Here is a 144179-nt window from a genome sequence, read left to right on the forward strand (position 1 = left end):
AATGTGCAGGCATTATCTAGTACCATTCAGATCATTCAAGATCAAATAGACTCGTTGGCTAAAGTAGTTCTCCAAAACAGAAGGGGACTAGACCTCTTAATGGCAGAACAAGGAGGGATCTATGCGGCATTGCAGGAACAATGCTGCATTTATGTAAACGAGTCCGGCATTGTCTGAGATAAAATCAAGAGACTACAGGAAGACCTAGTTAAAAGAAGGAGACAGCTATTTAAAAACCCTTTATGGAGTGTCTAAAATAAAATCCTGCCCTAGCTCCTGCCCTTGCGTGGACCATTGTTAGGAGTATTGCTCTTGGACACAGTAGGTCCTTGTATACTCAATAGAATAACTGCATATGTCAGACAACAAATGCAAGGCATAAAGCTGATGATATTACGCCAGCACACCTACAAGCCCATTCCCCAAAATCCCTAAGTAACTGGCCAACGATTTGGCCTCAGTTACAACATCAGAGGGAATGTTGTAGCCTAGTTCTAACCAATGTGCCTCCATCTTGTTCTGTAGGTGCTGCACAACTCCCTCCCCTCCCCATTCTTCTTCTTCTTCTATTTTTTTTTTTGTCTTTTTCCTTTTTATTGGTACTGGGGATCGAACTCACGACTGCCTGCTTGCAAGGCAGGTGCTTATGCCGCTGAGCTAAATCCCCAGCCCCCCCCCCATTCTTTTTAGATTGTCTCCATTTCCCGTAAAAGCCTTACACTTCAGTTTCTTATAATCCCCCCACCTCCTTCCACCTATCTATAATAAAATGTGCTGTTCCTTAAGAAACGTTGAACTACAAGGAAATTACAGGAAATACCAAGAAGCCCAGGTGCTATCAAGCTGTGTCAAAGTTCACAACATTCCTGTGGTTTTTCGGCTTTAAAAACCCAACCCTTTATCTGTAAGGCGCGCGGTCTTCCATAGTGGCTTCTGGAGGCTGCGTCGCCCAGCCTGGTCTAAAATAAAGCCTTTGCTCCCTAAATTTTAATTTCTTGCTTCCTTGGATGTTATTCCAGGGTCCGAGCTATCACACCCCCAGTTTTTCTGTGAGTGAAATACACTTCTATTTTGCTGGAACCAGTCTTCTGAGGGTTTTCTGTCTCTTTTTACTGAGCCGAATCCTAATACACTGGCCAACTCAACAGTCACTGGTAAGTCCTTATACCTTCCTGTCTCCCTCCAGGGCCTGCTTTCCCAGCCTTCTTTACAGGCAAAGCATTCCGCAGGACCCTACCGTAGGCTGTAAGAAGACTATCTTACTTTCCTCATCCTGGGACAAAAATACTTGCCACTTCGAAAAGTTTTATTGTGGCTCATGTTTTGTAAGTTTCAGTCCTCTCTGGCCTGTGGCATGGTAGAAGGCTCTGAGCAGAGAAAAGCTGCTCATGCCATGGCTTCAGAAAGCAGAAAGAAGGAAAGGAGGACCCTCCAGGCCACAACCCTAGTGACCCACCTCTTCTCACCAGACTCCACCTCCTAGAGGTCAGTCAGCTCTTAGCCCCCATAATCCAATCACCTTCCAAAAGCCTTGTGTAGGAGCACAGGAGATTCTTCGGGGACATCTAGATATAAACTACACCAAACAGCCTGCACAAGGGCTGTTGGGAAAAATTTCCGTCTCCAAGAAAAAGCAATGGCAGCAGGGAAAGAAGGCCACCTTTGCAGCTGTCACTGATCTTTGTCCTACTTTGGATTCCTGGAAGGGCAGACTTGAGGGCAAGCAGTTTATTAGAGAGATGGTCTTAGGAGACACAGGTAAAAGAGTGGAGAAGTGAGGCAGGGAATAGCAGAATTCACTGAAAGATGGAATTACCAAGTTATTTTTCCACTGTGTATTCTATCCAGGGAATAATGTAGAATATAGCTTCAAGACACTGGTCTGTAGAGGTGAGGGAGTAGAATTTATTCCCCACCTTCCCTCTTGACTGCCCTAAGGCTGCTTCCAAGGTGGATTTTTTTTTTTTTTTTGTCTTTTTCGTTTTTATCGGTACCAGGGATTGAACTCACGACTGCCTGCTTACAAGGCAGGTGCTTATGCCACTGAGCTAAATCCCCAGCCCCTAGCCAGGTGGATTTTGTGGTGGTTTATTATCACCCTCAGGTGAGGGGTCAGCAGGTGCCCTCGGTCTGAAGTTGGGCTGGCACCCAGGGGAAAGGTCCAGGTTGTGCACACATGCGCAGTTCGCTGACCTCAGAAAAATCTAGGTATTAAAAAAATGGGAAAAAAACAAAGAAAGAGTGATAACCAGGAGGAATGACACAGCCATGCTCCCCTTCTTTCTTCCTTCAACTACTGTGGCTCCTTGTGTCCACGACAGGATTAACTCTGTGTTTACCCTCGCTTGGTGCCTATGATGTGTGCAATATTTGCTCTTTATCTAGATTTTCTCAGATTATCTCTCTTTCCTGAAGAGGGCGCTGTTCTGTCCACTGTGAAGTCATTCATGGAGCCACGTGTGGTGTACTCGGATTGAGGGAGGAGAGCTGGTGCCCTTGAGCAGTCACTGCATGGAAGAGAAAGCTGCTCCAGATGAAGGTGTGTAGGCTCTCTGTGAAGAATCCCCCAAAATTTGTTCTGCTTGGTAGAAAATAATTTCCCTCTCTCCACAAGGGAACAGCAGTTTAGAATGTTCAATTAGTTTATAATTGGGCGCTGGGCTGCAGCTTGCCCTGGAGGTACAATGCCCCTTGCTCAACCCTGTTGAAAGGACTACGGTGGTATGCTTTTGCTTTCTGTCAGGAGCAAGGCCCTGGAAGGACTCTGGGCTTTGTGGTACTGTAGGCAGTGAATCTTTGCAAAATACCCTCTGGGCTTTCTCTGCAAGGCCCAAAAATGGCAGATCCCTGCTATTTAAAGGGCCCTGCAGGCTGCAGTACTGGGTGGCTTGGTGTAATAACCACTGTAAACTAGTAAACTCTTATCTGATCTCCAAGGACTCCCTGGTGCTTTGGTTCTGTGTAAGACCCCAGAATCTTTGCCCAACCACAGCACAGGTAGTCTGGCCAGTAGCTGAGATGTCCAACAAAATGGGGAGCCAGAACTTGTTGGCTGACTTTTAAAAACTCAAAATATTTATTGCACATCAGAGTTTACAGAGGAATGATAACAGGGGTTATTTATAAACAAAGAAATTAAACCTCTGGCCTGGAGAGGTAGCTCCGGGGTAACACATTTGTGTAGTATACACAAGGACCTAGATTTGATTCCCAGAATTTGAAAAGCCCAGAGATGTCAAATAACAACTCCAAAATCATATAATGAACAAGCAGCAGAGCTGAAAGTTAAATGTACCTTTGTTTCTACAACCCAGGCGTCTCCCATTCCAACTCGTTGCACTAGAAGCACTATGATAATAGTCTTTTCTAAAATTACTACCAAGTAAACTGTTTACAGTTGACCAAGGCTATCAATTTTGCCTTCAAAATACTTCTTAACTTTGGTTTTTAGAACTAGGAGTTAACCTAGTGTCTGCACAGAACTATATTCTCCATTTCTTCTCCTTCTGATCTTCCTCCTCCTCCTCTTTCTTCTTTTTTCTTTTTGAGATAGAATCTTGCTAGGTAGTTCAGGTGGGCCTTGAATTCACCGTGTGGCCCAATCTGGCTTTGAATTTGCAGCAATCTTCCTGCCTCCGCCTCCGAAATGCTGGGATTACAGGTGTGTACCACTATGCCAGGCTTTCCCAGCCTACTTTATTTTATTTTAAAATTTTGAGACAGAATCTTGCTAAGTTGGTCAGGCAGCGCCCCAAACTTTTGATTCTCCTGCCTTAGCCTCACAGGGTGCTAGGATTTTAGGAATGGACCACCAGGCCTGGCTACTTCTTTACTATCAGTATCTACATTCAGTGCCAATACCCTAGGCTAGTTCCCATAACCTCCCATCTAAGTATTTATAATAGCTTCCTAACTGGTCTCTTTGGGTTCACTCTTTTCTTTCCTAATACTACCCAGAAGATCTTCTCACAATGAAGTCTAATTATATTCCTAAATATATATAAATATTACATTCCTAAATACATAAAAATTATACATATTTATATATAATTTTATATAATTATATTCCTAAAGCTCCTCATTGTCTTCTATGGTATTTTAAGATTTAGCCCCAGATCCCTAATCTGTTTGCAAAGTCCCTGTTTTAATTACTTTTCTTGTTGCAGAGGCAAAAAACCCAACACCCAAAGTTAGAGGAAAGATTTCTTTGGCTCACAGTTCATAGAGGTTTCAGTTCATAGTCGGCCAGCTCCAAGGTAGGGTGGTGTGACAGAGGAGGATCGCAGAGGAGAAACGGTTCATGGCAGGCAGATGACAGTAAAAGCAAGCAAGCAAAACTCACCACAGCCCTTTGTGTCCCTTATATTTTACCCAGGCTACAGGCCCTTAGAGTGAATAGCATTCACATCCTTAATTTTAGCATCCCACTGTCTTAGCATAATGCTCTTGATGCTAGCAGCACAAATTGTAGATCCAGCCACCTCCAAAAAGCCGCCCTTATGACAACATGAGGCTTTGGAGGCAACATCTAGACACAGGCTGTAACGGTTTCTATAACCACTTTTGTAGTTATACTCTATAACTATCTTAGAAGTTTCATCTCAGGCTGTCCCCCATGGGACAGCTTCAGTCTCAGATCTGTTGTTGTTGTTTTGGGAATCAAATTTATGACTTTGTGTTTGCCAGGCAGGCACTGTACCACTGATCTATAGCCCCAGCAGCCTCAGGGCTTTTGCACATACTATTATTACAAATGTCTAAATGCTCTCCCACATCTTTCCTCTACCTTTCCATGTATCACGTCAAATCTCCTTTTTAATTAAACCTTTCCTGATTCTTCCAGAAAAGTATAGATTTCTTAGTTTATACTTTAACACTTTACTTTCACAGCAGTGAACAGAGATTATACTTAATTTTTGTGACCGTTAGATTAACATTTACCTATCCTAATAGACAGCTAGCTCCATGAGGACAGGAGCTGCATTCACAGTGTCCAATGAACAAACTAGTTGAGAATTGACATGACACAGGGACCCAATAAGTGCCTATTGAATAAATGAACATATTGTTAAAAGAAAATTATAAACCAAAGTGTTAGAAAAAACCTAAAAGAAACATGAGTATCTACTTCTTTTCTCTTTTTCCCTAACATGAAACAAGAGGTTATGATTGCTTATGGATCTGGGTCTGTTTTGAGGACCTTTCTTACACAGCATGAAGGGAGAAGGGATACAGAGATATATAAATTTTGTTTTAAAAACCAGTAGGTGTGGAGGTGATATTTTACATTGGAGTGTTGATGTATCTAAAGCGTATGAGTTTCTTTGTAGGAAAAGTTTTCCAGAATAGCTTGTGACTGGCTTCATGTTGTTCCCACTAAGAGCCACCAAGAGACTGAAGAAAACATAAGGGTTCTGTTATGGTTGATACACTGTGTCAACTTGAGAAGTTTAGAAGTTTAACTGAGAGACTCAGCAGGGAGCCAGGATCCTTACCTTGTAAATATCCTCATCCTGTGCAAGAGGAGGGCACAGAGATTTTGTGAGTGCTATATTTGCTCTCAGGTAGGGGCAGGGCAGTGTGTGTGTGTGTGTGTGTGTGTGTGTGTGTGTGTGGCCTAATACAATATAAGGGAGGAAAAGAGGCTCGCTCTTTCCCCTCTTTTGCTCTGGCTGCTGCCTTGAAGTGTTGTTCCTGTGCCACCCCATGCTGCCTTGAACCAGCTAATTCTGGACTGAACCCTCCATAAACAGTGACCTAGATAAACCTTTCCTTGCTTCCTCTCGGGTGTTGGGTATTTGCCCCAGCAACAAGAGAAAAGTAACTAAGACAGGTTCCAAACACTGGAACAGGACAGACTGTGATTTATTTTGTCTCCTTAGGGCCTCAGCCACTTGAATACTTGCTTTGAGTATAAAGCAATGAAATGTTGTCATTGTTAACTGCATGTTCTCTCTACTTGGAACTGAAACGGGCTGGCTAGATAGTGAAACCTTAGAGCATTCCAGAATCAGCTGTTACCTCCTGGATAATAGAAGAGACCTTCTTTTCAGATGACTCATGGGAATGCTTGATACAGAGATAATGGGTTATTTGTTTTTTTTATCCTAAAATTGTTTTTCTTTGCTTCCCTTTGCTTTATAGAGTAGATATTATATCCTGTATCTCCTCTCCACACAACCCTGTGTGATTCACGCAGGGATTTATTTCTGTAGAATCAAGGTTACCCTTAGGATCAGCTAATTGGGGCCTTGTTGGCAGGGTGCCTTCAAGTGTCCCTTTCAGCTCACTTTCTTCTTCCATCCCCTCTTCCTCCTCCTTTCTTCCCCTCCTTTTCCCCACCCTGAGGACTTTTTATAGAGGCCCCTACAGTGGTCTGCAGGCACAGTCCCTGGCCCGAGGAAGCTCAGATTCTGGCGTGAAGATGTACACAACTTGCTGGTGTTGCTGGAATTTAGAGGTCCTGCTTAGGCTTGCTTTTCAGTTTTACCCTTTCCTTTCTGATGTTGTGATACCTGCCTCTAACATTTTCTGTCTCCTCCTGCTCTCTGGCCCACCAGATAGTCAAGAATTGCAGCAAACAAAAGGAAAAAGAAGTGTGACCGAATTTTAAGGTTCTCCCTACCTGTGAAGTTGTTAGGGTTTAGTTAAAGGATCTCGAAACACCTTTATTTATTTTTTTCAAATCCATTTTATTTCAAAGAGAGAAAACCCAAAATTTCAAAAACACAGAAATTGGGGGCAACAATGGTACCTACACTGCACATGTCATTCCCAAATCATTCACTCAGAGCACAGGACATCTGCCTTCAACTGTCCAAACAGTACCAGCACAAATCTCAGAACTCCTTTAAATAATCATGCATAGTAGCTGTGTCACAGACAATCGCTTTGGTCAGAATCCTCTAAGTGAGTAAGGGTACAGTTTCATTTTATCTTACTTGGAAAAGGTATAACATTTTACTCTCCAAAGATGCCACACAAAGGGTTACAGGCAATTCTGACATTCCCCATATCTAACCCTTTTGTACTCTGGCCACTTGCATGGCATGGGTGTTGGAGTCAGTAAGGACACCTGGCTCATGGGTCACTAACTGATGGCAGCTGTAATCTGAACTGATGCATCTTCGAGGTAGCACCTGATCTCTTTGCAGACTGGACCTGTGGCTGCCTCAAGAGCCTTTTGAGGGGCTTCAGGGCCTCCAGCTTCAGACTGTCATTGTCCCTCTTTCACCAGATTCTAATTTTTTTTATCCTTGAAGTTGCATTTTACACAAGCTGAAATAATGTCATTGTGAAAAATATGAGGGAAAATTTACAGTATCTGATAATATCTCTATAAATTTGCCTTTTGGGGACATATTATAAGTGAAATAATAGACTATGTGGTCTTCTGTGACTGGCTTCTTTCACTTAGCACAGCCAAAGCTCTGTCATCTGTGTCAGGGACTGGAGGGGGTGGGGACTGGGTCAGCACTGAATCTCATGTGAGAGGAAAGAGAGCATATTTTCCTCTAATTTGTTTCTATCAAAGCAAGGAATGTGGACTTCCTGCAAGGAACTTTGGGGCAGTATCAACCTATGATTGCTGGAGCAAGAGGGGAAGAGTATGAACATTCCAGGTTGCTATGGGTTAGATCTTAAATGTTCCCCAAGCCTCATCTGCTTGTAGGTGGGGTTTGGGAAGGTCACTGATTTTTACGTTTTGCAGCTGACTCGCTATAAGGTAGGAGGTGGGATGTGGTCGGAAGAGGGGGTGACTGCGGGGGGGTGGCCTAGAAGGGTTTATCTCTTCTCTCCTCCCTCCACACACACTCTCTGCTCCTCCTCTTGCCCTGCCCCACTTGTCATGAAGACAACTAGGAGCTGGGACTCTACAAGCTGTGAGCTGAAATAAACTCTCTTCAATTAAATTATAATTGCTAGATATTTTACTACAGCAACAAGAAAAGTAGCTAAGACACAGGTGGTAACTTAGACGGTCAGATTCATAAACACCCCTGAGCACACTGAGGAAGTTGCAAAAATAACTGGGAAAGGGTTTAGGGAGGGGAGAGAAGGTTTCGCTCTCAGAAAGGTGCCAATTTGTATGATTGTGACTGAGGCATTAATGCAGAGATGCTCTTTTTATCAAGCTTATTTGGGGACCATTATCTGGGATCATTAAAAACCTTACAGCATTGATAGTTTATCTGTATAAATGAATTACCTAAGAATTTGAGACAAGTGATGTTTGCTAAGGGCACACAGTACGGTCACTCAGAAGAAAGAGGGTGGACCGTCTTCTAAAATGTGGTTGGGACATTCAAGGTCGTGATGACACACTCATACCCTGAAAGACCATGGAAAGCACTATTACTCACAAAAGGAGGTTTCTAGGGAGAGTATGTGGCTCCGAAACAGGTCCAGGGGAAGTCTCACAGAACACGGATGAGCCGGGGCTGGGGGATTATGGTGTTCGAAGGTGGGACCAGGTGAGGTGACTGTGTGTGTTTGAACTTCCTCCTAGTGTAAAAAGGAGGTGAAAAAGGGCTTTGCTGCTCGCCCACATGTGAAGCAGAAGAGGAAAGGGAAGTGTGAGGCATAAAATCTGTCAGCAGTCAGACAAAAAAGAAAAAGGAGTCATCCCGTGAGTGGCCTGTTGCAGCATGTGACCCTGTTCCCATAACTATTTTACTGGCAGCTAGCTGCAGCCGATGCTGATGTTGATATGATGTGTTTCCCTGCGGACAAAACAACTAACAGAGTTTTCCTTTTCTATGTATTTATTTGTTTCATATTTCTCTTTTTTTGAGACAAGCTCTCTCTGTGTCATTCAGGGTGGCCTTGAGGTCACTATGTAGCCTAGACTGGCCTCGAGCTCACAGCAATCCTCCTGCTTCAGCCTCCCAAATGCTGGGATTATAGGCTAGAATGTTCTCTTTAGAGATACTTGCTGAAACACATATACAAAAGTCATTTTCCCTTTATTCCGCCCCACCTCTAAGCCTTTTCCATCCTATTTTCCTCTCTTTTTGATTAGCTCTCAAAAGCCGCACTGCTCCTGCCCCAGCTGTAATATCAATGATGCCCCATGACTTGCAGTGGGTTATTAATTGTGTCTCTGGATCACAAGGCCAGATGGCTTAGCAGCAAGCAGTTCAGGAAGCTGCATGAGGGACGTTCATGAGAAAAAGGGGGTTTCTCTTCCAGAATTAATGCAAGGACACTCCTAGTTGGGAGTGCAGAAAAATTTGCTTACAAACCTCATTTATTCCTCTTTGATAGATTCAGTCAAATAAAAGCATTTGTTGTTGGCTCAAGCCTACTTCTGAGGGCTATAAAGCCAGGTCATACTGACCCAGGGACAAGTCTGCCTGTGGTGAATGAAAACCCTCATGGGAGTCGCATTCCTCAAGTTCCTGCAATTCATATTTCTGTAATAAAGATGGAGCAGAGCAATTTTTAAAGTTCCATATGGATTTTCTATGATGCATATCGGTGATAAAAGAGAACTGTCAAACACTGGAGCGATGAAAACAGCCTGATGAGGGGAGGTCAGGGTCACTGAGAGGGCTGGCCGAACACAGGCGAGCCCAGCACTTTATGCCAGGATGCATTCAGGACTTTTGCGCTTTATGTACTCCTCTGAGTTTGGCTTCTTTCACTGTCACGCTTATGAAACTCTTCCACACCACTGTGGATGGCAATCGGTGTTAGTTCACTCTCAGTGTTGAGCGAATATACTACAGATTTCCACTTCTGTTGATGCTGACCGTCATTTGGGTTGTTGACAGCTTGATGATGTTATAAATAGCGTTGCTATGAACATTCCCACACATGTTACTTATGAACATATGTATGTGGAGCATATATCTAGGAGAACATATACTGGGCTTTGGGGTACATGTGTGCTGTACTATTTTTTTTTTCTTTTGAGACAGGGTCTTGCTATGTAATGCAGGTTGGCCTTAAACTCACTTATGTAGCCCAGGCTGGCTTTGAACTCACTGCAGTTCTCCTGCCTCAGTCTCCCGAGTACTGGGATGACAGACATGCACCATCAGACTTCACTCAAATGGTTTTTCAAAGTACATTATAAAGTTACAGTTGCTCCACATCCTCACCAAAATTTAGAAACATTGGTATTACTCTAGTCATCAATTTTAAATGTATATTTTACTGATAAAAAATATGGTTGAATTTTTATATAGTTATCATGCATTTTCATATCATGTTCTGGGAAACCTAAGATGTGGCTCATTTTTCTACTGAGTTGGCAAACTTTCTTTTTTTTATCGGAGTGTAGGCTGGTCCAACCACTGTAGAAATCAGTGTGGGGGCTGGGATTTAGCTCAGCGGCATAAGCACCTGCCTTACACGCAGGCAGTCAAGAGTTCGATCCCTGGTACCGATAAAAAAAAGCACTTTCTGTTCTCTTTTTTTCTTATCCTTTCCTTTCTTTCCCTCCTCCCTTGTTCCCTTCTTATTTGAACATTTTCTTCCTGCTTCCTAATATCTATTACACACTTTGGTTCCTACTTACACTTTTGGTTTCTTACACAAGAGAGACAATGTGATGCTTAAACATTTGTGCCCAATTTATTTATTTATTTTTATCGGTACCGGGGATCAAACTCATGACCCCCTGCTTGCAAGGCAGGTGCTTATGCCGCTGAGCTAAATCCCCAGCCCTGCCCAATTTATTTAAGTATGGTCTGAAGGTGCATCCATTTAGCCAGGAATGTCTCAAGCTTGTTGTTCTTTGTGGCAGAGTAGTATAATATATATATATATATATATATATATATATATATATATATATCCCACATCTTTATCCATTCAATGGTTGATGGACATTTCGACTGTTTCCAAGATTTAGCTATTACAAATCTTGCCACTATAAACATGGGGATGCATATATTACTGTGGTTTGATGCTTTTAATTCTTTCAGGAAGATACCAAGTAGGGGAATAGCTGGGTCAAATGGAACATCTAATTTTAGTTTTAGTTTTTTTAAGAGAGAAGAAAAAATAGAAATAAAAATAAAGCAGAATTTCAAATCAGGCTAATAGAGTAACAATAATTACTACACTGAGTATTGTTATATTAATAATAATCAGAATACAAGATATAGGCATGAAATATTGTCCACACAATATTAGCAAAACCTTTTTCAATTAACTAAGAGAAACTAGATAGATGACTAAACTATCTTGTGTATACCTATATATATATTTTCCTTCATTTCCCCTTTCCTCCATCAGTTTCTCTTTTCTTTTGAACAATTTCTTCCCAATTCACAATATCTAGTATACATTTTGGATCTTCTTTACTCATTTAGCTTCTCATACTAGTGAAGCAATATGATGTTTACACACATAGGTCTGATTTACTTCACTTATGAGTATGGTCTCAAGTTACATCCATTTACCTACCAAAGTCTCAAGTTTATCATTCTTTATGACTGAGTAGTATTCCCTTATAAAAAAGCCCACATCTTTTTTTATCCATTCCTTGGTTGATGGGCATTTGGGTTGTTTCCAAGATTTAGCTACTATAGATTGTGCTGCTATAAACATGAGTGCACATATTTCACTGTGTTGTCATGTTTCTATTCTTCTGAGAAGATAACCATAAGGGGAATAGCTGGGTCGAAAGGGATATCTAATACTAATTTTTGAGGAATCTCCATGTTGCTTTCCATAGTATTTGTACCAGTGTATATTCCCACCAACAGTGGAGAAGAGTTCCTTTTTCCTGTGGCCCCACCAGTATTTGTCATTGGTTGATTTCTTAATAATAGCCATGCTTTCTGGGATGAGATGGAATCTCAGTGTTGTTTTAACTTGTATCTCTTGAATGATCAAGGATGTTGAGTATGTTTCACATATTTCTTTGCCATTTCTACTTCTTCATCTGAGAAGTGTGTATTCATTTCAGATGTCCAATTTGGGAGGGAGTCTGATTTTTTTTGAGTTCTTTGTATATTCTAGATAGTAGTCCTCTGAGGAACAGCTGGCAAAATTTTTTCCATACTGTATGTTGACTCTTCACTCCCTTGGTGATTTCTTTCTTTTCTTTTTTTTTTTTTTTTTTTTTTTGTCTTTTTCCTTTTTATCAGTACCGGGGATCGAACTCACAACTGCCTGCTTGCAAGGCAGGCGCTTATGCCGCTAAGCTAAATCCCCAGCCCCTTCCTCACCTTCCTTTATTTTAGCATCTGCATACCAGGTCTCCGAGAGACTATTTTTCTGTTGTTCGCCACTCTGCCGTTTTCCTGGAAGTTAATCTGTAGTATTAAAAATAAGACATAACCTTAGATACAATGACTGAAATTTGAGTTTTTTCAAATCACAAGTTCTGTGGCCAAGTGTGGTATATTCCTATCATCCCAGCACTTGGGAGGCAGAGGCACAGTATTGCTGTGAATGTGAGGCCAGTCTAGGCTATATAGTAACTTTAAAGCCAGCCTGGACTACATGGTGAGATCCTGTCTCAAAAAAAAAGAAAAAAATCACAAGTTCTACATACATTTTCAAAGTTATTCTTCTAAAATACTCAATATCCCAGGTATTAGAATTAAAATAATTAATTATATTTAATAAACATAATTGTTTAAATCATTTTTACTTGACTTTAAAAATTAATATTCAAAAAATTCTTTATAATTTTACTACATAGTATCACATTTCACCTGCATTATACCTCAATCCACATACACAGAAACCCAACAGGAGTTTGTGTTAACTTTGCCAAAATGTCCTAAGTTGCCATAAGCAATTGCTTTGCAAATACCCTACCTCCTCTGCCTCCAAAACATGACTGGAAACACAAAGAGAAACAAGCCAGTGGGGATACTTACCCCCTATCCTGAGCAAGGATACTTTGTAACTCAAGAATTTTCTGTGTACTTGCTGTCTAAAAAGACTGATATAAGAGGTAGTTTGTTTTGTTTACTGCTCACGTGGTGCTACTGCTCACATGTTCCCTGCGGTCTCACTATTGACATTGACATTGCTTGTGTACTCTGAAATATGTTACACTCTGAATTTTAAACCTATTAATGGTATTTATGTGTCAGTGGTGTCCAAGTTAGTTTATCTTACAAAATCTCAGAATGAAACTTGATCTGTCTCATTGTAAAAAGTTGAATCATTACTGAGGAAGGAAATATCTAGGGCCCCCAGTATGATTGTCCTGTTGTGCAGTGAACCTTAGGACAGTGGGTAGGATCTGTCTGTCTGTCTGTCTGTCTGTCTGTCTGTGTCTCTTTCTCTTGCTCTCTCTCTCTCTCTCTCTCTCTCTCTCTCTCTCTCTCTCATTCTCTGGCACTGAGGGTGAAGTCCATGGCGTTTGTACCAAGCTACATTTCCAGCCATTTTAAATTTAACAAACAAACAAACAAAATAAAACAGGGTCTCATGGAGTATAGTACATAAATTACCTAAGAAGAACTTGAATTTTTTTTTTTAAGAAGGAGTCTTTCCACTTAGTCCAAGCTGGACTGAAACTCACTGTAGAGGCCCATGCTGGCCTCCAACTCATGGTTATCCTCCCGCCTCAGCCTCCCAAGTGCTGGGATTACAGGCATGCACCGCTATGCCTAGCTCATTTTTCCATTTTAAATGACCGTGTTCCAGCAGATGGCAGTAAATAATCTGGAAGAAAAGGAACATTAAAAAATTTGTCACAAATGTGTTATATGAGCAAGCAGCATTGACAGGTCATTCTTCTTCTCCAGTGACAACTTCTGATAAGAGTTGGAAGTTGTACTTTTACACCATATATTTATGCATATAAATACATATGTATATATTAAAATATAAGTTTTATAATTTTAAAAGTTCTTTCATGGTAACTAGCATACTATATTATTTTTCTACTGCCTTTTTTTATTTAATACATCTAAAAATTTTTAATGTCAATACGTACAGACTAACCTTTTTTTTTTTTTTTTTGATACTGAGGAATCACATACAGGAGTATTCGGTCAATGAAGTACATGCCCTACCACTTTTTTTAAAATTTAAATTTTAAGACAGTTCTTGCTAAGTTGTGCAGGTTGGCCTTAAACTCGTGATCCTCCTGCCTCAGTCCCCTAAGAGACTATGATAACAGATGTGCACCACCACACGCAGCTCATTCCTTTTTATAAATATGCATAATATTTCACACTGTGGATGCACTCTGTAGGTTATTTATTTAACCATTTCTGTATAATAGCCCTTAAACTTGCTTCCAGCTTTTTGTTGTTATTCACGGTACTGCAGTGTCCATCCCCGTGGACACTTTGTCACATGTTAGTAAGGGGTTCTGTGGTGAGATGCCAACAGGTGGCCTTGTTGGGGCACAGGGTAAGTGTGACTTTAGTTTTGATAGGACACTGCCAATCTGCTTTGCAGAATTGCTTCTCTACTTTATGCTGTCATGAACAGAGCATGGAAATACCTGTTGACAATAGGTCTTCTCAATTAAATGTTTTAGACTGCTGCGAAATGGATTTTTTTGTTTGTTTATTAACTATTGGCATTTCCTGTCATTTACTGATATGGAGGGAGTTAAGAAATATGCTATCAAACACAAGTTGCTCTGGTGTATGAATGAAAGGTGCTTTAAGAAATATCAAGCATAGGCCCTGGGGATTTAGCTCAGTGCCATAAGCCCTGCCTGGCAAGTGCAAGGCTGTGAGTTCAATACCTAGTACCAAAAAACACAAAGCAAAACAAAAAATCCATGAAGTATGAGGCCATGGATTTAGCTCAGTGGCATAAATGTCTGCCTGGTAAGCATGAAGTCCTGAGTTTGATCCTCAGTATCAAAAAAACCTCATACTAATTATAGCCAAAAATGGGCAGTTGAGACCAAGAAAATTCTGTGTAGATCAGTTAAAATAATTCTTATCTTTAGTACATGATTTTCCCCAATTTACGTGGTGATTGACCCTTGCTGCTTCTTTGGGACTTCATTTCCTTAGGAGGGCTCTGGTGCAAGGTGAAACTTGTATTAAATAAATTTGTTTGCCTTTTCCTTGCTAATTTGTTTTATGTCAACTTAACTTTCTAGTCCAGCCAGGTCCTCTCTTACTTTTCTTGTTGAAGCAAAATATCTAACATCCCAAGTTAAAGGGGGAGAAGTTTTATGTAGCTCACAATGGTTTGTAAAAGTTTCACTGCGTAATTGGTTGGCTCCAAGGCAGGGTGGCACATGGCCAAGGGGTAACACTTCATGGCAGTGGAGGACAGCAAAAGCAGAGAGAGAGAGAGAGAGAGAGAGAGAGAGAGAGAGAGAGAGAGAGAGAGAGAGAGAGAGAAAAGAGGAAAGAGGAGGGAGAGAGGGAGAGAGGGAGAGAGAGAGAGAGAGAGAGAGAGAGAGAGAGAGAGAGAGAGACCCCCCTCATATATCCAGTCTACCAGGATTAGGGAGGTGCGGATCCAATCAGTGGACTGAGCCAGCAGTCACCCTCCCTTAATCCCAGAATTGCACTATGAATTAAGCCCTGTGGTGGCGGCATGAGGCTTTGGAGGGGCATCTAGACATAAGCCAGAATAGGCCCCTAAAGAGGACAGAGTTGGGGTGTTGCCACCTTTATGGTATCTTTGGTGCTTGTCTTTGTTAATGTATTTTTAATGCACTCTGGAATATTTAAATGGTTCCAAACTCTAAAGAGTGAACAGTAATCTTCCTCCAACCCTTGCTACCACCCAAGTTTGTCTGATAGCATATGAAGCACAGCCAGTTCTCTGTGTCCACATGTTTCACATCCTGAAATTCAGCCAATGAGGATCAAAATAATTGAAAAACATCGCATCTGTACTGAACATACACATTTTTTATTATTATTCCTAAGCAATGTAGTAACAGCTATTTACATGGCATTTGTATTGTATTCATTTAGGTAATCAAGAGACGATTTAAATGTATGGGAGGATGTGTACACTAAATGTAAATAATATACCATTTGATATGAACGATTTAGCATCCGCAGTTTGCGGTATCCATGAGCACCAACCTCCATCGCATCAGGGGAAGGCAATGCAAGCTTTGGGACTGCAGGAGCTTCTGGTTTATAGAATCCAGCGTTTTCTGAACCTTAACCACTGCACTCTACTGCCTCCACATGGCTATTGCCTGTAGTGCACCCAGGTCCGCAGGAGTACCACGTGTGCGGCACTAAAGCTACATCCCGCCTGAGCCTCGGGAGGACGCACGGCGCGCTCCAAGATGGCTACGCCGCTCATGCTAGTTGAATCATGCTGCAGTTTATATCAAAGCCTAGAAATTACACGATTTAGCACAGGGCTTACTCAAGATATGCTTAGTAACACTAAGCTTTGTTTTTGTCAGTTTTAGCCAATCAATTTATTTTTAGTTTGTAATAGCACAAAATTTGCTGTTTAAACTAGAGCTTTTAAAACGCAACTGGGGGGTGGGGGGGTGGGGGTGGGGGTGGGGTTGTAACCAGGAATTGAACTCACAAGCTCATGCTTGCCAGGCAGGCACCGTGTTGCTGAGCAATATTCTAGGTTCCTAAAATGCGTTTTTTCTTTTTTTTGGTCTTTTTGAGACAGGATCTCACTATGCAGTTCCAGTTGGCCTTGGGCTCACTTTGTAGCCCAGGTTGGTCTCGAACTTGCAAACAATTCTCTGGTCTCAGCCTCCCAAGTGCTGGGATTACAGGAATGCACCACCACGCCCCGCTGATGCATTTTTTTGATAAGCAAGCTTTTATTTGTAAATTTAGTCAACATTCATAATTGACCTAGAAACCTTAATAGGATGAATTAAAACACTCCTTGGAAGGCTGGCTGGGGGGCGGGGGGCTGGGGATTTAGCTCAGCGGCATAAGCACCGGCCTTGCAAGCAGGCGGTCGTGAGTTCGATCCCCGGTACCGATAAAAATGAAAAGACAAAAAAAAAAAAAAAAAAAAAAAAGAAAAGGAAGGCTGGCTCTGTAAAAGCGAAGTCCCAGGACAGTAACCTGACGTGACCTGACCCCAACACCATCTTAAATGGCAGAAGTCCAGTAGGCAGGTGGAGTATGCTCCTCGCCACAGCAAGTTCACACGAACTCCACAAGGGAGAATGAACCTCGGTAATATCTCCTCTTAGTAGATCAGAACAAAGCTAATTACAAGACCAACCACAGCAGAGTGACTAGATTATTAGTAACAGATGATGTTGGTGTAACTTGTTATTCTAGGGCCCTTATAAACAAAGTCTCCCAGTTAGTGTTTGTAATATCACCTAGAGGATTAGTTAATATGGTTGAATGAGGAATTATGCAAGGTGTACACATAGCATTTTACTACTATGTAGAGAACAAGTGCAACTCAGTTAGGAGGAAACCAACTGAACTCTAAATCACACACACCCTAATGACAAGACTCCCTACACTTGTGAATATAAAACATTGAATTAAAAATGTTGACACCACAATACATAAAATAGCTATTATAAATGCACATGGTGTAGTCTATAGCTGCCAAGTTTACTTTTTTTTTAAACTATAAGTTACATTGTGGTTTAGACTTGCATCTTCACCCTTGAAAAAGCCCACAAGCTATCACTGTGATGTATGGCGAAACTTAGCCCCAATTGTTAGACACTTGGATCAAGTCACAGCGAGTTTTATTTCAAAAGGACCTTGTACACATTTATCGATTCTAGTACTTTAATAGCTGTTCAACAAGCCATTAACATGCAGAAACGTAGGTCATGAGAAGCATGAAGCACCACCCACTCTGTGATTCAGCTCCTTGTCACACCCGAGACACAGCACTCACATCACTGAGGTCTGTGTGTGAACACTTCGTGAAAGATGCAATGCAACATATTATAAATAACTTCTTACAAAAAAGGCCACAAGTGAAATCAAAGTATTTTGCAAAATTCATTATAAAATACCATGAAAACTGCCTTCACTTAAGCTCTCTCCTTGTATCCGATAGGCCAGCCGGCTGTGACTTGGGGTGGACGGCACACCCAGAAATGCTTCACTCTGAAACCTCAGGTCGATTTTGAAGTCCCGGGAAATCTTTCTTACCAACCTCTGGAAAGGCAGCTCCTGGTGAAGCTCAGGGGGTTTCTGGTAGGGAGGAATCTCTCCCATCGCCATGGTGCATGAGGTTTCTCCACCCCGAGAGGGAGAGGGAGCGCTTCTCCTGGCAACTTCAGCGGCCAGCTGTCTCCGGGGCTGTCCTACCAGTGGGCTTCGGAGCAGTCTGCTTGGCTGGGGCCCTTTTCCTGCACCCAACGCTGAAGTCTTAGGTCGCTTTTACGACTGCCATGCCAGTGTCAGTCAACCGCCACAGTGGCGGGAAACAGAAATGATACTCTCTCAATGAACGACCAAACTGCTTTGCGCTCTTAAAATGCAATTTTTGAGAATGCAAATCTTTTTGCTTCTTTCTTCTTTCCCCCTCCTCTTTTCTTTTTAAGGCTGAGCAGAAGGGACAGAAAAGGACCATGGGCAAGGTGTCCTCTGCTTGGATTTTAAAACCAAGGGAATACACAGGCCTCTGTAGTAATAATTCTCCTTATGGGTGTTTCACTGCTTATTCTAAAGATGGGCCTTCTCACCTGCGTTTTCCTATTGTGATAAAGTGTGAGGACGTATTGTGTAGATATTCCTAGTGTTTTGTCTTCACAACAGAAATTCCAACTGCTTCTCTTTCAAACTTCTCAATATAGTCAGCCTTCCACATCTGCAGGTTCCACATCAACTAATCATGGATCAAAAATATTTTTGAAAATTGCATGTGTACTGAACATGCACAACCATTTTTTCCTTGCCATTATTCCCTAAGCAATAGAGGATAGCAACTATGCATACAGTATTTCCATGGTATTCGACATTTTAGGTAATCTAGAGATGATTTAATGTGTACGGGAGGACACGGGCAGCTTACATGCGAGTACTAGGCCATTTTACATGACTCTTGAGCATCTAGGAGTATTGATGGCCTCAGAGATCCTGAGTACAATCCCGAAAGACACCAAGGGGTATCTGTAGTTCAGACTAAAGAAACTCTTAAACTGTTCACAAACCATCAGTATTTGCAAATATTTCTTTGAGTATATTAGAATTTTTCCCAAACCCTGATTTCAAATGAGTGTTCAATGAAACAACTCACAGTGACCTTTGTTTTTTATATAAGCAAAGTGTTACTAAAATGAGTTAAATAAATGAATAGTAATGAAATGCTGTTTTCCTGTTTTATAAGTAGAGTTCATTTGAAGAAAGTTTTTTTTTAAAGGGCAAGCACTGTCCCAATGGATATTTTATTAGTTAATTTTATTGGTACACTTTTGGTATACAAAGTGATCATATTCATCATAGGTAATTTGTACCTGCATATAATATATCTTGATTCTTTTTTTTCCATTTTCTCTCCCCTCCCTTTAACCCTTGTTCCCCTCCTTATTTACAAAATCTTCTCCATTTTTTCCTTCTAGTTTCTTTTTTACCTTCCTTCCTTTACCTTCCCTTCCATGTTTCCATTCCTTTGTTTCCCTTCCCATTTGAATGTTTTCTTCCTGCTTCCCAATATCTATTTTATGTTTCAGTGCTTATTTCTGCTTTCTGTTTGCTTGCTCTCACACAAGAGAAACTGTGTGATATTTACATACATGGGTTCAGTTTATTTCATTTAGAGTTATGGTCTCAAGGTGCATCCACTTACCCAAAAGTGTCTCAAGTTTATCCTTCTTTATGGCAGAATAGTACTTCATTGAATAAAAAAGCCACATTATCTAGGTATGGTGGTATATGCCTGTAATCCCAGGACTTGCTAGGTGGAGACAGGATTGCCATGAATTCGAGGCCAGCCTGAACTACAAATGAGATCCTGTCTCTAAAAAATAAATATTTAAAAAAAGAAGAATCCACATCTTCATTCATTCATTCATTCATTCATTCATTCAGTGATGGGCACCTGGGTTGTTTCCAAGAGTTAGCTATTACAAATTCTGCTGATGTAAACATGGGTGTGCATGTGTTTCTGTGATATGATGCTTTTAACTTCTTTGGGAAGATACCTAGAAGGGGAATAACTGGACCTGATAGAACCTCTAGTTTCAGTGGTTTGAGGAATCTTCATACTGCTTTCCATGTTGTTTGCATCAGTTTACACTACTGCCAGCAGTGGAGAAGGGTTCTTTTCCCCCTGCACAGCCCACCAGCATTTGTTACTGATTGATTCCTTGATGTTGGCTGCTTTTTCTAGAGTGATGTGAAATCTCACCATTGTTTTACAGTATTGCATTTCTTGAATGACCAGTGATAGTGAACGCCTTGCCTGCCACATGTTTATTCACTGTTTATGCTTCTTCATCTGAGAAGTGTCTATTCGTCTCAGATACTCATTTTTGGATTAGGTCTTTAAAGTTGGGTGGTTTGATTTTTTTGAGTTCTTCATGTATTCTAGATATTAGTCCTTTGTCTGAGGAATAGCTGGCAAAATTTTTTTTCCCATTCTGTGGGTTGTCTCTTCGCTTTGTTGGTGTTTTCTTTTGTTGTATGAAACCTTTTTAATAAGATGAGGTCTCAGTTGTTGATTCTCTATGGTATTTCCTGTGCAGTCATGGTTTTGTTCATAAAGCCTTTGCCTACACCTATGTCTTCAAAGTTCTCCTTAGTCTATCTTCCAGCAGATTTAGTGTTTCTATTTTAATACATAGATCTTTAATCCATTACTATTTTAGTTTAGTGTGTGGTGAGACATATGGATCTAGTTTTACTATTTGGCATGTGGAAAGCCAGTTTCCCCAGCATTATTTATTAAAGAGGCTGTCTTTCTTCCAGCAAATGTATTTGGCCTCTTTGTCAAAAGTAAGGTGACTGAGTGTGTTTGGAGTTATTTCTGCATCTTCTAATCTGTTCCATTGATTCTTGAGTCTTTTTGTTTGTTTGTTTGTTTTGTTTTGTTTTACCAATACCATGCTATTTTTATCACAATACTTTTGGGGTACAACTTCAAATCAGAGATAGTGATGCTTCCTGCCTTGCTTTTGTTGTCCAAAATTGCTTTTGGTATTCTAGTCTTCTCTGCTGGCTCCAAATGAATTTTACAATTGTTTTCTCTAATTCAGTGAGCTATGCTACTGGTATTTTGATCGAGATTGCATTGAATCTGTGTATGAGTTTTGGAAGCATGGCTATTCTCCTTTTATTGGTTCTTCCTACCCAAGAGCAAGGGATAGTTTTCCATGTTCTAGTATTCTCTTCAATTTCCTTTTTTAGAGTACTGTAGTTTTCAATATAAAGGTCTTTTACTTCCTTCTTTAGGTTGATTCCTAAGTGTTTCATTTTTCTTGATGCTACTGTGAAATGTGGTGCTTCACTAATTTCTCTGGGAGTTTGTTAGTTATGGACAGGAATGCTGTTGGTTTTTGAGTGTTGATTTTGTATCCAGCTATGCTACTGAATTTGGTTATTCAATCTAGAAGTCTTTTGGTAGAGTTTTGGGGTTTTCTATTTAGAGTATCATGTTATTACAAAAAATGATAATTCAACTTCTTTCTTTCTTATTCTTATTCATTTTCTTTCTCTGGTCTAATTGCTCTGGCTAATATTTCCAGAATTATACGGAGTAATAGTAGTGATAGTGGATATCCTTGTCTTGTTTCTGATTTTAGAGAGAAAGCTTTCAGTTTTGACCTTTTAGTCTGATGTTGGTTGTTAATGTGTCATAAATGGCTTTTTATTAGAATGAGATAAAGATCTTCATTTGAATTTTTTTAGCGTTTTTATCACAAATAGGTGTTAGAATTTATCAAATGCTTTTTATGTGCCTGTTGAGATAGTCATATTTTTTCCCTTGGTCCTGTTAATGTAGTATATTACATTTCTTGATTTGCATATTTTGAACCATTCCTACATTCCTTGGTCATAGTATATAATCTTCTTGATGATTTGCTGCGTTCTATTAGCTGGTATCTTAACTGAGGATTTTTGCATCTATGTTTATTAGGGAGGATGGCCTGTAGTTTTCTTTTTGATTGAATTTTTCTCTGGTTTTGGCATCAGGGTAACACTTGCTTCCAGGAATGAATTTGGGAGGGTGGCTTCCTTTCAAATTCATTACAGAGTTTGAGAAGTTGTGGCATTAGATCTCCTCTAAATTTATTGTAGAATTCAGCAGTGAATCCATTAGGACCTGAGTTTTCTTTGTTGGTAGTTTTTAAATTAAATCTTCAATTTCACTGACCGATTTTGGGTTATTTAGAATTTTTATTCCTTCTTTTTCTTCTCCGCTTTCTTCTCCTTCTCTTCCTCCTCTTCTTCTTTGATCTTTTTGAGATAGAGTTTCACTATGCAGTTAATACTGGCCTTGAACTCACTTTGTAGCCCAAATTGGCCTTGAACTCTCAGCAATCCTCCTGCCTCAGCCTCCCAAGTGCTGGGATTACAGGCATGAGCCACCATACCCACTGCTAGACTTTTTATATCTTCTTTGATTCAGCTTTGGTAATTCAATATGAATCAAGGAATCTGTCTATTTCTTCTGTGTTTTCCATCTTACTAGAATACAGGTTCTCAAAGTAGATATCGATGATTTTTTGCATTTCAGCAGGATCTGTTTTGATTTTATCCTTTTCATTCCTAATTGCATGGATTTGAATGTTTTCTTTTTTTGATAAAGTTAGCTAAGGATTTGTCAATTTTATTTAATCTCTTAAAGAACTAACTCTTCAATTCATTGGTTCTTTGTATTGTTTTCCTAATCTTCATAGTATTTATTTCTGCTCTGATCTTTATAATTGCCTCCTTTGTATGTGCTTTGGGTTTAACTTGCTGTGCTTTTTCTGGAATCTTGAGGCTCAACATAAGGTTGTTTATTTTAGCTTGCTCTGTTTTTCTTTTCTTTTCTTTCTTTCTTTCTTTTTTTTTTTTTTTAATACCAGCAATTGAACTCAAGACCTGTGCTTGCCAGATGGTCACTTATGCTGCTGACTTACAGCTCTGTCTTTCTGATATGGGAATTCAGTGCTACAAATTTCCCTGGTAGGACTGCTTTCATTGTGTTCCATGAGTTCCAGGATGTTGCATTGGCATTGTTGTTTAATTGTAGAAACTAATTTCATTTTTAATTTCATCTGTGACTCATTGGTTGTTCAGGAAGGAGTTTTTGTGGTTTCTTTTGCCACTGATTTCCGATTTCATTGCACTATATTATGGCAATGTGCATGGCTTAATTTTAAATCCTTTGCATTTGCTTAAGCATGTTCTAAGAGCTAGTATGTGTTCTATTTTTGATAAAGTTCCTTGTGCAACTGAGAAGAATGTGTGTGTATTCTATCGTGGAACACCATAGATGTTTACTAAGTCCATTTGTTCAATGGTTTAGTTCAATGCTCATATTTCTTTGTTGATTTTTTTGTCTAGTTGATCTGTTTGTGACTGGGTATTGAGGGCCCCCATTACAATTGTATTAATGCTTATGTGATTTTTTTTCATGTCCATTAATGTTTGTATTATGTATTGCATATGCTGGTATTTGACACATATATATTTATGATTATTGTATCTTCCTCTTGGATTTTTCCCTTAACCAGTATCTAGTGTCCTTCTTTGTCTCTTCTGCTCAGTCTTGGCTTGAAATACACTTTGTTGCACATAGAATAGCTGCTGTTGGTTTTTTCTCACTTATTTTCCATCCTCTGACTTTCATACTATGAATTTCTTTTTGAGTTAAGTGTGTTTCTCATACATAGTACATTGTTGCATCTTGTTTCTTCACCCATTTTGCCAATTTTTTGATTAGAGAATTAAGACCATTTACATTAATGGTTATAACAGGTATGTATTATACTTGTTATGCTGTTTTTCTATTGTTGGGTTTTTCTACAATATCATTCAGAACTTTTTGGAGTCATGAATTTCTTCATGTCCTCTTTATCATGAGAGTATCTTATTTCCTCTTTATCATGAGAGTATCTTATTTCCTCGCTGATTTTGAAAGATAATTTTGCATGGTTCATCAATCTGTTTGCAATTTTTTCTGTCAAGACTCAAACTCAGGACCTTGTACTTGCCAGGCAGGTGCTGTGCCACCGAGTTGTCTCCCCATTGTGGTACATCAATCTGAGTTGGAGATTGTTTTCTTTGAGGAGTTGATATACTTCATGCCAACTCTCCTTGACTTGAGAGTTTGTGTTGAGAAGTCTGCTGTAATTCTAATGGACTTTCCTTTATAGACGATTTGTTTCTTTTCTCTAACAACTCTGGAGTCACCCGCACACACTTTGTCCCTGTAGATTTGAACTTCCTTTGTCACATCACAAGCTGGGAGTCAGGGAGAAAGCACAGTTTGCAGCCTCCTGCTTGAAGTCTCTCTCTTCACTTTCCTTTATTTCTAGTTCTCCTTTCAGATCCTTTTTGGGTTCTGGGTGTCCACTTCCCTCCTTCTTTTCTTCCCCAAGTTGTATTCTGGTGTCTGGATTCTGAATCTCAGAGAGGTTGACCTGCTACTGCTTACCTCTCTGCCATCTTCCTGGGAGAAAGGGTTTTCTTGCAAATTACACTTGGAAACCACTAATTTAGACCACTGTGGAAATAGTGAGATTCTGGGAACATGGAGTGTGTTGGCTGGACAATGAAAAACAGGTTGAATCCCATCTTAATCTGGCCCAAATCAAGATCATGAATGGGATTGGTACCTGAGTGGATCAGGGGAGGCGCCCAAAGGTAATGCAAAAGTAGCAGGTTTTCAGTGTTAACTGGAGAACAATATTCTACTAGCAAAAGTAAGGAAGATGAGCATTAAATGGATTAATAAATCTAAGTCCCTTTATCTTACAAATGGGCAAACTGGTTTTTTTTATCATCTTTTTAAAGGGAAGGGTGCATTGAATAACCATTTTGAAGAACTGTACTAGACTGTGATTATTGACCTTTGTCTGAATGCTTTTATGCTTTTTTTCATTCTTTTCTTTTTTTTGTCTTTTTGAGACAGGTTCTTGCTGTGCAGTTCAGGCTGGGCTTGAGCTTATGTTGTAGCCTACGCTGGTCTCGAACTTGCAGCGATCCTCCTGCCTCAGCCTCCTGAATGCTGGGATTACAGGCGTGAGCCACCACGCCCGGCTCTTTTATGCTCAAAAGATGGATTACGATTGGAAGTTCAGAAACCAAAATCCAGGTATTTGTCATTTGTTTTAAATTTCCCTCACATTGCATTATTGGGTTGCTTGATGAAAGATAAAAACCATCTTTCATGTATTATACATACATATTTTCCATGATAAGTGCTTTTCAAAAAAGCAGGGCATTTAATATACATTTAAAGGTACAGTATTTTTAGGAGCCAAGCATCATGGTACATGCTTATAATCCCAGCTACTCAGGAAAGTGAAGCAAGAGTTTTCCAACCTGAGGCCAGTGTGGCAGTGTGGACAACATAGCAAGATGCTGTCCAAAGAAAGAAAGAAAAGTGTAGGCTTTTTAATGAGTATCAGCTAATTACAATTTCTGAATATGGAGTCCAGGCAACTTCTATACAGTTTTGTGGATTCTTCAGTTTTCCCAAGAGACAGAAGAACACCACAGTGAGAAGCAGGAGAGGGAGGTAATTTTCCTTAATATGTCTCAGTATACTTGGCTAGGAAACAGGAAAAATTAAAGGATCAAGTTATAATAACAATTAAAACTTGGTAAGTATGGGCTGGGCGTTTAGTTCAGGGTCATAAGCACCTGCCTGGCAAGCACAGTTTAATCCCTGCTACCCAAAAAAAAAAAAAACCCCAAAACCAAAAACATTGGTAAGTATTTAACTGTGTACCCAGAACAAGTCTAATAGCCTTACCTGGGTTATTTCATTTAATGCCATAGGCATACTGTGAAACTTACAATATTACATCCCAGAGACTTCCAGGAGAACATGGCGGACAGATAACAGCAGCTACGGAGGCTCTCTGAAAAACTCGGCTCATAATTCAGGAATGGTGCAGAGTAAGAGTCATAAGCAGGTGGAGATATGCTCTGCTGACCCAGGAACGACCTGGGCTGAGAGAAACCAACTTGGAATGCAGTCCTGGTGCTAGAACAGGAACAGAAAAGCCTCAGTGTGGAGGCTGGAGCCCCCGCCATTGGAAGCCTGGATTTGGGTTTCCTGCCGCGCGGCGGCTGCATCTACATCGGCTCAGCAAGGAGAGAGACGTGCGGAAGCTCTATAGTACGGGCTGGGAGCCGTGCACTGACTTGTGGTGAGGTAAGTGAGAGAAACTGACACTCTACCACAGTTTGACTCCAGCAGAGGACATTCTGGGACTGGGCAGACTTGCGGGAGCAGGGCGCTGTGGCGACTTCAGCCACGTATCCCCCTCTCAAGCGGGATTGGTGAGAAGTGCCTAGCCTACGTGACACTGCTGGCTGAGACCCACTGGGCTAGCACAACCCAGACCCCAGAGCCTGAGGGTGACCTGGAGGGCCGGGCCCCACATAGGCTGCCTGATCTGCAACTTCCTGGTGTGCTGCGGTGGGCGGGAACACCTAGCCGGTGCAATTCGATCAGGCTGTGGCTGACAGGCAGGGAAGCTGGGCCTCCTATATAAGCTTGCATATATAAGGAACAAAGAATATGGGAAGAGGCAGCAACAAGAAAGGCTCCTCGGCCCCCAATCCTGAGAAACAGGTAATAGCGGACACCGCACCAATAGACATAAAGCGCCATCTAGAGAGCCTCATAGATCAGTTCAGGAATGAAGTTATCAATGACCTGAAGCTAGAAGTAAGCAGAATAGTTAGAGAAATGCTAAGCACCACCCAAGAAAAAACAGATGGTGGAATGGAAGAACAGAAAAAGAGGGGAGAATTGTTTGATGGAGAAAATAGAGAAAGCATAGAATACGTGAAGCAGGTTCAAAGGGACTACCAGGAAACTAAAAAGTCTATCGAAAACTGGCATAACAGCTTGAAAGAAACTAAGGACAGACTATCTGAACTGGAGGGCAGATTTGTAATATGGGAGAATGAAATGAAAAACTTCTTAAAAGTAACAAAGAAACAAACAGCAATAATACAAAGACAAGAAGATGATAAGAGGATCCATAACTTAAGAATTAAGAACATAAAAGAAGAAGTAGGGACACAAACAAATGAACTACAAAAGCTACTCACAGAAATAATCCAGGAGAATTTTCCTAATTTAGCAAAAGGTAAAGATACTCAGATGTATGAGGCATACAGGACCCCAGCCCCCTACAACCCAAACAGAGCAACACCCAGGCATATAATAATAAAAATTCCAGAAATTCAATACAAGAACAGAATATTAAAAGCTGTCAGAGACAAGAAACAGACCACTTACAAGGGAGCACCCATCAGAATTACAGCAGATTTCTCTGCACAAACCACAAATCACGAAGAGCGTGGGGGGAAATAATTCAAGCTTTGAAAGATAATAATCTCCAGCCAAGATTGAGATATCCTGCACAACTGTCCCTGGAAATTGATGGAAAAACAAGGTGCTTCCAGGATAAAGAGGAACTGGGGGAATTTGCAACCACCAGTTCAACTCTTCAGAGAGTATTGCAGGATATTCTAAAAAAGAAAAATACAAAGAATCCAGAAATAGTGGCGGGGAGGCCACAATGAATGGAGCAGAGAACAAAATGAAGAAGACAAACTGACAACTAATGACAGAAAAAGAGCTCAACAGAAATGAGGCAGAGAAGATTGGATGATAGGAACAGCTATTTTGGAGAAAATGACATCTTAATAGGTAATACTGATTTAGTATCATCTTGTTTTAAAGTCTCATCAAACTTTTGTTCTTCTGTCTCCATTGGTCTAAACAGGTCGTATCTTATTGGATTTTATTATGTACGATAGTATAACCAAAAACTTTTAAAGACAAGGAGATTATACAGAAACCATTGTTCATTTTCTGTTAGTTGATTCTAAATACCCTGTAATGCTGTTATTCTCTTAAATGGTTTTACATTGTTTTGATATATTTAATGCTACAATATACGAAGTTGTACTCAAGGATTTCAAGAAAAGAGACAATATGGTAACTACTTTTATGTCAGGATTATCTTGTGGTGAAACACTATTCTGCTTAAATGGTTACGTTTTGATCTGTGCTGTTTTGCTGTTATGCCCTCTTTTATCTCAACCTCCACTCTATTATTTACTTTTTTATTTTTATCCTTTTAATTAAGGGAAAAATAAATAAAAATAGCAGGATTATTATAGCAATCCACTTTCACTTTCCATTATCTTGATTTAAAGCCCTGTATTACTCTCACCATCTTGTTTTTGACTGATGTCCCCCTATTCTGCTTTGCTTGATAGTACCAGGTTCGAAAGTTTAGGCAACAGCTGTGAAGATAGTGAAATTCATTATGACGCCCATTCTCGATGACTTTTATCTACTTTTGAAGACCTACAATGTCTCCAATGTTTTGGTTTTGTTGGTTTTGTTCTTTACTGTTTTGTTCAATTTTATTATAACTGATGATATAGGCAATTCTATTAGAGATAGCGGGAGGCATTATGGTAACCATTATTGATCACCTTGTATTATGCTTTTACATTATCTATTATGTCCACTCTTTTGATTTGATTGACTCTGTTCTGTTATGTCACATTTGGTTGTACTCCCTTCCAAAAAAGTAATAAGAACTGTGGGAGTAACAAAACCCAAAATGTGTAATAGTCATTGTACAAAAGAGAGGAAAAGAAAGTGCTCTAAATGATATAACTGCATGTATGTTTAAGTGTTGTCGATGTCGCTCCCGGCCGGCAGGAAGGACACGACAAAGTCTGGCAGTGGACAACCTTTTCTTTTATTTTCTCTCCGTACAGCCTGCCCTGGGATCGCTCCCAGCCGAAGCCTCCTCTGGTCCGCTCCCCGCGGCTCCTTCCGTGCTTCGCTCCGAAGCCTCTACCGGTCCGCTCTCCGCGGCTCCTTCCGGGCTTCGCTCCGAAGCCTCTACCGGTCCGCTCTCCGCGGCTCCTTCCGGGCTTCTACTTCCCCCCAGGGGTGGCACCAGTATATATACGGATACAGTGTCCAATCATATTAAAGTAAGCAAGGCAAGCTGATTGGCTAACATATTATTGAGCGGGTTGTTTACGCGGTAAGCAGGAAACTAACGTGCTCGATGGGAGGGGTAATCTAACTCAGGCTTTACTCTTTACCACAGGCCGCATGGTCGCTATATGCGGCGGCTCGGCAATGTGGTGGCTCCCAACAAAGTGTATAAGATAGAAAATGATATCATTGAGTTTTATTGGATCATTGAACAGAACTGTTTGCAGTCTCACTGTTGGAATGTCCACTTTACAAGCTTTAACTTTGTGACTTGAACAATTATTTCTAAGATGACAATATGTAATCCATTAACTAGTGATTTCCTACTGTTTATTTTTTTCTGTAAATCTGTATAACTTGTACCCTTTCTCTGCTTTTTTTTCTCCTTAAATAAAATTTAAAAACAAAACAAAACAAACAAAAAACCCCCAAAAAACAATATTACATCCCACTTTTTCAGATGGGGAAGTGAGGCTCAAAATGCTTGTTATTTTTCTATGATTTTGAAGTGGGACCGTGACACAGGATTTAAATCTAGTTATCCTGACCGTAGAAATTACTGTCTAAGCAGGATTTGGGTTGGCTATCAGCGGTGTGTGTGAGCTTATCATCACAGATACATCACAAATATAAGTAAGTGATTTCTTCAATGCTCCTGTTACAGTCCTAAATACAAAGAACTGAGAATGTGTTACATAAGACATAGTCATAAAATTCTGTCTTTGCCCAGAATGAGGCTATTATATAGAGACAGAAATGATAATAATTGTGGGGCTTTTTTTAATAGTAATTGTTAATGTGAAGGTTTTTGGTGCCTTTAGAAGTAATTTTTTTGCACAGAAAACACTATTTAAAGATATTTTTATAATATTAGATTTATTAAAGTTATAAACTCTTAATAGCAAATGGTTATTCCAATAGCCTAAATTCTCGTAAAAGTTGCATACACATAGAACTTCAAATATTCCCAGATTCCTTGCAATGAAATTTTCATACTATAGACTTAAATCTTATAAATATTGCATACTTAATTCTCAGTCTTTTCAGGGTTAAAATGTTCATAGAATAAGAAATATATATATATATATTTTTTTTAAGAACCAGTTTTCATGGTGATTCTACATTAGAGCCAAGATTTTATCTACCTCCACTGATAGCAAAACAAAAATGACACTACCTAAAAATAGTGGTTGTCGCATCAGTCCCCTGGATTGAGTCTGCAAAGTATAATTCTTAAGTCAGAAAAATGACCCAGTTGCTACACTGCTGGATTGGATCATAGGCAGTCTTTATATTCTGAATTTTCTCCCCTATTTCTCCTTTCTGTCAGGGCCATAATTCTAACAGATACTTATATAACCTGTGGTCTCACCAGGACTGTTTGCTACTCTGCACACAGATGTGAAGTTGTGGCTTACTGTAACTTCGTGAAAGTTTTATGCTTGAGGAAATCTCAGGAACTCAGACATATGCTGCATTTTGTTTTGCAATCAATATTTTGGGAAGTATAGGGGCAAGAACTGGAAGAATTTTATTATTTTAAATTTTATTTTACTTTTTGTTATGATAGTTACATTCATTGCACGTAAGCATTATGACTTTGGTGCAATTTTAGGAAAATTAAATACTAGTGATTTAGGATTCAGAGACACAAATCTAGTATCCAAGATTTTAAAAAAAATATATTTTTAGACCCCTTGCTACGAAATCAAGGTGTGGAATACCAACGTGTAATATTCAAGTGGGCCTAGAATGGCCCCACATGGTTATCCGCAGCAAGTATTGAATAACAAACTGGACTTGTGTCTATCGGGGATATTCAAGCTTGGAAATAAAACATTGGCTACATTCATTTTTTTGTCATTTTAGTAAGCTCTCTCTTGTGCTTTGCTTCCGTGCAAACAGGTGGATGAGACCCAGCCCAAGACAGCATTTGGGAAATGCTTTACTGACTTAGGTCCTTTGGCAGGTCTCGAAGCTACGCCCTTAGATGTCTTACTAAAATATAGAGGTTGCGAAAGATGTCACTATCAACAGCCTGCCGTTCTTGCTCATCACGTATCCCCTAATGCCCTCCCCAACCAGCCATTCAGTAAAGCAGAGACGGCGTTCAAGCGGCGATTCCGAAGGATGTGGTTCGCACACCTTCGGCGGCATGGTCCGGGCGATGGCGGTGCTTCCTCTTTCGGGGCAGGGTGGTGGCCGAGCCCTACTCCGCAAGGCCGGTGGGCGGGGCGGGGCGCGGCGGGCCGGCCGGCGGCGGAAGCGGGAGGCCGGGCGCCCCCGCGGGGACTGCGGGCTGTGCGCGCGGGCGCGGGCCGCCAACAGGCGCGGGGAGCGCGGCGCTGCGCTCGCTCGGGTGCGCTCCTGGGCGCTCGCCACCGCCACCGCCGCCGCCGCCGCCGCCGCGCCTGAGTCAGCAGAGCCCGCCGCCTGCCCGCCGCCGGCCCGCCGGCCTCGGTGCTCTGTCCGGCCCGCGGAGCTGCCGGTAAGGGGCCGGGCACCGCCGGGGACACCTCCCCGGCGCCGGGGTGCGCTCTGCGGCCGGAGGCGAGCCGTGCGCCCCTTCTTTCCTTCCTTTCCTCCCTTCTGTCCTTCCTTCCTTCTCCGCCCGCAGGTGCCGCCGACCCCTGTGGGCTCCCAGGGCTGGAGGTTGGGCCCCCGGGACCCGAGCCGACCAGCCGCGCGCTCCCCCGGCGCGCTGTGCCGGGGAGGAAGAGTGAACGGTCGGCTCGTTTCCTTCGGTGGGAGCGGAGCCCCGGGAGAGGGTGGGGCCGAGGCGGAATCTCGGATTGCTGAAAAAGTGCTGTGACACCTTCCCCAGGCCGGATTTTGAGCTTATTTTTTGTTGTTATTTTGTTTCGTTTTGTTTGGGAAAGAAAAATGAAAGGTAGTTTTGAGTTTAGGAACTGGGATGGGTAGACAAGGTTTTTTTTCCGGGGGGATTGTGGGATTGAATGAAAGGCCGGAGAGAAAAATCCACCGTCAGGTTCAGGGGTGGGGTGGAGAGGGGGGTGGGGACAGCAGCCTGATTTTCAGTTTTTGGGTAGATCGTACTTTTCTAAAATTACACAGATTACTGAAGCGATGGCCACAGAATGTGGAGCAGTGTGTCGCTGCTGTTTCAGCCAGGCACATTTATATGGAAGAATAATGGAATTTAGAAATTGAGAGCAGGAAGGAGGTTTTTCACGTGATCTCCCTCAATCCTTTCATTTCGGAGACAGGGAAGCTAAGGTGTGGGTGGGAAATGCCATGCTCGGGGCCAAGCAGGTGCACAGACCTGGTGGCCGCTGACTCCCAGTCCAGCGTTCTGTGCCCCAGCAAGGACTGAGGGGAAGGGTTTGGAATGAGTGAGGCCCCTTTTCCGAGTGGGCTGGTTGGGCATGGTAGAGGGGACCATTGAGATCAGGGCCTCCTCCAATCATTGATCCATCCCTTATGGGGGCATGTCAGTAGGGAAATGAAGGTGAGGTTGGGGGGGTCTATCATCACTTCTGGTGATGTCTGCTTCCCTGGGAGAGAAACCCTTGGGCATTTGATCAGTGTTAGTGTTGGGGTCCAACCCAGGTCCTGTCCAAGCATCCTTGGCAGGCACCCTTCCTGCTTACTCCCTGGTCCCCATTTATTTATTTTTAAAGGAGTGGTAGACTTGAGATTGACTAGTAGGGCTGTCTTAAATAAAGTGCAAAAAGTGATTTAGAAATAAATGTGTAGGGATGTGAAATGATTAGCAAAGGCTTCTACTTTACCGGTCATCCTGTTTTTTCTGCCAGTTTTTGTCAGTCTCACTTCCTGGTTATGGAAATTGGTGCTTAGTGAGAGGCTTGGGTTCAGACTGACACCCTCAAGAAGGTAGTCTGGGGTGATGTCTCTCTCTGAGTGTGGGTATGGAACCCAGGGTCTCACTCATGCAAGGTCATAGCTCCACCCCTGAGCTACAGCTGCAGCTTTGGGTGGTGTCTCTTGACATGAGCACTGCTTCTTCTCTCCCCTGCTGCAGGCGGTAGTACTGACTTCCTCTGTTTTACTGTAAATGGGAAGGCCTCTGAGTTTGGCATCCTGCAAATAGAAATAAACACCTTCATTCTGTTTCACATAGAAGTGTATTAATTAGGCGGTAGCATTTGTGCTCTACTACAGCAATTAGTTGGCTGTTGGCCCTCTTGTGATATCTTACCTCAACTCTAGCATGCATTACTTTCGTTTCAAGGATTCTCTCTGCTATTAAGCCGTTGAGGCAAAAAATTTTTTTTCCTCTTTTGGTGTCAGGCTGTGGTTTAATAACCATTTGTGAAAAGCAGAGAACTAGTTGACCACAAGATCCAGCCTACCAAAATCTTCCATTTTTAAGTGGCAAAGAAGGGCTTTGGCCAACATCATGGTCGACTCCACGGAGAATCCCCACGTTTTGGGCTGTTATCACCACACATCCATCTTTCTCTTGGTTCAGTAGAGCTTTCAGGGACACAGCCTATTGTGGCACGTGTGTCATCAATTCGGCACCATTGCTCAGTATCTGGTAGGTATAAATTAGCATTTATGTCTTCCAAACACTGTTCAGACAAACGGTGTCCTCATTTTATATCTGGAAGAACTAAGGCATCGAGTTATTTGTAACTTCCCTAAACTCTTCAGCTAGCAATTTAACACCACCCAGCAAACATGTCTTGGGTTTCTGTCATAGGTAGTAATTTCTTAGGGCTTTGTGTGTGCCGAACTCAATTCAAGTGCTCTGTGGATTTATCAACCTTGTGATATGTCGGTGTCGATCCCGGCCGGCAGGAAAAAACACACGACACGAGTAGTCGGCGGATAGCCTCTGATTTATTTTCTCTCTCCGTACGCCCTGTTCCGGGATCTCGGATCCCGCCTGAGGGAAGCCTCCTCTGGTCCGTTCCCTACGGCTCCTTGTGTGTTTCTCTCAGCAGTCCCTCTTCTTGGTGTGTGTTCTCGCCCCAGGGGTGGTGTCAGCATATATATGGACACATCGACCAATCACATCAAAGTAGGCAAGACGAGCTGATTGGCCAGCGTCAGCTGTTGCTGGGCAGACTAGCTTACAGGGCGTGTTGTTTACTAGCTAGGGAGCAGGAAATGGGCGCCATCTTGGCATACTCGATGGGAGGGGTAATCTAGCTCAGGCTTCACTCCTCACCACAGGCCTCATATCACTCGGTCGACGGGAGGGGCAATCTAGCTCAGGCTTCACTCCTCACCACAGGCCTCATATCACTCGGTCGAGCTCCCAACATCTCCCCCTTTTTTATTTATTAAGATAGTGTGGTCTGTGGGTCCATGTGAGGTGTCTGGGAGTGGGCCTATTTCGCAGGCCGAGGCATGAGAGAATGTAGAGGTCTATACCCTGCTGTGCATCACCTTGTCTCGTACATATCCTTGCGCCAGGACCATGCTCAAGGTGAGTGGTTCATTTTTTCGCAGGGCCAGGCTTTTGTGAACCGAACCTGGATGCATATAGACATTCATTCCTGCCTTCCCCTCAACCCTCGAGGCGGATGGCACTGCAGTACCCTTGGTCTCGCATCTCAATGCCATAACTCTCACTCCCTAGAGGACCCTCGGAGTAGAGCCTGTCTTAGGTTGATCAGGAGAACTTCTCCCGTCTTACCCGTCGTTGGCTTGCCCACTCAACTCTTAAAGCTTATATCTTGGGGGAGACACGGAGGGGTCAGCCGAGTGACATTTGAGGAACCGCGTAATCACTAATTACCAACCATAATCCCCGTTCACTACAATCACTAATTACTATTTTCTAATTATCAATGGGAACACGCCTTAAGCGTGGGGTCCTTCTAGTCTAAGTTCGCAGCCGCGACGGGGAAGGAGACGTACGTAATAATACTAGAACATCCGTAAGAATAATGGCGAGGGCAGCCACGTACTGGTTAAAGGAGCCGTGCCTTTTTAGCCTGAGCCCAGAAAACGCTAGGTGTGGAATCCCCTTGACTCTGGGCCAGCAACATCATCAATGTCATATGTGTCTTTTGGGTCGCCCTTATCGACCGCAGGCACCTAAGAGTCACGAGAGTGACAATCACAAGAGCAAGAATGATCCCATACGCAAGAAGTGACGAAGGTTTGAAGAAGGAGCCTATCTGGCTTAGGACATCATCAAAAAAGGAGGCTGTAAGTATAGGCACCTCTATCTGATCTAGCTGCCGGATAGTCATATCCAGGCGCACGCTAGCGTTCCAAAAGGAAGAATTATAGGTGGTGAGAACATAATCCTGAAATTGCCTGTAAGCCGAACGGTTGACCTGGATGGGGGTAACGCACAACTGGGTGAATGCCCATCTGGCGTCACATAAATTGTTAGCCACCTCCCAGAGTCCCTGGACTTTCTGAGCGATTAGGTCGATCTGCTGCTGTAACGCCATTATGGCGTTGTGCTGGAGGAGGTTGACTTCTTGTTGCTCCCTCAGCGCCAGGGAGGTGGTGTCCGTAAGATTGGTAAAGGCCTGAGCCGTCAGCGTAGACTGGGTCAGAGCAACGGCAGCCGTCACAGCCGTCGCAGTCAGAGTCACGAACAGTGCTGTCAGGGCCGCTGTGATCCCAAAATCTCTCTTACGTCTGAGCATGGGTAGTTGGTCCTGCTGATAGACGGGATGAACCCAAACAGATTCGTTAAAGGGAACCCACATCAGTGGGGGTCGAAGAGCCAACATAGCATACGGGAAAGACCCATTCCAGCAGTTCCCTGTAAAGCATGGTTGGTTACTGCACTTAAAGGAAATGTCAGCAGAGAATACCCATAAGTAGGGCGGTTTTACGCATGCAGCCTCAGAATTAAGGGTGACATTGGTGGTTCCATTAGAGGCAGAAGCGTTAATAGCGAGCATGGGTCTTAAGTCCATGCAGGCTCCGGTGGAGAGGCACAACCAATTTTCATTAAGGGGGAAGGGGAAGCTTATTGCCCACTTGTTGTTCACTCTCAGGTAGGACTCCCACCAGGTCAACGCGAATATGTTGTTACTACCGGATGGAGGAGAGAACCGGGACCACCAAGACATGTTTAGATGAGTCACTCCCACGCCGTCGACAGTACAGGGCTGCCATGAAAGTTGTGACAGGTCCACCATCTGTCTTTTTCGGCTTGGGGACACACGGTATGGGCATGTGGGGAAATCGGGACGGGTGTGCATGGCTGCTCGGGGTTTGCAGGTTGAGTTAAAAGTGATGACTCCGCTGCTAAGTGTGCCAGCTTTAAAACATCCAGGCGAATGCAGGGATGGGACAGACAACCTCACCGTCAGGGAGGTATTGTACCATTTTACAAGGAGGGGCAGGAAGCTAACGCAGGATCCCCGGTGACACGAGGGGTTACTATTAGTGGAAAAAATGACCACGTCATTGGTGATGGGAAGGTCAAAACGTATGGGTCTGATGGTTAACGGTATATCTGGTATGCAAGGCAATCTGGCGGAGCAGTTTTTTGCATACAACTTTGGGAGAGAGGGGGCTGTGGTGGAGATAGCGGCTAGCGCTGGCGGATGATGTATTGCTGCCCACACCAAGTCTGCTCCTATTTCAGTAGTGGTGGTGAGCATCAAAACCAGAAGGAAGGGGGCTGCCGGAAGGCGGCGTGGCCTAGCCACTCTGGCTGCACCGTACCCTAAAAGAGAGCCAATTACTATCGAGAGCATAATCATTACTGTGTCCCATAAGTCATACGGTATTCCTCGGTCGAGCAGCAATATCCTGGTCGGACCGATCTTGATTAGGCTGTCCGCTGCCGTTGAGTTTTGGAGTGTCTCCTGCATTATGTTTCGTTGGATTCGCCACACGCGTCAGCCGTTCTGGGACCCACAATGGTTCTCGTCCTGGTTCCTGCGGGAAAACACAAACCGCACCTCGGTTCCAGCTAACTACTGGATCCGGGCCCATCTATTGTCCCGTCAGGACATCTTTTCATTTCACCCATCCCCTATTGCCAGGAGATGGATTACAATGTTCCATGGCCGGGGAGTGATTGTTGTTATTCAGGTTCAGAAAATTGTATGTGAACAGTGCCATGGAGAGCCGTGCCTTTGGGGGCAGGCCCTGACTTATTCCCCCTTTTTGTTTTTGTAGAATATCTTTAAGGCTCCTATGAGCCCTTTCAATAATTCCTTGACCTTGGGGATTGTATGGGATGCCATGTTTTAATTGTACCCCCATTTTTTCACAGAACTCATTAAAGGCTCTGCTTGTATAAGCTGGTCCATTATCAGTTTTTAATATTTTTGGTTTGTCCCATGCGGCCCAAGCTGTCAGGCAATGATTGATTACATGAGACACCTTTTCGCCAGTTTCAGCAGTCGCAAATATAATATGAGAGCAGGTGTCCGTAGAGACATGAACATATTTAAGAGATCCGAATTCTATCATATGTGTGACATCCATTTGCCAAGTGTCGCCAGGAATCAATCCCCTGGGGTTAACTCCCGTTGATACGACGGGTGTGTATGTGGCGCAAGAGCCGCATAACCGTACGATGTCCCGCGCGTCAGCCCTGGAAATGTGGTACTGGTTGGCTAACGTCCTGGCGTTGACATGAAATCTGTCATGAAACAGACGGGCTTGTTCTATTGAAGATAACATATTGAGTATCCACAACGGGCGAGTGGCCACGTCAGCTGCCGCATTGCCCTGTACCATGGGCCCTGGCAGGCGCGTATGTGCTCTTATGTGAGTGATGTATATTTTGTTGTGTCTATTTATCAGCAGAGTCTGGATAGACAAAAACAAATTAGTCACTTTGGAGGTTGGCTTAATCGGGCCCGCAGTCTCAAGGACCTGCATGGCATTAACAACGTATTTTGAATCAGAAACAATATTAAGGGCCCCTGGGAACTTCTCGAGGACGGTTTGTACAATTTGTAACTCTACCACCTGTGGTTGATCTGGTTCAAATTGTATGCTGATCGGAGGCATACCTGAGACCACATAAGCCCCTATCCCGGTTTTTGACCCGTCCGTATAGATCGTTGTTGCAGGAGTAAGTGGTGTGGACGCGGTGATTTTTGGAAATATCACCGGATGTTGAGTAACAAACTGTAGTATGGGGTCCCTGGGGAACTGGTTGTCTATCTCCCCAAGAAAAACACATCTCAGGATGGCCCACGTATCTATACAAGCAGTCAGGATTTTTATTTGAGAAGCGGTATAAGGTACCCGAATAGCATGGGGTGCAGAGCCAAAATGTTGGATAGCCCTGTCATGTGCCTCCAAGGCCAGGGAAGCGACCGTTTCCGGATAATGTTCGATAATCTTGGCAGGTGAGACCTTAGGGTGCACCCACAAAAGTGGTCCCTTTTGCCAAATCACTGCCGTAGGTTGAGAAACGGTCTGCAACAAGCAGACCTCAAAAGGCTGTTCTGAGTCAATTCTCCGCAATGCAGCTGTACTTAGGGCTTCCTCTATCTTTCTCAGAGCAACTCTGGCTTCCGGGGTGAACTCCCTGGGGGAGGCAATATCCGGGTCTCCTTTCAGGAGGTCGAACAGGGGCTTTAAGTCCGAGTTAGGGATGTGTAAATAAGGTCTGATCCAGTTTATATCTCCCAGTAGCTTTTGCATGTCATTCAAGGTCCTTAGGCTATCTGTTCTGATGGTTACCTTTTGTGGAGAAATCGATGTGGGGGAGACTTTGGTGCCCAGGTAGGTCACTATGTCTCCTCCCTGAATCTTGTCAGGGGCAATATGTAAATTTGCCTTTCTCAGGGCCCTGACCAATTGGCCAAGCATATCCTCCAACTCAGTCACATCTTTTGCACTGATTAGCAAATCATCCATGTAATGAATACATCTAATTCTGGGGAAGGCTTCACGCAAGGGGGCCAGTAGCAAATCAAGATACATCTGACACATGGTGGGACTGTTGGCCATACCCTGGGGTAATGTAACCCACTCGTATCTCTGATCAGGACTCTCTTGGTTAATGGTGGGTAGGGTAAAGGCGAATCTGTGGGTGTCCTCTGGATGCAGGGGGATTGAGAAAAAACAGTCTCTAAGATCTATGGCATAGACTGGCCAGGACCGAGGGATGGCTGAGAGGGCTGGTAGTCCCCTCTGGATCGCCCCCAGGGGCTGTATCTGTGAGTTGACAGCCCTCAGATCATGGAGCAGCCTCCACTTGCCTGATTTTTTCCTGATAACAAAGACAGGGGTATTTCAAGGGGAGGTTGACGGCTTTACGTGTCCCGCCTGAAACTGGGTTTTGACTATCTCAGTTAATGCTAAAAGCTTCTCCTTGGGTAAGGGCCACTGAGGCACCCAAACTGGATTTTGAGATTTCCAGGTGATCTTAATTGGAGCGGGCAGGAGAAGTTTCTCAGTGACCCCTAGGAAAAACCCAACCCGTGTCTACCTTTCCTTTTTTCTACAGGTACGGGGGATGTCCGGCCCTGCAGGGCTGCGCCCAGGCCCTTGCCGGGGACATATCCCTGATTTTTGAGTATCCCTTTGGCTTGGGGAGAGCAGGTGGATGTAAGAGTGACATCCATCTGGGTGAGAACGTCTCTTCCCCACAAGGATATTGGCAGCTGCAAGACAAAAGGTTGAAAATGTCCTCGGTGACCTTCCTCATCACCCCAAGGCAGGGTCACGGCACTAACCTGGGGGGCAGCCACTATCCCCAATCCTTGGAGTGTGTTGTCAGCTGTGTTGGTAGGCCAACTAGGGGGCCAGTCTTTCTTGGAGACGATGGAACGGTCTGCCCCTGTATCTAGGAGTCCTGTTATCTTTTTTCCGTTAATCCTGAGCGATAGCATGGGCCTTTTATCAAGAGTCATATGAAGCCCTTCAAAAATTTCCTTAGAGGAGCCAAGTCCCTGACCCCCTCTAACCCGTTGACCGGACCGGGGTCTCTCATGGAGACTGGGGAACAGTAAAAGTTGTGCTATCTTATCCCCTTCATCAATTACTATGGTCCCTATATGAGATTGTACCATGATTTTGATGTTTTCTAAATAATCTGGGTCTACAACTCCAGGGATCACGGTAAGGCCCCGGAGGGCTGTGGAGGACTGTCCAATCACTAAACCAACTAGCTTGTCGGGTAGTGGTCCTTTGGAGGTGGTTTCAACCACCTGAACGCCCATATCGGGTGTTAATAGGAGTCTGGAGGCGACACAGAGGTCCACGCCTGCTGGCCCGGGGGTGGCCCCTGTGGGGGGGTGCCATCTTGTGTTGTCCTGTCTAGGGAGTGGGGGCCCGTCCGTAAGGAGGGCCCCCTCTGGCCGTTTTTTGGCTCCGTAGTCTCCCTGTCACTAATACGGTTCCCCTGGGCATCAAAAATAGATCTGCAATCTTTTGCTTTGTGAGAACCTTTACCGCACCTTTCGCAGGTTCCCGTTCGTCTGTCTGATTCCTGTCTCTTGGATATAAACTCCCCCTGTCCGGTCTTGGGGCAGTTTTTTCTTATATGGCTGGGATCCCCACACTGGAAACATCCCCTGGGCTTACCAGGGTGATTGGTCTTCTGAGGCCCTGTCTGTTGTAAGGCGGCGGCTAAAAGGGCAGCCACGCCTGAGTTGGATAATGGCCCCCCTATTTCTCTACAAATTTTAATCCACGCCTCTATGTTTTTACCTTTATGGGGTGCTATGGCTGCCCTGCAGTCCTTGGTGCACTGTTCGAAGATTAACTGTTTAATAAGAGGAGCAGCAGCACTCGGATCTGAAAAGAGTCTGTCAGCTGCCTCCTGCATTCTGGCCACAAAATCCACAAAAGGTTCTGTGTTGCCCTGAACAATTTTAGAGAGGCATTGTGAGGCCACCCCTGTGTTGTTTACCTGCTTCCAGGCGCGGATGCCTATGTTATGTATCTGTTCATACACATTTGGAGGGAATCTAGTTTGATCTTGAGCGTACTGACCCTTACCCATAAGCATATCCTCATTTTGCCCCCTATGGCCCCTAGCCGCATTTTTTTCAGCCTGTTCGGCGGCAAACTCAGTATACCAGGCGCGCCAATCCAGAAAAGCCCCGGGGGCCAGGCAGGCTTTAGCCAGTTGGGTCCAATCACTGGGCGTCAGAAAGCCACCGGCAGACAAATTCTCCAACATAGTTATAGTGTAAGGAGCAGTAGGGCCAAATGTGGCAACCGCATTTTTAAGCTCCTTAATTTGTTTGATCTCCAGTGGTTCCCAGTAATTGGGTCCTTGGCCTTGCGCTAGGAGCACCGGATAAAGCCCACATTGTTCATACTCATTCGCCCCTTGAGGAATCTGTTCCATTCTAAATGTCCATCTACGAAAATACCTTCCCTGGGACCTTGGCATTTTTTCACAGGGTGGTGCCTCCCCATGAGATGTCTGTCCCTCCCTATCACAAAATTGTATCTTTTTGTAACATGGCCGACCAGTCTTTGGGGCACAAGATGGCGGGTCGCCAGGCAGACAAGATGGTGGCCCTACATGTGACAACGGTCCAGGCCACTCCCTCCATGGGGGGGGTGACGGAGGATGGCCCCAGGCCGCCATCTCACCACAGGAACCGGTGTTTGGGACCTCCCAGGGTGGCGCGGAAGGCTCTACGGCTTTCCGTTGGGGAGTGCTCAGGAGTTTCCTTCCCTTCTCTAGGTCTGTCTGCATCTTGACTAGGTCTCTACGTAAAGCTGCAAAGGGATTAGGGGGGTCACTTGCCTCATTGTCCTCGCCTTCCGAGGTATCTGAGCCCGAGGAATCCGAGGCAGGGGGTACCTCTCTCTTGCCTCGCTCTCGCGAGCGCCTCCGCACGCTCCCTGCGACGGACCCCTCTCGGGAGGACTCCGAACGGGCCCCTTCAAAAGCTCGGCGGGCCTGAGAGAGCCCATCTGCGCTATCCTTAGCCCCATTCCTCTCCCCTTTGAGGCATGAATGAATCATCTCCCAGAGCGGCCGAACCGAAAGTGGGAGTCGGCGCTCCTCTTCTGCTCTTTCTAAATCCTTACCTAATTTCTCCCAGCAAGGTAGGGACAAGTGCCCCGTCGGCAGGAACCAGGGTGCCGCCTCATCTACTTGTTGGAGAAACTCCGTAAGTGTCTTGGAGCTCATTGATATACCTGAAATCTTGAGCAGGTCTTTCACCGCTCTTACCAGTGACTTGGAACTCTTAGTGGGTAAGTTGCCCATGCCTGTCACTGAGGAGTCCGTTCTCACCGTGTGAGGCTAACCTGCCACATACACGTGAGCTTGAGGGGAGTCTAAAAAGCCCTGTAGGTGCGCGCCACCCAGAGCCCAGGTTTATCCCCTACTCACCTGTCCTGCAGAGCAATACTGGAGCGTCGTCCGCCTCGCCTCGGGGGTGATCAGTTCCCCGTACGGGCCACCAAATGTCGGTGTCGATCCCGGCCGGCAGGAAAAAACACACGACACGAGTAGTCGGCGGATAGCCTCTGATTTATTTTCTCTCTCCGTACGCCCTGTTCCGGGATCTCGGATCCCGCCTGAGGGAAGCCTCCTCTGGTCCGTTCCCTACGGCTCCTTGTGTGTTTCTCTCAGCAGTCCCTCTTCTTGGTGTGTGTTCTCGCCCCAGGGGTGGTGTCAGCATATATATGGACACATCGACCAATCACATCAAAGTAGGCAAGACGAGCTGATTGGCCAGCGTCAGCTGTTGCTGGGCAGACTAGCTTACAGGGCGTGTTGTTTACTAGCTAGGGAGCAGGAAATGGGCGCCATCTTGGCATACTCGATGGGAGGGGTAATCTAGCTCAGGCTTCACTCCTCACCACAGGCCTCATATCACTCGGTCGACGGGAGGGGCAATCTAGCTCAGGCTTCACTCCTCACCACAGGCCTCATATCACTCGGTCGAGCTCCCAACAGTGATAGGTATTGTTTTTTCTGTCCCCTTCCCCACCCACCTTTTTTAAACAGATGAAGAAACTGGTAACAAACCCAAGGTCAGGCAACTGGTTAATTCTGACTCTAGAAGTGCTTTCAGCCACTCCCCTGTGAATGTATAAAGAGCTTAGCTAGACTTTGGTCAAGGGCAACTCTATTGGTACTTCCATTTATTTTCCCTAGGTAACCAGTCCCCCTCCCTGTTTCTGCTGGAGAGATGCTTTTAGTTCTATAAATGTTTCAACTCTAATTAAGGCTTTGTTTGTCTATATATCTTTCTATTGCATTTTCTGTTGTTTTTAAATGTCTATGGTAGGCCTCTGTGATCTTAACTCATTGATACACAGACAGGATTTATGGGCTGTGGCCACTGCCCCCTGAAAATGTGTCATTTCCTATTCATGTGTGAAAGCACATAATTCTTGGGGAAAGAATCCATAACTTCCTTCAGATTCTAAAAGGGTCACCCATGATGGAAAGAAAGGGTAGTAATGAGTCTTTGTGTTTTGTAATCTCAATTTACAAATGAGACAAACAGATCCAGTGGAGAGGGAGAATAGATGAATCTGTACTATACAGCTAATTAGAGGCAGATAGGAGACTCATTTAGGTCTCCTGTCTTTGAGTCTCATGTTCTTTCCCTTTACACCCCAGTGTGGGAGGGGGGAGATATTCTCCACCCTAGGGAAGGATCTGTCCTCTGGGTTTCCAGTTATGTTTTCTGTTACTCATTCTAAAAGTTGTTCAAGTCTCCACTCTCCAGGGCAGAAGTTGTATGTAGCAAGAAAATTGCTTAATTCAGAAGAAACATCTTAGATCAGTGGTGGTGAACCTGTGGCACGTACACCCCTACCAGCTGTTTGTTATCATTGAAAGCTCTAAAAAGTTTACCACCACATCCTAGATTATGTGATCTTCAAGTACTTAAAAAAAAAAAAAAGTCAGCATTAAGCACCCAGCTTAATTTTGTTTTCTGGGTATGGTGCAAAACTAATTTTGAACCCTTTGAATGGCTAAACGAGGCCTTCTGGGTTGATAGTCTGGATCTTGTTTTTCAGCTAAAAAAGGTATGTATTGTCTTACATTCAGGTAATCTGACTGGTTAACAGTGGAACTTGTAATGACCTGAATCCTTGATGTTTTCCTCTCTAATGCAGGCTGGATCCCGTAGGACGATAAGAAAAGGAGATCTTCTGCCTTATTCTACCTTCTGCAGGTAGGAAGTTTCTGACAGATTTCTCATAGCTGTCAGGTTGCCCTCCCTTAGGAAGCCCTGGATTCCTAAGGCTGGAGGAATAGAAAGAGGGTGAGGGGAATAAAAGGAGACACAAAATGACAAAAACAGATTTTTCCTAGGACCAGTCCTGTGTCTAAGGAGTATGACATAGCTTTCTGACTTGTTTCCAGGAACATTTTATGTTTGCTTGGCATGATGACATGTTTTAGGAAAGAGATAAGGACAACTATTCAATGCTCATCATGTATGACACACTGCTCTGGGCACTTTGATTTGCCCTATCTCATTTTATCCTATGAAACAGGAAATATTACATCCATTTTTTATGGTACAGAGAAATTATATGATTGAACCAATGAAGGAGACAGAACGTGTGTGCAGCTGGCCTTCGCCTTTACATCCTTGTAGCACGTGTCTCGTGTGCAGTATGATTCAGCCTGGCCGTCTGTTAAGTACAGCTCGAGCTGCTTGTGTGTTGTGTGCTTTTACCATTTTTTTCATCAGCATGGCTTCTTTCTCTAGTTCATTCACCATTTCTTCTGCCCCCTGCTCCTCAATTCAGTTCTGAGTGTGCACACTCAGAAGAGCTACTTGGAACCATGAACCCAAGGCTGAATGTTTCTTATTAATGTATTGCTGTGTGTTTTAGGTATTGCTAGTTATGAGATCCCCCTGCCCCCCGCCGTGTTAGTGGGATGATAATTGTAAGGACACTGAGGCCACTCAAAGGAAACTGCTTGCAACTGGAAAGTCAGCTTCTGGAGTTCTTTCCCTGATCTCCCAAGGTCTGTGAGGTCCCCTTCCGAGATTTCTCTACCAGCATACGCCTCACATGGCAGGCCTGACTCTTGACCGCACAGAACTTTCCATTCAATGTTCATCAGCCTTTTCAAATTTTTGCCATTGTGATTCTGAGCTTCTCAGATCTCTGCTTGTCTGGCTATTTTTGCTCCTTGCCTTCTTTGCCCTGCCTCCCAGTTTTAGCTCTTTCCTGGCTACCTCCAGTTTTAGCTCTTCATAGACTGTCTTGGGTCCTCTTCCTTTTCTCCATATCCTTCCCCAGATCTGTGATTTTCAAATGTGTGCGTGTGTGTGTTTGTGTACATGCTGACGCTCGTGTGTAAGATACTACAGATTCAACCTAGGGCCTTTGCATGAGTTACATTCTCCAACCTTTCCCCACTCCCTTGCTGTCTTCCTGCCTCGGCCTTCCAGAGCACTGGGATTATAGGTGTGCGTTACTGTGTTTGGCTGATTTTTCGAACTTTTTTTTTTTGCAGAGAATTACTGGGGAAACCTGGTAAAGCTGATTTTTAGGCATCATTATGCTAATCTAGTAGGTCTAGGCAGAGACCTGCAACTCTGTCACATTCCTGGGTGATCCAGAGGCCATGACAGACATTGGACAAGCTGGGTTTCTTTATTTCCTTGGCCTTAAGTATTGCTGATAAACCACTAACTCCCTCATACTGATGTCAAGCTCTCTTGAGACCTCCACATTTAGACATCTAACATTGAATTTGCCTGTGGCTTCTTGGATGTGTCACAGGCATCTCAGTTTAATTTGCCTAAAAATGTTAATCCTCCTCTCCCCAGTGTTACAGAGCATGGAACTTGACAGTGTAGGGCCCCTCTGTAAGAAAGAAGAGAGTTAAGAATTGTCTTAGTTAATTTTCTTGTTTCTGAAAAAATACCCAACATCCAAAGTTAAATAGAGAAAGGTTTATTTAGTTCAAAGTTTGCAGAGGTTTCAGTCCGTGGTTGGCTGCCTCCAAGGCACAGTGGCTCATGATAGAGGGGCAACTGTTCATGATGGTAGAAGATACCAGAAACATCAAGAGAAAAGGGGGGAGCCAAGCCTCTTTCTGCCCCTTTTATCTTACCTAGACTATGGGATTAGGGTGGCACAAATCCAATCAATGCACTGACCTAAAAAATCACCCACTTTTAATCCCAGGACCCGTAATCCTAGCATCAAACCATGAATCAGTCACAAACTTTAGATTTGGCTACCTCCAAAAGAGCCCCATCTAAAAGTGCATGAGGCTTTGGGGGGACATCTAGATGTAAACCGTAACAAGAATATAAAACAGGATATGGGAAATGGAAAGGGACTGTATAGATTCGGTCTCAGGACTGAGCTTTAGTTCACTCATTCATCCAAGCTCCCTCTTTCCCCCAGCCATCTCTTGGGGCTCCCCAACCTGAGTAGTGTCCATTATCCATTCATCCAGGACAGAGACTAGCAGCCATGTCTCATCTTCACCTCATATCTGAACCACCTCATGGTCTTGGTTGCTTCTCTGATACTGTGTCCCTTTCTCTCAGGCAGCTGTCACATATTGTCATATTGCTTCTGATGATTGTCTTATTCCCCCATTTTCCTCTCTAATTGAGTTTCTGAAAGACAGCCAGAATAACTTGTTTTTTAGGGGGTACTGGGGATTAAACCAGGATCTTTTCCCTGAACTACACTATCTGTTTTTTAAATTAATTAATTAATTAATTAGACTCTCACTAAGATACTGAATTGCCCAGACTGGCTCAAACTTGAGATCCTTTTGCCTCAGCCTCCCAGAGTGCTGGGATATAGGTGTGTACCACCACACCTGGCTATAGTAATCTTTTAAAGTATATGAAGTGGAGCATTTTTCTCCCTCTTTATAGATAGCTAATTTCCCCCCATCCTTATAAATAGCTAAGCCTTGTGGCAAGGTCAGGGATGTTGATGGTTGGGAGTAGGTCAAACTCAGATCACATTGCCATGCTGGACTGTCTGGGGACCAGTCTCAGTGAAGTGGGAAGTGTCAGGGGAGACATACCAGAATTATCACTGCACTGATTTCAGTTCCAGTTTATGGTCTTTTCCTGAAAGAACTTGGATGTTATGTAAGACCTATCAGTGAATGTAAAATGAGGGTGTGTAGTGTTTAAATGTTAAATAGTAAAATCAGACTATGTTCGATTATTTTGGGGGAAGAAAGACATACTCTGTTTTAACACAGGGGAGCCTGGAGGCTCATGGCCAGGGGAAATCCTGGACCCTGGCCAGGTCATCTCCTGATTCCCTGGGAGTGTGGGTTATGTTCTTCTTGCTTACCTATGGACCCAGAATCAGCCCCTTCTGTCACTGTTGGGGAAGTTCCCCTCTGCCCCCAAACCATGGGTTTTGTTAGTTCAGTAGACTTGACTGGATTAATGGAGCAGCCACTTGTGGGCATCGTGGGTCCCTTCCTCCCTTCCTCCTTGCCTTTCCAAGAGATCCAGTCTTTCCTCTTTATAACTATGGGTGGTTGGAGCTGGGGATTTAGCTCAGTGGCATAAGCGCCTGCCTTACAAGCAAGCAGTTGTGAATTCGATCCCTGGTACCAAGAAAAAGGAAAAAGACAAAAAAAAAACCCCAAAAAACAACAACAACAAAAAAAACAAAAAAACCCCACACAAACTATGGATGGTGCCAGTTCTTCTTTTATGCACATAAACCCCATTGACCAAAGTATAAGGCAAAGTATAAGGGCTTTGTATGTAGGGAACCAATTTTCATAGCCTGGTGTAGGATGGTGTCACCTTAGCTTTGGGTAGTGTAATCTTAGAGTAAAAGATGGAGGCTTCATCTGCTTGTCTTGCAGTGATCAGACCTTGCGAGATGGAGGTCTTTCTGCCCAACCCATGGGCAGTTCCTGTGTGGGGAAGTCATGTCATGATTTCCAATGACACACTGACCTACTGCTCACTTTCTAGTCAGCAAATGTTCCTGAAAAACTGGCCCCTGTTTTGCAAATTCAGCCAAACTCAGTCTGTAGACAGACCCATGTCAGATGCCTTTAGATGACAGTCAGTACTTCTGCAGATAAAATTAAGAAATAACTTTGATCCAGGGATGCTGGTACATGCTTATAAACCTAGCACTCAGGGAGGTTGAAGCAGAAGGATCATGGATTCAAGCCCAGTTTGGGAACTTAGTGAGATTCCATCTCAAAAACTACAAAAGGCCAGGGGATGTAACTCAGTACAAAGGTCCTGTGTTTAATCTCTAGTACAACAAAAAACAAAATGAAACAGATTAGACTTTGCCATTTCACCCACTTTCAAAGGACTTTTTTCGTCTTACCTCAGGCTTCCTGAATTCAGGCCAGGTATTGGATGTCCATGGAATATCAGCTGATCTTTCAGGGAGTGGCTTGGTGTGTAACTCATATGGGCAGGCTGAGTGTCAGAGCATGTAGACTGAAAGCATTCTGGTCCCTAAACGTTATTATCCAATTTGTCAAAGAAGATGCTTGAGAAAAAAAAAATTTTTTTAAACGAGTAAATGCTCCATGGTCACGAGGAAGGCACCTCAGCACTTTTTGCCTCTAAGGTCTTGGAAAAGTCCTATGATGACCATAGCTGACTTAATGAGTGCTGGACACACATCTCCATGTTGCTCCTTTGAGTTTTACAGTAGATCCATAAAGTAGGCAGTTACCTCCTTTTTATAGAGGAGGAGGCTGAGACACAGGGAGATTAAACAGCTTCCTTTGCTAAAGGGCAGAATGTGAATGCCTGGCCAGGCGATGTGGCCTTGACTAGCTCTGCTGTGTCTCCCATTCATGTGAACTCTTCTGTGCAGTGTAGGCAGAGCTGCTTGCCCACAGGGGAAATCTGTCTGCCCCTGAAATGACTTGCTAGTTCTCTGTGTTTGGATCAGTGTCCCTTTGGGTGTATTTTTACTGAACCAGCAGATTGCATATAATTTTTTTGTGCTTTCATTCTTAAAAAGAAATTGAAACTTTATCCAGCTGCTGATCTTTGACACGCTGGAAAGATGGGGATTTCCCATGTGTCCCAGTGCTTTTCTTTTTAAAAAGTGTTTTCTCAGTTTAAAAGTGGATCATTGATTGATTTTTTTCCAGTCCAGTGAACATACCTGTACTTTTTCTTACCTCAGCCACCCAGAGAACTGAGTGGATGACCTATGCCATCCTGCTGTGTTCCTAATTGAACTCTTCTGTTTTATTTCCCAAGCCAGGCCCTCCTTTTCAACTTCCTCATTCTGCCTGTTAACACTAACATTCTTCCAATCACCCGGCCTGTGACTCATCCCTGGCTCTTTTTCTCCATCATGCCCTCTGTCCAAGTTCTTTTTTTAATGTAAATTTTAATATTTATTTATTTTTAGAACAGTTTTAGATTCATAGCAAAGTTGAGAAGAAGGTACAGAGATCAAGTATCTCCCCACCTGCATGAATATCTCTCAATATGAGCACCCCCACCAGAGTGGCACATTCATTACAATCAGTGAACTCTCACTGACAAGTCCTTATCACCCAATGTCCACAGTTTATGTTAGGGCTTATTCTTGCTATTATATGATCCTGGGTTTTGACAAACATATAATGACATGTATCCACTGTTACAGTACCGTACAAAATAGTTTTGCCGCTCCCGAATCCTCTGTGTTTTTAAGTGTACTTTCCTCCAGCCATCTCCAGTCCATGAGCTCTTCTGGCTGGTGATTTCCTGCAGCCCCCACTGAAAGCCTGACCTGTAACTACTCTTCCTGTCACCCTGTCCTCTACCCATGCATACCCAGATGACTGGCTGCTGTTGTGTCAGGCTTCCATTTAATCAGTGCTCCTTATCTGTGGCTTCCATGTTCATGGATTCAGCTAACTGTGATTTAGAAAAGTAATTCCAGAAGGTTCCAAAAAGAAAAATTGGAGTTTGCCACATGTTGGATAGTAAGTACCACACCAAATCCATGTGAATGAAGCAATGTGTGACTATTGTATTAGGTTTTATAAGTTTTCTAGAGGTGATTTAAAGTATAAGACAGACTGTGCATAAGTTATGCAGATGCCATGCCATCTCATATAAGGCACTTGAGTATCCTTGGATTTGGGTAACTGTGGGATGGGCAGTAGGGGCTGGATCATTCTGGAAAACCAGTCCTCTAAGAGCCTGACTACATTCTGTCCCTGCCTTCTAACAGCTAGGAGCCCGCTATCCTCTCCTCTTCCAGGGACCTCTCTATCCTAAAATGCCTGTGACAGCCCTTCCAGAGTTACCTCCTGGTAATATTCTGCCAGCCCAGCCCCTCCTCTCCCGGGAGCTCAGCACCTTCTGCCTCAGAGATTTCTGTTTCTTAACTACCCCAGGCAGGTCCTGGTTTCTGTGCCTGTCCTCATGGAGCCTCGAGGCCTAGTTCTGCCTTTTCTTTGAAGCCTCCCTCTCCGGTCTCCTGCTTCTAAGAGCCTACAGGCAGTGCTGTTTCTTTGGGCTTCCATGGAAGCCACATAGTGAGCTTCCTTTACAAGTGACCTGGTTCTTATGTGTGTCATGGCATAGTTAGGCCTTAGAACTCAGAAGCATGTTAGTCTCTCTGTCTTATTTATTTTTAAAGGATCTGTAACCAGGACCAAATCAGGAGCACTCTATCACTTAGTATTGTCATTGTCTTCCAGTTAGCCTTGGGACCCTGTTAGTATGGCCAGTGACCCTAAACAGGTCTGTTACCTGTTACTTCCTCTCTGCAGATGACTGTAATTTTCAGTGTCCGGCTATTGAGTTTCCTCAAATATATATGTATATATATCTGTATCTATATCTATATCTATTTATCTATCTATCTATCTATCTATCTATATATATATATATATATATCTGCTTCCACCCATATCCCTAAAGCATTTGAACGTATTAAAAACTCAGTATTTTAGTTGCTGTCCTGCCCTATGATTATCTTTTAAGCATTTATTTCCAAGGAGGAAGTGTGGATATCCTGTTAGTAGTGGGGGTGTGTGTCCCATATCAAGAAAACGAGGCCTCTCTGAATGTTTACATGAGCTAAAATTGTGACCTCTTTACTTACCAGGTGTAAGAGAGCTTCTCTGAATGTTTACATGAGCTAAAATTGTGACCGGTTTACTTATCAGCTGTAAGATTTAGGTACCGTTTTTATTGCTACATGTAAATTTGAGGTAATAATGGTATCTTGCTCTCAGGAGGACTATGTGGAATAATTCATGTTTCAAGGTTTGCATGCTGTCTGGCATGTGGTAAGCAATCAATAATTTTTGTTTGATTGCTGTTTTTGGTTATTTATTTGTATAGTGCTAAAGACTGAAACCAGGACCATGCATGTGCTAGGTACATACTTTTTCACTGGCTTGCAACCCCAACCCCCAACTATTTTTGATTTTTAATGGCAGAATTTTAACGTTATTACTTATATAGTCCAGTGGAATTAGGTCAAGAGGAAAGATAGAAACCATTGGAGGAAAACCTGGGTCTTTAAGGTGTTCCACGCTGGGGTGTTACTAACAAAGAGTATTCTTTTCACACAAGAGGACGGATGAGCCACAAGTGGCAGGCAGGAGGGGCCCCAGTGTCCTGTGCTCATGCCCCTCTTCCATCCCAAGTGACTGGGTTGCTTATACATTTGATGACGATGCACAAATGGAGAAAATTAACTGCAGCTCATTCAATCAAATTTAATTTGCCCAATGCTTACTGGGCACTGACCTTATGCCAGACACTGTGTTTAGTGCCAGAATTATAATAAAGCACGAATCATTTAGGCAAAGTCTCTGTCCTAAGGAGACTTTTGCAGTGGCAGATAATAAGGAGGACGAGGGGAAGAAATGCTAAGGGAACAGGAAGCATAGGTGACCTGGGGTAACAGTTAGGACTGAACTGCCCACGCCAATGGGCATCAGGAGTGTGCCGAAGAGTTGTGACAAGAGGAAGGTTGGAAAACTGAAGGCTGTGATTTAAAGGGATTGTACAGATGCAGACCCTGTCCTCTGAGATGGTGGCTTTAACATTCCTCACTATCATCCACCAAGTGGAGGGCATGTATGCACTCCTGCAGCGGGGCTGTTGCAGTGTAGGGTTGGGGTATGTATGATTTGAAAAGGGGTCCGCACCTTCTCCACTTCCCCAAATTGAGAAGCACTGGTCTTCACAATCCACTCATAACCCTTGAGGATCTGGGAATGCTTCCTTTCCTGATTTTTCAATTAAATATTGCAGATTATATGGGTGTGCCATAAGAACATGGAATTCTGTCAGTTGATGAGAACATTGGCTTGGACATTTGAGGTTGAGTCATTGTTTGATTCAGTTAAATAAATGTAGTTTTTGAATAGAAAAGTTAACTATTTGCTTTCTTTGAAGATATTTGGTGATGACTTCAGAGAGGTCCTTAAAGATCTTAATGCTGCCTGTAATCCCAGCACTCTGGGGAAACTGAGGCAGAAAGATCATGAGTTTGTGCCCAGGTTGGGCAATTCAGCAACACCTTCCCTCAAAAATAAAGAATAAAACAAGTGCTCAACTTGTGGCATTCTGGAGCCCTTGTTTGAGTATGTTTGTACTGTGTATCTTTGGGCAGTAAATTCACCTTTCTGGTAAAACAGGATAAATAAATATGGTACTTACTGCCTCCTTAATGGTCATGGGATAGTGCTTTTCTGTACTGTAGAGTAAAAAAAGCTGCTAAGACATAGAATTAGGTTTCCATACATTATGACCAGTAGTACATCATGGTTAGGTGCAATTCATATCCATAGGGTTAAACTGTTCACTGTTTATGGGATTAGTCTCTAGAAAAATCAAAGGTGGGTATTTTTATAACTTACAAACAGGAGTAGTTTAAGTATGATGCAAAATAAGGAAAATAATGGTAAAAGTGATTAACTTAAAAAATTGGCATAGCAAAACCACTGTCAACAGAATGAAAGACATATTATAGACCAGAAAAATACATTTGCAACCCACGGTTTAAGGATTAGTTTTTCTGATACAAAAAGAACTCCTATAAGTCAGCAAAGAACAAGAAGTCTATAAGAAACTAGTCAAACAACATGAACAAATGATTCATGTAAAAGAGATTAGCTGCTCCTGACCACATCAAAATGCTTGACCTCATACCTAATTGAAGGAAATACCAGTTAAATCTTACTTAAGTAGATCATAGTTCACCTGGATGGGACTGGCAGAGATAAAAAAAGAAAATTTACATGACCTTAGTGAACCCCAAATTTCCGCTTACAGAAGTTTACCCCTCAGACATGCTCACACAGGTGTTCACTGAATACTGTTGATAACAGCACGAGAATGTCGGGGTGGGCACTGATGAGATGGATTCTAGTGCTGCGGCATGGTAGAGTCCTACACAGCCACAGAAGGGAAGGAATGCGCTCTGTGGTTTGATGGGGCGCAGTCTGTTAAGTAGAGAGCAAGGCGTTGGAAGGAAATACGCATTGCTGCCGTTTATAGAAACAAAGGGGCCAATAATATATTTATATACTTGTATATACATAAAATATTTCTGAATGTAAAAATGATTGGGCTAGGCGAGAGAAGGAGAGTTTTTATATTCTTTTCTATTTTTTCATTGTGAAAGAAGTGATAAATTTATAGCTCTTCCCCCAATAAAAAAATAAAGCAACAATTGAAGTGGGGATTGAACTCATGATTTGTTACCATTGTGTTTGTCCCCAGACTCTCACACATCCTCATGTGTCTACCATGAACTGTTAGCCACTATTGGTGAAGTTAGAACCTTCGGAGAGCTTTTGGGCAATCTGGGGACACAGCAGGAATGCACGCCAAATCAGAGATCTGTGGGTGGATCACGTACCCAGGCATCCAGAGGAGAAGTCCTTTCTTGTTAGGGGACCACTCCGTTCAAGGTTGTTTTTTTTTTTTTTTTTTTTTTTTTTTTTTTTTTTTGAGACAGGTTCTCAGTAGGTAGCTCAGGCTGGCCTGGAACCCACGCCAATCTTTTTGCCTCAGTCTCCAAAAAAGGGCTGGGGTTATATGCATGTTCCATCACGCCTTGCTGTTTGAGGTTTGTACACAAATGGTAGTAGGTAGAATACGGAACTCTTCCGCAAGATGTTCAAGTTTTAATTCCTTGTAAATAGATTTCTGTACCTAGCAAAAAGGACTTTGCAAAGTGAGGTAAGATTTATGGCTTTGAGGTTAGGATCTTAGCCTGATTTATCAGGGTGGGTATGGTCTAACCATGTGAGTCTTTTAAAGCAGACAGGCTTTCCCAGTGGTGGTCAGAGGAGATGTGACCATGGATGAGTCTGAGAGACAGTCTGTGGCTGGCTTTGAGGTAGTGGAAGGGGCCACAAGCCAAGGAAAATAGGCACCAGTAGGAGCTGGAATAGGTGAGGATGCTGATTCTGCCCTAGAGCGTCCTGAAGGAACACAGCCCTGCTGATACCTTGATTTTGTCTCAAAAGACTTATGTTGACCTGGGGACTTATAGAACTGAAATTCTACAAGAAATTTGTATTGCTAAGCCACTAAGTTGGTGGCAGTTTATTGTAATAGTGATAGGAAACTAATATGCAGGTGATATTACAAAAGCCTGAGGCTTTGTTCTCCTGGGCTTTCTAATCTAGCAGGAGAGGAAGATGCAGCAGATGCCCAGGCCAAGTGAGTGGGAGTGTGACTGCAGGTGTGAGCAGCAGGCCTTGAGGGGCTCAGGGAAGGCTGGAGGGGACTTGGTGTTTGCGATTGGCGTCAGGGACAGTGCAGCTTACGGGTTGGGGGAGTGGACTCTTCTGCTGCTGCTAGGCTTGAATCTTGGCTGCCTTTCACTGGTGGGACCTTGAGAAAGTCACTTGGTCACTCTGCACCTCAGTTTTCTAATAGAGTAGAATACTAGCAGAGTCCCTCAAAGGGCTTTCACACGGAGCAAATGAGTTCACATGTGCTGCATTTGACCGTCCAAAGGGTTTGCGTCAGTGTTTTCCCTCAACAGTGGGAAAGGAAGGGGTTCCCAGAAGAGGGAGTGCACCGTTGGGGACGGCAGATCCACTGGCCAGGGGAGGACAGGAGGGCCTCACTTGCATTCTGGGAGTGTCGATGTCGCTCCCGGCCGGCAGGAAGGACACACGACAAAGTCTGGCAGTGGACAACCTTTTCTTTTATTTTCCTTCTCCGTACAGCCTGCCCTGGGATCGCTCCCAGCCGAAGCCTCCTTTGGTCCGCTCCCCGCGGCTCCTTCTAGGCTTCTACTTCCGGGCTTCTTCTTCCCCCCCAGGGGTGGCACCAGTATATATACGGATACAGTGTCCAATCATGTTAAAGTAAGCAAGGCAAGCTGATTGGCTAACATCATCAGTTGCCAGGCAGACTATATTGTTGAGCGGGTTGCTTACGCGGTAAGCAGGAAACTAACGTGCTCGATGGGAGGGGTAATCTACCTCAGGCTTTACTCTTTACTACAGGCCTCACGTCCGCCAAGTGAGGCGACCGGGCTCGGGGCTGCGGCTCCCAACATCTCCCCCTTTTTTATTTTATTTTTTTATAAATGTGCGCATCGTAGCCCTTCCTGGACTGGGTGCAGAGGCTTATGCCCTATGCGTAGGCCCACCGTAGGTCCTTGGCTTAGACCCTGGTCGGCCGTCCCATGGTCTGCCAAGGCCCTGAGGCCCTCGTCCTTTTTCTAGGGCCAGGCACAAACTGGACGGAACCTGGATGCACACAAGCTTGCACTCATTTCCTCTCCGTAAAGAAATCCCCTCGGAGAGAAATTTAGACCTGGGCAGCATCTAACAGTCCAGCGGCTTACGTGCAGGATGGGGTAGGGCCTGGCTTAGGTTGAGTCGCACCGGGGGAGTACGCTCTTACCCGTCATTGACTCTCCTACCCAGCTATGTCATAATTTTTTAGAGGAGGAGTGTGGGAAGCTCACCACCTCTAGACTCGGTCGTAGGCTAGGCGAGCGAGCCATGCATATGCCTGAGGATCTTCTTGTCCATTTCGGGCTATCGCTATTTCTATTCATCTTGTTGGTTGGTCTGTGATGGATCTCCGGTAGGGCAGGTCTGATCTTCAGTCGAGGGCTTTATCGCCCGTGTCAGTCTCTCCGGTACCCACAGTGGTTCTCGTCCTGATTCCTGTGGGAAAACACAAACCGCGCCTCGGTTCCAGCTGACCACTGGATCCGGGCCCATCCATTGTCCTGTCAGGACATCTTTCCACTTCACCCACCCTTTATGGTTGGGGGAAGGGTTGCAGTGCTCCACGGCTGGGGAGCAATTATCATTATTTAAATTTAAAAAATTGTGTGTGAATAGTGCCATGGATAATCGTGCCTTTGGGGCCAGGCCTTGGCCTACTCCCCCTTTTTGTTTTTGTAAAATTTCTTTGAGGCTTCTATGAGCCCTCTCAATGATTCCTTGACCTTGGGGATTGTATGGGATACCATGTTTTAATTGAACCTCCATCATTTTGCAGAACTCATTGAAGGCTTTGCCTATATAGGCTGGTCCATTATCAGTTTTTAATATTTTTGGTTTGCCCCATGCGGCCCAAGCCGCCAGGCAATGATTGATCACATTAGACACTTTTTCACCTGTTTCTGCTGTTGCGAATATGACGTGAGAACAGGTGTCTGTGGAAACATGAACATATTTAAGAGTCCCAAACTCCTGTATATGTGTGATGTCCATCTGCCAAACATCACCAGGGATCAAACCTCGAGGGTTTACTCCCATCGGTATGGCAGGTTTGTATGTGGCACAGGAGTCACATAGTCGCACGATATCTCGTGCATCTGCTCTGGAAACATGGAAATGGTTTGCTAGTGTCCTGGCATTGACATGAAACTTATCATGGAAGGCACGGGCTCGCTCGATTGGTGTTAGTAAGGTAAAAATCCATAACGGGCGAGTGGCAGTATCAGCAGCCGCATTCCCCTGTGCCATGGGCCCCGGCAGGGATGTATGTGCTCTTATGTGGGTGGTGAAGACCTTATGGTGTCTGTTCTGAAGCAATGTCTGGATAGACAGGAACAGCCCAGCCACTGTGGAAGTGGATCTAATTAAACCGGCAGTCTCAAGCACTTGCATAGCATTGACCACATACCTAGAATCGGAGACAATATTAATGGCTTCTGAGAACCGTTCAAGAATCATTTTAACGATCTGCAGTTCCACCACCTGAGGCTGATCAGGTTCAAATTGTATGGTAACCGGGGGCTTGCCTAGGATCACATAGGCGCCTATCCCCGTCTTAGAGCCATCTGTGTATATTGTAGTTGCTGGGACTAATGGCTCAGAGGCAGTAACCTTTGGAAAAATTATAGGGTGCTGAGTGACAAATGACAAGATAGGGTCTTTAGGGTATTGATTGTTTATATCCCCATGGAAAACACATCTCAGAATGGCCCATGTATCTATGCAGGCAGCCAGGGTCTTGATCTGGCTGGCGGTATAGGGTACTCGGATGGCTTGTGGTCCTGAGCCAAAATGTTGGACAGCTCTATCATGCGCTTCAAGGGCCAATGAAGCGACTGCCTCCGGGTAATGCTCTATGACTTTTGCAGGTGAGACCTTAGGGTGTATCCACAGTAATGGTCCTTTCTGCCAAATCACCGCTGTGGGCTGTAGACTAGTCTGTAGCAAACAGACATCAAAGGGTCGCCCTGGTTCAATTCTGTGTAAGGTAGCTCCACCTAAGGCTTTTTCCACTCTCTGTAAGGCAGCTCTTGCCTCAGGAGTGAGCCTCCTGTGGGAGGCTATATCTGGGTCTCCCTTTAGAAGGTCGAACAGGGGTTTGAGATCTGAATTTGGTATATGTAAATATGGCCTAATCCAATTAATGTCTCCCAATAGCTTTTGCATGTCATTTAGGGTCCTAACGCCATCCGTCCTAATGGTGACCTTCTGTGGAGAGACTAGCATAGGGGAGATTTTCGTGCCTAAGTAGGTCACCATTTCTCCTCCCTGAATCTTGTCGGGGGCAACATGCAGATTAGCTTGTCTCAGGGCCTCGACCAACTGGCCGAGCATATTATTTAGCATGTCTGGGTCCCTGCCGCTGAGCAAAAGGTCGTCCATGTAATGTACACATCTTATCTTGGGAAAGGATTTCCGTAGGGGGGCCAGTAGGGAATCAAGGTAAATCTGACACATAGTGGGACTGTTGGCCATACCTTGGGGCAGCGTTATCCACTCGTATCTGAGATCAGGGCTTTCTTGGTTAATGGTGGGTAAAGTAAAGGCGAACCTATGAGTGTCCTCTGGATGCAGGGGGATTGAGAAGAAACAGTCTCTAAGATCTATAACATAAACTGGCCAGGATTGAGGGATGGCTGAGAGAGCTGGCAGCCCCCTCTGGACCGCCCCCAGGGACTGCATCTGCGCGTTGACCGCCCTTAGATCATGGAGCAGCCTCCATTTGCCAGACTTTTTCTTAATTATAAAAATGGGGGTGTTCCATGGGGAGGTTGACGGCTTAATGTGTCCTAATCTAAGTTGTGTACTGACTATTTCTGACAAGGCTAATAGCTTCTCCTTAGGCAGGGGCCACTGAGGTACCCAAACCGGATCATTTGACCTCCAGGTGATTTTGATCGAAGTGGGTAGGAGAGCTTCTTCAGCGGCCCCTAAGAAAAACCCAGCCCTTGCCTACCTTTTTTGTTCTCTACTGGTATTGGGGATGTCCGACCCTGTAGGGCATTGCCCAAGCCTTTGCCGGGGGTATATCCCTGGTTCCTGAGTATATCCTTAGCCTGGGGGGAGCAGTTTGACGTAAGCGTGACATCCATCTGAGTGAGGATGTCCCTTCCCCATAGAGACACTGGCAACTGCAACACAAATGGTTGGAAATGGCCCTGATGACCCTCCTCATCGCACCAGAACAGGGTTGAAGCACTAACCTGAGGAGCTGACACCATCCCCAGGCCCTGCAGCGTGTTATCTGCAGTGTTGGTGGGCCAGTTGGAGGGCCAATCCTTTCTAGAGATAATGGAACGGTCAGCTCCTGTGTCTAGGAGCCCTGTTATATTCTTGCCATTGACCTTAAGTGAGAGCATGGGCCTTTTATCAAGTATTATATGGAGTCCCTCGAAGACTTCCCCTGAGGAACCGAAACCTTGACTTTCTCTAATTTTCTGCTTTGAGGGGAATCTCTTGTGGAGACTGGGGAGCAGCAAGAGCTGCGCTATCTTGTCTCCTTTATTGATTACCATAGTACCCACAAGAGATTGAACCATAATTTTAATGTGTCCTGTGTAGTCTGAGTCTATGACCCCCGGGACTACTATGAGACCCCGAAGGGCCGTGGAGGATCTCCCGATCACCAGACCCATGGAATTTTCGGGTAACGGTCCCTTAAAGGTGGTTTCAACCACTCGAACACCCGTATCAGGCACTAATATAAGTCTGGAGGCGACACTGAGGTCCACACCTGCTGACCCAGGGGTGGCCCTTGTTGAAGGCTGCCATCCTGAGCTGTCCTGTCTCTGGGGCGGGGGCCCGCCTGTGAAGGGGGCCCCCTCTGGCCGTTTTTTGGCCCTCTAGCATCTCGTCCACAAATACGGTTGCCCTGAGCATCAAAGACCGACCTACACTCCTCAGTTTTGTGTGATCCCCTCTTGCATCGCCCACAAACATATGGTTCTTCATTCCTAGGACGAGGCCTAGCATCTGCATTGTTTGGGCAATGACGTTTAATGTGTCCTGGCTCCCCGCAGGCAAAACACCCTTTAGCCTTACATTCCCCTTCTAACCCGCGAGGTCCCCTCTGCTGTACAGCCGCGGCCAGGAGAGCAGCCACTCCCGAGTTGGAGAGCGGCCCCCCTATCTCTCTACATATCCTAATCCAGGCGTTGAGGTCCTTGTTCTTATGAGGAGCTATCGCTGCCTTGCACTCCTTTGTACATTGCTCAAAAATCAGCTGCCTTACCAGCGGTCGAGCCACTCCCGGATCAGAAAATATCTTATCGGCAGCATCTTGTATTCGGGCCACAAAGTCAACAAATGGCTCTGTGGTACCCTGAATTATTTTTGAAAGACACAAGGAGGCTGTTCCGGCACCACTTACCTGCTTCCAGGCGCGGAGCCCTATGGCGTTGATTTGTTCATAGACAGCGCCGGGGAACTGAGTCTGATCATCAGCGTGCCGACCTTCTCCCATAAGCATTTCCTTGTTCCACCCCCGGTTTCCCCGACTGGCGTTTCTCTCAGCCTGCTCTGCAGAGAACTCTGCGTACCAGGCTCGCCAATCCAGGTAACTACCCGAGGGCAGACACGCCTTTGCCAGCTGAATCCAGTCCGCGGGGGTGAGGGGCCCAGAAGACAGGTTCTCCAGCATGGCAATGGTGTAAGGCGCAGTCGGCCCAAAGGTTGTAACTGCATTTTTAAGTTCTCTAATCTGCTTTATCTCAAAAGGCTCCCGTGCATTACGTCCCTGGCCCATAGCTACTTGTACAGGAAATATCCCGTAGGGGCCACTATCTATCCCAGGTGGTGGATGTACCTCATGAGACAAACGTCCCCCCTGCCAAAGCTGCCTGTAAAAATACCGACCCGCCGGCGGCGGAGCATAAGACGGCGGCCATGATTGGGCGGAAAATGGGGGCCCGTGCATCACTTCCTGTTCTGGCGAAGGGGAAGGGAGCTCCCGGGCGGCCGCCTCGCGGCGAGGGATCGCCTCCGGGAACAGCCCCCAAGGTGGGGCGGAAGGCTTCGCCTCCCTCTCGCGCCGGGGAGCGCTCAGGAGCTCTCTACTCCTCCGCAGACCAAGTTGAGCGGAGCGCAATTCACGGCGCAACGCTGGGAAAGAACCCTGCGACTCCTTATCGAGCGACTTAGGCTCCTGACAGCTGGTCTCTTTGGCCTCCTTGCCATTCAACTTTCCCTCGTCCTCGGAGTCAGACGACTCCGAGGCTAGAGCCCCGTCCTTCTCCTTAGCATCTTTGTTCCCCTTGACGGGCCCCTCTCGGGAGCTCCCCGACTGGGCCTGCTCAAATACCCTGCGTACTTTTGTAAGCTCTTGAGAGCTTTCTCCACAACCACCCTCGCTCTTAGTGTTGCTACCTAGCATGTTTCCCATCTTTTAATATGTTACTCACCGCGTGAGGCCCAAGGAATCCGCCACTTACGCGTGAGCCTGAGGGGAGTCTAAAAGCCCTGTAGGTGCGCGCCACCCAGAGCCCAGGCTTATCCCCAACTCACCTGTCTCGCAGCTCTGTACTGGAGCGTTGTCCGCTGTCACGTCTCGGGGGTGATCAGTCCCCGTGCGGGCCTCCAAATGTCGATGTCGCTCCCGGCCGGCAGGAAGGACACATGACAAAGTCTGGCAGTGGACAACCTTTTCTTTTATTTTCCTTCTCCGTACAGCCTGCCCTGGGATCGCTCCCAGCCGAAGCCTCCTTTGGTCCGCTCCCCGCGGCTCCTTCTAGGCTTCTACTTCCGGGCTTCTTCTTCCCCCCCAGGGGTGGCACCAGTATATATACGGATACAGTGTCCAATCATGTTAAAGTAAGCAAGGCAAGCTGATTGGCTAACATCATCAGTTGCCAGGCAGACTATATTGTTGAGCGGGTTGCTTACGCGGTAAGCAGGAAACTAACGTGCTCGATGGGAGGGGTAATCTACCTCAGGCTTTACTCTTTACTACAGGCCTCACGTCCGCCAAGTGAGGCGACCGGGCTCGGGGCTGCGGCTCCCAACATGGGAGCACTCAAGGGAAGGGGAAAATGAGGCGGTTCAGGTGCCGGGAGCCCGTTGGCATGGCTGTGGGCTGGGCTGCAGCACTCAGGGCCCCAGCAGACTGCCTGGCTTGCCTCAGGAGCAGGTAGGTTTATCCTTGGAGGTGTGACTCCCGCATCTTCTTCCCATTCACAGAAGTCCTCCAACACTGAATGGCCTGACCTTTGAACAAGGAGGACACAGCCCCATTGTCTCCAGCATGTTGAGTGAGATTCAAGGGACCACCACCTCATACTCTGTGGGCACTAGGTTACTGGGGCCCAGTTTGTCCAGAGAGAGCAAGCACTCAGTGGGCTAGAGCTGCTGCCTACAGTTGGACACTTTTGTTACTTGCTCCTTCTGTGTAGCCCAGGCTGGCCTTGAACTCATGGAGATCCTTTTGCTCCAACCTGCTGGGTGCCAAGAATACAAATATGCGGCCCAAAGCAGGCTTCAGTGTACTTTAGCTTTGGCTACAACGGTGTTCCTGATTCTCTTAGAATTGTTAACTCAATTGAAATTTTTTCTTGTGAACACTTTCTCTCACCTCTCCTGAAATATCTATTTTGGTTAAGCATTGACTTCTCTGGGCTGTTACTGATTGTTGGCTGGGTGGGTGGGCAGGTGTGTGTGTGTGGGTGTGTTTGTGTGTGCGTGTCTAATTTCTCTGGGTTGCTACAGCAGCATTATTCAGAGGGAGTTTGTGCTTGTCAAGACTGTACATTAAGGGTTAAATTATTTGGAGTTACATAAATGTGGGGCTCTGGGAAACCAGTGTAGCCACATTTGTTTTTTGTCTGAACATTTATGTAATAAAAGTCTACTTCCTGTTTGTCTCCACTCTCCCCTTTTAAATCTGGCTGTTCACTTGTGGTACAAAATAAAAAAAATGACATTGTAAAAATTGAGATGGGCATCGACCAAATAAGCCAGTCTTGAGTCCTGAGGGCTCAAATTTCTGACAGGTAGCAAATATAATTTTCTACTTAAAGAAGTTACTTCTTTTTTATTTTTATTAGACTGAAGTGACTTTGTTTGGCTATGTTTTCAAAAGATTGTCTTGATTGTCCTAAAGGAGATAGTGCTTTGATTGGATCAGCATTTTTATGTTATGATTGTGATGGCCTTATGTAGCTTGTTTAAAATATATTGCTCTGAAATCTTGGGTTTTTCCTTGTTGACTACACATGTAGCAAAAATTGTTGAGATTTAGTAACTATTTTTGTATTTCCGTTTCCTTTATTTTCAGTTGCTTTCACTTTGGTAAGGGGCAAAACCTGTGAACTGCATGAGATTCTGTTTAAAATAGTTTAAGAAAATATCAGTGAAAGCAAATAGCAGAATAAAATACTAGGAAAAGTAACTACAAAAGAAAGATACTCCTCTTATTTACATATATATTTATGCATATCTGTGTATGAATACACATAAACATATGTAGAATGGGTTAGAACTCAAACAAAATTGTATTAATTTGTGTTCTTGAAGAATAAATAATTTGTGTGTTAAGTGCACAAGAATCAAATCTAGGAACAAAAATTCTTTAAGATAACCATAATGCCATTATCATATTGAGGAAATTCAATTATATACAGTGTGTTATCTAATAACATTAGATACCACATTAAAGTAGCACCACTTGTTCCAGTGATGTCTTTATAGCTTTTTTAAAATTACAAAATACTTGATTGTATTTTTAATTGCAAGATAGTTAATATATTACAAGAGCAAATGAGTTTATATATTTCTATTAGGAAAGCAATTGAGAAGAGAGATGCTTTTATACAAATAAAAGTGAAACTGTCAGAATTGAGATTTTGGTATTCATATCATCATATTTATGCTATATCTTTTACAATTTAGGCATTTAATATTATGCCTAGAGTAAACAAAAAAGAGTCCCATTTCATTGCAGTAGGTGGTAATTTTAAATTCTTCATTTAGCTTAAAAATTAAATTGGCAGGCCAGGCATAGTGGTGCATGCCTGTAATTCCAGTACTAGGAAGGCTGAGGCAGGAGGATTGCTGCGAGTTGGAGGCCAGCCTGGGCTATAAAGTTATTTCATAATCAGTTTGAACTACATGGTGAAATTATGTCCCAAAAAGCAGAAAAAGAAAGAAGTATGTTGGCATACTTCTAGAATCACATATTTTTAGACCTGAAAGTGAAACCTAAGATTGTCGAGAATCCAGGGTTATTGCTGGGAACAGTGAATCATTGGTGTAATTCTATTGTCCTTTAACTCTAATGCTTTGTCCTGAATTAAGTGTTCAGAGGGAAGGAAAGTCCTTATTGCTTAACTCTTACAGCCTTTGAAACCCATGTTCACTGGGATTACTCCAGGGAAGAAAACAAATGACAAACTGGGTTTAAAAAAAAAAAACCAAAAAACAAAAAAACCTAACAGCCATTAGCAGGCATTATTATTAGCATATTATTATATGCTTATTGAGAGCTAGGCTTTGAGGTATTTTTCATGCAATAATGTGTTTGTTCTTCTAGTAGTTATATAGATGTAGGTTCCATCAGTTACCGTTTTATAGATGAGGGCTCTAGGCACACAGAGGTTAAGTAGGTAGCCCAGTGTCACTTAGCAGCGCTTGAGCCCATGTGGCATGACTGTGGTCACTGGGTCCATTCCTACTCTCACCTCAAGTGCAAAGATGCCGTACCATCTCACCACTGTGAGATTTGTACTCTGAGAGACTCTTCTAGTCCTAAGCTTTGCCTCAGTATTCTCTTGCCCCTCTGATTGGCTAGCATTGTCATTTTCACACACGAGGACTGGTGCTCACTAGCATAGAATCCTGGCTGCTGCATTATTTCTGGGCATTGCATTTCTCCATTCATTCCATCAGTGTAAATGTGAATGGAGACTGCTGTTGTCTACAGTGTGTGTGTAGGATGATAGAGACCAAAGTTGCTAAATAAATGAGAACATTGAGGAGCTGTGGTGTGTGGAGCTTACAGTTTGGTAGGAGAAGCCCCAATATTCAATAAGGGTAAAAATATTATTGTGATTAGAGCTGCAGAGGAAGATAATATAAGGGAAGAGTACTAAGGATTTGACGTTGCAAGAGAGAGTTAGATTAAGCTCCCCTGCGTTAGTGAACTTAGATAACTGAGATCTGAAAAGTGATAGGTGGGTCACTTTCCTGACAGATGAGTTTGAATTCCCATTGTTGCTCTTCAGAAAATTGGTGACCCTGTGGTAGTGACTTTGTGCAGTTTATTTCACCTCTCTGAACCTTAGTGTCATCGTAAAGTGGGTGGTTGTGAGAATTTAAAAAAAGCAGTGTGCATAACATTCAGCACAGGACTGGCACACTAGTGTGTAAATGGTATCTGTGTTTATTATGGTTTGTGTTTTCTGTACTAGAAACTTCAAAAAGATTCTTTTTTTTGTCTTTTTCATTTTTATCGGTACCAGGGATCGAACTCACGACCGCCTGCTTGCAAGGCAGGTGCTTACGCCGCTGAGCTAAATCTCCAGCCCCCTTCAAAAAGATTCTTACTTAAATCTTTTCTTATTCTGTAGCAAAAACTACTAAATCCCCAGGAGACATGTCCTTATTGTCTAAGTTGTGGAAGAAATCTTTAGTTTGCTTTGAGACACAACTTACTTTTTCTTTCTGATCTGTGGAGATGTATTTGTAAGGATTATTTCATCTTTTCATTGGAATAATACAATTTTTTTGTGGTGCTAGGGATTGAATTGAGGGCCTTATGCAAGCTAAGCAAATGATCTACCACTGAGTTACAGCCTTAGGCCAGGAATAAAACAACTTTTGCACTTTCCTATTGTTACATTTTGAAGAAAAAGGTACCAAGAATTTAGTCAGTGGTAATACTTTACTGTTAATTGCACATTTGCTTAAGTTCTTTAAGAACATTATCAGATTTAATCCTTATAACAACCCTAAGAAATAGGTACTGTCAAGATCCTCTTTTTTTCCCTATGAGAAAACTAAAGTTCAAAGAGGTTTTGTTTAGGCTCACACAGTCATGATGGCATCTTTGGGATTTGAACTCATATGTGAATGACTAAACTTGAACTGTCTTTTAAGCTAGTTTTTGAAGATGATCAAACCTCTGTGTCAGTAGAGGTAGGTAGGCATGTGTCAAGAGGTTTATTACAAATTGGCTTATGAGAAATATCAGGGACCTCTAGAGAACATGAGGAAGTTTAATGAATTTATATTTATGCACTGTCAGTAGAATTATGCCAAATGAGTAACACACCCTTAATCCTATCTTCACACGTCCTGGATCCTGCCACCTCTGAAAAGCCCCAGCTCGACTGCATGAGGCATTAGGGGGACAGCTATATTCAAGCCATAACAAGGAGTTTCTATTTAAAATAACATTTTGCTTAATCCTTCTTCTTGCCATTTCTGAACCTTAGTTCCTGCTAACAATTTTATGGTTATTATAAATCTTAGTTTTACAATAACAACTCTGAGGAGCTCTAGTGCATATCAACTAGACATTAAATATGCTCATGAATGTTAAGAGTTTCTATTTAAAATAGCATTTTTACTTAGCTCTCTTTCTTAACCATTTCTCTACCTTAGTTCCTGTTAACAATTTTACAATTTTCAGATCAATTATTTTTCCTTGCCTTAAATTCATTTGGGAATTTATTCAAATCATTTAGAGGCAAGAACAGGGTAAATGATAAATAAATAGTGTATTCAGAGAGGATGAAGGTGAGATGGTCAGGAATCAATGAGATTTAAGGCCCAAGATCCCATCGCTGACGAATGCGAAACTAGGCTTTGCTCACTTCTAACTGTCTGGATTTGTAGTTCTTATTTTATTTTTCTAAGAATGTGAATCCGGCTTCAAAAATTCAGTGTTGTTTTTTACTGATCAAAACTGAGTAAAAATACAACCTAATGTGCCAGTGAAGGCTGGAGAAATGTGTAAAGCTGCTAGAGAGGAAAGGAGCTAAGTCTTGCTTCTCCAGGCGGTTTCTTTCCTAGTAATTGGTTTTTTCCCTGATTTAGCAAAAGAGGAATAATGATGGCTCTTACTTTTATGCTTATATGTATTTGTTATCTGAAGTAATGTATTTTAAAAGGTTAACGGTCCAGGAATATATAAAGTTAAAAAAAAAGCAAGTTCTTTTCTCCCCAGTTCTGTTCACTTAGCCTATATCCTTCTGGAATTTTTATTTGCAAAATACATATGCTCATGAGAATGTATACATGTATATTATGTATACACACAATGGAATTACATTGTGCATTGTTTAGCAATTTGCTGTTCCTGCTTTGTTATCATGGACACCTTCCCATTTCAGTATTTACGGGATTCATTTCTTTCTTTTGCATTACAAGGTATGTGTTCCATGAATGTGCCTTACCTCCTTCTTCTTTTTTTTTTTTAAATTAAGGAGAAAAAGAAAAAAAAAACAGAACTAGGGTACAAGTTATACAAAATTTCAGAAAACATAAACAGTAGGAAATCACTAGTTAGTAGATTACATATGGTTATCTTAGAAATAGTTGTTCAAGTTACAAAATCAAAGCATATAAAGTGGACTTTCAAACAGTGAGACTGGAAACAGTTTTGTTCAATGATCCAATAAAACTCAGTAATATGGTTATCTATTTTATACACTTAAATATATATGCGGTTATATTCTTTTTTTTTTTTTGTCTTTTTCCTTTTTATCGGTACCGAGGATCGAACTCACAACTGCCTGCTTGCAAGGCAGGTGCTTATGGCGCTGAGCTAAACCCCCAGCCCCACGGTTATATTCTTTAGAGCACTTTCTTTTCCTTTCTTTTGTATAATGACAGTTACACATTTTGGGTCTTATTACTCCCACAGTTCTTATTACTTTTTTTTTTTTTTTTTTTGAAGAGAGTAAAACGAAATGTGACATAACAGAACAGAGTCAGTCAAATCAAAAGGATGAACATAATAGATAATGTAAAAACAAAATACTAGGTGATCAACAATGGTTACCATACTGCCTCTTGCTATCTTAAAAAGAATTGCCTATATCATCAGTTATAATAAAAGTGAACAAAACAGTAAAGAATAAAACCAAAACATTGGAAACATTACAGGGCTTTAAAAGAAGATAATAGTCAACCGGAATGGTGCCTCACCTTCTTTAATCATTTTCTCAATAATAAGCAATGAGTTGTTTCATCTTGGTCACTTAACAAACAGGGCTATAGTGAACAGTCTTAGACCTGTGGATTTGTCCCTGGAACAGGTCTTTCTAAAGGATTCCTTTCCAGAAGTAAGGGTATATGTGAGCTCCAAACTTCTAAATCTTGAGAAGGTGGAAGTTTGAACACTGGCCTATCTCAGATGAGACCCTGCCTTCTATGCCCACTTCTTTCATAAGGCAGGCAGGCAGGCAGAGCCAGTGCCTGGGCAGAACTGTTCAGTGGGGATGAGGACTTCGGAAAAAAAGAGCCTTTTCAGAATTAGGAAGGCACAATTTGTTAACTTTGGGTGTTGCATCAGTCCATATGCATTTGCAGAGAACACTACTTTGTCATTTCTATTCCTAGTAAAAAGCCTGTCTGGGTTTTTGTTCCACTGCTTGAGTATATTTGTTTTCCTTTCATATTTTGTGAATCTTTGGACTTTGAATTGCTGGTGTGTAATCTCAAGGGTAGGTTTCTTTGAAAAAGACTCCCAGTGGTCAATTCTCTGAATCCTTTCCACCGCCCTTTCCTGGCCACCCTACTTTGGCCAAATGCCCTTCCCAGGTGTATTGCAGACCCTTGAAGTGACAGATTCAGCATTGACAGCTTGCTGAGGTTTTGAGGAGGCAGGAATGAATCCCAGGCCAGGAGGTAGTGAACGAGCCCTGCTGACCGTGGGGTACTGTCATGACTTCACCGTTCTCTCCTTCTCAGTGTTCAGCAGTGACATACAGTATTCTAAAGGGCTTCACAAGCCAGTGGATTTTTTCACTTACACTTTACCAAGGGTTTTCAGTAATGGCCTCTGGCAAGTTCTAGTCGAGGGGCTGGTGCTTGTCAGATGCTTTCCTGTGTCACTCTGCCACCTAATTTCCCAATACCTTACCAACCTCCACCATTCTGTGTCAGACATCGCTATGTGATCACGCCCCTTCCCCATTGGGCTGAGCAGTGCCTTGTGAGCTTTATTAACACTCCAGGAAGCCACTACTACTACAAGGCTGGAGTTGGTAGAATAGTGAGTGACCCTGTCATGGTCCATACTTGGGAGTGGACTTGGAAATGCTGAGATGAGTGGAACTCAAAATTGGGGAATTCCTTTTTTTCTCTGCGGGGCTAGAAATTGAACCTGGGACCTTTGTGCTGTGCTAGCTCCTCCTCTCCTTTTAAACATCTTTTTTTTTTTTTTTTTTTTAAATTTTGAGACAGAAACTTGCTAAGTTACTAAGGTCTGTCTCATCCTCTCAGAGTTTGAGATTACAGGTGTAATTTGCCATGCCTGGCTTATGAATTGTGAATTTTTTTTTTTTTTTTTGTACCAGGGATCAAACTCACAACCTTGCACTTGCCAGGCAGGTGCTTATACTGCAGAGCTAAATTCCTGGCCCGAATTGTGAAATTCTTGTGCTGCTAAAATTTAAAAAAGAAGGTTGCGAGTCTTGCACAAGATTGCTGATTTTTTACTTTTTATATTAAAGATACAAAAATAACTACCTTCATCAGATATGCTCTGTATTTTTATAAGAAAAAGAATATTTTGCTGTCTCCCCCATAGGGCAAATATAACCTCAGAATAAAGGAAAGTCCTTTGAGATTGAGTCCTTTTTAGAGTGGAGCGTAATGCATTGTTTTTCTTTTTCCTCTTTTGAGATGAGCCCTTAAAAACTTGATTAGGCCTAAGTGGCATTTAGGAGCCCTTGTTGTAGGATTCAGATCCTTAATGTTCTATTTTAGGAGTTCTACAAAGCAGTGAGGACCGGACACTGGTCTTGGAGGATGCTTTTCCATCCAAGAGCCTTGGCTTTCCTCAGGAAGGTAGAATAGAAATTCACAGACTCCCAGGAGACCTTTCCTGTGACTGAATGGTTCAATACTAGTAGGTTCAAATGCCCTGAGGGCTCTCTTGGATGGCTTGATAGGACTATTTTCTTTCACATGCTCCAAAGTAACATTAGGAGTTAGTTTTTAGATCTATTTTTAAAGATTTTTTAGTAGTAAAATTTATGTTGTAAATTTTTATTTTTGCATCTCATGTACAGCTTTGTAATAGTCATAGAGAGGGCAGTTTTATTGGCTCACCTTTAAAATACTGTGAAATCAGTAAATTAAATAATATGAGTAGTCTTTTAAAACTAAGACTGTGAGTTGGGCCTGGTAGCTCACACATGTAATCCCAGTACTCCAGAGGCTGAAGCAGGAGGATTGTTGAGAGTTTGAGGTCAGCCTGGGATACATAGCAAAGACCTGTCTCAGAAAACCAAACCAAAACCTGTGTTAAATCTAAAACTGTAGCAAATGCCGAGGCAGCAGGTACAGATACTTATCCCCATGGCCTCTCTGTGGCAGACGTTGTACCAGCTAGTTAATGAGAAGGCCTTAAACAAATCAGAGTGCAGAAGACAAGTGGTGAGAGAAGGAAGTGGACTTTGGAAACACTAGGAGAGAGGATTTTCAAGGCTTGCTGATCAGTTGGATTTGGAAAGGCTGAGAAAGGAAGGAGGCAAAAACAGTTTCGGGAATCTGAAAGCTTTTTAAAAATTGTGAGTTTGAGTTTTGTAATGTTCACTGCTATGGGCAGAAAAATGACGGACTCCAAAAATTTAAAAAAAGTGCTGTATTAGCTGAGCTCAGCGGAGAGAACACTGTCCCAGAAAAGCAGCCCGGGAAGTGTGGCCTGAGCCAGGGGCTGCAGGGAGTTACACAGTAGCAAGCTGCAAGGGGAGGGGTCAGAGTCTTAGGATGAGTTTGTCCCCATAAAAGGAACCAGGGAAGGGAGGGGGGGATGGTTTACATGGTTGGGATATTACAAAGTTGCAACCTAACTGGCAATTACACAAGTTTTACAGGAAGAGAACAAGTTATAGTAAGTACAGTACATTTTGGATTTTTGAGCTTATGACATTCACTTGTATTTACTTTTGATTTAGGATTTGTGTGTTAGTGCTTCCTAAAATTAGGAAGAAGGCCCTTATAGGGGAGCCTACCCTTTTCTGCCAGCCCAGGAAACATCACAGAAGAAGTGGGCATGGGAGATTTTAAGAACCATTTACAAAAAAACCCCCAATCCAACCAAATCATTAGAGGTAAATTGTAAGGCTCTCCAAGTCCCCTACTTTCTTATTATATCCTCTCTGAAAATCACAGTGCCGTGACTGCTGGCAACCCAGCCATCTGAGGCTTGAAACTAATGCCTTAAAAATTCCTAGGCACTGATAAAAGTGTCTAGTTTATAGCCCAAAACGCTGAGAGAAACTGGCCCCTGCCCTCAGCCAGATTCCTTACACTGTCATGTGAACTCCACCCACCGACTGTGGCCCTGAACACCTCTAGGGGAACCTCTTCCTGCTCCACAGTCCTGCTGCAGCTGTGCTGTAAGTAAAGTTTCTCAAACAGGCTTTTCACCACCCACTTTGACATTTGGTGCTGCTTTCTTTGCCGTCTGAATCGACCATCTTGGAATGGTTTGGGGGACTCCTTTGAGGAATCTCCCTTGTAGCTGTTTTGGGATGACTTCAGCTGTGGTTTTGGCAGGACAGAGTTACAAAAGAGAGAAAGGTGGAGAAGGCCAGACCTAACTAAGACAGCTGCGGAGAGTGGCTGGGTGGCATTTGCTGGCTCTTATAACATATGTACCATCCGCAGGGGAAGGGAGGAAGACCAGCAGAGCCCATCAAGCTGGTGTAAAAGCAACATGGCATGGAATTTATTGTGTCTGGGTGCAGGCCCACAGCGGGATAAGACCGTCTGCAGTGAACAAAGAGAAGTGTGTCCTTTTTTATAGGGATGGAGAGAGGGCAGGGGTCATTAGGCAGGAAGATCTCAGTAAACACCTGTGGTTAAACTTCTCTGGCAGTGCTGCATTTCAGTGGGCAGAGTCTTGAAGTGTCCAGTGTAAACTCTTTGGTGTCTGCAGCTGTCCCTAGACGTCCCAGAACTTGCAGAATTTCTTGTCCTGTCTTACCTCCTTTCCGTGCTCGCCATGCCTGTGTTGGTACTGAGCTGAGTTCCTGACTGAGGGCTGAGTTCCCTGCGGAGAGTGTTGAGCGTTGCTGTGGCAGGCAGGCTGGGGCCTGGGAGAGTCAGGTCCCACGTGAGCCGTGCAGCTCCGAGGTGAGTTTCTGAGGTAGAGTGGAAGGAGGGTTGGAACAGGAGATGGCAGAGGAAGAAGGGTAGGGTCAGGTCCAGGTAGGACCCAGAAAACCCCAGGTGATGCCAGGAGAAGCTTCAGCTTGGTCAGACCTGTGGGTGCCCGCATGAGTGTGTTCTGGCCTCTAGGGTCAGGTGAATAAATGTGTGGAGTCAGGCCCAGAGTTTCAAGTAGAACTTGTTAAAACAAAATTTTAGTGAGATATGATCCATACCATAAAATTTACTCATGGTTTCTAATATATTTACATCTTCATGCAACTCTTGCTATGGTCAATTTTAGAGTATTTTCATGATTTCAGATAGAATTGGGTTGTCTATTATTGAGTCGTGAGAGTTCTTTATATATTCTAGGTGTAAACCTATTGTCTGATATATGATTTGCAGATATTTTCTCATTTTCTGGGTTGTCTTTTCACTGTTTGATGGTGTCCTTTGAAACACAAAAGTTTTAATTTTCTTGGAGTTCATTATTTTTTGTTACTTATGCTTTTGTCTTATGTCTAAAAATCCTTGGCTTAATTCAAGGCCATAAAATTCTACCACTGTTTTTCTCTATGACTTTTAAAGTTTTTGCTCTGATACTTAAGTCTTTGATCTATTTTAAGTTAAATTTTATATTTAGTAGAAGGTAACTTCATTCTTTCCTATGTGACTATTCACTTAAAAAATCTTGTCCATAGAGCTCTCCATGTGGCTGAGCACCATTTGCTGAAAAGGCTGTGCTTTTATTGTTTTCCGTCCTCCCCCCAACAATGATTTGTCCAGCTGTGTGTGGGGATGCACACTGTAATCCAAGTACATGGGAAGCAGAGGCAGGGGGATGACAAGTTTGGGGCTAGCCTGGGCAAACTGGTGGGACCTTATCTCAGAATAAATAATAGACAGGGCTGGGGATGTAGTACCTCTGGGTTCAATCCTTAGTACAGCAAACAAACATTCAAACCCAAAAAACAAAACAAGCCCTAACCAAGCTTTAAATTTAAAATGAATCTCACTAATGAATTATCTTTAAGACCTGAATGTAAGAAATCACTGATTTTTAAGTAGGAGGAAATGAGCAGCAAGAATAAACTTGGCTTATTTTTGAGTTTTCAATAAAATTATGCACATTAGGTTTTACTTTCTTTGAAAAATACATATTTCTGAGTTTAGAAGTAACAAATGTATTGTAATCTTGGAAAAGTGTAGAAAAGAAGAAAGTAAATAAACAGTTGTAATTCTACTATTGAGATAACTACCATTAACTTCATCTTGTACAGGCTCCAGTTCTTAAATAACTAAGCAAAAAAATAAAAAGGTACTTTTCAAAAATCATTAAACAGTCAAGTGTGATAGCACATGCCTGTGGTCCCAGCACTGTGGGAGGCTGAGGCTGGAGAATTCTGAGTCTGAACACAGTCTGGGCAACTTAGTGACCTAGTGAGACCCTGTAAGCAAAATAAAAAGTACAGAAGAGCTGGGAATGTAGCTCAGTGCAAAGGCCTTGGGTTCAACTCCTGTTCCAAAAGAAATCACAACTTCTCCAACAGCCTCGTCCTTTAATATTCTTCTATAACCTATTTATAATGGCTAGTATCGGTACACCGCAATTCATTTTTCTAATTATGGGCACTTAGGTTTCCATTTTTTTTTTTTTTGGTGGTAGTATGGATTGAACCAGGTTCCATGCATGCAAGGCAAGTGCTCAGTCACTGAGCCAAATCTTCAGTTCTTTTTATTCTGTCTCTGTCTCTGTCTCTCTGGCTCTGTCTCTTTGTCTCTCTGTTTCTCTCTCTCCTTTTTTTGTCTTTTTGAGACAGGGTATCAAAGCAAAGTTCAGGCTACAGTTGAACTCACTTTGTAGCCTAGGGTGGCCTGCAACTCCCTGCAATTCTTGTGGCTCAGCCTCCTGAATGCTGGGATTGCAGGTGTGTGCCACCATGCCTGGCTTTTATTCTTTATTTTGAGAAATGGTCTTGCTAAGTTTCCTAGACTCATGTCAAACTTCTGATCCTCCTGCTTCAGTCTCCCAAGTAACCAGAATTATAGATAGGTACCATGATTCCTGGTTACCTGTGTGAGTCCTATGACCTCTTGTCTCATTCTAGAGTAGTTTAAGTGTCCCAAGATGACTTGTGCATGAAGGTTTGAGCTTCTGGTAAACCTATCAAGGCTTTTCCCAGTGGGAAATTTCTCTGGGTGTCATTTCCATTTTCATCTATCTTCCTGCTGGCAACAGCACCATTGCAGACTCTTATGGCTCCTTTGCTCCCCTACATCTGTAAGTCTTCTCCAATTTCCTAAGCCTCTAGCTCCAGCCTGATTGCCTGGCTCTGCAGTTTAAGGCCTGAGAGCATCCAACTGCCTTAGGCGCACAGTCTCCCAATTCCCACTGGAGACTGATGCTCCTTGTGGCCTGTTCAGTTGTGGAAGAAAGCAAGGAGCAGAGATCACAGGCCAGGGACTGTGGGAGGCAATGGGAGGTTTATCCACACCAGTGTGGAGGTTCCAAGTCATCTTGTGCTGCCGTCTTGTTTTTCAGATTGATCGTATCCTGTGCTGAAGATGTTTCCAGAACAACAGAAAGAGGTATGTCATCACATATCTGAATATAAATAATCTGTGCATTTGGATTTACTGCAGGTTACTAAGTTGCTCAGTAACCATAAACTCCTGGTATTGTAGGAGAGAGCTAAAGGAAGAACAAAATACCCTCCTTTAGGCATGCTCCCCTTTCATAGGTGTGTCTGTGGCCTTTACTTTGTGGTCCCGGTGACTAGCTGGAGGGCACTGTGCCACCCACTCCTTGTCAGAAGCATCTTTTCCTGTGACTTATATTCCCCTAGGCTGTGCCTCCCACCCTTTGCCTGGAATCTTCTCCCTCTGGTCTGCCTCTTTTTCACTGACTCCTCGAGTTTTCCCACTCTTGGGTGACAACTGGGGAAAACTGCCATGAGCATCACGTTTGCCCTGCTTGCTGACTTTTGGGTCTCAGGGCATTTTTCCCATACAATCTGGGAAAAGCTGTGTTTTTCTGATTATAGTCTTCCTCCCCTAGCCTCCAAGTCTAGCTTCCTGGGCTTCCTTCTGGGGGCTGAGCTAGTACAGTTGTTTGTTGGTGTCCAGGACACATGGATTCTGGGAACCACCTGTGGATACCCAGATCTGCAGATGCTGAAGTCCTTCACGTAAAAAGGCATAGTAGTTGCATAAACCCTGCAGTGTGATGCCCAGATGCAATGTAAATGGCATGTAGATAGTTGTTTCGCTGTGTTGTCTAGGGAAGAAGGAGCAGAAAGATAAATCTGTATGTGTTTGGTACAGAGGTAGGGTGTTCTTGCTCCAGTATTGTCAGGGCATGCTTGGTTGCATCTGTGGATGTGGAATGTACAGCTGTGGAGGCTGGCTGTCCCTTCAGTCTCCATTTCCTCTGGAGGCCATCACAGGCACAGTGTGGTCCAGAGTAACCCATGATAGTCCTGTTAGACTCCCCAGCACCCAAAGGTTTAGGAAAATGAGGCTACTCAGGCAGGACTTTGCAGGTTTACAGACCTAGCAACCCAGGGCCAAGGGCGAAGTCTGGGTCTCCCTTTGAATCGGGCGAATTCTTCGCACACAGCTGAATGGGCCTGACACTCCGGGTGGGGGTCCTAGCCCCCTTCCCACCATTGCACTACTCCAAAGTCACATGTAAAAGTTTTCCTCCTGGCAAGCAGAGATGGGATGATTTTCCCTAAAAGTGACAAAGACCTTTTCTCAAATTATCAGAAGCTTTTAGCTGTCTCTGCAAGCCCAGCACTGGGAAGCTGAGGCAGGAGGATCACAAGTGTAAGCCCAGCCTGGGCAACTCAGCAATCTAGTGAGATCCCACCTCAAAATAAAAGATAAAAAAGGTCTAGGATGTGGTTTAGTGTGAAAGCCCTGGGTTTAATCCCCAGAACCCAGTACTGAGGAATAAAAAAAGCAGCTCTCTTTTAGTTGGTTGGTTTAATCATTTGATTTATTATAAATTCATTTTAATGGCAAAAAACTAGACATTCATTTTAACCATCTACATGAAGAAAGCATGTATTTACTTTGAAAATGTGCTTTCTTATACCTATTTATTGAATGATATTTTAGCATTGAAGAATTTTAAGCTTAAAAGTGCTTTATGGAAAAGGAAGAACTACTGCAAATCCAGGTGTAATGTTGAAAAATTTATGTCAGCCTTTGTCAGTAAGAAACACATTTAACATAAACAGTTCACCCTGGGTGGACTGTAATACATGACTGTTGATTCCCTCTCTGTTCATTCTCTACAGCCAGAATGATGATCTTTCTTCTAATACATTGCTGTCAGAACTGAATCACAACTGCTTCATTTGGCTTCTGGGGCCCTGCAGGGCTCAAACCTGATTCCTTCTCCAGACTTGCCTCTCGTTCCCTGGCACTACACCAGCGTGCTTCTTACCGCTATCTGAGCTCCCTTCTGTGGAACCTTGCATGCTCTGTGCACCCTTGTGGCCTGGACTTTACCCACTGCAATCACGTCTTCCCCCCCGCCTCTCACAGTGTGTCAGTGGGCTAATATCTCCTCCTGTAGGCCTCAGTGTAGGATCAAGAAGAGGCTTTCTACAGCCTTACTTAACTAAAGATACTTTTATGTTCTCGCTTATCCTCAAAACACTGTAGTTAATGCCAGTTAGGGTAGGGGAAGTCTTATTCAGTGGCCTCGTGGCTGGTTGTTGGCTAGTGGAAAATAAGTCTGATTTCACCTAACCATGCAAGTAAGGGTCAAATGCAACATCGCTGATTGTTTTAGAATATAGACCAAGGTGCAGTGTTGGTGTAAGCACTTTCCACGTGGATGTAGCAGACATTACTAACTAGTCATGAGGTCGGCATGTGAATTAAAACCTAGTTGCCATCTTTGTGCAAGATTCAAATGGCATAGAATGACATGTTGGTTCTATAGGACTGGTAGTGCTAGTCTAGAAGTTTGGCAATTTTTTTTTAAGATTTGGGAAATGCAGTGTTTCTTGTTAAAACAGCTTTATTACTATAATAAATCTTGCAAGAGGAGAAAAGGGGAAGAGAGTCTCCCTTGTTAGTTAAACATGTTCCATTTGCACATTGGTTTGAATTCCCAGGAGAGCAGTATCCGGGCTGATGGATCTTCTCCATAAAAAGCCCTTGGCATTGTGCCATTGTAAAATTAAAATGAATTCAGATTCATTCATGCATGCAACTTTAATTTACAATTAAAATATTATGGTTACATATTTAATAAGAATAATTAGATGGACCCAACTGAATCAACTTTTGTGTTTAATGAGACAGAACCCTGAATCCAAATGGAAAGGCAGGTGGCTGTGACAGGAAACACAATTCAGACATTGTCTTTTGTGGAGTCAGGCAGTTTTGCTCTTTTTCTATTTTAATGTCCAGAATGAGCAGTTTTATTTCTCTGCACCACTGAGGACCCTTGTTCCCAGCCTCACTGAACCTTGTCTTCTGTGGAGAATAAGCAGCTTGCACCTGCAGGACACGGGCTGTTCTTGGAGACTGACATCCGGGCGTTGACCCTCATAGGCACTGCTCCCTCCGGAATGGCCCAGGCTTGTTCTCTGGCTCTTGGCATAACTGGAGCCTCCTGCCCTGGGTGAACTGAAGTGTATTTGTTTGTGTCTGTATTTGTGGGAGTTGAGCCTCTCCTGCTCTTTTGGACCATGGTGGCCACATTCTTCCTTTAGAGATTTGTACTTCTGGGAATAATATCTTTTTCCCCCTTCTAAATGTGCACACTCTACTGGAGATAACAGCAACTCCCAGGCAACTACCGGTTATTGGTAGCTGAGTGACAGCTAAGCCTCCATTCTCTTGGCTGAGAATTCCCATAAAGCAGGCCCACGTGGGCCCAGGGCTGTTGCCTGCACTGCTAGGACTGACCCTGCCACTGAGGGAGAAGACAGGGCACTGCAGGCAGACAGGAGGGGCGTGTTGCCATTCTGATGAGTAGACTCCAGGGCTAATGGTAACATGTTCAAGACACACTATGCTGACTGATGGTCACATTTCTGACTTGTTTTAGGAAAGCATGGAGCTTTTTGTTTTTGCCATGTCAGGAATCAAATCCAGGTGTTACACAAATGCTTTACCACTGAGCTACATTGGAATACTGATTGAAATGACCAGGCTGAAAGCAGAGAACGTCCCTGAAAAATAAATAAAGAGTATTGCCTGGTGCCCTGTGACACTGGGAACTGTGAAGGGAAACAACAAAACAAGGCAAAACACTGTTTCACAGGGCTAAGGACGTAGTTCAAGGCAGAGCACTTGCTAAGCATGAGTGATGCCCTTTGGTCCTCAGCGGGCACTTGCGCATGTACACACACACACACAACACACACACACAGCCAAAACAGAATCTCAGTCTCTCACTCTCTAAAGCCTAAATTTGTTCTTTTTCTTCTTTCTTTTTTTTCCCCCTCCTTCCTTCTCTGGTTCTCAGCTTCTGATGTTATAGTGTTTCTAAGTTTTCCCATTAAAGAAAACAAAATGAAACATGATTTCCGTGAAAGGGAATTTACATTCTTCTGTAAGAAAAAAAAAAGCAGCTGGGAATACCCCAGAGTACAGCAGGATTCAGAGAATGCTGCTGTCATTCTGATTGCAGCGTTTTCGTTACAGTTACCCATGTAACTGTTCTTTGCTGAGCCAGCCTCAAAGAAAAAGTCCACCCCCTCAGTCCCATGTCCTCAGCCCACTCTTTTTCCTTCCTCTAGATTTTAAAAGATTTGTTCATTGCAGAACATTTTTGGAGCAGTATTAACGAGAGAATAAAATGTGGACTTTCCCCCTAGTCTTTTTCTATATGTATATGAATGTCATTTTTAGAAAATTGAGATCATAGAATTTATAGTTTAGTATCTGACTCTTCCAGCTTAGTGTTCTGATACATTTCAAGACACATTTGCAAACTGTGATTAAGTTAGAAGTAGCTTAAGAGAAGAAAAATTAGTGAACATAAATTTATCTCTGTATTTGTCTAGAAATGAAAAAGGAGTAACTTTATTGTAGAGAAACTTTATTGCAGTGATTGGACTTAACATCAATGGTAGAAAGTTGTTGGGGAAAGCAAGGCCCCTCTCTGGAATGTGATAAAATAGCACCTTCCAAACATGTAGAACCACAGTCTAATCCAGAGACCTCCTCACGGGGCGTTACTACAGGATTGTCCAAGTGATCAAAAAAAGTGAAGTCTGAGGAAGCACCATGCCAAGAGGAACCCAAGGAGACATCATGACCATAATGTGGTAATGAATGGGAGGAACACAGTTTTAGAATAGTATGTTGCTTATTCTGGTATTTTACGAGGTAGCCAGGAAGGTAATTTTTTCCCTCCAAAATAATGTAACTATAGTAAAACTGAGCATGGAGTTGTAGTTACTGTTGCTAACAGATCCCCTGGCGAGCACATATTCGCAAGTACAGGCTTTGAACAACATAAACCAGAGTCTGAAAACCAGATCCAAAAGCTTTACTGGTCAGCTGAGAGTGAGCCAATTGCTTAAGTTTTAGAAGCCTCCTTTTTCTTATCTGTAAAATTGAGATGAAAAGGTTATCTTGTGTTTAGGATTGTTGTAAAGAGTGAAGGAAAAGATGTGGAATGGTGCGGTGCCAGGCACATGCCAGTGTCCTACACAGGTGCAGTGCTTTGTAAATGGATTTCACCTCCTATCAGAGAAAAAGGGGAAGAAAAGCTAGAAATAGCTAAAAGGTGGGCCTGGATTGGGGCTCATGGAGAAAAGAGGGTCCACTGAAACCAGAGAGTGGGTAGCTACAGGAAACCCAAAAATGAGATTTTCCCAGAGGCAAGAATTCTCCCTTCCTTATAAAACCTGCTTTCACAGGGAGAACTGGAAAGATCAGCTAGTTTAAATTTTTAATTCCACTCTGCCTGGTGTTTTCTCTCATAGTAGATGTAGTCATTAGGCCCAAGAAGTCATTAAAGTGTTTAATAAGGTTATTAAATTGACTAACTGCTACTGCGGAAGCCATTTCCATAGAAAATCCATAGGATTCTAGGTGTGGAACTCTGGGGCTGTCCCTCTGTGGCTGACAGGCTGTCAACACTGCCTTGAAGGATGGTGGGTAGGTCATGAGGGATGCGTCTAATTAAGAGATTATAGGTGAACCCCGGCTGCCTGGGTAAGCTGTCCGTAGCTGGAAGTGTGGTGCAACTCCACTAATTCCTGCTAATTGCAGGGGAGAGGAGGAGAGGCCCATCTGAATTATAGAATATTTTAAAATAAATGTACTTTTATTGCATTCAAGTACATATTTTAGCTCCAACTAGGCTAACAAATCGTTGCCTGATCCACGACTTTGGGGACTAAGTTATTGAAGCTATCAGAATGGTTTTCAATTATTTCTATGTAAATAGGCACTTCTGGAGTTCTTTAGGGTGCTCAGAAACAGTTTGCTCTCACAGATCTTAAGCACTGCTCTGGCAGCCTTCTGCGTTAATTGGCACACCTTTAGTGGAAGAGGTTGGTTAAATTAAGATAAACATTAGACCAGTTGCAAAATAACTTATCATTAATACATGGAGTCCAGCAATCCACATGGATGTGGTTTTTATTTTAGCTGAAGTTTAATTTTTTTCTTCCCTGAAAGCAATTTGTTTATTCCACAGGGATTCTTTGTTCATTAGCTTATATTAATGGGTGTGTTGGACGCATCAGGCACTTGGGTCTCAGGGGACAGCCTGTGCCGCCCTGTGGGAGCCAGAGAGTAGAAGATGAGGCTGAGAGATGGTGATCTTAGTACAGGACAGTGAGTGTGCTGAGTAGGGACTGGGCCCAGTCAGTGGGCTTCAGGGGCTCAGAGGAGAGGCAAATAAACCAGACCAGGTGAGCCAGAGGAGGATTTCCCAAAGCAGCACGAACTGAGTTGCATTTAACAGTCAGTTGCAGTTTGCAAAACATAATAAAAGAGAAGGAGCGAAAAAGAAGAAAAAGAAGAGGAAGAGAAAGGAGGAGCAGAGAAAGGAAGGAGGAGAAGAAAGGAACAGGTTGGGGACAGCACTGCAGGCAGACAGGAGAGTGGGTTCAAAGGCATGGGGTATAAAATAGCACATTGTGCGTGGGGTGTAAGACCCCCCCCCCTTTCTCAGCTAACAGTGAAAGGCACGAAAGACTGTGTTGTGCTAACCAAGGAGTTCCAACTTAATCTGGAAGATTACTGGGCAGCTTTTGGTGGGTTTTATACAGGGATGTATAAACGATGTGTTTTGAAGTCATTCTTGCCTCAGTGTAGGGAATTCACTGGATATGAGCCCAGAGCCCTTACATCAGTGTGGGCAGCAGATGCTTGAGTGAGGGCAGTAGCAGAGGGAATTTGTAGGTGATTCCCAAGAAGATAAATCTGAAGAGCTTGGTCAGATATAGAAATTGAAGTTCATAGTTTTTAGGAGGTGGATGAGCCAGAAGTTACATCTAGTCTCATGACCTTAAGTCATTACTTTTTCCATGAAAAAGGACGTGCTCTTGAGTTCATACGCTAAGCGTGGGACAGTAAGCCCAGCATGGTGGGACCTGCCTGTAATCCCCGCACGCGGGAGGATCACTGAGAGTTTCAGGCCAGCCTCAGCTAGAGTGAGTTTAAGGCCAGCCTGAACTACGTAGTGGGACCCTGTGTGAAAAACAGAGGAACAGTGGTGGATAAGTAGGGGAAAAGCCCTCCCACAGAACTGTTTGCCATTACTACCTTCATGGATTATGATACTAATGTGTGTTGTGTACTCAGAGTATGTAGCATTGTAGTAACTGGATTTTATAGGTTTTGTTCCAGATCTCCCTCTTTTTGAAATAATAAATGTGTAGCTAAATGACAAATGTGTTTCGCTGTCTTTTCATTTTTGTTTAGTCTGTATGAAGGTCACTGGTTCAGTACTAAGAGCATGTCTTCTTTCTGCTGCTGCTGTTAGACTCTGAGCTGCTGGAAATAGTTAATCTCCTTCTCTGGAACATCCAAGCTCTTCTGCCTCTTCCGTGGGAAAGTGGTGCTGCCATCACTCTCTGAGTGGCTTCCATGTGAGCTGGTGACAGTGCTGTGCCCCCGTCTGGATTAGGAACAGTCCTGGCACTCACACTGTTAGGGCCCCATGAAAATGGTTAATTCCTTTTAAAATTAGAAGAATTAATTTTTATTTCAAAGAATGGCTTTAATGTGTCCTATTAATATATTTGCCTTTACACCAGTAGTTATAAAGTATAATTTTATTATTTTTTGTGGGGAAAGGATCCTATGAAGGCAAAAATAGTATCTAATGCCCATGAAGCACACAGATTGTGTGTAGGGTTGGGGGAGGGAGGGGCGGACGTGTGGTTTATTACAGATTTGTTCTCTTCTGAACCTATTTTTAACTTTCTGTTCATTGATTTATTGATAATTAATTCCTTTTAAGAGCTGTGTTATGTGAAAAGTATTACAGGAAAATGAGTTACATACACACACACACAGGAGACAGGTAAAAAGCATTAACTAAGAGCAGAGCCTGTGAGTTCTGCTTCTATTTACTTCCCTAGGTGGGATCTACTGTGTCCCCTACCCAATCACACTAACTTTCATTGGAGAATATCATGGGTATCTTGAGTTAAAAAATTGTTTTTATAGTCACTCTTACAATTTAGAATTATGTTTCAGCAAGCATGTCAAAATGTTTAGAGCATTGCTGTATTGTTACCTAATTGTTATTCTCTTTCTCTCTCTTTGAGAAATCATTTTATTAATTTGTGGTGCTGCCATGGAACCCAGGGCCTGGTGCATGCAAGGCAAATGCTCTAGTACTGAGCTGCACCCTCTGAACCCTATCTGAACCTCTCAGCCTTGAGAAATCATGTTAAAAAATACACAATGAAAGATTTAAAAATAAGCCTTTTGGGACATTAACTCATAATGCTTATGTACCTAGGGCAAGCAATGGGACCGAAGTCCCAAAGGCAAGAACAAAGCGTGCGGTTGCCTTAGATGTGAACATTGGCAGTTACTTTCAAGGAATGAAGACTGCTTTTTTGCTTAAAAAAAAATCTTTTCTGCTGAAAATTTTTATTTTATTGTCTGCATAACAAAGTGGAGGTGCTCATTCGAAAGATCTCTATGGTCTTTCTTGCTGTTCTATTTTGGAGTGAAAGATACTGTAAGAAAATGAGCTTAAGACACTATTATCGCAGATTGAGGTGGAAAGCACAAGCTCAGAGCAGGTGCCTGGGATGAACTCAGGCTGCCTCTCACTGTGCTAAAACAAAGTGGTAAAAGATGGCTGCATTTTAGCCTAATGCTCTAGTCTTAACAAAAAGCTAAAATATTTAAAATTAAATTCAGTTAGCAGTTTGATTTCTGAGGGAACAAGTTACACATTAAAATTTATCATTCCAGGTATCATATCTTTAGCTGTAATGTGCTTACATATTTTTAAACTGAGCCTGTTTAGTAAAGAGCACTTTTTTTTTTTTTGTCTTTTTCCTTTTCGTCGGTACTAGGGATCGAACTCATGACTGCCTGCTTGCAAGGCAGGCGCTTATGCCACTGAGCTAAATCCCCAGCCCCATAAAGAGCACTTTTTGAAAAGTATTTTCCGTGTTACCTCATATTTCTAATTTTCTGTTGCCTCATATTTCGAAAGGAACAAAAAGTATCCACTGTGTATTTTTTTGACCATTTCTAACCTTTACCTGAAACAGAGATATGACGATGAAATGATACAATATATGAGAAATATTTTTAAAATAGAAAAGTATGGTATGAAAAAAGGTGTCCATCTTTCTGTTGAGAAGTTCCTACCGCATATGCTCACGAGGCTGGGCTGTGTACACACAGGCAGTGTCACCTCTCGTGGCTTGCTTTTCACTCGTGGCTTTTGAACTCCCTTTTCTGTCTTACAGAAAGAAATTTGCCAGTCAGGGCCTGTAGTTTTAATTTAGAGATGATGAAAGTGAGAAATGACTGCATTTAAAATTTGAGAAAAATGTGAACTTATTTTTCATAATTCAAAATGAGACATCAGTTATAGAGCACATTATCCATAAGCACGTCCAGCTCAGTTTTGCATTATTTTAAAATTCCGTTTGTGGCCAAAAGTGTTTTCTGGATTTGCTCGTGGTGCCTGATTCATTAACTTCTTGTTTTTTAAAGGATTGCAACCACGCTATCTGAAGCTCATTGTAGTTTTGCTCTTGGACAGTCACTTCCCCCTGCTCTTGAAGCCTGACTTGCAATTCTGAAACAGTTTTCTTTCTGTACCATGCCCTTACAGGAATTTGTAAGTGTTTGGGTCCGAGATCCTAGGATTCAGAAGGAAGACTTCTGGCATTCTTATATCGACTATGAGATATGTATTCATGTAAGTATGCAGTTGGTAGTCAATCAGTAGTCAGTGGAAATTATGGGACCTTTTAGTAGCAGATATTTTATTGGATGCTATGGTATACTTAAAAGTGAAACGTTTCCCGAGTCAAAGAATTTAATTTGAATGATTCCTGTACTAATGCTTTATCTTAAATGAAACAGTAAGATGGTTCCTGGAGTTGAAAAATACTTATTTGAAACTCCTATACTTTAAAAAATATTAATATTTTAATGTTTATTGTCTTCATCTGTGAAAATGTGAATACATGTAAAATTCATGCTTAAAGAGTATTTATAACTCACTAATGCTGTTTCTTTATAATTTGTTATAACATTCCTGGATTATATAGTACCTGATAAATCTAAAGTTTGAGAGAATATAGAATTTCTCAGGAGGAAGGATATATAAAATGTTTATATGTAGAATCAGAAAATAGGAAATTATGTGCAATTAGTTTGCGTTAGTCTAGATTTTGAGTAACAATATGAGGAGTAAGCAATTGGGAATGATACACCGTATTCTGAAAATACTGTCGTAGTCTCATGAATAATTTGTTGTGGTGTGTGGCCTTCTGTGATCATCTTGAACAAGGGTCAGCAGACTTTTCCTGTACAGGACGAGGCAATAAATACCGTTAGCTTTGGGGCCCACACATCTGTGTTGTGGTGCTCAGTTCTGTTGTAAGCCGGGAGCAGCCATAGACAATACATGAAAGAATGAGCAGATCGAGCCTCATAAAGCTATTTACAAAGGCAAATGGCAGGCTGGACACAGCCCATGAGCTATAGTATATTGGCCCTTGATCTTAAAGGTAGTCACTTTTCCCATCTTGTTTAATCTAAATTTTTCTTGGGAGCATCAAAACTGGCTCAGAATTTGTCTGAAACTACATAGCACAGTAAAATGTAACCATCCTTCAGTCTCCTGCTGTAAATTCCTACATTGGCATATGGGTCAGCCAAACCCAGTCATAAAATCTTTTAAGTGTCCTCAGTTTAGAAAATAAACCAATTAAAAACTCAGAATTTTATTTTATTTTATTTTTTGATGATGATTGTGTTATAGGCCATTGCTAGGAGTGGCTGTCTGCCTCTGGTGCCATTCACTGGGGTTCCCCAGGCCATTGGTAGGATATGCTGTATATTTTTATTTTGTTTTGGTTTTACCCATAAACTTACATCAGGGCTATGTTCTGTGTAGAATATTATGAACACATAAGAATAAACATGAAATAAAATGAAACTATAGTTGCCTTTTGACTGCTCATAAAAAATTATGAACCTGTATCATCCACTATATGGGAGGCTTGAAATGTAATTATTCTTAAGAAATAATGAGAGTATAGATTCTTCTTTGCTAATAAATAACACAGCATGAATTCAGAAATCTCTATCTGGAGCCAGAGACAGTAGGGCTACATGAATATTATTTGGTGGTGTTCTGGCATTTCTCTGCAAAGCTGATAAGTTGACAATGAATAAATCTTGGCTTGGATATCAGAAACAAACAGCTTTAGAGGAACTTAATCAGTGAGTGTCTCAGCATCCACCTGTTGTAACATTAGAAGAGCGTTGGTGGGCCTAGAGAGTTCTAGATTGCCTCTGTTAGATGCTGTGCCTGGGCAGGTTTGCAGGCAGAGAAGCTGGTGATTAACTCATTTAAATTAACCTCAAGGGAAATAATAGCACCCAACTCAGAGATCTTGATATTTACTTGGGATTTTAAATTAGTAGAGGATGGAGCTGTGTAGATCATCATCTGTATTATCCTGAGCCTGTCCTTGTCCTAGTGAAGGAAGAACTCAGATCTGAACCTTATCTTGGTGAAATCAAGTGGATCTTTCTCTGCAGACACCGACAATGATTGTGAGCAAGCAGAGAAATCAAGGGAGTTTAAATTGATTGACCCATTTGGGAGGTGTCAGGAGTCCCTGAAGTAGCCTGATGCGCTCTGGGGAGAGAATACCAAGAGGACACCTGCCCAGGCCTTGGTTAGGGCACTAATGGTTGTGTAACTCAGCCTGCTGGATTGTCCCCACAGAGCGCATTAGAAGGTGGCCTGAAATCCACACCGCGTTACTGTGCCATAGACTCCTAGCAGCATGTTTTGTTACCGTATCATCAAAGGGGAATTTAGATCACTGGCTGCTTTGGAGGTGGGTTTCTTAACCTGTATGCATCCTGAGGTTTCTGAACTTTAGAAATATGAGGAACTGTGCCATAGATTTCATGGGAACAGTTTAAGAACTAATGTACATAAGCACTGGATTTCCCAGCAAAAACAAAGACTGAGCTTACTACCTGGGAGAATAATATTTTAAATAGAACAAATCTTAGCAGCAGATGTTTTGTTTTTCATTTGGCAATGTAAAGATTATGCAGTAGAATTTCATAAAAAACAAAGATCATCTTATTTTTTGAAATCAGAAGACATAAATATTTGTTAGTTTCTGATTTTGTGCAAAGAGTATTTACCCATCTTCTGTTTGACCAAAGGAAAAGCATTATGATTTACCTTAGAAGTGCCTTTTTCCAAATCTTGCACAGAATAGCTACGGGGAATCCAACATAAATAACTAATAATATTAATAAATAAAATTTACCAAGTGCTTGCCGTTGATCTTGCAACCTTCTGACATACATGCTCACAGGTTCATCCCTGTTTTATGTTCTTGTCTTGTCTGGGAGAGGAGGAAGTGCTGCTCTTCCGCTGAGCAGTGATGTCAGGGCTCCTTGTGACCAGCATGACCTGTAGGACAATCATGTGGAGGAGAAGAGGTCCAAGATGTAGTGGAGAGCCAGGGGAAGCCGTCTCTAGTTGCAAGGACTCTTCCATCAATATGAGATCATATTATGTGTTATAGATGGAAGGAAAGCCTTTTCCCTCAGATGAGGCTTATATTTTCTTGTTTTGTACAGACCAATAGCATGTGTTTCACAATGAAAACGTCCTGTGTACGAAGACGATACAGAGAATTTGTGTGGCTGAGACAGAGACTCCAGAGTAACGCACTGCTGGTGTAAGTGACACTCCTCAGAGTGTTCTGAGGAAATTATTACAACCATCAAGTTAAAAATTGATATGCATTAAAAATCAATACAATAGGAAGAGTTTTATAGGCTGTCTTCTTGATTGCAAGGTATTGCTTCAGTTAGTTTTGTGGCTACTGCATCTGATTTTAAAGTTTATCACTTGAATTTCACCAACTTTTAGGGACATTGACCTGTAAACAGCCTGGAAATCTAAACAGGGTTTTTCTTTGAGACTTACGTAATAATTATATAACAACTGTGTAGTAATTATTATGAATAAATTGCCTACACTTAGGGACTTTTGATTTTTTAATTTTAAAAACAAAGAATAAAAATGATACAGAACTTCAAAACAAAATAATAGGAAGTTAACACTGGTTAATATGTAGTGTGTAATTATCTTCAAAGTAGTTGTTCAAATTACAAGTTATAAGCATGAAAAAAACGATCAAACAGTTGAACAATGAAAGCACAGACTGCTCTTTTTGATGAACTAATAGAGATTAGTAGTATAGTTATTATCTATCATGTAAGGACTTCTTTTAATTACCTTGATTTAGTAATGAAAAAAAATTTTTTTTTCTTACTCAAGGCAACTGCCAGAACTTCCATCTAAAAACCTGTTTTTCAACATGAACAATCGCCAGCACGTTGATCAGCGTCGTCAGGGATTGGAAGATTTCCTCAGAAAGTGAGTGAACAGAAATTCTGTGGCCAGACCTGAAATGTGAGCACAGGGAACTGAAAGCTGAGGATGCTGTAGAGGGGGATTTTACTGCTCTTAGACACCTGATTGATACTCAGCCAAGCTCACAAATCCATTTCCTGTGGTAGAGTGCCATCTTGTGGCTCAGATCATATGGTACATATTTGGGACTGATTTTCTAGAAAAAAAAAAACAATGAATAATTAAGTCAGGGGTGGAGTATAAGGTCTCTTAGGATATAAAGCAGATACAGATTCTTTGGGAGTTCAGCTGACAAAAGTAAAATTTACCAGAAAATAAATGTGCCTTGTTAGACAAAGGCCCTTCTTAAAAACTGTCCTCATTTATAGCATTTAGGATTGACAGGCTGAAATTGTCTTTACAACAGGCTGCTTATAATACCCTTCTAGGCCCCTCCAAGTGGAGGGCTTAATTCTTCCCTTCGGAGAGAATGTGTGAGAAGGAGTATCAGTGGTGTCTGAATAGTCTCAGTGGCTGGATTACTCAGTGATGGAAGGTACTTCCATTCGAGCTGCTTGAATACACACTGTGAGGATTTCCCTTTGTCTCACTCTTGGGAAGCTTGTCAAACACTGGCTTGCACAGTGACTCTGAGGCTTGGCTCCTTAGGTTCAAATCCTGGCAGTGCCACTTACTGGCTGGGAACTTGAGCGAGTCTTTTCCTCTTCTGTGCCTGTGTTTTCCCATCTATAACATGAGGTAATAGTAGAACCTGCCTCATAGGTAGTTGAGAGGATTAAAAGGGCTAATAAATATGAAGCACTCACAATAGTATAATGTGTCTGGCACAAAGTATCTAAAGTTGGCTGTTAATTTATTTTTGCGGTGCTAGGGATCAGACCCATGGCCTCACACGTTAGGCAAACACTCGACCATTGAGCTACACTCTTGGTCCTACACCATCATTATCTGAATGCACTTAGACATGAAATAGCTTTGAGTTTATTTTTCTAACTTTTCATAGATAAGAAAAGAGGTTGAGCCGTATGACTATTAGTTAGTAGCAGGAGTCAGACTCCTGACCGTTCATTTTCTAGTGACTTTAAGATCTGAAATCATCTTCTTTCAAGTTCACTAAATAGGACCCTAGAGCAAGCTTGAAATAATATACTACCTTCTCCCCATATGGCTCACTCATAAAGGGTCTGGGTATTAAGTATGCCCATGAATATTAATATTTATTTCTGTTACATTGACATACTGCCTTTCCTTTGAAGGGGTCACCAAGACATACAAAAAAAGCCTGGCTTATAAATTGAGGGAAGGGAGGGAAAGGAAGAGAAGCCAGAGGAATAAATCTGAGAGGAGAACTGAAAACTGATTAGTGGAGTCAAGTCCTTTGAAAACATTACAGTAGGGTTCTTTTGGATGTTGTAAGCATGACAGAACAAAGAGCTGGTCAAGTTTTCTCTGCCCTTTCCCTTTAGAGACAGCTCTGATGTTAATTGTTGTTTCTGTGGAGCTCAGGTGGCGGTTGGCTTCTCCCTTAGGATGTGGCTCTGCAGTCCAAGTTTGTAGAGCAGGGCTCGATCCAGATGCTGCCCCAGGGAAGCTTAGACCTTCCCACCTCCAGAGAGGCCTGGGCATGGGTGGGGAATCCCGCGATCGCAGCCAGCACTGGGGAGCTGCTCATCTTTGTACAGAATTCTCTTTATTTGAGGTTAAAGGACAGCATGTGAATGCATTTATATTTATATTAATTAAGAACAAGGTATGTGTTTTTAACCAGGAATCCTTTCATTGTTTCGAATACTGTCTTCCCATCCACAGTTGATCTACCAAAAGTAATGGCCCCTTGGGCACAGTGGGATTATGCACGTACAGCTTATATTTGGCTCATTGTGTTGTTTGGCTGTTTGCAGCTGTATCTGATGCTGATGTCATAGTAGAAAGCACCCTAGTTCAGTAGCACGAGGAGCTGGGGAGCTGGGTTCTAGATCTCTCATAAATCTTGGCTCCTGATGTTTTTCTTGTTATGCAGTCTTGGAAAAGTCATTTAATTCTTTTGAATACCTTAACTGCTTTGTGTTTCTGTGGAGTGGAATAATACATCCCAAATGGTGCTGACCTCAGTGTGTGGTGGTTGTTCAGATACTCCCAATGCACTCTAAAGACCCTGTAGTGATTCTTCATTCAACAGAAACTTCTCAAGTGATGACTGAGGCCAGGCTGTGTACCAGAGGTAGAGAACTACGAAGAATGGGCTCAGTCCCTCTCCCCTTGAACTTCCATCCTAACGGGGAACTGTTGTGTACCTATCAGAGTTATGGCTAGATTCATTACAGTTGGATCTGGATTATGGCCTAGAAATCAAATCAAGGAATAGACACAAAGCTAATATGTGATGTTATTCCCCAATAGTATGAGAACATTTTTCTGTGAATTAATTTCATGTTAAAAATGAAAGCTGGTGCTTCTTCATGATTTGAACCTCAAGGATGCAAGGAATCGAATACCACTTGGTTGGCTTCAGACCTCACCTAAGCCCCGAGGGCCCTCCTTTCTGTGTGCCCCCCAGTCCAGGGCACAGCACCCCTGTTCTTTATCCAGTTTTAATATAATAGCAGCCTTCCATGTTTTTGGCCCTAGGGTCCCATCCCTCTTTCCCTCCTGAGCTGATTTAGGAAAACCAGATGTGATGTGCACTCCAGCACTGTCCCTGACTGCAGCTTGATATGCCTTGAGGTGCCATTGGTCACTCATCAATAGCTTATATTTTATAGAGGACCTCTAGGAATCACAGCATTAGAATGTGGGATATATTTGGGTTGCAGACTTTGAGCATATATTTCTAAAATCTAGTTTTTATCTAAAGTTTTGAAGTTGTGACCTAGAAGCCCTATGTATATGTTCAGACTCCATGAAATCAAAATGTCTCTTCGCATATGTATGTATTTGTATATAATGTGATATGTATTTTTTTCATTTTTTTTTGTCTTTTTCCTTTTTATCGGTACCAGGGATCGAACTCATGACTGCCCTGCTTGCTTGCCAGGCTTATGCCACTGAGCTAAACCCCCAGCCCCTATTTTTTTCATTTTAAGGTCATTGTGAAGCAATACATATTAATAGCAAAGTACATATTCAAGATGATCTTTGGAAGTTAGAAAAGTTATCTCTTTGGCTACATGCAAAATAAGAATACCATTTATTGAACACTTGCTACCTGTTTGTTGTTTTACGTGTTATATCTTAGTATTTAACAGTCTTAGGAGTTAGGTGTTATCTTAGTTTTATATATAAGGAAATTATGGGAAAGTTGGAGGTACTGTGTTAATTCCAGGAACTGGCAAGTTTATAATTAGAAGAATTCTGGCAAAATTTAGTCAGTATGATCAGCAGATTCTTCAAATACATTCATTTTTTCCTCAATTTTGACTGTAACCTTCCTTTTGTATTCCTTTCTCTAATTATAAATTGAAAGTCACTAATAACAGTTGTGGAACAAGAGTTATAGACCAAGAATTTAAATTCTGCTAGCTTAGTTTTCAGCTATGAATAATGTACTTCTTACTAATGTTTTTATCTTTTTTTCCTACTGATTTTTTAGGTTTAGTTGATATCTGGCTTTCATTCTTTATGGAATGCACCCTGTTAATATAACTTATATTCACACTACAACTTAGATTTTTTGTATTTCTTACAGTTTTCTTTTAAGGAAAGAATTACTATGGAAGCTATTACCATAGCTAATTTTATACTCACGCGCGCACGCACAAACACACACACACACATACACGTGCAACTTTTTAAAAAATAAGTGCTATGTTCAATAGAGGGCACCACAGCACAGATCATGAATATCTTCAGTGAAGATTTGTAGGTTTTTACATTAGATTTTTCCCCTTTTTAAGAGGTAAAGGGGCTGTTATTTTTTTCTACATCAAACTGTTACCTTTCCTCTCTATGCAGATGTGTATAGTTACCGTTATATTTGGTTCAGGAGACCCAGGACATCCTTAGTCAGATTAAATGATTTTGTGTAGCCACATACTGTTCTTTACAGTGAGCCACTGTATAATATACCTAATAATATCACACTGAAGAAAATTTGATTTTCACCTGTGTCCAGTTAAGGAAAAAAGCAGATTTTGCTTTCTTCAAAGTTACAGAAAAAGAAGTGATTTGTCTCATGCTGTAAATATCTTTTCAGAAATTCCTTTAAAATTCTAAAGGCTGTTTTGGTTCCTTTTATAAATGACTTGAAAATCATATACATTTATTTTTACAGAGGCTTCTAACAATGACATTTTATTGACTGTTTTACAAAGTACTCTTTATATTAAGTTTGAAGTTGATTTTCTGCTATTAGATTTGCTTGTGGAAAAGGTGGCACAAACATGGCTGTGTAAAAGTAGGATTTGACATGATGGTAGCTGTCACAACACTCTGAAAGATGGTGAACCAGTTACGAGTCAAAATCGAATTACTTGCATGAACCAGAATGGAAAAGACTCCAAATTTTGCATTTTAAATTTTACTGTGAAATACTTGATTAAAAAATAAAAAAGAAAAATAGGTTTAAAATGCTTAAAGCTCATACTCATGAAGCTTGTGGCATAGTATAACCAGCAGAACAGAAAAGAATTTTAAAAACCCAAACCATGCCTGGCAGATACACTGTTTTTAACCCTGGGCCTGTGTGTGTATGCAGACGTTCCCTTCCCAGCCTCATCCTCCTCTCCTACTGTTCCAGCCGGCTCCCTCTTTCTCACCTGCGTGTCCTCCAGGTGGCAGTATTAAACAGAAAAGAAAATGGAAATAATGAGTCTAATGTACAGTAAAATTGGAAATTGAATTATAGCTCAAGAAAAAGGACAGTAGCCTTGAGGTCCCGATCAACCTAGACTCTGATCACTTTTGTTTTCTGTACCCATGTGTTAGGTTACTAGCACGTTAATAACAGTGCGTGAACAGTTCAAGGCTCCGTAGAATTGCTTTAGACAAGAAATAAAGCTAAAATGAATTTGTGTCCAATATCATTGGCATTAGTGCTCATTATTTTTGTGGTATAATGCCTCAAACCATCTAAAATCAATTTTAAAGATTATCCATTATTTCATAAAGAAAATAAAACACATTTCCAACAGAAACAAAGCAGTGAGTTTAATCCTGTGAGCAGTTACTTGTCCTATGGCTGGCAGAAAACTACCGACAGGAGGCCACAGGAAATGCTCTCCTGAAACTCAGCGGCTGGCCAAGTTCGTATTAATAGGCTGTTGCTATGAAACTCTTTCTTTAATTTGAATTATTTAAAACAAGAATGGTAAACATTTGTAAGTGCAGAAAATAAATCTTAAAGAATAATAAAATAGATTTACTACTTGGTGACTTGTACTTGATAAATTAATCTTTATCATGTGACATGGTCATCTGCTGGAAGAACCCAGGGCAGAGAGCAAGTATTGAGTTGGCTTTGCTTGAGAGTTTCTCTTTTAGGAGGCATGAGCTTTCCTTTTTCCTTTTAATAGACCAGTAAACAGTATTTTCTTAAACTACCTTATAAGCCTGTGGAAACAAGGAGGCTGGCTGGATTTTAGTCTTGAGATATGCATTTGTAGACATTTGTCTTTCTGAGGAAATAATTGTTTTATTTGTTTGTTTTAGGATAACAGTTGTTATCCTAATGACTTTAGAGATTTTTGTCTTTTTGAGACAGGGTTTTACTATCCAGTTGAGGCTGGCCTTGAGCTTACTTTGTAGCCCAGGATGGTTTTGAACTTGCAGTGATCTTCCTGCCTCAGCCTCCCAAGTGCTGGTATTACAGGCATGTACCACTATGCCCAGGTTTACTAAATTTATAAGTAGCCAGAAATGATGTATTTTTCCAATTACTTGTTTAAAGATACAAAATATAAGTTAAAATTTTCTCTGAAATATGGTATCTATTTTTCATATTCTCTATATGAAAAATCCCATATTAGGCAAAATTATACTTGGGCTTTAGTGTTCTAGTTTCATCTTCTACATTTGGTTTTAGTCTTCTGTTGTATCATTACTGAACTGTTAATTGATGTGAATTATTACATGTCAACGATCTTTGCTAAAAAGATAAAACCAGTTAGTGTTGGGGTAACTGACTTGCTTTCCTAATCTGAGAAATAGATTTCAGAAAGAACATTCGCTGGTTATATGAATTTGAACATATAGTAGATTTTTGCTGCAGGGTATTTTTAATCCTCCATGTAGGTCTGATGGATCAGTTAAAATTTATACTATCCTTTAATGAACTTCAATCTTTCATACGAGATGACCAGTATACACTGATCACAAAATTATTATATTTTAGTTATATATGATAAAATTGGCTGTGGTCGTTTTTATTTGGGTGCTGAATTTGAAAAGAGACATGCATTCCATTGAAGACTGGAGAAATTTCTAGTCAACCTTAGATTTAAAAAAAGCCACTTCTCAAATGAGCCCCCAGTAGACAAATATACACAAGCATACTTGTAAAATTTGTAAACATAAAATATGCTGAAAAATTTATTGACTTCTTCATATCATTTTTAGTAGTGGTTAAAAGTTTTGATGTTTCATGACAACCTGTCCAATAAAGATCACTGAATTGACATGCTGTTGGCAGTAAATTTTTTTGAGTAGAATAAATTTCTATGACTGTATAAGCAAAATATTCCAATAATTAATCCACATGGTCATAACAGATGGTTAAATTGAAGAAATGTCCTTGAAGTTATTCTTTTAACAGATGTTCTGAACTATTAGCTTCATGTTTTTACTCACCTAAATTTCTAAATAATTGAATAAAAGTTAACATATGCTTCATCCCTTTAACGGGCAGGGTCCATAATTGATGCAAAGTTTAGGACAGTAAAAAATTACTTCAGCGGCACATTTTTAAGGTTTACCCATTATCTGCCATCCCTGCTCACCGATTGTTTTTCCTGTCTTTCCTGCACACAGAGTCCTACAGAACGCACTTTTGCTTTCAGATAGCAGCCTTCACCTCTTCCTGCAGAGCCATCTGAACTCGGAGGACATCGAGGCGTGTGTTTCTGGGCAGACCAAATACTCAGTAGAAGAAGCCATTCAAAAGTTTGCCTTAATGAACAGACGTTTCCCCGAAGAAGACGAAGAAGGAAAGAAAGAAAATGATGTAGATTATGATTCAGAAAGGTATTTCCTCGCATTTTGATTTAATGTGTTCCTATTTATATAACACATCATGCACATATGCATGTGTACAGATATATACACATACTTTGCTTTTTTGTTGATGTAATACTAAGATAATGAAAAAATTAATTGACTGAGATTTTATTGAGCTGTGACAGCTCATCATAGTAGTCTTCACACACACCTCCACACTGAATTAATGAATGCAGTAGAAATTCAATTATCTGCATTCTGATTATGTGACTTTCATTTAGTCAGACTTGAATTATTCGTGTTTAAATTATCTAGCTAAAAAAATATCCAACTGCACTCCAAATGGCTAATTAAAAGTCCAAATTTCCTGTCTCTCTTTGTGACTGGAGATAATTAAAGTTCTCCTCTGTTACTCAGGCTTTGAGTGTGTTGTGAAAACCAATTTCCTCTTTTTATTATTTTCCCCTCTCTTCTTTTCCAGTTCATCCTCTGGGCTTGGACACAGTAGTGATGACTGCAGTTCACATGGAAGTAAAATAAGTACAGCTCCGCAGGAATCTTGAAAAATAATTCTAATGGTACTATATTAGGAATAGCAAATTGTGTTAAGTCATAGAGAAGAAAGCCTGCTAATAATATATTCTTACCTAAAGCTCACGGTCATGATACTATGTATTTAAATTGTTAAACACGGTGGCTTCATTATTAGTGGTACGTATTTTTATGCTGTCTAATTTTAGTCAAGCTTCTGTATAAAGCTAAAAGCCTGTGAACGCCATACTTTCCTTTATTGCCAAATATTATTGGTAAACAAGATCCTGCCTTCCAGCGAAATGATTTCTATGTGTAAAAACCCCACGCTGGCTTTACTGAATTTTAAAAGATAGTATATAGGTAGTATTTAAAATTGAGCCAGAGCATTCCTTCTGTATCAAGAGGGCAGTTACTGTAAACGCGGCATGTGTGATGTTAGCCACTGTGAGGATAGCAGTGTGGAGCAGACTGCCTCAGACCTGTGGCAGGTATGTGGTAGATACCTTCCCTGCACTGGCCAAACACTTTGCTTTTGAATGTTCAACTGAAATATTTAAGAGTAATTAATCTTTGCAGTATTCTGTTTCACACTTTGGTGGAAAATATATCTTATGAATAGAGATGTATTAAGATAATGTTTACATCTTAGAAAAAACAGAAATAGTGTTAGTCATTTTACTTATGTTTGCAAATGTACATTCAGAAATACATTTTCATTGTCTAAAATCAGCTTAAACAAATGGTTTCTGGAAATAAATCATTTGTTTTCATTACTACTGTGTCATTAGAATTATAGGTTAATGATTTATTTTCTGACCAAATATGTAATTTCTTATCACTACATAGCCTTCATTATCAGTGATGGCTTCTTACTACTTAAGTCAGAAGGATCTTATAAAAATTACTGAATTTAATTTTACCAATAAGTATTCCCATCATTTGGAAAAGGATGTCAACTTGCCAGTTTCAGAGTTCATTATTCATTTTTAAAAAGGTTTTTCGTTTTAGGCACCTACCTGAAAGTTGATATTTTAATAAAATGTCTGTATGTGCATGTGTGGCCCAAAGAGAAAATGTTTCAGATAAACTACTTTGAACTTTAAATTTCAGATGTGCCAGCATTTTCTTGAGATAATGATCCAAGTTTCTTCCTGATTGAATAGTACAAAATCTTCACATAGCTGGGATAACTTGTTGCTTTAATGTTACCCCGCCTGTAGATGGGAACCAAGGCTGCTACAAAAGGCAGCTTTTTTATTTTAACTATGAGTTTAAAAGTTGTATTATTAAAAAGTATTCAAAGTGTTTATTTTAAAAAACAACAAAAATGCCCCAGAAAACTAAGATCCAGCAAAAAATTAGATTTAGAATAATTTCGTTATCTAAAACATTATTAAACTATTGTAAAATGTTGATTTAATGTACCTTATATTCTATTATTTTATCATCTAAGACTTAACTGTTTTAATACAGAGAAAAAAGCCAAGTAGGAGTTATTTTGCTAATGTATGAAGTTTGCATCAGAGCAGTCTCCTGCTCTTTACCAACACGGATTTGAATTCATACTATTTCTATTTCACAGCACTTTGAAAAGCATATATTGTTCCACCAGTTGTCATGTTATTTTTAAATGATGTAACACCAGCCATCAAGTAATGCCTCGTATTTGGGATGTAAACTTAATGTGCTCATTGGTTTCACAATAAATAAGTAAAAAATCGACTTTGTTGATCACTTATTTAACTTAAAATATTTCTTTTGACTTAGATGTAAATTCAGTGTGCTTTTAAATTATTGGTAATTTTTTTATGAAGAACTTTGGAAAAACTTTAATATTCACTTCAATTTTACCTTGGTTTGGCTGTTCTGATAGCCATGCACTGGTTTTTAAAAACTGATTTCTTGCAGCTAATATATTTAGATGAACTTTAGCTCTCAGTGGTTGCTTTGTCTCTTATTTTTCTCTAGCATATTTTTTAAAGCTTCCTTTTGGAAAAGAAAATCATTATATAACTAAACTGCAGAGAAGAGATTTTTAATACTATTTTTAATGTGACTTAATTTATGGAATTTCAATCATGGATGCTCTATGATTTATATACATTGAAATTGTATTACTCTGACTATTTCTGAAAGGGCAGACTTCACCTATAAAACCAGCTTACATGTTTTGTTTTAGAACTGGCTTTATACATAACCCAAGGGATCTACAATGAAAGCCAATAACCTGTTACTTAAGGCTTGTTTTAAAGTCTCACTTGGAAGAAAGTGATTTAATTCTGGTTAAAACTTCATGTTTTAAAAATTATGCAGGAAAGCTCTACAAATGTTTATACCTTTAAGCAGTTATTGTTCCCTTTAGATTCTAAATATCTTGCCAGAGCCTTTGAAGCCTAGTTCAAATTTTACTGAATCATTCTATACAACAAGTGGTACGCATAGAAAAGTAAAAGAATAAAAATTCTTTTGACTCACAAGAATTTAAGCAAATCCATTCACCTTGCCACAATTAACATTATATTCAACAACTGGATATTGTTTTGAATCCAATTTATATTTTTTGGTACCTTAAGGATTTGTCATTATCGAGCTACTGTGGTACAAATAAGGTTTTCAGTATTTGAGTTGTGAAGAAAGACCCTTTTCCATGAAAGGCCTCTAAAATTTGAAGACAAAAATAACAAAAGCTTACTCTTTCCAAAGTCTCCCTCTTAATATTTAAATTAGTTTGGTATCTGATGAATACAATGTAGCATCTTTTCCACAGAGGAAACAATTTATTTCAAAGCAATTTTGTTTTTGACTTGGAATACAAATCTCACTTTAAAATATAAATACATTTTCAAATACAAAGTGCTGTCTGAAATTAGTTATTGCAAATTGACATTCAAAGCATAGATTAATTTTCTTCATAAATACAGGTCATAAGAATTTAACACATTTTTAAGAGTGGAGTTCAAAAAATTTAAAAGGATGTAGACAAACAATTTCTTTAAAATTTGGTACATTACAAAAGGACTCTGACTGTTCTTTGCCAGATGCATCTTACAAACGAGTCACCATTGTCCCTTTAAGTCAGACACAATTGCTCTTCACTCTTGCTGGAAACTTTTCTAGATCCTTGTTATGAACAGTGCATTGGACACTCATTTATTTTAGCTGCGCGACTCTGGTAGTTAATGACCTTTTCTCTTTCTCCAAAATTCCAGAGACTTTTCAAAAGATAAAGAGGAAAAGACAAAAAAAAAAAAAAATTACTACCATTTTCTGCTAAATTTAAACTCTGGTCAAAGACACGATGCAAATAGTTTATGCTAAAGAGGAAAATACCCTTTTTTCCCCCGACGAGAAGTGTAGATTCATCCAAAACCCCAGACCGCTTGTCTTTGCGCTAGAGGCACAGCACGGGTATAACTTGTGGTTGTGTTTTTGCTAGTTTCTTACCTCTGGGCCTTCTTTATAGCTTTGCCCCCCACCCCGCCGGCGGTGGCGCTCCCGCCGCTGCACCCTCGGCCGCCTGTTGGCTGCGGCGCCCTGCGGCTCGCGCACGCGCTCCCGCGCCGCGTCCCGCACACGCGCGCTCCCGCCGCCTCCCGCCGCGGGCGGCGACTGAGTGGCAGGTAGCGAGCCGGCCGGCCTCCGTCCGGTAACCCATGGCAACCGCCCTGGTAACCCATAGCAACTGCGCTCCAAAAGGGGGAGAGGGGGGGAAAAAAGCCCGGAGGAGGGGGCGGCGGGCGGTGAGTGGGAACAACAACCACAAAAAGACAGCGATTTACAGCCCAGACCCGCGGCTCCCGGCCCCACCTGCTCCACCCGTGGGCGCTGCGAGGCCCCTTGCAGCGTTAAAATGACAACTGGGGCTGCCGTGGGGAAACAGTAATCGTAGAAATAAAATAATACTGCAGAAGGGCCCTGGGGCTGGCTGTGGGGAGGAAGCCGGCGCGGAACGCCGATGTCCCCGGGTTTCCACGCCGCCTGAGGCCCTCGGCCTCGCGAGCGCGCGCGGGTCCCAGGCCGGGTCGGGCGCCCGCGGCCCGGGCCTTTGTTCTGCCGAAGCGCGCGGCTTCGCCGGGGACCAGGTGCGGCTGAGGCCTGCGTGTCCGCAGGCCCGGCCCAGTGTCCCCAGGAGCCCCGCCATTGCCTGACGCTCCCTGACCGGAGAGGCAGGGACGGCCGCGGCGGGGCGGGTGGGGACCGCCGGGGAGGAGGCACGAGCCTGGGTCCAGAAACGGCCGAGGCGAGGGTATGGTGCGGGGTGGGCGTGCGCCGGCTGCGGCCTGCACGCCCGGGCTGAGACTCTGCGGAGCTGTGGAGAGACGAGCTCCTGCCCGCCGGGCGCCAGGCCGCCGGTCGACGGAGGGGGGCGCTGCCGGGCCGAGCGCGCCGCGCCGTGGGGCTGACCGGTGCCTGCGGCTGGAGACTTGGTCTTCGTGGGAAGGCCCTGCTGCCCGCGAGGATTTCAGGCTGCTCAGTGCATCATCTGCTCGCTCGCGGATTCGAGGATCCTGCAGTCCAGTCTGTCTAACATGAGTTAGGAATCACAGCAGAAACTGGTTCCTTTAGGTACAGATGCCTGCAGTCCCGAAGTCCCCGAAGAAATCTAGTGGACTGTGTTTGGAACCCAGAAGAGTTTCAACTAGCTTTGACTCCAAAGGCATCTTGATTTTTTTTTTTAAAGGCTTGATCAAGAGATATCTTCTGATACCTTGGTTATTTTACCCTGTGTGGATGGGTGTGTACCAGTCACAAATTCAAATCACAGGCCCAGGATCATTCTTTTAAAAAACGAGACCTATATAGACATACTGTAATGCACGCACACACACACACACACAAAATATCCTTTTCACGTGATTAGCTCAACAGTGGTTTATATAGCTAATTTTTTTTTTTTTTTTTACCACCAGACAAGGGTAGCTGCCTATGTAAAGAGTTCTATTTTAATTCTTTCATAAAGACAAATATCTCAATGTGTATTTCTGCTGCCATGGATCTCAGGAAAACTTGGTTTATTTTCACAAATATACACCTTCTACATTCTTCCACTGCATATACAGCATCAGGTACAGGGGAGTTTGTAAATGGTAGGGGTAAAGCACAGGTACTTGCCTAGTCTCAGATTCATTCAGTATAGTCCTAGCTCTCTGTACAGTAGTGTACTGGGAGTATGTGCTTTCATTTAAATTTTTTTTTTTAACAAAAGCAATTACAGAAAAGTGCAAATTTAACGTGTGACATTTAACATTTTGCCGTGGCAGCCAGCCTCCACTTAAATGGGGCCTTTCTGCGGAACAACAGGAGCCAAAAGGCCTTGTGTCATGGAGTAATGTAAGACACAATCTGAGCTGCAAACGCACAATGAATCGGGAAGGATTTATGTAATTAATTGACCAGTCTTAACCTGTTATCGTGATGTAAGGAATTTGGAACTCATTAATTTGGGCTCTGACAGATTTCATATTAGAGCTGGCAAATATGGATTGAGCCTCTTATTCTTGTAGCAGCTGGAATTTCCATGACAGCGAGGATTAGTGAAGAAGACCTATTGCTAGAGTCAAACTGCCTCTTTGTAATCAGTAGCCCTGCTCTGCATTAAAGGAATAATAATTTTTAAAAAAAGGAAGAAAAAAAGGAAACAACATATTACTTGGCACAGGAAATGGAAGGAGCTCTGTTCATCCTACTGTTAAGTGTGTCTAGTGCAAGCTTTTGCAGTTGAATGAAAGTATTAATTTTAATCATAAAGTTAGGGGATTTCTCAAGCACTCAAGGGAAGAGAAGGCAGGGTCTCAGGTTGCTTTCCTATTGTTAAAGTTCCAAAGGAATTAAAAGATGGAGGCTTTGGATTTCTTCTGTGTGCACAGAGACTGTAGGAAAGACATGGAAGTCTTACGAATGACTAACCATACATGAGCCTGCAGGCAAGACTGGCTTTCTCGGAGCCACTTCCTGCGCCTTGGTCAGAGATCCTTAGCCTCATGAAACCCAGAATGTACACAATGGGCATTTAGCTGATAATCTAATCTGTGTCTCCTTCACACTGTGTAATGTTGAATGAATCTCCCATTTGTAGATGTCAGGTTTCTTCTTTGAGACTTTAAGAAAATTCAGTAAAAACTGACTTTCATTTTTTTCCCTCTTGACAATTAGAAAATTACTGGATTAAAAAAAAGTTCCCAGAGATAAAATGAAATATTTTTTTTCTTTGTTTACAATAGGTCTCCCTTATTGCTGTGCCATGTGATAAGGTTAATAGCAACTGCCATAAAGATCATTAATACAGGAAGATAAGCACAGTTGCATGTTTAAAGCATTTGCAGAGTATCATTTGCCTCCTTCTGCTGATAAAGAAGACTTTGGTGACAAATACAGAGCACAGGCACTAAATGTTTAACTTTAGACGCAATTGCCTTTTTCTAAATATGTTATTATGCCTAAATACTCTTCAAAGTTGGATGCTGAGTGTTCTTGAAATATGTTTTTAATTTGCTTATTACCTTTAAGATTTTTCCATATCAAACATAATTTTTCCATGTCAAACATAATTTACATTTTAACATAGCAAATTGTTATAAATCTGTATAAAAACAATAAGATTTCCTTACCTGCTTATGTTGTTGTCTTGATCCCAAATTCCAGTGTAAAGAATTTTCTTTTTAGTCAGTGATAATGGGATTTGATCTATCAGTGAAGGACTTGATACAGAGATTTGTTTGCGATTGTCTTGTTAACAAGTGATTTCTTCAGCTTTGTTTCCATTTAAATGACTGCATACAGATAAACACTAGAACTTGCATCAATATATTAATGTTATCCTTCACGTTGAGAGCAAAAAAGAGAGTTAGTAGTTGTTATTGGTATTATTATTTCAGTGGGATGGCAATGAAGATAAACAACTGATATCAGCAAGGCTGGGATAACTAATGTAAACCATGACAAGGGCGATTAATAGTGTGTATAAACACACTCAAAGTTTGTATACACAATCTTAGCTCTCACCTAGGGATTTCTTTGTATTTTTTTAAACAGTGATTTGTATGTTGGCAAATGCAAAGTTATCAATTCTCGTGCTGTGTGTACTGTTTATATATTGGAGGTATGGAGCACATACACTGGAGCGTGATTTATTTGCCAGAGAAAGTGTTGATCTGGGAGGAAGTTTGGTGAATTAGATTCTGGCCCTGTTGCTGGCTTGTACTCAAAGGCAGCTCCCAATCTCTTTGGACCTAAGTTTCCTCATCACTGCATTGTGGAGACTGAATATAGAGTGTCCTAAAGGTATTCCCTGAAGAATGTGAACATGTTACTAAAAATGGGTTTTTAAAAAATGCATGAACATTTCCAGGGTCAATTACATTTCAGATACATCAGGTTAAGCAGTGTTTAACATCAGTGTTTTTCAGGACTTTTCGGTGCCTTTTGTATGTCACTGTTCCTCGTAAATGTGCCGTGGGTGTTGGGTCCGTGTGTGTTGGGGGTGGGGTGGGGACTATGTATGATTTTCCTAAATTGATTTGAAGAAGAAAATCTAAACTTCTGTGATTCCCTTGAAACTATCATACTTGAGATTTCTTAGGAGGATGACAAAGGGGCACTTGCCTCCAGCCTCAGTGTTCTTGAGGCCAAGGTTTGAGGAACAAGTGGATGTCACTAAATGAAGAAGCAAATTCTCTTTCAGAGACCATGTTCTCTAGAGAAGCAGAGAGAATGGCACTGTTTAATGCTCAGTTTCACTGCTTACAAAATGAATGACCTGAGGTGACCCATACAACCTCTTGGAGTTCGCGTCTTCATGTATGGCTGGAAGATAACGCTGTACATGCAACACTGTGTGCTCCCTCGGTGTGCAAAGGCCCTTTCCATGCCCCTCCCAGGGCTTGGTGCATTTCTACTCCTCCAGGATTCTGACTAAAACGTCCCTGTGTTCTGATGCATGCTCTGACTGCACCAGTCCAGCATCCTTTCTCTGTCCGTGGCCTGGCCATCTCCTGTCCCTGCATACCTTGGTGCCAGCACTTCTAGCCCTGTACCCGCACACTCAGACACTATCCCCTTCTTCAGGCAGTGGCCCCTGGTGTGTGAGCTTGGCCTTCACCACAGGCCCTCTCTTCCTCCTCCAGCACTGCTCAGAGCTTATTTCAGAATACAGCCTGGAGTCTGTGAGGGGTTTACCAGCATCTGGTCAGCAAAAGGGCCCACAGACCCTTCTTAAGCCCCTTTCTGTGGCAGACCCAACACAAGCAACTGGTTAGAAGGATTTAGAGCTCAGTGGTACATGATCAGAGATGAATCTCTCCTTGAACTTGGGAAACTTCAGCCACCCCGTGAGCCTCTGGTGTACCTGTTTCTAAGTGCTAGCACCTCAGTTGTTGTTTCTCTTCAGCACTGAAATGGTGGTGTGATTGTCCATCCATGAGGTATATGTGGCAGTCAAAAAATGCTTTGGCATGATAGCATGTGCCTACAATCCAAGCACTCTGGGAGGCTGAGGTGGGAAAATTGCAAGTTTGAAGCTAGCCTGGGGAATTTAGAGATTTAGTGAGAACTTGTCTCAGAATAAAAAGGGGTAGGATGCTGGGGTTGTAGTTCAGTGCGAAGACCCTGGCTGCACTTCTCAGTACCATTAAAACAAACAAATGGACAAATACAATGTTTCACTTGGAACTGAGCCTCTGACTATTCAGTGAAGTATTTTGGTAAAATGTTTCTTTTGGTCAGCTGGTTGGATACTTCTAATTGGATACTGTGCCTTGCATGGTGGTATATGGTGTGTGTGTGTGTGGGGGGGAGGGAAGAATTCAGTGAGTGGTGCATGAGAGTTCAAGTATCTGAATGGCTGTCATCTCTTAGTCATATGGATAGATTAGGGCTTTCTCCAAATGTCAGCTGCTGTATCAGAGAACCTCAACAAGGCTGGAGCCAGGCTGACTTTTGAAAAGTAAATTAAAGCTGAACTAAGGTCTCCTAAAAATATCAAGGAGTCCAATTTTGACCCCTAAATTTCTTAAAAGCGTTTATCTTCCCTCTCCACACACACACACTCACACACACACACACACACACACACACACACACACACACACACTACCATAGCTTTTAGCCTCTTTCCAAATTTCCAAACCCAGACCACAGTAGCTTTTGTCTTTCTCACCATTTTTAATCCCTTTTTAAACCCCTCTCCCCATTTCCTCCCCTCCTTCCCTCCTTTTTGTGTCTCTTTCAAACAAAGTTTTGCTATATAGGACAACCTGGCCCCAAACAAGCGATCCTCCTGCTTCAGCCTCCAAAGCCCTCCAGGTCTGTTTCCCTTTTTCTCTCTCACAGCCTTCAGTATTTGTGTGACATGACAGCCTCCCCTCCTCTTGGTTCCTCCTCACACAGATTCCATCTTGTGCAGCCAGCAGTGGGAGCTGGTCTGGCACGGAGAGAATTCTGCTGAGCAGCAGGGTGCTGGGAGGGAAGGGAGGCAGGGCTGGGTGGGGGATGGGATCACCCAGCAGAACTGGAGATGGTGAAGAGTGGAGCTTGCAGTCTGTCCCTGCAGACACAGCCTCCTGAAGCTCCTGATGCTGTGTAGGTTTGATTAATAGTGCACACTATCTTGTATCCAACTTTTCTTTCTTTTATTGAGGTCTACCTTCCAAGAGACCTTACCTAAAAGCCACTTTGTGAAAATCAACCTTATTTCTAAGGACCTCTGGACAGACTGTAACCTTCTTTAGCAATCGATGACAAGGATATAGCAAGTCCTTCCAGACCTGTCACATCCACAGACTCCATGCTCTATTCTCCATGTTATGGCAAGATTCCTCAGGTATCAGGCAAAATGGCTTAGTGTGAGACCACCAGGGAAGCAGGAATGTGTTGCCCTGTAAGCTCAGCAAAATGTACAAGTCCTGAAATATGCTATTGAACTATCTAAGAGTTGGAGAGAGGACGCCAAAACATGTCTGGTGGTCAGGGTCACCTACAAGGTGGCTTACACTGTAGCTGTATTATATATCTTTTGAAAATAATTTTTTCCTTAAATGTTCATTTTATAGTTGAAATGTTTGCAACTTTACCATGTCATCCTAAGTTTCAGTACAATAATTTATGGTACTCTTCTGAATCAAAAGTTTGTCCATAATAAACTTAAATAACTGGCCTCCAAACTCAAATATGACTTTCATGTAACAGTTTTGACAGTAAGCTGCTTAGTGAATAATCTAATGCGAGGCCGTTTTAATGGAGTCTGGGTATTTGTGGAGCTTGAGCTTCAGCTTGAACTGCGCAACAAAAAAGTGAACATTTATTGAGTTCTAACGCTGTGTTCTCTGATAAGAGAGTCAGATAAAAAGTATAAAGGGTTGGTGAAGGCAGGGGAGATTATACTTTCTGGTTAAGTAAGGGAGCCTGTTGTGAAATAGAATGGAAATAAATATGGAGGTGAGGTTTCCTGGAGAATACTGAAACTGTACCAGGGCTCCCAAATCGCAGTAGCTCAGGGAGGGGATGCAGAAATCTACCTCTTCCGGGATGGCTCTCCAAGGCAGGTGGGCAAGGCTGGCTCCTAGTAGTCTTCTAGCACTCAGGCCGGTGGAGCGACTTGCCATTGGCAATGTGTACTTCCTAAGACTCGTCCTCAGCCTCCTCTGCATCAGTGAGGAGGAGAAAAGGATCCTAAATGGCACAAGCACCTTTTATTTCTATCCTCCACCAAAAACAAACAAAGAAACATAAAAAGAATTTTGAAATGAACATAAATGTGGAGATAATGCCACGTTACACATTCCCATATCTCCAGTGCCCCCATCAGGTTTATTTATACCCACCAAAGATGCCATCCTTCTTTGCAGCCTTATACAAAATCTGCCCCCAGACATCTTTAAGCAGATGGCCTGGAAGTTGTACATGTTACCACATCACTTGGTAAGAACTGTCACATAGCCACATCTATTCATAAGCAAGCCTGGGCAGCCACGTGCCCAGGAAGGAAAGAATGACACCCTTGAGGTTACAGGTTTTCAGGAGAGAGGCTTGAAAAAAGTTAGAGGGATTGAAATTAAATTATCCAAGGAATGATCAAGGGCAATCCTATGCCATACTAAAATCCAAATGTTGACATGGAGTAGAGATCTCTTAGGCAACTACAGTAGGGTTATGCCTGTACTTTCAGCAAATGCAACCTTTGTGAATAGACATAGAACGAAATTTTGCAGCGAGATTTCGATGGCCAAGCATATTACATCTGCAGTGAAGTCTCTGTAGTGCAGTATAATGGTTTGTGTCATCTGTTGTCTGCTCCTGGGTTAAGTTATAAACAGTCAAAGTCTATTTGGCTTATAATACTGGAGACTGGGAAGCCCAAGGCCAGAGGCCACATTTTGTGAGAGTCTTCTTGCTGCAAACCAACATGGCAGAAGGGCAAGTGAGCATCCATGAGAAAGAAAGGATCAAATTTACTCTCTCATCAGGAGTTTACTTCTCATGAACTCACGCCCATGGGTGAACTAACTCGTTCCTATGACATCAGCCTTAATCCATTTACAAAGCTGGCAATCTCATGCCCCAGTCACCTCGTAAAGGCCCCACCTCTTCATAGTGTCAGAATGGCAACTGAATTCCAAAAGAAATTTTAGAGGTGATGTTCAAACCACAGCAGTGTGCTAGTGCTTGAAATTCAGAGTCAATCAGGAGAGTCTAAACTCCAATCTTGCTACTTACTTGTTATATAGTTTTGAGTAAATCTCTGAACTCTTGAGCCCCAGGTTTTTATTTGCTAATAGATACAACTGTCTTTACCTTTAAGTACAATTTTAAGATTATACTGAATTACCATATGTGAAAGACATATAAATGTGTGAGTTACTATTACCGATTTTCAGTGAATAGAATAAATATATATGACTAAAATAAGTCATGAAACTTTTTATCACCGTAATTTAGGAAGATTTGATTTCAAGACAAAAGAAAATTCGTGATGATTCTTGTCGTTTTCAATCACCATGCATATTCATCTGAAAGTGAACACTTTGTATTTATGAGTTCAATTTGGGGCATATTCTTTACTATGCTCATTTCTAGTTTTTCATATGTCTTCTTGCCCAGGCTGCTTATGCAAATACACAACTGCAAAGACAGGAAACATTTCAGTTCTGTCAGTTGGGCTCAAGAGCTACTTACAATTGTTCTCTCCCCCTCCCATCTCTCACAAAACATCTTGTTTTTTACCCTATGTAGCCAGGAAGTTGCATTATCTCCTGTCTTTCTACAAAATCTCTGATTTTATTTATGTATTTAGTCTTTTATGTCATAGATTTTGAGTTAGATTCATCCTGGTGGCTGAAAATTCAGTATTTTCTGAATATTTTCTTCCCAAACCACAACAGCAGTTGGCAGCAAAGAAGCTGGAGGGATGAATAGGCTTCCATGTTGCTTGGATATAGATAGGGAGATGCTGGCAGAAATTTGCAAGCATTTGCATATATACAATTGTCTGTCTGATGTTCGCTGCCATGCTTGCTCTCCTCCTCTGTCCCCTGTTTTCTTTGTGCAGTGAATTACTAATACAAATACAGATAATGAAATTTCTGATCCCAGCCTGCAAAGCAGATGTGCATTTTGGAAGATACTGGGGAAAATGGATAGGTCCTCCTGATCTTGTTGCTTTATCTAGACAGGGCAATGAAGAGGAGAAAGTAATTACAAGGACTTGTCTTTGAAGGTAGACTGAGTGGCACTGACAGGGATTCTTTTCAGAGAATCTTGTAGAGATGCTATTTTCTTGTTAATTCCAATAGGTATTATTCCTGGAAATCGAGTTCGTATATTAAATGTGTGTTCAGCAGATGGGACACTGTCCAGAGGAAGCAAATAAGTTCTGTCTTTGTGGTTTCAGATCAGAGTAGGTCTCGGGTGGGTAAAATTTGTTACTAGTACAAACCCTAGATGAAAGTCACACCTCCCTCCCCCTACTTTTGGCAAATCATTGCTCCTGCATGTTGAGAAATGATCGATTTCTTGAGCAGAAGTGTGAGTTGGTTGCACAACTGAATGTGGTGACTCTGTAGCCCTGATTAGGTGGCAGTGATCAGGTTGCCTGACTTCCGAGTATGTGCCTATTAGTTACTAGAAAGTTCCGTGGAGAGAGGAGCTGAAAAACAATTTTAATTGGAAACTTTTTAGGTAACAAACAACATTTTCATCTACCTATATCCCTGCAGTAGGCTCAAAGTTAATATTCTGGCAAGCGAGCAACTAAAATGAAGCCCATGCTTTCTTAACAAATGAATAAACAAAAAAGTTTCAATTGCTAGCACACTGCTTAATTAATGGAATAGTGTGATCATCTTTGGTTCTAAAAATGCATATCAATTTTTTGTCTTTTTCATTTTTATTGGTACCGGGGTGCATATAAATTAAAAAAAAATTTTTTTTATGTTACCTATTGTTGACCTTTTATCCTATATTATGTAGTAATGCCAATTCTGTCTGGATAGGTTTTTAAATAACCCAAGTTTATGCTGACAGCTTGTATGAAAAGAACAAATATTTGCTTTTTATTTCATGTAAATATTGCATGCTGTCAAACAAGACAGGCTTAAAGAGGCTAAGCTTTTGTCTTTATAGCTCGCTAAGGGACAGCTAATCTATAGCAAAACTAATTTTAAATGTAGAAACGTCACGTGGAAAATATAGACTTCCCACTGGCTGAAATGACAGTAGTGGAAAAAATTTAGCTGGAAAAGGCCACGAAATGTTTGTTTTGTCATACAGACGAAAATATGTTAGGAATAGAATAAGAAAGAGAAATAGTTTAGAAGACTCTTCTACCAACTATCACACTATTGGAAATTAATTTAGTTGTAATGAAACACTTTAAATAGACATAGGAAATGATGCTACTTTACACTCGAACAGGGTTAGTAAAAGAATAGCAATAATATTATTCTGGATCACACAGAAATTCAGTTTTCAAAATGATTGATAGAAGGAGCTCATTAGGCGATCACTGGGTTCTTGCTTTCTTTTCATTCTTTTGTACCCTGTTCTTTATGGTCTATAATGAGGGAGGTAGTGCACATATTGCAGTTGCAGTTTTGTGGCAAAGAGTGAATGAAAGAAAATTTCTCTTAAAATGCGTAATGTTCATCCCAATGCTGCCATCATCAGGCTCTACACTATGGAGGCTTAAAGTAGTATCTGCAACTCATTCGTGGATATAATGGATAACAATCTGCATATGAAATATTCATTATGTACCCACTGCTTCTGTGTGGATTCCTGCTGTCTGCCACCTTAGGTGGGGTTGTGGCCCGCTGTTCCCCGCTGACTCATTTCCTGTTTCTTGATGCCTACTGTGCAACAGTACTGGAAATGTCAGCCGTCCAGCTACCTGAGTGGTGGGACTGTTGTTCCCATTTTCCTTTATACAATGAAGAATTAACTGTTCGGGTACTGTCACCTGCCTTCTTCAACACACTTTATAACACAGAAGGGGAATTTTAATAAGACCTCCAAGGGATCTGCTGCCATTTTTAGAGCACAGATTCCCTACAAAGGAAGTGCATGGAAACTCCCAAGAGAAAGCTGTTGAATACGCCCCCACTGAGAAGAACCCGTGTCATCCCATTTTATTGTCTACCTGTCACCACAGCCCTCGCATGATTCTGACAGGCTGCTCTTTCCTCTTGTAGCTAGTGCTGCTTAATGTCATTTTCTTGGTTGAACATCTTTATTTCTGACTTGTTACAAACCATTAACTAGTTTCCAGGTTTCACTGTCCTGGCCAGTTTTGACTAGTCATTTGGCATAACAAGATTTCCCTTTTATCTTCTTGCTAAAGAAAATCTCTGCAAGAAATGATCAATGTTGCAATTTTTATCTGTCCTAGCAGGTAGGAAGTGCTTGTCATTGGCTGCAAGGCATCTTTTTTTGAAAGCATATTCTAGTTCATATAATAGAATTTGACAGGCTCTAGGTAACTATCACACTGTTTGTAGGAGTCCTCAAACAATTTAGGTAAAATGCAGAGAATTTTACAAATACACTTGCTTGTGATGGTTTCAAATAAACAAACCACATTGTTTTTAATTAGATTTCTAGGATCAAATATCTCCAAACATAAAATTCTTTGAATATGTTTTGAAAACCATTCAATAGTTGAACAGTTGTCAATCTCTATAAGCACACTTTAAAGTGTTAGTTATGTGTAGCATTTCTTGAATGAAGATTGGCTGTTTTAGACATTGATGCTAAAAATAATATGTACAGATATGTAGCTTTGTGACTATTGATGAAGTGTTTAAAAAATGTAGGCTTTAGTTTAGTTTTGCATAAAGCTAATCACACATAAAATTAATGTAACTAAAACAATCTTTTTCTAAATTATTCTACATTATTAAAGTTTTAAAAGTATACTCCTTTGCAATTGCACTTAAATGTTACAAGCATATTTATTAATGAAACAGTACATTATTTAAATTATAAATAGGAATATTTATTTATTCTTGCCCAATTAATGGGCTAAAGAGATTTTAAAAAATCACTTATTGATGCAGCAATTCCACTTGCAATAATGTATCTCAGTGAAATAGACCAGCCAACATAAAGCATGTATGTTCAGTGCATGTGGCATTATTTTTTGATTGTGAAAAATTTGACAGAACTTAATAATGTATTAGTAAGGGCACAGGTCAGTAAGCCACTGTTCTCTAAAATGGAACACCTCATTGTTTAAAAAATGATCTCCCGATATGTAAGACTAACTTCCATGGGTTGTTGAGAAGAAAAAGCAAGGTACTGCATCATACCCGAGTGTGAAGAGTTCTCTCCTCACCTCCTGTGTCTTTGAGGATTGAAAAGAGTCTGAAAGAGGACTCACTAGACAACCTTTGGGTGTGGAGGCATGAGAAATACAAGAAGAAAGACCTGATCTTTGTTATCTATACCTCCATATTATTTGACCCAGATTCTCTAGGGTTTAAAACCTGATTAAATAGTTTCAAAGGGAAATTTCATGTCATAGAAAAGTTAAAAAAAAAAAAAAGAGAGAGAGAGAGAGAGATGGATGTACTTGAATTTTCTAACAAAGAAGTCTGGCTTCCTTCCACTCAGTTAACTCTGGCACTTGAAGGTTTTTTTCTCTCTCTCCAGGATTTTTTAAAAAACAAACAGAACCTAAAAATGTGGGTGCACATGCTGTGAGCGCCCAGCTATGTCACTCCAGGCAGAGGCAGTGTTCTCAGTTGGCTTCCTGATGTTGTATTTCAAATCAGCTCATAAATTATTAATAGTACATGTGTAGGTCAGAGACACACTAACCCTGACAATCATTCTATAATATTCTCTCTTTAGCATTAAAAGAGAAGAGAAGAGAGTAATCAATATGCAACATCAGGGGTACATTTCACACAGATATGGTACGTGCACTTAGGAAAAAAAAGATCTTTACAAAAACCTGTCAGCTTGACATTAATCTTGTATTATGAATAATGTGGCTATCTATGAATCTTTAATATTTTTAAATGATGAAATTGTATGGTATGCTCTACCAAAGCAAATTTGATAAAATGTGAGAATAGTTTGATCAATGAAGATGCGCTATACATGAATAAAAAAAAATCTAGCTCATTAAAGTGGAAAAAGCAACAGCTATAATTTGACCTTGGGGTAAATTTTCAGCTCAAGTAAGTTGAGTTTTATCATATGTATAATGCCTACAAATCATTCTTTAAACAAGTTAAAAATAATTGTTTGATTTGAACTATCATCCTACCAGACAAGACATTCCTGGTAACATACTACTAGCAACGAATATGGTGCTGGCTTCTAGTGCAAAATAAAAATTGTATTTGAGACTTCCCAACAAACATACAGATTAATGTTTCATATTTAAGACACAGCCGTGCTTGTGAAAGATTATGAATCCAATGGTTTGTTAGAAATGCTGTTATGTTCATTTATTTTCCATGAAGTAATCCTGGAATAATTTGTTTCAGGCTTAATTTTCAATGAAAGTAAAAGTAGATCAAGAACTTTGTTTATGAAATTTGCCTAATGAAGAAATTTTAATCAGTGCTTGTTGAACTGAAGATAAAAATGTAGTTTGTTTCTACAGATTTGAGGAGAATTAACATATATCTGATTGTTAATATTTGATTCTTGTTTAATTATTTATGATATCAAGGAATGAATCTGTCAAGTAAATAATGAAATGCATACATGCAGCACATGTAATTAGTTTAGGTGCATAAATTCGAAGTGTTCACTTTATAGTTGTCAGTGCAAAATTTATTAATAATGAGAAATGTTAAGAGAAGAAAATTCTTAACACTGTCTACCTCGTTAGTGTGGATTATAGCAAGTGCTGGTCAAAGATGAAACAGAAGCGAAGAACAGGAAAAGTAAAGCTTAGGCTTCTTTTTCTAAATTGTGCTTTAATTGTTTAAAAAATTAGTGAATTGAAGCATGTTTTATTTTCTACTACTTAGAAGTGCCTGTTTTGAACAAATGAATTGAGAATGATGCTGCAAATAGAATAATTCTACCTTAAACAAACAAACAAACACTTACTAAAACAGAGACCCCAGAGCTTCTAAAGCCAAATGATTATTTCAAGGGAGGAAAATCCAACCAGCACTTGGGAACTGAAAACCCACTCTTAGGATTGAACTAGATTTGGCCTTAAATTCACTGTGAAGGGGAAAAGATGGCCAGTGATGTATCTGCAGTTGCGCTCTTTTATTTTCCTTTCTTCACCAGCCAAGAGGGACTCGGAGAGAAACAATTAGTAAAGTATGTCCTTGTATGGGATGCTGGGGCACACAAAAAACAGGGATTTGGGGGCTGGGAGTTTAGCTCAGTGGCGTACATTGCTTCTTGGCAAGCGCAGGGTTGTGAGTTCAATCTCCAGTACCAAGAAAAAAACAAACAAACAAACAAAAAACCCAAAGCAAAATAGGGATCTGAAGAGACCTTAGGTACCTGTGAGTGGAGTTGGAGCAGCAGATAAAATATCTGGGTAAGATGGGCTGGAAGTTAGCAGGCTTGTGGTCCCCAAAGACATAGTATAAATCTTGTTCTCCCAGGGACCTGGATGAGCACCAGCTCCACATTAAAGACTCTGACTTGATCACTTGGTCAGAGTTACTCCTGTCTAACCAACTAGCAAATAAGACAATGAGAACCTATTTTACCACTAATTAATGTTACAATAAAGTTCTCAATCTCCAGGGCCTCAGTTTCTTCACCTATTAAAAGAAGGCTGTAATTCTATAGCTTTAATGGTCTCTGATTCAGAAAGATGGCATTGGAGTATAATTGGATTATGTACAAGAAGTTCCATGGGCATCTTGAAAAAGAGCAGGAGAGAGAGAGAGAGAGTACTGTTGTGTGGACACTCATCCCCATCTGATGGGGTGTTGTTATAGAGATAGTTACATATTTATTAGAAGATGGAAGATAAAAACACAAAAGGGAGCCCACATGTTGGTTAAGTAAGTGACATGAGTCTAACTGGAGCTATCCCTTAAGAACACTCTTACCCTACAGATATAAAAATTAAAGAGATCTAGAGGCCTATTTAGGAAAAGGAAGTGATATTACCAAATGAAGAATGTATGTTACAATTACCCTACCTGACTTAATAAAAATAGGGCAATGACAATTTAACAACTTTATTTTCAAGTGCTTCTGTAATTTACAGACTTTCATTAAGGTAATAATCTAATGGTGAATAATCCAGTTATCAAATTACTTGTTAAATCAAAGGAATTATTTGCTATCCTCCTGACTTAATTCTCACATGTCTACAAACAAAAAAACCTGGGACAAAAGTGGCTTAATTCAGCCAGGCATTAACATTGTTAAAGGAAAAATCCTATGTGGAATCTATAATGTGGTTGGTTATTCAGGCGGAAAAAACGAAGCAAAGAGCAAATGTGATTTTTACCATCTCCAAGAAAATTATCAGTGGAATTCAAGCACTCAGCTTGCTGTGGTCTAAATCAGTGTATATCATTTAAAAAACTCCTACCCTCAGAAGCCCTTCCTTATTTCTCAGGAGTCCAGCCCAGAATCTTGGGAAAAATTACATATATAGTGCATGTGGTATGTATAAAAGTGTATTAGAATATTAAGGTCACTAAATTCGGGGATGGTTAATATGCAGGAATAAATGACTGGGGGACTGAACAAAATTCAGCTTTTGCTTTGGCATTGCCTGTCCTGTCCTCTGCTCTCCCACTCTTTTCCCTCTCTAATATAAATGAGGAGTAAATCTTGATTAGTCATCAATTATGGTACTCTTACCTCCTTTTATGGTGATAGTGAGAGACAGTCATATGACCTAGTTCTGGCTGATTTGGGTTATGAAAAAAAGATCTGCTTAGCGGATTCTTGTATATTTTCCCCATTCTTAAGAAATTTAAGGTGAGAACAGTTCATCTTTTTTTGCCTGGATTTTGTAATGATTTAAAGTGACTTGGATAATATAATAGCCATTTGAGATCTTGAGGAGAACTATCTAAGGACAAACTCAATAGGATGAGGATGGCAGAGTGGAAAGATAAGAACTTGGGTGCTTGATGACATTAAAAATTTTAAGCTACTCAATGAACCAACCTTGATGTCTCCCACTTTTGTACTTCCTACATGACATATTACATGCTGTTGGTGAAGTCAGTAGAGACAGGTTTTCTATTACTTAACGTGATGGTAACAAAAACAAGGTATAAGAAGCTCTATCACATCTAAGGGATCAGCTCATCTTTGAGTTGAATGTGAGGTTAAACAATTCTTCTGATAATATTTAACACTCAATTCACTTGTTTACACAATAGTAGTCCTCCAAAATGTTGAAAATATGCATTATTTTAGGAATGAAGGTGTCAGTCAACAATACATGGTAAATATTGCTGAGAACAAATACTAAGTAAGTCAATATTTAGTGTCATTGTAGGTGAGGAACAGAAAGCTTTCTTGAAAGAGGTAGTATTGGGAGGACCCATGGTATTTGAACATTTGAAAGTAGAGTTCAGGGCATTTTAGAAAATGTGGCACATCCAACACCAACTGCAGAGTAGGTCACGGGATGAAAACACAACAGTAAGATTTTAGGAATAGAGTAGAAGCAAACAAGGCTGGCGGGGTGGAGTTAGGTGCACACCAGGGAGGGTGTGAAAGCCTTGGGGCTCCCTCTCCATGCAGTGGGAAACAGAGCTATTTGGGCCACTCACCATTTATTGATTCCAGATGAATGAATAAAACATGTAATACTTATTTTGTATAGTTTTGTATATATTTTAATGGAAAATGTACATGATTTTAATTAAACAATAAAAATTCACTTTCCATTCTAATTTGGTTTGGTTTTAGAACAGTTGTCGAAAGAAATTAGTACATGTCTGGTGAAACAGCCATTGTTTTCCAAGAGGTGCAAAACTAGATGCGAGTTCTGCAAAGAGAGGACTCTAGGCCAGTAAGCAGCACTTCACAGAGTCAAGGTTGGACAGCTCAGTAAGGGTGCAGGGCAGCTAGAGGTGGGGTCTATTGCTCCGGAAGGAAGAGATGCCTAGTTGTGTAGCAAAGAGATGTTGTTCTGAGCAGAGAGGGGGAAACTGGCCAAGAGCCTTGAACCTGGATGAGGCTGGAAGTCAGTGTCAAGAGGAGAAGCTGGCAGTACATTGGGAGGTTTCTTGTTACTGCCCAGCAAGGTAAGCCTTCTGATGAAGAGAAGGAAATGGAGTGGGGCTAGAGACAGGACTGAAGTTCTGGAGTTTTATTTGCTTATGTCTTTGTATCTTTTCTTATTCCCAGAGGGAATTAACCTTAAATATATTTGTGAATGAACATGAAACAGTGTATGATTTCATCACAGGTAAAGATAAAGGAAGTATGTGGATTTTCCAAACTTTAACCTTCACTTTCATTGCCCTCACCTCTGCAGTCTTCACAAGGGAAGCTTTGTTGCGAGTTACTAGGCAGGAGAGAGAAGCAGGGAAATGCTTCATGGTCTCTTGCTTAAAGACCAGAAGTCTTTCTTAGATTCCCCTGCAAATGTCCCCTCATGTGGTCTTGGCCAGGTCTGGTCTCACTCTTTTTCAAGCCAATCCCTGGGCACGAGAAAGGATCAGCTGTAACAGATGTAGATCACCTAGGACTTGCCCTGGCCATGAGGAGAGAGGGAGGAATGGTTCGGGGAACAGAGTCAGAACCACCTTTAGGGTCAGCAAGACTGAAAAAGGACCCCGAAGAAAATACCACAGAGTGGTGAAAAGCAGACCCTTTTCTAGTTAGGTTACCCTGGATTCCTGCTAAGGCTTAGCTAAGCCTCAGTTTCCAGGACAGCAATAGGGTTGTTGTGACAAAGGTAATGCAGGTAAGGCAGTTGGCAGTGTCTAGCAATTAATGCATCTTCAAAAAGTGAGTCTGATTATTGCTGTGCTGCTGTTATTAATAAAAAGCAACCTAGCTCCTTCCCTCCAGGAGATCACAAGGTGAAGGTGACTTCCTGCTGAGGGGTGCTCCTCTCTATTTCCCTGCCAAAGAAGAAAAGCTCTTGTAAAGACTGCTTGTCCATTTTCACATGCCTTGCCTCAATTTCCTTATGAGGAACTCAGCCAGGCCTGGACTTGGAAAGGCGGGTCCAGCACTGTGCCTCAGCACCCTCCTGATGGCAGCAGGATACAGTGGCCTGGGGGACAGGGATGAAGTAGTCTGTTCCCTTTCCCTGCTTGCTCAGTGGAGGAAAATGGGGCATTAGCGATGCTTAGTCCATCCAAGTTGATCACCGTACACCTGAGTAGCTGATTTGGACCAGAGGGTATAACCTTTTCCATCGGGGATCAAGGTCACACGTGGCACCCCCTGAATATTCCTATTACTACATTCTGGCCTTTCCAGCATTACTGGATGAGAGTCAAGAGGCAAGACTCCGGGTTCACGATGACTGCTGTCTAGCTCGCAGCCCTCCAGGCCGCCCCTCTCCGCGGTGCGCGTCCCCTGGCTCAGCGCGCGTTCGCGCCGGGGCGCGCGGTTCCCTCCGCCCGCGGGGACGCGGTGCGGCCGCGACGCCGAGCCATTTGCATTCCCCGGCAGTCATTTTATACGCGGAGGTAATGAAGTTGTCAGCGGCGCCCGGAGTGTGGCAGAGCCTGATATTCAAATCGGCCTGCGCGTCTCGCGCCCCTCCCTCCTACCCCGGCCCCGCCCGGCCGTCCCGCGAGCCCGCCGCCTCCGCGCCCCGTTACCCCGCAGCCGCGGGCGCCCCGCTCCGCGCCCGCTCCCCGGCTCGCCGGCCTTTGTCTCCGGCTCCCTCTCTTCTCCTCCCTCCCGCTTTGAGTGTTTGGCAAATCTGGACCCCGGATACCAAGGACCTTCGCGGGTCTGGTGGCTGCCAGTGACCCCGCAGGGTCCGGGAGAGGGCGGAGGGTCCCCCTGGCTCCGCGGGCGGCACCCTCACCCTCCTGCCCCGCGCCCCTCTCTTTCCTTCTCCCCGCAGCCAGCCCCTCCTCGCCTCTTCAGCTCCATTTCCAAGAAAGATGACCTAATGCGCATTATCACGTGGGCCTGAGGTCGTTTTCTTCCCTCTCTGTATGCATATTTGTGGTCATTTTTATGATTATAAAAGCCTAAATGTGCCCGTGCACTCAGCTGCTAGGAAAAGGCTGTCGCAGCGCTGGTGAGGAAATGAGGTGGAAAGACAGACACCCTTGCCTTGAGATAGGTAGCTGACGGAGACAATGGGCATTAGGTTCCGGGACTCATTCTCCAAGCCGCTCAACTGTGCGGGCCCAGGACAGCCCTGGCACCCGGGAGTGGAAGTGTGGCGAGTCCACGTGGAAAATACACTTGGGGTTGCAAAGCTGATAGGTTAGGGAAGGGAAGAGTGCAAACCTCTCGTTAATCATTGTAAAGCATTGCCTGGCTATTTAAATAATATTTTGGATATATTGCATGAAATAAAATGTAGTAGTAAAATCAGCTAAACGTTTCTTTTTACTTTTTCAGAAAACGTGGCTACAAATGACAGTATGGTTAGTGTTCTGTGTTGGACAACTCTGGCGAGGAGACCACAAACCTGAGGAACCTCCTGGCTCTAGCCCTGCCATCTCATCTAGCTCTCTAGATGGTTTGGAATAGAGGCAAGGAAGGGCTTTGGATCTTAGGCATCAAATGCCCAGGAAAATAATTAGTAAGTAGTTGACTTTATAAAAAAAATCCTGAGCAGAGGCGGAGGTTTACATGGTAACATTTTCTATTCCTATTCCCATTCCCTTTGTTCGCACTTTCCCCCAGCCTTGCCACAATTCCACGGGCGGGCCAACCGTCCGTGTGTGAAGTTGGACCTTTAGGAGTGTTTTGTGTCTTTTAGGAGTTATTTGTTGCACACTAAACTTGCTGACATGTCATTTAGAAAAGTGAGTACTGTGTATGCACTGTAACAACTATTTCATAAGTATTTTTGGTGTACATTGGGCCTCAGCACTCACGAGCTGAGGAGTAAGAGGTCCCGGAGTATGCATTGACACGATGCGCTGCAAATGATCCAGGCACGGGGGAGTCCCTGAGTGTGCATTGATTCCATGCGTGGCCATGGCTCCTACAGGGCTGTTATGGTGCAGTTTGCCAATGATCCATGAGGTAAAGACTCCCCGAATACACATTGACACGATAGACTGGAGTTGTTTGGGTCTGTCTTGGCAATGATCCGAGGATAATGGCGTTATCTTGAGATCGGAGCGCTTATGGTCCTAATGGCACAACCAGAACTGCCCCAGATATGTCATACTGTGACTCTCAGTGCAGGGCACAGTGGTCTTTGACCTCCTGCATCATGATACTGTGGTGCTGCCAATGTCTGTTGATGTTGTGTCTGATGCAATTGAAATATTTTTTTTCTCCCCATTTAAACATTTGTAAAATACTACCTGGATTGGAGGGGTCTGTGTTTTGGTAGTTTCACTTAGGTAATCATAGGCTCAAGACATAGGTGAGGTCAAATTTAAAGTGAAAAAAGTGGTTTGGGGAACATATGCTTGGAAACATGCATTCGAGGGAGAACAAATACAAACTAAGAAAACCTTGTGGCTGAAACTAGAACAGTTAATGTAAAAAGGTAGTAATAGGATGGGCAATACTTCTAAAAGTCATAAAAGTAATATATTTAATAGTAATAGAATTCAAACACTGCAGAACTGTAGAAATAAAGGATATAATTCTATCTCCTTTTCATAGCTCACTTATATCCTATCCATTGTTACAACCACTATTAATATTTTGTATAGTCTTATAGAAAAATTTTTTTGTGGTAGTGGGATTAACCTCAGGGCTTTCACACTGAATTAAGTCCCCAGCCCTATTAAAATTTTTGTTATTTTGAGACAGAGTCTCCTTAAGTTGCTAAATTGCTAAGGGCGGGCTTGAACTTTTTGTTCCTTCTGTCTCGGTCCCCCAAAGTTCTGGAATTACAGGCGTGTGCCACCATGCCTGGATTCCTCTAGTGATTTTTGTACATATACACATGTATGTCTGTACTCTTTATTTATTTACACAAGTAGATTGATGGCAATGTTACTTTTCAATGTCTTGTACTGCCTCTCCCTGACTCTCTTTTTTTCTGGTACGGGAATCAAACTCAGGACCTCATGCTTGCCAGGCAGGTACTGTGCCACTGAACTAAATCGCTGGCCTCTTGCCTTGTACTGTCTCCTAATGGTAAACTGACTATCTCTCCTCAGGGACACCTGCAATGGTAACAACTGCATGGAATTCTGGGGTATGGATGTAACAATTTTTACGTGCATGTTATTTCAACTATCCCTGCAATGAATATTGTCACACCTTTTCATTTATAAATTTGCACAAGTTTGCTCATAGGGTAAGTTTTTAGCAGTAGACACACTGGGACAAAGAGACAGACATTTAAATATTGATACACATTGCCAAGTTAACCATCATACACTCCAACTCAAAATTGGGTGCCTATATTTGCACTCAACGCCAACGTGGCGTTTGATCACAGAGGGTGCTTCTGATGCGTGAGAGTGAATTTTCCCAGTGAAGTGCTCTGCTTAGCTTTATGGAGAGAGTTCAGCACTGAGGCTTTGATAAATGCATTGAAGTATAGAAGTCAGACTACAAAGTAGGAAGTCCTGCTAGTCAAGATAAAAAATGATTAAGCTGCAAATCACACTGAGATCAGTTGAATTTTGGTAATAACCTATCAACATGGGAAAATTGATATTAGATCACATTAATTCATCATTCAGCAGATATTTGCTGAGAAGTTATCATTCTTTCTCTTCATATTGTCAACAACCATTTGCTGCCCTTTGAGTTCTGAAAATACTAGAATTTTATTCTCACTGGGCAGGCTTTGCTCTATAGCAACAAAATATCATGTTTAGTTCAGGCAGGAGTCCGGTTGGAGTACTCTGCTGTGGATTCCATGTACAGAATGGTCTCATAGGAAGGGATTTGGAAATTACGCATCTCAACATATGAGACGGATGGTGAACTCCATGAACTTTCAGCCAAATTCCTCTGACTTCTTGGTTTCCTTTGTAAAATTTAAGACTGAAAACAGTAACTCCTAGGGCTGGCAAGACAATTCTTTTCAATAATGAAAGAATTTCGCCAACTTATTTCCCATGTGAGTCCCTGATCATGAGAGATATTGTGGCACATGTTTTGTCCTCTGGGTAGTCTTCTTGTGTTTATTTTGTTTTCTTCTAGATAACATCAGATACAATTTAGAAAATTCTGAGTCTAAAAATTGGGAGAATTACATAAAATTCATTTGAAAGTCAATTTGGACTTTCCACAAAATACCAGTTACCAAGAAGGATCAAATTATTGTCAGAACTGTAATCTGACATCATAATCTTTTTTCTCCAAATGTATTTTATTTCAAAAAGAAAAAAAAAATTCAAAGCACAACGATCAAGGGATAGCAGTGGTACATACGTTGCAGATTGCCATCCCCAAATCAGTCACCCAAAGCACAAGACATCTGCATTTACTTTCTGAACAGTACCAGCACAAATCTTCTCTTTAATGAACTCTGAGAAATCAGTAGAAGAATTATCTTAACTGTAATATATATAATATAAACAGAATACATGTTATATTATTTATATAATATGTAACATTTATATAATACTCATATATGATATATATTATAAATAGTTTCAGCTCCTCATACTAGCAAGACAATATGATGTTTACATATGCAGGACATCAGAATCTTTCAACAATCATCTACTCATAAAGATTGTTCTTTTGCTGGGGGTTTAGCTCAGCAGCACAAGTGCCAGCCTGGCAAGCGTGAGATCCTGAGTTCAATCCCTGGTACTCCTTCTCCCCACCAAAAAGATTGTTCTTTCATCATTGTGAAGAAGAAAGTACCTCAACCAGTATGAAGTAGAGATGCTGTAGAATGTGTCATTTGTATTACTAGTACCAAGAACTTACGTATTTCTACACCAGTGAAGACCCAGAGGGCTAAGAGTATCCATTTGAGACACCAGCTCAGATGAAAGAAATGCTATTTAGCTGAGTGTGGGGCTGCATGCTCACCTTTACAGGATCAGCACTCAGGAGACTGAGTTCAAGGCCAGCTGGGCTACATAGTGAGTTCAAACCTGGTCTGACTTTTTCATTTAGTATGTTAATGCCTCTGTATGAAAACAGAAATGATATAAGCTTAAATATGTAGATGAGAGGATCTAATTATTGTCACTAAAAGAAGAAAAAAGGAAACAATTAGAAAAAAATGATAAAATTTAAAGCTGTATGTCCTTTAAAAATCAAGTATTGGAAGATCTCTCATAATACAGACTTGTCATCAATTAACTTGAAATTTTAATTTTCTCATTTAACAAGACAACTTTAAGTAACATGCACCTAATGAACTGTACTAATGCCTTAACACTTAGAACCTGGAAATCTCCTAACATTGGGTAGAAACTGAGGAAGAAAAAGGCCAATGAAAACTTGCAAAGGTCACTTCAAATTTGTGGAAAGACCACATTGTCGTGATGAAGCAGGAAAATTTTGAGAAAAAAATCAAAAAATTTTTCCATGTCAGAAAACATGTGGCATTTTTTGGTAAATGAAGTTGGAACTGCACACAGAATTGAATTTGTCTAAGAGTTACTCAACTGAGGAAGAGCCAGCCACAATGCTTCACACCATGGAGCTGCAGAGAATTCAGTGTCATTTCCTGGAATTATTTTCCTGGTGCAAAGTGTAAGAGACTGATAATAAAAATCTAGATAATAAGTTCTTTTGTCAACATTTTAGCATGAGCTCTAAAGGGGTTAACAAAGCAAGGAGACAAAGACAACAGTTCTTCAGTGGATTTTTTAGCTGTTTTGAGAAGCCCTGGGTACGTGCGACTCTTCTTGGTGCATTACAGTTGAAAGACAAACTTTTCTGTCCCCAAATCAACAATAAAATGTCCCTGAGCAATTCTTAAACATGTCTAATTTTGAAAATCTCTATGTTTAGGAGCTAATAATATACAATTAAACTTGCTGTTTGGTTCCTTTAAATATTGAGAATAATGTGCTAGAGAAGTATGTATGGTTAAACAAATATTTCTTTTTTTAAAAAGCTGCATTATTCTTTTCAAAATAAAAATAATCCATGTTTATTGTAAAAATTTAAACAATGTAAGAATATAAAGATTTTATATAGCCTTTTAAAGATTTGTGGTAGTAACCTTTAAAAATCACGTTCGTTGTAAATATTTTCTCCAAATTATCATTTTTCTTTTTTTTTTTTAATGTATAGAGTCTTTATATTTTTTTATGAAATAAAATTTATCAAGCTTTCCCATTCTTCATTTCTGGCCTTTGCCTCATGTTAAGAAAGACTGTCATTTTTCCTTGGATAATAAAAATCTTCCTCTGTTTTTCCCTATTACTTTTACTGTTCCAGTTTTTACATTTAAATTGTTGATCATGCTGGACTTTAATTCAGTATAAAGAATGAGACTGAGAGCTAGCTCTATTTATTTTTTTCCAAATGGCTAGCTAGCTTTTTAAAGACCATTTCTTGAATAATTTATCTTAGTCCCACTGATATAAAATGCTTCTTTGACTATGTACTGAAAGTGTACATATATTTTATGAGTCCTACTATGGTTGTCCAATCAGTCTATTTCTGAGGCACCACCATGCATTTATTTTATTATATATATATATATATATATATTTTTTTTTTTTTAAATTTTATTTAAGGAGAAAAAGAAAAAAAAGCAGAGAAAGGGTACAAGTTATACAGTTTTACAGAAAAAAATAGTAGGACATCACTAGTTAATGGATTACATATTGTCATCTTAGAAATAATTGTTCAAGTTACAAAATTAAAGCTTATAAAGTGGACATTCCAACAGTGAGACTGTAAACAGTTCTGTTCAATGATCCAACAAAACTCAGTAATATCATTATCTATCTTATATACTTAAATATACATGCAGTTATATATATATATATATTTTTTTATCGGTACCAGGGATCGAACTCACGACTGCCTGCTTGCAAGGCAGGCACTTATGCCGCTGAGCTAAATCCCCAGCCCAACAGTTATATTGTTTAGAGCACTTTCTTTTCCTCTGTTTTGTACAATGACAATTACACATTTTTTGGGTTTTGTTGCTCGCACAGTTCTTATTACTTTTTTGGAAGAGAGTAGAATCAAATGTGACATAACAGAACAGAGTCAGTCAAATCAAAAGGGTGGACATAATAGATAATGTAAAAGCATAATACTAGGTGATCAACAATGGTTACCATAATGCCTCCTGCTATCTCTAATAGAATTGCCTATATCATCAATTATAATAAAATTGAACAAAACAGTAAAGAACAAAACCAACAAAACCAAAACATTGGAGACATTATAGGTCTTCAAAAGTAGATAATAGTCAACCAGAATGGGCGTCATAATGAATCCCACTATCTTCACAGCTGTTGCCTAAACTTTCGAACCTGGTACTATCAAGCAAAACAGAATAGAGGAACATCAGTCAAAACCAGATGGTGAGAGCAATACAGGGCTTTAAATCAAGATACTGGAAAGTCAAAGTGGGTTACTATAATATATCCTGCTATTTTTTTTATTTATTTTTCCCTTAATTAAAAGGATAAAAATAAAAAAGTAAATAATAAAATGGAGATTGAGATTAAAGAGGGCATAACAGCAAAACAGCGCAAATCAAAACAGAACCATTTAAGCAAAATAGTGTTTCACCACAAGATAATCCCGACATAAAAGTAGTTACCATATTGTCTCTTTCCTTGAAATCTTTGAGCATAACTTCGTATACTGTAGCATCAAATATATCAAAACAATGTAAAACTATTTAAGAGAATGACAGTATTACAGGGTATTTAGAATCAACTAACAGAAAATGAACAATGGTTTCTGTATAATCTCCTTGTCTATAAAAGTTTTTGCTTATACTATAATACATAATAAAATCCAATAAGATACAACCTGTTTAGACCAATGGAGACAGAAGAACAAAAGCTTGATGAGACTTCAAAACAAGATGATACTAAATCAGTATTACCTCTTAAGATGTCATTTTCTCCAAAATAGCTGTTCCTATCATCCAATCTTCTCTGCCTCATTTCTGTTGAGCTCTTTTTCTGTCATTAGTTGTCAGTTTGTCTTCTTCATTTTGTTTTCTGCTCCATTCATTGTGGTTTCTCTGCTGCTATTTCTGGATTCTTCGTATTTTTCTTTTTTTTTTTTTTTTTGTCTTTTTCTTTTATCGGTACCAGGGATCGAACTCACGACTGCCTGCTTGCAAGGCAGGCGCTTATGCTGCTGAGCTAAATCCCCAGCCCCATATTTTTCTTTTTTAGAATATCCTGCAGTATTCTCTGTAGAGTTGAATTGGTGGTTGCACATTCCCCTAGTTCCTCTTTATCCTGGAAGCACCTTGTTTTTCCATCAATTTTTCTAGGGACAGTTGTGCAGGATATATCAATCTTGGCTGGAGATTATTATCTTTCAAAGCTTGAATTATTTCCCCCCACGCTCTTCGTGATTTGATGGTTTGTGCCGAGAAGTCTGCTGTAATTCTGATGGGTGTTCCCTTGTAAGTGATCTGTTTTTTGTCTCTGATGGCTTTTAATATTCTGTTCTTGTATTGGATTTCTGGAATTTTAATTTTTATATGCCTGGGTGTTTCTTTGTTTGGGTTGTAGGTGGCTGGGGTCCTGTATGCTTCATACAACTGAGTATCTTTATCTTTTGCTAAATTAGGAAAACTCTCCTGGATTATTTCTGTGAGTAGCTTTTGTAGTTCATTTGTTTGTGTCCCTTCTTCTTGTATGTTCTTAATTCTTAAGTTATAGACCCTCTTATCATCTTCTAGTCTTTGTATTATTGCTGTTTGTTTCTTTGTTATTTTTAAGAAGTTTTTCATTTCATTCTCCCATATTACAAATCTGCCCTCCAGTTCAGATAATCTGTCCTTAGTTTCTTTCAAGCTGTTATGCCAGTTTTTGATAGAGTTTTTAGTTTCCTGGTAATCTCTTTGAACCTGCTTCTCATATTCTATGCTTTCTCTATTTTCTCCATCAAACAATTCTCTCCTCCTTTTCTGTTCTTCCATTCCACCATCTGTTTTTTCTTGGGTGGTGCTTAGCATTTCTCTAACTATTCTGCTTATGTCTAGCTTCAGGTCATTAATAACTTCATTCCTGAACTTGTCTATGAGGCTCTGGAGATAGCGCTTTATGTCTATTGGTGCTGTGTCTGCTATTGCCTCTTTCTCAGGATTGGGGGCCGAGGAGCCTTTCTTGTTGCTGCCTCTTCCCATATTCTTTGTTCCTTATATATGCAAGTGTATATAGGAGGCCCAACTTCCTTCCCTGTCAGCCACAGTCTGATTGAATTGCGCCGGCTAGGTGTTCCCGCCCACCGCAGCGCACCAGGAAGTTGCAGACCAGGCAGCCTATGCGAGGCCCGCCCTCCAGGTCAATCTACCTTCAGGCGCTGGGACCTGGGTTGTGCTAGCCTACTGGGTCTCAGCCAGCAGTGTCACATAGGCTAGGCACTGCTCACCAATCCCGCTTGAGAGGGGGATATGTGACTGAAGTCACTGCAGCACCTTGTTCCCGCAAGTCTGCCCGGTCCCAGAATGTCCTCTGTTGGAGTCTCCTAGACCGTGGAAGAGTCCCAGTTTCTCTCACTCACCGCAGGTCAATGCAAAGCTCCCTGCCTGTCCTGCTTTCAACTCAGTTCACTGATTCCCGTTCTCAGAGCTTTTGCGCGTCTCTCTCCCTGCTGAGCCGATGTAGATGCAGCAGCGGCAGCGGGAAACCCAAATCGGATCTTCCAAAGGCACGGGCTCCAACTTCCACACTGAGGTTTTTCTGTTCCTGTTATAGCACCAGGATTGCATTCCCAGTTGGTTTCTCTCAGCCCAGTTCGTTCTTGGGTTAGCTGAGCATATCTCCTCTTGCTTATGATTCCTTACTCTGCACCATTCCTGAATTCTAAGCTGGGTCTTTCAGAGAGCCTCCGTAGCTGCTGCTATCTGTCCGCCATGTTCTCCCGGAAGTCATCTATGTTTTATTTTTGAAACAGGGTTTCACTATGCAGTTCGGGCTGGCCTTGAGCTCACTTTGTAGCCCAGGCTGGTCTCGAACTTGCAATGACTCTCCTGCCCTAGCCTCACAAGTGCTGGGATTATAGGTGTGGGCCTCCATGGTTGGCATCCACCATGCATTTTAAAACTCATTTCTTTTTGTTTTAAGAATTTTTAAAGTGTTTGTTTTCTAGATGAATTTTAGAATAATTTTGCAAAGTTTCAAAAACATCTTACTGGAATTCATATTAGAATTGTATACTTTATATAATTCATACTTAAATAAATTTTTAGGTTAGTTTGGGAAGAGTTCTTCAAGATTCTGAGCCTTATGTGAAATGAAGACAGGATTTCGTTGAGTGTGTGTGTGTGTGTATGTATACATGTGTGTACCATGAAGAAATTTTACCTGTTTATTTCTGGGAATTTTATAGTTTTGTTGTTTTTTATAATTAGCTGTCTAGGTATGTGCTGAGATAAGTTACCCCCCAAAGTAAAATGTAAGCTTGGCCTGGCATGGTGATACAAGCCTGTAATCTAGCACTTGGGAGGCCGAGGCAGGAGCATCGTTGTGAGTTTGAGACCAGCCTGGGCTACAAAGTGAGCTCAAGGCCAGCCTGAACTGCATAGAGAGACCCTGTCTCAAAAACAAAACCAAACAAACAAACAAAAAAAGTAAGCTTGAAGCTGAGTTGTTGTATTTTGAAGAGGTTCTGATAGGAACCTGTGTTTTAGAGACAAACTCAGTTGGATCTTTGATACAGCTTTCAAGATGCCATGAGGATTTGAGTAGATTCTAAGCATTTTCCCTCCATCTGAAAAAGAGGAAATCCAGCAGGATTTGTATTGTCAAAGGTATCAAATATGGGAACTTCTTAAAATCCAAGTTAATGAGTTCACTTCAGAATTCCTCTATGATGTTGAAATTTCTTGAGCTTTCTAAGAAGTATTCAGATCCAGCAGCTTTTCTAAAAAAGGCTCTTGCTAAATGCAGTATTCAAACAACTCTACACCTCCCCTCTTCTTATCATTGTGCATTTGATGTAAGAGATATGTCTCTGATGGCTGGCTGATTCTGAGCAGCATCATGGCTGAAAGGTTAGTCTCAGCCTCATGGTGATGGGAAGCCTGGTTCTTTCTTCTTACCCTGTTAATTAATGATCTACCAGGGAATTGGGGAAGGGGCTCGATGTGTTAATAGCTTAGAAAAATACATCTGAGGTACCAAATCATTTGGAGTACCCAGTTAAGAATGATTGCCACATATAGGACAGTTTAAAGGAGATTTTTGCAAATATGGGCAGTCAGCTTAACTGATAGTTAGCACCACATTCTTAATGGCATAATCACCAACATAACCGATTCAGCTTAATGGCCTTTTAATACAGAAACAATTACTTTGTATAATAAAATAACACTTTAATTTGCTTGACACCAAATTTGACCTATGTGGAGCATCTGATGGGGAGGTGCAGGGAAGGGAAGTCTGTTGAGTTCTAAATATATTATAAAGTGATAACGCATAATGCACTTCAGGCTTTAAATGGCTTATAAGAAAAATAAAGTGATGATCAGAATAAACTAGCTGTGGAATTTACAAAATACTTTGTAGTTTGGGTATTGATTTCCTCAAATTTCCTGAGGGAGAGATAGTCAAACCTTAAAGTTGGTGCACTTTGATTAAATTGGTTCATTTTGAACACCTACTGTGGGGAGCGCTAGGGGGGATGCAATCAATTTGCATGTTATTGCTAAAAAAATAATACTGTGTCCTGGGAGGGAAACTGAATTTATCGCTCTGCTGCAGTAACATATTTATCTTTTGGCCATTGTAAACTGATTCTATTCCTTTCTTAACAAAATTATTTTAACTTTCTTAAATATTTTCAAAATTCTCTTGGGAAGCAGATGAGTTTTAAATTCTAAACACTGTAATTAAAAGATTCCTGTTATACAGCTCCTAAGTGGATGAATGAGGCAGTCAGGCACACATTTGTCCTCATGGATAAAGGCATGGGCAGGGACTCTAGTTTTGTCATTTGCAAAGAGAAGTGTTAGGAACAGACTTGGGAGACTTGTACCAAATAATGTCAGAGATTCTAAGAAACCTTATTGGATGCCTGATTTCTTTCTTTTTTCTTTTTTTTTTATTTAAGAGAAATAAAACAAAACAAAACAGTGAAAGGATACAAGTAATACAGAATTTCAAGAAAAAAATATACAGTAAGAAATCAATAGTTAATAGATTACATATAGATTACATACTGTCATTTTAGAAATAGTTGTTCAGATTACAAATTTAAAGCATACAAAGTGGACATTCAAACAGTGAGATTGCAAACAGTTCTGTTCAATGATCCCACAAAAACGTAGTAATATGGTTTTCTATCTTACACACTTAAATATACATGCAGTTATATCCTTTAGATCACTTTCTTTCCCTCTCTTTTAAAATAACAATTACACATTTTGGGTTTTATTACTCCCACAGTTCTTATTACTTTTTTTTGAAGAGAAAAAAACCAATTGTGACAAAGCAAAACAGTCAGAAGGATGGACATAGTACATGATGTAAAAACAGAATACCAGGTGATCAACAATGGTTACCATTGTGTCTCTTGCTATCTTAAAAAGAGTTGCCTATATCATCAGGTATAATAGAATTGAACAAAACAGTACAGAACAAAATCAATGAAACCTAAACATTGGAGACCTTATAGGACGTCAAGGAAGATAATGGTCACACCATAATGGGCATCATAGTAAATCTTACTGCCTTCAAAGTGGTTGCCTATACTCTCAAACTTGATACTATCAAACAAAACAGAATAGAGTCAAAACAAGATGGGGAGAGCAATACAGGGGTTCAAACCAGGTTAACAGGAAAACAAAAAAGTTACTATAACATATCCTGCTATTTTTAAATTTATTTTTCCCTTAAAAAATAATAAGAAAAAATAAATTAATTTTTTTTTTAAAAAAAGGAAAGACTGAGATAAAAGAGGACATAACAACAGAACAACACAGGTCAGAACAGAACAATTTAAGCATAATAGTGCTTCACCACCAGATAACCTGACATAATAGTTACCATAGTGTCTCTTTCCTTGAAATATTTGAGTATAACTTTGTATACTATAGCATCAAACATATCAAGACAGTGTGAAACCATTCAAGAGAATGAAAGTATTACAGGGCATTTAGAACCAACTAACAGAAAACGAACAATGGTTTCTATATTATCTCTTTGCCTATAAAAAATTTTGTTTATACTATCACATATATTAAAATATAACAAGATACAACATGTTAAAACCAATGGAAACAAACAACAGCTTGATGGGATTTCAAAAAAAGATGATATTAAATCAGCACTAGCTATTATGATGTGTTGTTTTCTTCAAAATAGCTATTCGTACTATCACGGACAATAAAATCTAACAACCCAGATTAAAACCATTCCAATTAATGAGTGAAAACATTATATGGCTTCAAACCAATATAATTGGGAATCATGATTACCACATACTTTTATGTATTCTTACCATTTTTTTACACTAGGGAAACTGGTATTTATATATGTGAGTTTGATTTATTTCACTTATGAGTATGGTCTCAAGCTGCATCCATTTATTTATAAATATCTCAATGTGATCATTCTTTATAGCTGAGTAGTACTCCATTGTAAAAAAAAACCACAACTTTTTTATCCATTCCTCAGTTGATGGACACTTATGTTATTTCCAAGATCTGGCTATTACAAATTGTGCTGCTATAAACATGGGTGCACATATATCACTGTGGTATGATGCTTTCAGTTCTTCTGGGAACATGCCTAGAAGTGGAATAGTTGAGTCAAATGGGGCTTCCAATCGCAGCTTTCTGAGAAATCTCCAGACTGATCTGCACAATGGTTGCACCAGTCTACACTCTCACCAACAGTGCAGGAGACTTCCTTTTTCCCCACAGCCTCTCCAGCATTTGTTGTTGTTGGTTTTCTTGATCTTGGTCATTCTTTCAGGAGTGAGATGAAATCTCAGTGTGGTTTTAATTTGCATTTCTCTAATGACTAAGGATGATGAACATTTTTTCATGTATTTATTTGCCATTTGTATTTCTTCATCTGAGAATTGTGTATGCATCTCAGATGCCCATTTTTGGATTGGGTCTTTGAATTTTGGGGGTCTGATTTTTTAAAATTCTTTATATGTTTTAGACAGAAGTACTTTGTCTGAGGGTAGTTCACTAAGATTTGTTCCCAGTTTGTGGGTTTTCTTTTCACTATGCTGGAGATTTCTTTTGATGTGCAGAAACTTTTTAATAAGAGGTGATCCCAGTTATTGATTCTGGCAAGTATTTCCCGTGCGGTTTGAGTCCTGTTCATGAATTCTCTACTTACTCCTATGTCTTCAAGGTTTTTATCCAATTTGTCTTCCAATAGATTTAGTGTTTCTGTTTTAATACTCAGATCTTTGATCCATTTAGATTTTATTTTAGTACATGGTGATAGGCATGGGTGTAGTTTTCGGCATATGGAGAGCCAGTTTTTTCAACACCATTTATTAAAGAGACTGTCGTTCTCCCAGTGAACATGTTTGGCCCCTTTATCGAAGATAAGGTGGTTGAGTGTGTTTGTAGTTGTGGTTGTATCTTCTAATCTATTCCACTGATCTTCAGCTCTGTTTTGGTTCCAGTACCATGTTGATTTTACTACAGTTGCTTCAATTCAGGGATTGTGATACCTCCTGCCTTGCCTTTGCTGCTTAGAACTGTCTTTGTTATTCCAGGTCTCTTCTCACTCCAGATAAATTTTAGGAGTGATTTCTCGAGATCTATGAGGTATGTTGATAGTATTTTTTTTTAAATCAGGATTGCATTGAATCTGTATAACAGTTTTGGAAGAATGGCCATTTTCACAATATTTATTCTTCCTATCCATGAGCAAGTGATGTCTTTCCATTTTCTGAGATCATCTTCAATTTCATCTTTTAGTGCATTAGAATTTCCCCTGTATAGGTCTTTCACTTCTTTCGTGAGAGTAATTCCTAAATATTACATTTTTTTGGTTGCTAGTGTGAAGGGTGTGGCTTCTCTTATTTCTCTCTCTGTGATTTTCTTGTTAGTGTAGAGGAATGTTATTGATTTTTGAATATTGATTTTGTATCCAGCCACAGTGCTGAATTTATTTATTATATCTAGGAGTCTTTCAATGGAGTTTTGGGGGTCTTCTATGTAGAGTATCATGTCATCTGCAAATAATGATAATTTAACTTCTTCTTTTCCTATTTTTACCCCTTTTATTTCTCTCTCTTGTCTAATTGCTCTGGCTAGTATTTCCAGTACTATATTAAATAGGAGTGGTGATAAGGGACATCCTTGTCTTGTGCCTGATTTTAAAGTAAAGGCCTTCAATTTTTGGCCATTTAGTATGATACTGGCTGTTGGTTTGTCATAGATGGCCTTTATTATATTGAGGTAAAGACCATCTATTCCAATTTTCTGCAAGGTTCTTATCATAAATGAATGTTGGACCTTATCAAAAGCTTTTTCTGCATCTATAGAAATGATCATGTGATTCTTACTTTTGGTTTGTAGTGGATTACCTTTATTGATTTACATATGTTGAACCATCCCTGCATGCCTGGGATGAATTCCACTTGGTCATGGGGTATGATCTTCTTGATGATTTGCTGCACCCTCTTTGTCAATATTTTATTGAGGATTTTTGCATCTGTGTTCATTAGGGAGATTGGTCTGTAGTTCTCTTTTTCAGTTGGGTCCTTCTCAGGTTTTGGTAATACTTGCTTTCAGGAACGACTTAGGAGGGATTGCTTCCCTTTCAATTTCAATGAAGAGTTTGAGGAGTGTCGGCATTAAGTCTTTGTATTTCTTGTAGAATTCTGCAGTGAATCCGTCTGGGCCTGGGCTCTTTTTTGTAGGTAAGGACTTAATTACATTTTCAATTTGATTAATAGCAATTGGTTTATTCAGCAGTTTTACATCTTCTTGACCTAGCTTTGGTACTTCATATGTTTCTAGGAATCGCTCCATTTCTTCTGTGTTATCAAACCTTTGAGAGTAGAGGTTTTCAAAATAGTTGAATATATGAATTTCTGTATTTCTATAGGGTCTGTAGTGATTTCACCTTTTTCATTCCTTATTGCATGAATTTGAGCTTTTTCTTCCCTTTTTAAAATAAGGTTGGCTAGGGGCTTATTGGTTTTATTTATTCTTTCAAAGAACCAACTTTTTGATTCATTGATTTTTTTGATTGTTTTCTTAGTCTCTATTACATTGATTTCTGCTCTGATTTTTATAATTTCTTCTCTTCTTTTGGCTTTGGGCTTGACTTGCTCTTCTTTTTCTAGATGTTTGCAGTGTAACATCAGGTTATTTATTTGTATTTGTTCTGTTTTCCTGATGTGGGAACTCAGTGCAAAAAATTTTCCTCTGAGGACAGCTTTCTTTGCATCCTACAGATTCCGGTAAGTTGTATTTGTGTTTTCATTTGTTTGTAGGTATTGTTTAATTTCTTCTTTAATTCCCTCTATGACCCACTGATTACTCAAGAGTCTGTTATTCAGTTTCCATGTGTTTGTGGAATTTTTGCAGTATCTTTTATAATTAATTTATAATTTCAAAACGCTATGAACCGATAACATGCAAGGGATAATTTCAACTTTTGCATTTATTTAAATATGTTCTGTGAGTTAATATATGGTCTATTTTAGAGAATGACCCATGTACTGCTGAGAAGAAGTGTATTCTGTTGTTGTTGGGTGGAATACTCTGTATATGTCTATCAAGTCTATTTGTTCACAGGTGTGACTCAGTTCTTTTATTTTTTTGCGGATTTTCTGTCTGGTTGATCTGTCCATTGCTGTCAATGGTGTGTTAAGATCTCCTGTTATAATTGTATTACTTCTAATTTTGTTTTTTATTTCTGTTAATACTTATTTTATATAACTGGGTGCTCTGGAATTTGGTGCATATATATTTCAGATAATTATCTCTTCCTCTTGAAGTTTTCCCCTAACCAGTATGTAATGACCTTCTTCATCTCTTCTGATCATTGTTGGTTTGAAGTTCACATTGTCTGCAAACAGAATAGCCACCCCCACTTTTTGGGGGTTCCTGTTGCATGAAGTATTGTTTTCCATCCTTTGACTTTTAGTCTGTGAGTATCCTTTTGGGTTAGATGGGTTTCTTGTAGACAGAATATGGTTGGATTTTGTTTCTTGATCCATTCTGCCAGTCTGTTTCTTTTAATTGGTGCATTGAGACCATTTACATTAATGGTTATAACTGTTATATGTTGGTTTATTGTTGACATGTTATCTTTCTGCTGTTGCATCTTTATCTTTCTGTTCTGTGTCTGCTTTGTTTAGTAGTTTTTTTCCTAAGTGTATCTAAACTGTCTTTCAGTATTCTTTGCAGGGTTGACTTGGTGATCATGAAGTTCTTCAGCTGTTCTTTGTCATGGAAGTATCTTATTTCTCCATCAATTTTGAAGGACAGTTTTTCAGGGTACATCAGTCTAGGTTGGAAATCATTTTCCTTTAGGACCTGAAATACTTCACTCCATGCTCTTCTTGACTTCATTGTTTGTGCTGAGAAGTCTGCTGTAATTCTGATAGGTTTTTCTTTATAGATGATCTGTCTTTTCTCTTTGACAGCTTTTAATATTCTACTGTTTTGTTCAACTTCTGGGATGGTGATTATTATATGTCTGGGTGTAGTTTTATTTTGGTTATGGCTATTTGGAGTTTTATATGCTTCACTGATCTTGATATCAGTTTCCAATCTCATGTTTGGGAAATTTTCAGCTATTACTTCTCTAAATATCCTCTTGACATCCTTTATGTTGTCCCCTTCTTTTTCATTTATCCCTATCAACCTTATGTTGTTTTTCTTTGCATAATCTTGCAGGTGATGAATTGTTATTTCATGATTTCTTGTTATTTTTAAAAGATCTTTCCTTTCTTGTTCACTGGCTGCAATGTTGTCTTCGAGGTCTGAAATTCTATCTTCACATTCATTGAGGCAGTTTTTACAGCTTTCAATGGAATTTTTGATTTCCTGTATATCTCCTTGCATCTACTTTATATATTGTTTGCTTCTTATATTGTTCATCCAGGGATTCTATCTTTTTGTTTAGTTCCTCCAATTTTTAAACTGTGTCTTCTTTAGATATGTTCAGCATATTCTTCATTTCTTTTATCATTTCTTCTTTTACCTGAGAGATTATTTCTAGTTTGAATTCCTTTAAAGCTTCCTGGAGTTGCTTCTTCTTTTTTTTTTTTTTTAAAGTTTTTTTTCTTTTCTTTTTTTCTGGTACTGGGGATCTGGTACTCACAATGGCCTGCTTGCAAGGCAGGTGCTTATGCCACTGAGCTAAATCCCCAGCCCCCGGAGTTGCTTCTTTATTTCGGTTACTATTATTTCAGGTATTTCAAGCATATGGCATGTATTTTCTTCTATGTACCTGGCTCCTTGGCTTTCTTGGGATGGGCTGGATGTTTGAGATTGCATTTTGGTCTTTTGTTTTGTCATTTTCCTATATTTCCGTGTTTCAAGTGTTGTTCCAAAGCTTCCCCTGGACGTGCTGGAAATTGTCTCCTAAGTCCTGGGCTCCTGGGACACCTCTGGTAGTGCAGCTCTCTCCTTGGGGAGCGAGGCCCCCAGATTATAAGAAGGTTGCCAGTCTCCTCCCAGGTAGATCTAAAGCCTCCTCAAGCTACATAGCTCCCTCCTCTGGCAACAAAGCTCCCCTGAGGGAGAGAAGGCCACCTGGTGTGGTCCAGTCAATCCCAAATCTCACTAAGCCCAATCTAGTGTGGCTGCAAGCCCAGTGGGCCCCCAATCCCCTAAAGCAAGGATCTCATACTCTCCCGGGGATTGGATATGTGTAACCACCCAGCTCCTTGGGTGGCAAAGCTCCCTAGGCTGATAGAAGGTCCCCCTATGGCCTAGGTAGGCCTCAAACCTCCTCAGCAGGGCTGCTCCCTCCTCCAGGCAGTGGCAGTAGTGCTGGTGCTCTCCAGGTCGAAAGAAGGTCACAGGCAAGGCCAGAACAGATTCCCGCCCGCAGTTTGGCCCAGTTCCCTCCTTCAGGCGGGGCAGCTGCTGTGTGCCCTCCAGGTGAGAAAGGGCAGTCAGCAAGGCTGGAGTGGGGTCCCATGACTTGACCCAACTCACTCCTCCTGGCAGGCAGCTGCGGTGTGCACTCTGGTGAGAGAGGGGTCCCGCGGCTCGGCCCAACTCACTTCTCCAGGCGGGCAGCTGCCTGGATGCCTGATTTCAAAGCGCTATTGCATAGCTAGCAACTGTAATCTGACCATGAATTCCTAACAATTAATTATGTCTCCCATTAAAAAGCAAATATTTCCTAGGATATTATAAATGTTACCAATCATTCTCTCTTCCTTCCTTCCTTCCTTCCTTTCTTCCTTTCTTTCTCTCTCTCTTTTCTTTCTTTCTTTCTTTCTTTCTTTCTTTCTTTCTTTCTTTCTTTCTTTCTTTCCTCCTTTCTTTCCTTTTCTGTCAGTATCTCACCATGTAGCCCAGGCTGGTCACAGGGATCTTTTTCCTTCAGCCTCTACAGTGCTGGGACTATAGGCACGCATCACACTGGGCCATTCACACTTTAGTAAGAATGAGTTTATAGCAGCTTTCTTAGACAAGTAAAGGGGATAAGTACACTATGAAAAAAGATCAGTGAAAGCTGCTAACTAAAATGATATGCCATTTTGCAATTAAGGACAAGGTTTTTATGTAAAGCCTTTTCTTCATAGTAGATTTTGATATGTTAGTGGTCAGATCATACAGTGTTATATAATTTTGTGTGCTTATCTTATTTTCTATTAAACATTATAGGTATTTTCCCATTAAAACTTCTTTACTAACTACCACTCCACTATGGAGTAAATTATGTCTCTTCAATATTTGTATATTGAAACCTAAGTCCTCAGTGTCATTGTATTTGGAAGACAGGGTGCTTATGGACAGAATTAGGTTAAATGAGGTCGTAAGGGTGAGGCTCTTACTGGACACAATTAACGTTCTTATCAAAAGCAGCAATAGAGAGTTCATTCCCTCACTGCTGTGTGGAGACACCAGAGACAGAACCTGAAAGCCAGGAAGCAAGATCTTATTAGAAACCACCTCTGTAGGTCCTTGACCTGTGATTCCAGCCTCCAGATAAAATAAATGTCTGGATTTTAGCCACCTCAATATATAGTGGTTATTATGGAAGCCTGAGCTGTGTCCCATGTCTTCCGATGGCTCTGCTTGTGCTAGTACAATGAATGCTTTCACTAAAGTTATTCCATTATTTTGTTCTTCTGTTTTTTCATAACTGCATCTCTTATTTATAATATGGAACTGGGTAAGGTGGCACATACCTGTAATCCTAGCACTCAGGGGAATGGCACAGGTTTGAGCCCAATCTGGGCAACTCGGGGACTTAGCAAGACCCTATCTAAAAAACAAAAAATTAAAAAAAAGAATGGAAAACAAAACAAAAAAAAAAAAAGATAAAAAGAAAAAAGGGCTGGAGGCATAGCATTGGATTTAATTCTTGGTACTGAAAACAAGGAAGGATGATTTTAGCTCTGTAAATCACCTTTCTTCCTTTTGTCCCCCATTTCATTTGGATTTTTGAGTGCTGGACTTTCTTCCTTGGAGACAGATTCAAACAAACTTTATCACTAAATGGTCCTCCCTGGCTCTGCGGTGCGAGGCAGCTGTATGTAGGTTAAAGTGTCCTAGCTTAGTGCTGAGAACACTGTGTTCTGAGCCAGTGCCTCTGTGCACTGTCTGCTGTTGGTCCACTGTGAGGCAAATACAAAGACAGAAAGGAGGTCTGGAAATTTCTACCGATTGGCTATTGCTGTACTGTAGTAGTCAAGGGGTCATGGAACACGGAGCAGGTCAGGTTTGAGTCTCGTTTGGGAAACGCTGCCATATTAGGACTTGTATCAGTCCATGTAACGTGAACAAAACACATAGACTGATAAGCGGCACCCTGGTCCTTTACCTTGGGAAGCTGAAAAGCATGCCCTAGATCATAGGGAGGATGCAAGCACAGGGGCCTTGGAGCTCCAAAACACTCTTAGCAGGAAATGTACAACCATAGTTAAGAGAGAGACTTGGTGGAAACCCTGACTCTACTCTTCCCTGTTCTGAGGCCTTGGGCCAGATTTCTCAAACTCTCAGCGTCTTGGTTTCCTTACAGGTAAACAGCAATGACAACAGAATTAAGTGAATAATATGGTCTCTTGTGAAAGAATTTAACACTGCCTGGTATGTATCAAGTGCCCAATAAATGGAAACTACCCTTACCCAAGCAGAAGTTTTGGTAGAATTCCTTTACTGTTGCAAAACACAGCTCCTAAGTGACAGACACCTCCTCTCTATCAGCCTGTCTGATCTGGGAGTGCTTTGTTTTGTCCTCTGTGTTTTGTGCACCCCATTCCTTGCAGGAAAGCCTGGAGTGGAGCTGACAGGGCAGGAAATCACAGACCCTTAAGAGCATCAACTTTATTTTTCCTAGCTCTGCCACCAGCTCATCAAAAGCTCTGAGTGTTTATCTCAGAGTTGCCAGATGTCCGTCCATTTGAATTTTACTGCCTTGTCCTGTTTACAGTCCTGTCAGGACACACGCTACATCTGCTCTGTGTTGTGTTGGCCACCACTGTGACCCATTCCCTACCCTACTGGCTTAATGGACCAGGAGGCCTGAGAGAGTTTCAGGGTTGTTGTCAGATCTGGCTTCTCATCTTGGCTCTGCTGCTTATGAGCTCTGCATCCTCTTCAGCAAAACGGGAGCCTAATAAAGAGCTCATCATGTGACTTTGGTGATTACAGGAGACAGCTTTTGACAGATGTCCTGATGCATGATAAATGCAGTGTTCTCCCATTCTGCCAGCATTCAGTGTCTTCTCTCCCACTTCATGGCACACTAAGTATACAAGGTATTAAACAGGGCAAATTCCCCACTAGAATACAGTCAACACAAAGGCAAAGATTTGCCTATTACTCTATCCTTAGGTTCTAGAACAACACCAGGGATTAATGGAAAACAATACCAGGGGTTAATGGAGATAGAAGGGTTAACAGATGCATAATTAATACATCTTGAACAAATGAATTAAAGCAAAGTATGCAGTTATATTTCTTGCTCTTTTTTTTGTTTTGTTTTTAGATACTTCCAGCTTTAAACAATAGAAAACTCAACTTGCTAGATCAAGGAAGATAGCTATTATTTCATACAACTAGAAATTTGTAAGTAGTCATTTTCTGTAGTTGGTTAAGTTGATGGCTCACTCATCATCCTCGGTCCAGGTCCTCCTTTCTGTCTTCACTAGCTAACTTCATAGTTATAAATAGCTGCTGAAGTTCCAGGAATCACATCCAGACACAATAAGATCCAGTGGAAGCAGAGAGAACCCTTTTAACTTGTGTTATATCGTTTCAAGAGTGGAAAAATTTGCCAGAAAACTTCTAGTTGAAGTTTGCTTACTTCCCATGTCTTAGTCCATCCCAAGTGTGCTCCAGTTAGAATTAACCTATGTCCTGTGTGGGAAGATTAGATACTCCTAGATTCTCACCTTTGTCAAAAGGAAGGAGAGAGGATATCCAAGAGTGTCAGATACACCTGCTCTGTGGAGTATTAGATGAAAAACAATGATTCAGCAAAACTTAACAAGTGTGTTAGAAAGGGAATATTTATACTGTTTGCAGAGAAAAGGCTGAGTTAATCAGTGTAGAAGGAATTGCATTTTGAGGCAACAGAGAGAATGTACCCTACCTAACCACCTGATTCAAGCATAATGTGAATAGAGTTGTCAACTGGCTATGTCAAAGAGGATATTTAAATGCTAGGTAACACAGGTGACCTGTATTTTGCAGAGTAGCAATACCTCATGGATTGGGTTAGATATTCAGACTGACCATAGTTGTTGTAGCATAATCTCATTAATGCAGTATTAATGCATCTTCCACTAATTCAGAGGTAATGTTAACTTTGATATTTTCAACGGAAAATGGTTTGCAGAAGAAATGATGACTATCCAAGTTGAAAGGTAGAGAATGTGTTAAATTAAATTTAATATTCTGGCATATGGCATAACATATGCAAATAATATTTATGTATTTATTTAAGCAGGCTTTTGAGACCTATACCTGACATACTTAATGACCTGTGGTTGAAGGTGCTATACATATTTGGAATTATCCAAATTAATGTAGCCTAAAATAATTCATAATACAAGTTCCCTTAATTCAGACAACTACCCTTCCTGCAGTTAGTTTGAATTTGTGAGGTTGCTTGGAGTCTTCAGATTTCAGGGTATTTTTGATGGCAATCAGACCGCAGGAGGAATGTCTTTGTTTCTGATGCTGCTACTGGGAGGCTGTTGAGGCCGAGTTAAGGGTCCAGGATTACTGGAGGCTTGTGTGGCACAGAAACTGAACATGAAGCCTGGATAGGCAGACTGCCAGTGTTCAACTCAGGTGTGGCTATTTCTTACTGGTGAGACCTTGATTACATGATATTCTTTCTCCATGCCTCAGCTCCCCATATGTAAAATGGGAATAACAGTAGTTTCTGCCTAATGGTGTTGTGACCTTAATATATGATTCTTGTAACAGTAAAACAGTGGTCTGGGTTACAGTAATATTGATATAGGGGAGTGAAACTCCCAACCTACTATGTCCGGTATGAGTTCATGTTCTCTAAAATCGAAGAATGAATGAGTTTTAGGGAACAACGGAGGTTAAGAGCAGAATGTATTTATTGAGAGAAAGAAAGCTTCTGTCTGAGAGAGAGAGAGAGAGAGAGAGAGAGAGAGAGAGAGAGAGAGAGAGAGAGAAGGGGTCCTGAAAGGGTTGCTAATGACTTGTCTTTTCTAGGGACTTTTATAGAGTCCCTGGAATCATGGGGTGAGGCGGGTTTAAGAAAACTGGGAACTCACAAGGCAGATGGACATAAGGTGGGACAGAACTATGGTTAACCAGTAAGATTAATAGTTCAGGTAAAATTGATTACATTAGGGACAAATGGGGAAGGGAGTCACGTAGAAAGTGTCCAGTTTTAGGGATCAGTGACTTTTCCCTAGGGGGATGGGAGGGCGACTCCTGGCTTCCTCAGGGTAATAGGGAACTATTTAGAATATCAGTCCTTAGGATATGGATGCATTTATTTGATCTTTTGTCTCAAGGCCTGGCCCACAGTAGGTGCCTGTCTCCCCTATATTTGCAAGGTATCTGGGCTTCTGCACTGGTTCCTTTGAGGACCTAGCCGTCTCACTGCCTATAATATTTCTAACTAACTCAGCTGCCTGCAACAATATTATAAAACTATTTGCTATTTATTATCATATTTCAATATGAATAGACTGAATCAGACATATTTTAATTCAAAGGACAATTTTTAACAATTATGATTAGGAGTGTGGCAAGTCACTTGTTTTTCTGAGTCCCTTGAAACACAACACTTTTCTCAGTGCATAGGCAAGTTTATCCAGCATGTTTCTGATAGATCAGCCACAATATACAGGGGTAAATGTTGATGGCTTGCAACTTTAATTAAATCTGTTATTCACCAGTCAACTCCCTTGCAAGTAGTTTACAATATCATTTCAGTGCATAACGGTGGACAGTCTTCCTTTTGACTCCTAGTGAGTAACTTTTGCCTGCACTGAGTTCAGATTAGTTGTGTTAAATCACATTTGCAGAATCTTGAGTTAAGGTAAAAATTTTTGTTTAGGCTTGAACCAAGTTGACTTAATTTCTGCATTTGTTTAGAAATTATAGTTACTTTGCTACAAAGGCAAGAAAATAATGCATTAGATACCAATCTATTTAGATATGTTAAAATACATTTCTTTTGCATGAATTATTCCGGTAGAGGTTAGGATGTGTCTGAGGTTAACAGTGAAAAAACATTTTGTTTGTTTGTTTTTATGGTACTAGACTGGAACCCAGGGCATTCAGCTATTTCCCTAACAGTTTTTTATGTTTTACTTTGACACGGGTTACTAAGTTGCCAAAACTGAACTTGGAATCCTCCCATATCAGTCTCCCGGAATGTTGGGGTGCCTAGCTATATTGCCAGTGATTCATTTTCCATTTGTGTTCATGGATCTGGGGCTCTCCCACTCTGCCGAGCACTATGACTTAACATGGGCATGTGACTTGCACATGCATTATGATCTGAGCCTTATGGGTTTTCTCCTATATTCAAACAGAGAGTAAAGGAAAAATGACTCGCTGCTTGTGAGTTCCTGTATTCTTTCTACCCTTCCAGGCAGCAGGACATTGCCTCATCTTGGCTTCTGGCTTAGTCTTGAGGGGAAAATCAGTCAGTCACACATAACAACATTTATGGAGTTTTCACACTAAACTTTCTGGGAAAAGCCTGGAGCTTAGAGCCTTAGGAAGATAGGGAGCTGGAGGCTCATTACTAGGTGGCTGTTGTGTGAGTCAGCCATTTTATTTTATTTTATTTTTGTCTTTTTCTTTTTTATCGGTACCCGGGATCAAACTCACGACTGCCTGCTTGCAAGGCAGGTGCTTATGCCTCTGAGCTAAATCCCCAGCCCTGAGTCAGCCATTTTATCAACACTTTCTAGGGTAAGCTTAAAGGCAGAAGCCCTGTCCTGCAGTTAGAGTCTTCCCAAATTCTGATTTTATATTCCTGTTTCCAGCCTTCCATTCTTTCTTATGATGCTTAGTCACAAAATTAGTTGTTCTTTGTGTTTTTTTCCCCCTGAAATCTTTGCAGAAATGAGTCAGATTTTCTTATAACATATGGGCAGCCTGGAGGAAAATGCTGTTATTTTAAGAACCAGCCAGAAATTCCTTTCAGGGAGGAGACTGTCTGCCACCTTTCATGGAAGTATTTGGCTATGAAGATACGGCCCGCGGGAGATAGTCTGGGTAGTCTGGACCTAGCCCAAGAGATAGCAAATTTCTCTGAGGAAGAAGTTTACAGGAATCTGGGGAGAGGGAGAGCAGAGGAGAGAGAAAAGGGGAGGAGAATAAAGCAAGGGCAAAAGCAAGATGGTGGCCAGTGATGGGAACTGATGAGACACTATGTTTGAAATAGGAAGTTGTTTTCCCACAAATACTTTATCTCAGTGTGTTTTGGCAAAAATCAAGCAAAAGAAGATGCATTCAAACCCTAGGTTCATGTGGGGCAGCTATAAGAGTTGAGAGACAAGTGAGATCAAGAATCTAGCCACAAGAAGCCATGGCAAGAGACTAGTGACCCTGAGAACACAAGCTCTCAGGAATTCTCAGCTATTAGGGGCAGGCTACTGGCCTTCCCACAGGATGTGGTTTGAAGGCTTGAGCCAGTTTTTATTTAAGTCTTGAAGCAGGGAGTGATCTCAGCTGACAGCCGTATTGCATCTGTAGCAGAAAAAAAGAAGTGTTTTTGAGTTAAAGAATTTTTGGAATACAGAGATAGAGATGAATGAATCCTTTAAGTAAATTTTTATGACTTATGTATCTCATAAAAGGAAAAGCATATCAGCAGCATTTTAAAAAATTATTGTAAAGGATTTCTTTATTCTAAAGGATGGAGATTGTCTTGCGATAACATAAATATTCTAAAGATTTAATGAACTTATCTGAAACCATGTAGACATTAATTAGAGTTTTATAATTAGAATTACAGCTCTAGAAGCTTCTAACTGCAGAATAGTGAGCAATATTTCAACATTTCAGGTTTACTGTGTTGTTGGAACACAAAACCTGATGCATTTTCATATAGCATAGCTTTAATAATTCTTCTAAATAACCATTTTGATAGATCTTTAATCGTTTTGTATATTAATGTTTGAGTAAAATCCATTTATATTTGTGTCCATCTTCCCTTTCCTTTCTCGCGAGGAGACAGTCGGCCTGTT

General features: G+C 41.4%; 2 protein-coding genes and 1 long non-coding RNA gene across 4 annotated transcripts; 2 read left to right on the forward strand and 1 right to left on the reverse strand.

Annotated features, from left to right (window-relative positions):
• The first annotated feature begins 31373 nt into the window (after window positions 1–31373).
• Snx10 (sorting nexin 10) lies at window positions 31374–97388 on the forward strand. 2 transcript variants are annotated; one of them, XM_063239663.1, is made up of 8 exons: window positions 31418–31507; window positions 44002–44060; window positions 74412–74458; window positions 84171–84257; window positions 87182–87282; window positions 87888–87986; window positions 94947–95159; window positions 95614–97388. In XM_063239663.1, the coding sequence occupies exons 3-8, from the start codon at window positions 74435–74437 to the stop codon at window positions 95693–95695; spliced, it is 606 nt and encodes a 201-aa protein (XP_063095733.1). In that variant the 5' UTR covers window positions 31418–31507; window positions 44002–44060; window positions 74412–74434; the 3' UTR covers window positions 95696–97388. The 2 variants fall into 2 exon arrangements, with proteins under 2 accessions (XP_063095737.1, XP_063095733.1); XM_063239667.1 differs by lacking the exon at window positions 44002–44060 and having other exon boundaries at window positions 31374–31507.
• LOC134473877 (uncharacterized) lies at window positions 33825–42824 on the reverse strand. The gene is made up of 2 exons (XM_063239657.1): window positions 42257–42824; window positions 33825–36867 (listed from the first exon to the last, which is right to left on the reverse strand). Exon 2 carries the CDS (start codon window positions 36798–36800, stop codon window positions 34926–34928), a length of 1875 nt encoding a protein of 624 aa, XP_063095727.1. The 5' UTR covers window positions 36801–36867; window positions 42257–42824; the 3' UTR covers window positions 33825–34925.
• Window positions 97389–117693: 20305 nt separating the features above from the next.
• LOC134473882 (uncharacterized) lies at window positions 117694–123133 on the forward strand. Its single transcript, XR_010044365.1, has 2 exons — window positions 117694–117766; window positions 118662–123133. It is a non-coding gene; the product is annotated as an uncharacterized LOC134473882 (long non-coding RNA).
• The last annotated feature ends 21046 nt before the right edge of the window (window positions 123134–144179 follow it).

The sequence above is a fragment of the Cavia porcellus genome, unplaced genomic scaffold, assembly GCF_034190915.1.
Source record: "Cavia porcellus strain 051 isolate PalLab524CR breed Dunkin Hartley unplaced genomic scaffold, mCavPor4.1 scaffold_2, whole genome shotgun sequence".
Lineage (NCBI taxonomy): Eukaryota > Metazoa > Chordata > Mammalia > Rodentia > Caviidae > Cavia > Cavia porcellus.

Excerpts from the sequence above, each read along its gene's own strand:
- Snx10 (XM_063239667.1), top strand. The coding sequence starts at position 74,435 with ATGTTTCCAGAACAACAGAAAGAG. Across the intron at positions 84,258-87,181 it reads ACTATGAGATATGTATTCAT|ACCAATAGCATGTGTTTCAC; the intron begins GTAAGTATGCAG and ends TGTTTTGTACAG. Across the intron at positions 95,160-95,613 it reads GTAGATTATGATTCAGAAAG|TTCATCCTCTGGGCTTGGAC; the intron begins GTATTTCCTCGC and ends CTTCTTTTCCAG.
- LOC134473877 (XM_063239657.1), bottom strand. The coding sequence starts at position 36,800 with ATGCAGGAGACACTCCAAAACTCAACGGCAGCGGACAGCCTAATCAAG.